Source organism: Lytechinus variegatus, chromosome 8, assembly GCF_018143015.1.
Source record: "Lytechinus variegatus isolate NC3 chromosome 8, Lvar_3.0, whole genome shotgun sequence".
Lineage (NCBI taxonomy): Eukaryota > Metazoa > Echinodermata > Echinoidea > Temnopleuroida > Toxopneustidae > Lytechinus > Lytechinus variegatus.
Genome location: NC_054747.1, coordinates 10,126,905 through 10,271,083, shown reverse-complemented (window position 1 = coordinate 10,271,083; position 144,179 = coordinate 10,126,905). Strand labels below are relative to the sequence as shown.

The following is a 144,179-nucleotide window of genomic DNA, read 5'->3' as shown; positions in this document are numbered from 1 at the left end:
ATAACAATTGCATTTTTTTTTTATTTTACATATTGTTCGCCTCATTTTCCATTCATGATATCATTTCTTCAAAAATCATCAGTGCAGAATATATGGACATAAAAATATATTTAATGGAATACAGACAAGATGATGGATGTACCTTAAAGGGATGGTCCGGGGTGAACATATTTATATCTTAATACATAGAGTAGAATTCACTAAGCAAAATGCAGCAAATCTCATCAAAAATGGATAACAAATAATAAAGTTATTGAAGTTTAAAGTTTAGCAATATTTTGTGAAAACAGCCGTCACGAATATCAAAGGTACCTTAAAGGGATATTAGGTGGGCTGATGATGTCACACCTCCACTTTCCGTTTTCTAATGTTATCACACAAAAAACATATTTTTTCATTATTTCATACTTGTGTGAATAATAATTTCCCCCTTATAATGAAATGAGTTGCAGCAATAAATATCTCATGCACTAAATCAGTTGTCAATCAAATTTGTCTAGTTCTTGGAGGAAAAAAATGAATAAACCTAATTTCAAATTATAAAATACAAAAGAACAAGTGTAGATGTGACATCATCAGCCCACCTTATAATAATAATAATAATATAGGATATTTATATTGCGCACATATCCACCTTGTTAGGTGTTTACGGCGGCCGTATATTACCCGTTCATAGGGCACACAGCTTTTTAAGGAATTACTTCCTACCGGTACCCATTCACCTCACCTGGGTCGAGTGCAGCATAATGTGGATAAATTTCTTGCTGAAGAAAATGACGCCATGGCTGCGATTTGAACCCACGGCCCTCTGTTTCAAAGTCCGAATATGAATAAATAATGAATATTAATGATGGCTGTTTTCACAAAATATTGCTAAACTTTAAAATTCAATAACTTTGTAATTTTTTCTGATGTTGATGAAATTTTTGGCATTTTGCTCAGTGCTATAAATAATTTCAACCGGGACCATCCCTTTAATTCTACTTCCCTCCAGTATCCCAGCTCTGCGAGTTTGTATCTAAATTCAAATAATAAAGAAACCACTTTATAAACAATATTTTCTTTTATTAAACCTATTTGCTCATTATTTTCAATATAAAAATAATTAAGTAATTAGATATGATTCAATTGTAAACAACATGGTCATTTCGTCCTTGTGTCTTTAATCATTTCAAGGTAAAAAAAGGGAGAACCTGTTCGATTTTCGTGCAGTGTATATTAGGCATGGTCACACCACCCGAGCGTTGTTGGAGCGGTCGTGGAGCGGAGGGAAAAAAATCATCACCGCTCGCTACCGTTCACCATATTCGATTTTGATTGTTTTTTTATGTTTTCAATTTTCCCCCCAATTTTGAAAGCGAAATTCGATCCTCTTTCCCTACCACTCCACGACCGCTGCCTTTCAGGCATGGTCACACCGCCCAAGCGTTGTTGGAGCGGTCGTGGAGCGGAGGGAAAAAAATCATCACCGCTCGCTACCGTTCACCATATTCGATTTTGATTGTTTTTTTATGTTTTCGATTTTTGTTTTCGATTTTCCCCCCAATTTTGAAAGCGAAATTCGATCCTCTTTCCCTACCACTCCACGGCCACTGCCTTTCAGGCATGGTCACACCGCCCGAGCGTTGTTGGAGCGGTCGTGGAGCGGTAGGGAAAGAGGGTCGAATTTCGCTCCCAAAATTTGGGGAAAAAATCGAAAAAAAAAAAAATCAATCGAAATCCAAAATGGTGAACGGTAGCGAGCGGTGATGATTTTTTTTCTCTCCGCTCCACGACCGCTCCAACAACGCTCGGGCGGTGTGACCATGCCTTTATACATGTACCTTCCTTTTCGGATGTGGCAGTTGATGTGCGCAGGAGAAATAAGGTAAATTACAGATAACATAATTTCTTGGTTCTCATTCTCTTGCAATTTCATAGCAAAATAATAGTTATCCAGCACTTTAGGATTACAACTTTAAAATGCCCTTTTTTCTGAAAAAAAAACAATATATCATACACATTTTGCGATATCTATGCAGAGTCCTGCATTTAAAAAAAGTTTTTATTGATTGATTGATTTGATTGATTTATTATTGTTTTCTTCTGCATCCATAACATTCGTATAATACATTTTTCATAACAGTACACATAATATGTTAGCATTTTTGGCATGTATTATAAATAATGAGTACTAAAAAGATAATTCTAGACAAAAATGATGAACTATACACTCTAAAAAATGAAATGCTAATTCAGCTCTTAAAGAGCGTGTATAGTGACTGCACTTCTGAGTGCTGATTTGTCTAGTTCAAATTTGAACGAGAAAAATCAGCACTCCGAAGTGCAGTCACTATACACGCTCTTTAAGAGCTGAATTAGCACTTCATTTTTTAGAGTGTATGATATTCACAATTTGCAGGAGAAGGATTGTCATCATTATTGATAGGAGATCTTGGGACATTAGGCTCTGTTCTGAGGATTGTTAGAAATAAAAGTAAAAAAAAAGGATATTGCTCCCAAATATAAATGGGTTTCGGAACAATATACCTCTTTTTTCCTTTCTTGCTTGCTTTTCCACGTGGTGCTTCAGCACTCCCACCACCCCCAGTGCCATGGATTTATGAGGACTCTTCCTATTTCTTTGACCTTGAATTTAATGTAGACCCGCGGTCAAAATGACCATGCGGTTGTGTACAGTTGAACCATGGGCCTGTTACATAGTACTTTTTACCTGAGAAAACTCAGGTATTTTTACTTGAGTTTTTGCCCTGTGTTACAGTCAATGGCAGAAATCAGACTAACCTTAGTTTTCAGTTTTTACCGGAGTTTTCTCAGGTAAAAAAGTTTCATGCAATAGGCTGCAATGATCTCATTATTCTTACAGTGTATGGAAAATAATGATGAAATGAATTTAACTAAAGCAAATATTTGTTTAAAGAAATGATATAAGTCCTGGTGAATAAACAAGCAAACAAAAAATATGGCAGAAATGACTTCAGATATGCATGTATAATAAATGATAGAATTTATATTTTTTCTATGGGAAACGTTTAAAGCAGGACACGCGTGCTACCTTATGACATACCATGCCCGTTAAGCGAATAGCAAATATAGAATACCGTATACTATTCGAGTAAACGATACGCGTTTTTGAGGCGGCCACATAAATTACTTGGATTATTCAGGTTTCTGTGCTAATTCCGAGTAGTACCCTTCTAATACCAACCGGTATTGGGTAATAAAGGACGGTATACGGAATAGGGTATTCGCTATTCACTATACGCTATACGTGCAAGGCGGATCACATATAGGGCTGAGTTCACATAGAAGTATACGGTATTTGCTATTCGATATTACTATACGCTTTACATCAGAAAGCACGCGTGTCCTATACTTTTATATTCTTGTGGCGCCGTCTGAATGGATACACAGAATAAAGAAGATTTGGTTTTCTCCTTTCACCTGAAATAGGAAATATAAACCAAGAAAAAAAAGAATGCTATCATTTATTACTTACGTGAAGTCGTTCTTGTATTTGTTTTTTTTTCTTCAAATGCTATTCATCTGGAGTTAAATGTAAGAAAATAAGCATTCTTTTTCCTACCTGAAGTTAATGTGTGTTTTAAAAAACACCCTCTTTTCTGCATAATTTATTGATATTCGAAAATAAACTTGTTTTGAAATGATATGAAGTAGAAAAATCACCTCTGCAAATCATTGAACTTCTGTTTAATACAACTGTGAATGATTTATTAGAGTGGTGAGTTGATTGAGATGGGGTTTTTCGAGTTATGTGATTTTACACACCAAAGATTATTTGTATTTATTTATTGTTATTTTTTTTTATTTGAAATACTGTGGTTACGTTTCATATATATATATATATATATATATATATATATATATATATATATATATATATATATATATATATATATTGTTATCCTAAAGTGCTAGATAACGGATATATGAACACCAATATATCATATTATTTGTAATCTACACTTTTCTATGCAGCCCACCATCTGCCACATCCGACAAGGATAATATCCGCTGCACGAAAATCGAACAAGTACTTTTGAAAATTATCCCCCTAATGTGAACAGGTATTAGGTTTTCCTTTATTTTTATTCAATCAAATCACGTGACTTTCTAAAACGTACATCGTTACCAAGTAGTATATTTCTATGTGAACTCAGTCTCAGGGAAGCAATAAGTCAATATATATATATAACATAAAAAGGTGACGTGAACCTTCGTGTGGCACGTGATCTTATCAAAATGTGTATTTATAATCACATATTTTTCTGAACCCTCATTCAACCGAAAACTTAACATTGTCTGGTTCTTTTGATTAGGTTTGTGTATTGAAATGTGGCGTCATTATCAAATAAATTCTATTTATCAACGCTGGGGCTCCAATAAGGTATCAAAACCATTGAAAATACTTTGATTTAGATTTTGTCTTGCCTGCATAGCAGAGCGAGACTATAGGCGCCGCTTTTGCGACGGCGATGGCGTCGTCAACATTGAAATCCCAACCAAGATTAACTTTTTGAAATGTCATCATAACTTAGAAAGTATATAAACCTAGTTAATGAAACTTAAAAAATAAGAATAATCAAGTATTATTGAATATCCTGCTTGGGTTTCAGGTCACAAGACCAAGGTCAAAGGTCATCTAGGGTCAATGAACTTAGACCAAGTTGGAGGAATCAAGATCGAAATCTTAACCAAGGTTAAGTTTTTGAAATGTCGTCATAACTTATAAAGTATTTTGGCCACCTTCATGAAACTTGAACATAAGGGTGATCACCAAAGATCCTGCCTGAGTTTTAGGTTACATGACTAATTTCAAAGGACACTTAGGGTCAACGAACTTTGATCATGCTTGGGGTATTTGTGGAATTGTCATCATAACTTTGAAATTTTATAGATCTAATCTAGCTCATGAAACTTAAACATAAGAGGAACCATGTATCCCTGGATATCCTGAGCGTGTTTCAGGTCAAATGACCAAGATCAAAGTTCATTTAAGGTCAATGAACTTTGGCTAGGTTGATGGCATTTGTTGAATTGTCATAAGAAATTTAAGTTTATGGATCTGCACATGTTGTTCATGAAACATAGATGAATTATGATTGTTCTGCACTGACAGTGGGGTAACAACGGGGGGCATGGGGGGTACTTGCCCCCTCCCCCCATCGGCTGGCCCCCCAAAACGTAAAGTGAAATACGTATAGTCTTAGAGAATTTTGACAAACGAGCTTTAAAATGCCCCTCTTCAGGTCTGAATTTTCTAAATTTCAGCTCGCGCTAGAAATATTTGATTAGTGATTTGCGTGTGTTCATCATGATTACAATGCCTACAAGTGTTTCGTGTGTTTTAATATTATTCTAACAAAATCAGCAAGCGCTTAGCACTCGCATTAGATGAATATGGTGAGATAGGTATACTCTTAATTGATTACCAAAATATAGTCTTTAAAATGTCCCTGTTTGGGGTCAATGTATACAAAAATTCAGCTTGTGCTTCGCGCTCGTATTGTTTGTTTAGCGAGACAGGTATGCAACATGATAACAAAAATTTGTTAATAATGAGTCGTGCATTTCGTGCATTTCCCCATTCTCCACCCTTCATCTGCCTACATTCGGTCAGGTGTGAGGGGGCTTTAAATAATGGCTGGCCAGCTGAGCAAAGCTTGACCACTCAAATAATAATACAATTAACAAAAACAATTTTAGCAGACAAAACTTATGGATCACTACGAGGGGGCCGAAAGAATTCATTATTTACAAACCGAACCTATTTAAATTTTGCTATTTTACAACATTTCATTATTATTCCAAATATATATTACATAATCATTACAACAATTCATACAAGTCGTGAGTCAATACTATTGACTTCTGAAACATAATTATTCATTTAAGCCATATATATCTTTCCGACTGTGTTACAAAAAAGGTATCGAAAATTAGTTACATAAAGGTGGTGCCTTGGCCGAGCGGTCTAAGGCACCTGGTTATACATAGAAAGTCTGGGGTTTGATCACCAGCCGCGGCACCTATGCCCGTGAGCAAGGCATTTAATGTACAATGTTTTTTATCCTGCTTTCAAATAAATGGAAATATTACAGTGTGTATCAAAATAGTTTACTCTTAGAAAAAATCCTGTAAAATTACATGTGTAATATCCTGAAGATTTTTCACATTGGTAGAGATCCATTTCAGCAAATGGCGATGCAACTGTCGAAGAAATATTTCCGCTTGAGTGAGCACCACTAACTTTTGAAAAGTTAGTGAAAAATTATTTGCGCAGAACTTTGAAATAGTTATGCGAATAAAAATAGACCTTAATCATGAAGAACACGTGGAATTTACCTAGTAAAATTAATTTGAAGATATATATATATATATATATATATATACCCTTTTTAAACTTGTTTCCATGCCCAAAACACTTCGAAGAGTGCATTGTGCCAAACCAACCCCCCCCCCCAACCGAGGCCATCGCGACGATATTTGCTTTACACTGAGCTGTGATTTACATGAAATGGCTAGGCTTGATTTACATTTTGTTAATCATTGTAAAGCTTGGTAAAAGTGGAGAAACAAGTATTAAATGAAAATAGAAATGTAAACCCACTTTAAATGATAAAAACTTAGTGAATAAATGCCGGAGATGTCTGATATAAACTTTTGTTAAGATTCAGTAATGTCCTCAGATCCTGCTGGCACACAAAGCGTAGAAAAAGTTGTGCTTACTAAGTGTTGAAATTTCAATTTTGGTGGCAAAAGTGTAACAAAATGCTTCAATGAATATGTTTTATTTCAGTTTTTATTTCTCAGATTAAGTTTGATTTCGCCTTTTCCCCTTAACACAGCGATCATTTCTGCGCAAACAGAATTCTGCGAGCTTTACAGAAATGGACAGATCTCACTCAAGTGTAAAATTCTGTCAAAACTTTACCTTCATTGGATAGATGAGACCCAAACCCAAGATTGTATGTGAAAATATTATCCTCACGTTCGATATTTTTTAATTCCCACACCTTTTTCAAAGTGTAATTTTTTATACGCACTGTATATGCATTATTAGTAGCTTGGTGTGCACTTGTTTTGGGTTTTTTTTCATTAAAAAAATAAAAATAAACGGGAATGAAAGCGTAGATTTTGTTTTCCTTTAAAAATTAGGGAGACTGGAAATGAGGTTTGCATTTGAACGTATAAAAGAGTGTATGAATAACGCAATCTATCAGAGTGTAAATATGCTAATATTTATGCTTTGATCAAATTTTCAGCATTTTGCTTTGTGAATTTTACTCTATTTATCTAAATATAAATATTTTCAGCCTGGAGCATCGCTATAATTCGAATCAAAATCATTTGTCGAAAATGAAAACAGAAGGCTCTGGTCAATTTGATATAAAGATTAAGCCATTGACCCATAAGGGTTAAGAATAAGAATTAATTTTCAAAAAATGGTTGAGAAGAAGATGAATGACTTGATTTATTGATTTCCTATTCACAATTGTACATAATTATGATAAATATAACTAAGTCGAAAATACTGCAAAACATAATATAATATATAACATAATCATAGATTTCAGGAAACACAATTCAGTAAATAAAGCTATACTTAAGATGACATTTGTATTTACAAGTAAAACGGAGGGTCTTGCCGAAAGAAAGCAAAGCTTGTACAAAAAGCAAGCCTCTAACTTAGTTTTATTACAAAATTACAACAAAAAATGGGTCGTAATGATATATAGAAATTTCGTCTATGAATAAATACATTTTTTTTGTGCACTTTACAAAAAAGTAACTGATGGATCGTGTGGGAAATAATTGGTTTTATAACATTAGGGAGGGGAGGGGGGGGGGGTGAGGAGAAGAAGAAGGGAGGGACAGAGAAAGTGCAGTGTGCATTACGTAGAAAGAAAGCGGGCAGCAGGAGCAGGTACTTTGGCTAATTGCAATTTAAACAAGACAAAAAGTAATAGCAAATAATATACATGCATATGTATGTAATATGAGCGCATATAATACACATATACACAAAAGCTGAGTATGATTAAATCCGTTATTCAGCTTGACCTGTTTGCAATGAGTATTGCAAAATTAACATTTTTCCAGTTTGGGTTTAAAAATGTTTATGTGAGGGGATTCTTTAAAATCTTGAGGCAGAGAGTTCCAGTAGGCAGGTCCGAAGAAGACAAATGAATTTCTTGCAAATAAAGTTTCTGTTAAAGAAAGGTGATAATATTGTCGTTGCCTTGTTGGGTAGCAGCTAGTGTACGGATGCATTTTTACGGAACATATTTAAGAAAATGGCGGGGAGCTCGTCCTTGCTTAATTCGAAGTTCGAAAAGATATATGTCACTTACTTTGAGAATGTTATTTTGAAAAAATAAGATATCAGTAAGTGATCTAAAGTGTGTTTGAAAATTTATTCGTAGAGTTTTTTTCTGGAGAATTAACATTCTATTTAGTGTTGTTTGTATTGCACATTCCCAGGCAATTATTCCGTAATTAATATATGGTAGAATAAGTGTGTAGTATAATGTAAACAAATTGCGGAGGAGACTGATGACGTCATCCACTCATTATTTCTTTTGTATTTTATTGTATGAAATATTCTAATTTTCTCCTCATTGTCAAATGAAACAACAATATTTCCTCCCTGAACATGTGGAATTTGCATTATCTAATACTTTATTGTGCGGTCAAGTTTGTCCTTATTGTCAAAAGTGTAAAAAATGAAATATTGTATAATTCAAACAATAACAAACAAAAGAAATAGTGAGTGATGGACATCATTCACTGACCGACTTGCATGTCATTGAGTTGTGCCTATCACTGATTTTTAATAAACTAAACTCACTGATCAAATTAACTACCTTACATAACTAAACATCCAACGTAACTACCTTACATATCTAAAATACTAACTTAACTGCGGACATATTAACTGTAAAAAAAATCATAATGTTTACGGAAGATACATGTCTTAAGTGCTTCTTTAAAGGAACTTAGAGAAGAATTGGATCTTAAGCAAAGAGGAAGTGAGTTCCAGAGAGTAGGAGCCACAACTGAAAAGGCTCTGTCGCCATGGGTGTGGGAGGTTGCATTGGGAACAACTAAAAGGTTCTTGCTTGATGACTGAAGTGATCAGGAGAGTTGGTAGGTGTTGATCATGCTCGCGATGTATGGGGGGGACTTTCCTTGGATGCTCCTGAATATTATGACGGGGATTTTGAAGAGTATACGCTTCTCTACTGGTAGCCCACATTTTCCCCATCAATGTTTGCTGGGCGGAGGGCCCTGATTCTACAAATCAATAAGAAACAAAATGGGGGCTGGGGGTTACATTTAATGTTTTACCATTTCAAATTTCAATACAGACAAATTATCCATAGGCCTATACTATAGGCTAAGTAGATCGGGCCCATAACACAACAAGCATAGCAATGATCGTAAAACATTTCTCTACGAATGATTGCATTGACTACAATGTACAATCAATCATGGAAAAAAAAGCGTACGATTACTGGCTAACCTCTGTGTTAGAGGCCCTGGTACCTCAATGTAATAAGAATAGCATCTTCAGGTGAATGACCGCAAAAGTGCAGAGAAGAATTCTTGACCGAATGGACAAATACTTCCATTTGGCATAGACGTGTTTGAAAGTGATTCATCAAAACGATCAAAGATACAATAGTACAAGTCACGCTCCATCACATTGATCCACAATACACTTTCTTGACTTTCTGCATCTCTCAACCCTCTCCTTTTCTTGCTGGGGTCATTCACACTATAATGGTGGTACACTAACCAGCAATATTATTGAAAGAATTTCAAGCAAAACTTAAGAATCAAAGCATTGATTAAGCTTGAAAATGAAAGTTGACTTTAACGAAAACCTTTAAAGGGAAATGAAAACAAAGAAGTTTTCAATTACTGTATGTATCTAGGCCTACGTGCAGAAATTGGAAGTTGAATGGATTCATTGTATTAAAAATTGTTCACATATAAGGACAAGTCCACCACAGCGAAAACGTGATTGGAATAAAAAGAGAAAATAACACTGGAAATTTCATCAAAGTCGGGAGGAAAATTAGAAAGTTATGGCATTTTTAAGTTTCGCTTCATTTCACAAAACAGTTAGATCCAGGTCGGTTTGCAAATGAGGAACTGATGACATCACTCACTATTTTTTGTGTATTTTATTATATGAAATATTATATATTTTTATTTTCCCGTCATTGTCATGTAAAATAAAGTTTCATTCCTCCCTTTACACGTGGAATGCCATTATTTTAACATTTTGTGCTTCAGGCAAGGAGGTCCTATAAATTCGTTATAACTGAAATATTGTATAATTCAAACAATAAAGAACAAAAGGAATAGTGAGTGACATCATCGACTTTCTCATTTGGATGTAACTGGTTCGTTCATGTAACTATTTTGTTAAAAATAAGCGAAACTTTGAAATGTCATAACTTTCTTATTTTACATCCGATTTTGATGAAATATTCAGCATTATATTAATTTGATTTTTCTTTATTTATTCAAGTCAGCATTTGCCTGGGATGGATTTGACCTATAAGCTTGCGATTTTCGCTCGTGTTAATTTTTTAGTTAGATGCAAATCTTTTTAAAGACAGCAGAAACCTGCTCGTATTTTTTATAATTTTTATTTCTAATTGAAATGCCCTACAGTTTTAGCTTGTGATTCACGCTCGCAACACCTCACAATAATGCCATTTTAACAATAATTGACCCCCAAAACGAGCATACAAGATCAACTTTGATTTTTTTCCAAAGTGCTCGCTCATTAATCTCTCTCGCGAAAAATAAAGCCTAAATATACATCTTTCCATAATCAGAAGTCACTTCAAAAAGGTTTTTCTCTACTTAATTACTATAAAAACACACAAAGACTTCACGCAGATGATAATCTGAAGGCGAAAATATCACCAAAGTGCCAATTTTGACGTATGAGTTTCCTTTTTTGGCTTTGCCCCCCCCCCCCCAAACGAAAATTCGTTCGGCCGCCCTTGCCTTCCCGTCCCTATAATAACTGAACAGCAACGGTTCCCCCCTTCCCCCAGCCTCTACCTCTCCTTTCCTGGTTTTCATTTTTCGGATTAACGAACCTTCGGAACAACGAACCTTATTTTGCCTTCGGATGATCCAGGATAAGCCAGGATGTGCATATAACTGTGCTGTGAAGTTAAGCGAAACTTTAAAATGTCATAACTTTCTTATTTTACATCCGATTTTGATAAAATTTGCAGCGTTATGCTCGTTTGATTTTTTTTTTATTCAAATAAACTCTTTGTGGGGGTGGACTTGTCCTTTAATGAGTACATGCATATAAATTAAAAATGTTCATATGGCTTAACGTCAGTTCGACAATGAAGGGTACACTTGATTTCCTATATCGTTCAGTTCTAGTATAAGGAAGGTCAAAGTGACGGGATTCCGTCAGTCTACCTCGCAACACACGCTGTTGTTCATCAGGTAGCAAATGACGATGTCGCGATGAGACAATAGGCACCTTTCGCAAATCTCTACAACGCGAGATTAGAGTCGGGTAACTCAAAAGTTAACGATTAATCATAGACTCAAATTTCTAGATTGATTATACATTACAGTCAATACAATCAAACGTAGAAAACTGTTTTACAATCATTGCCAAGCTTTGTGTTACAGGCCCTATAGATCTTGCTTTTCGTGTGCAAAGCTCTTTCATACGATACCAGCATGCCATGCCATGCCATTTGCCTGCCTAAGCTCGCGGCGGGACTGTACCTGTATCATGGCTCTGACTCCAGCTGGCTGGAAACATGCGAAATGTAGATTATGACATGGATAAGAAAGTGGTTTTTCAAACAAATCGAGTACATATTGAGTAAGGAAAAACTTACCGAATTAAGGCTTAGATATAGATCATTACAGTCCATCGAATCGATATTGCATTTAATGTGCATTATTTGTGGATCACTGGCAATTGATTCCATGGGTCAGATCACCTCTCAAGCCGAATCATTTCCCATGCGTTGACATGTACAAAGCATGCAACAGGCCATAAACCGTCTAAATTTGCGGAGTTTTTTTCTTTTGCCAGCACCTTCTACATAACCGATATGCCTCTAGCACACAATGTAATGGGCAGTATGTTTTACTTTTCCGCAGAAATGGGGGGTTTGCCGGGGGGTACACTTCCATTGATGAGTGGATACCAGGCGCGACCATGGGGTTTCGAAAAGCACCCTAAACAAGGGAAGGTCTTTTCCAGATTATGAAAATGCATCTCTCAACAAGTATTTGGGTTGTGACACCCTACAAGTAGTGGAAATATATCCCTTTTCAGTATTTTAATCATTGTTTCTCACACCCTCATAACGCTACATAGGCCTATACGTATACCCACTCTTTCCCTTTTTACGTGTGGTCGCGCCTGGTATCCACCATTCAATGGAAGTGGGTCCCCCGGGCGGCCTCTCGAGCTCTGGGAGGAATCAAATTTGGATTTGGAAAGTCGTCCTAAATCAGATATATCGCTGTTACCATAGTAGCAACCAGAATTTTGCACACGAAACGCAAATTAAATGTTTCCGTTCCAGATGCGAAACGAAAAAAAAATCTCATGTCACACAATTTGCATTACAGGACGGAGTTTTACGACCATGACGACGGGCCCAAAAGTCTCTCCCAAAATGAACTACCGTTCTAAATAAGCGTACGCGTCCTCAAACGAAAGGTCGGGAATGATTGACTTGGCAAAGTTGGTCCGCAGGTCTTTTCTTCTCGTGGCCGAGGAAGGAATGTTAAAACTGCTCAGGAGTTCCTCATAGTGATGTTGGTCAGGGTACGAAACCATTGCGAGAGCCCTACGCTGTACCCGCTCTATATTTTCTTATAGCTGAGTTGTCAAGCTACTGCTCGAATCTGGTACAGAATATTCCATTAATTCATTTCATTTATTTATTTCCACTTCTGATAAAAATACATTGATATACAATCAAATATTCACAAAAAGAAAACATATGAATATAAATACAAAGAATATGGGGGAGCCAGCAGAGGCCATTGGCCTTTCAAAGGCTGGGCTCCAAAGCCATATTGAAACATACATAATATAGAGAGAGAAGGGGGGGGGGGGAAATTTATGTCTGAATTGTGATGGGTAAATTATGTATTACTTAAGATTCCTTCATGAGATGCATTTTATACTTACGTTTAAATGAGGCAATAGATGGGGACATTTTTATATTAGCAGGTATTGCATACTGTCATGTACATGTGCGATATTTGTCAGCGCATGGGGGCGCTCATTGCGTATTAAAAGAAGTGTTAAGGTAACTTTACAAATTTTGTCTCTATTTTCGTCTCTTTTCTGTTTTGTATTGTTGATGTAGTTGTTGTGATAGTCGTACCAGGAAGGGTGTTCTCTTAAGCTCCCCTCCCTGATATGACATATGGGGGCTTGTCCGAAATATGATTTTCAAAGCCATTTTCTTGCTCGGGTTGTGTCCGATCTCGCGTTGGTTTTTTGTGGTTGTCCCACGTATCTAATTTGATGTCGGGTTTTTCTCTCTGCTTTGCTATGGCTTTTGCCTCCCAGTCTCTATGGGCTACGTCTGAGCTCTGTGCGTACATGTAGTTACGTAGCGTAGGCGTTATGATCTTGATTTTAGGATTTAGGTCTATTTATTAAATAGCTTGTACTGCAGTCGTTAATGGCTGGTGCTATTTGATATTTTTATTGTGCATTTTTTCCGCACTTCTAGGACATTTTTTCGTTGCGATACTGCTCTGTAAGTCTGTTCATTGCCTGGATAAGTTTGGCCGGCAACTGAATAGTCTTCAATTCGTAACGTTGTCTACTTCAATGATTTAGACCTATCCTTCTTTAATCAGGTCCTATGCCATTCTAGAGGAGTTTTTGGTGTGACTTTTTTTTTGTCTCTTGTTAGACTGGATCATACTTGGCCTAAGCTAGTTTTGGTTTAGAAACTTCATCACATGACATTTTCATGATTTTTTTTATTTTTTTTTAGACAGTGTAAAAGGTCTCCTAAATATTGCTGGATCTTCTTTTTGTTTATATTCCTTCTGTCACTTTACTCGATAGAGAAATATGGCTCAGTTTAACGCAGATACATTTTTGGAGGAAGACCTTACACTCGTTCGCTTGCGTCAGCTGCGTAAAGATGATCTGATAGCGGTTGGACGAAAAATGTCGCTAGATCTTTCGGGTTTGAAGACTAAGGCAGAGCTATTTTCTGCTATTGCGGCCCGCGCAGAATTGATGCCTGAAAGTGTGAGTGGTGATTCTGATGATTGTGATGACAGAACTAAACTTGACAGTGATGGGGTACGGCTTGCACTGGCTCAGATTGAACTAGAAGAAAGAAGAGATAGGCTGAGAGCTGCTGAGCATGAGAGGGAAATGGAAAGGAAGCGACTGGAGTTTGAGATGATGCGTCATAGTGAAATGGTGTCTCAGAGTGGGCAGTTGGGTGAGAGAGAGAAAAGGTCGATGGAAGCTGGGTTCTCTGCCAGGGTTAAGCTTATTCCACAGTATGATGAGACTGATTTAGACTCGTTCTTTCTTTTGTTTGAGAGGGTGGCTAGAAAAATGGAATGGCCTGAAAGTGACTGGGCTTTGCTCATTCAGCAAGTCATTTCAGGCAAGGCACAGTCTGTCGTGTCTGCATTGAGCTATGATCATGCTTTTGATTATTTGATAATGAAAGATGCCATCCTTCAGGCATTTGAGCTAGTCCCAGAGGCATACCGTCAGATGTTTCGTGATCTCAAGAGGGATCCTGCAGAGACTTGTGTTGAGTTTGCACGTCGCAAAGAGGTTGCATTTGATAGATGGATCCGGTCTCTGAGAATTGAGATGACATACGAATCACTGCGTGAGGTTGTTTTAATTGATGAGTTCACAAGATGCATGTCCCGTGATGTTAAAACATACATGAATGATCATGCTGTTGTTAGTGTCAGAAATGCAGCAATGTTGGCAGATGGGTATGAATTGTCACATAGAAGTAGCGCGTCGCAGCTTCAACCTCCTAGTCCGTTAGCGAGTGGTTTTGGTTGGAGTAAGTCCGAGACATTACATAAGGACGTGGAGAGGTCAAAGTCACCAAAGAGTAAGTTGAGTGGTGGTAGCCAGTCTAATGGTTTTAGACCAGAGGGCAGGTTGTTTTGTGCATACTGTAAGAAGGATGGGCACCTTATTTCTCACTGTCAGAAACTAAAGGACAAGAATACTGGTCAGAATAAAGTCCAGGCCAGCGGTTTTGTACGGCCGGCTACGGTTTGTGTGGGAGACGCTGTGTGTTGATGGGGTGAAGCACAAGTTTCATGATGGGGTGGATGAAGGATACAAGGAATTTATTTCTGATGGCACGGTGAAGTTCACTGTTGATGGTGAAGAATTTCCTGTTGTGATTTTGAGAGATACTGGCTCTGTTCAGACGTTATTAATTGCTGATGAGTCATCCTTGGAATCTTGTTTCACGGGCATGAGAACTCTGATCCAAGATGTGAATGAAGGTTTCAAATCTGTTCCTCTGTATGATGTAGAACTTTGTAGTGGGCTGGTTTCTGGGAGAGTGACAGTTGGCATTGTTTCTCGATTGCCTATGAAGGGAATCACAATGCTGCTTGGCAATGATTTGGCTGGAGGTAAGGTGCAGCCATCTACTGTTTTGAGTGACGTGCCGGTAGTGGATTCCAAGACAGAGGCTTTGAAAACAGCTATCCCGGGTATTTTTCCATCTTGTGCGGTTACCAGGGCACAGGCTATGGCAGGGCGAGATGAGAGAGAGGTTGAACATGTTGGTGACATAGATTTAGGGGATACAGTTTTTAGAGATCTGAGTGAGAGTATGAATAGTCAGTCTGGTGATGATAGGACTATTTTCAGCCAGCCTGCCTTGATTGCAGCCCAACAGTCAGCTGCGGACTTGAAAGGTTTGTATCATGTTGCTCTGACAGCAGGAGAGGCAGAGAAGGTCTCACAGTGTTATTACATTAAGTCTGGTGTGTTGATGCGGAAATGGTGTCCTCCTGGTCGCCCAGCTGATGAAGATTGGGTGGCCGTGGATCAGGTTGTTGTCCCGCCTCAGTATCGAGCAGAGATTCTAAGGTTAGCTCATGATATTCCCCTTGCTGGACACCTAGGTGTGAGGAAGACAGTGGCCAGGATTAGGGCCCATTTCTACTGGCCTGGGCTTAGGAAGTGTGTGTCTGAGTATTGTAAGTCATGTCATGTCTGTCAGGTGGTGGGCAAGCCACAACATCACATCAAGCCAGCCCCACTTATTCCAATTCCTGTTTTTCCTGAACCATTTAGCCGTGTATTGATAGATTGTGTTGGCCCATTGCCAAAAACCAAGGCAGGTTATCAGTACTTGCTTACTGTCATGGATTCAACCACACGCTTTCCAGAAGCTTTTCCATTGAGGAACATTAAGGCTAAGACAGTTATTGATGCCCTCTTGGTGTTTTTCACACGCTATGGACTCCCTCAAGACATCCAGTCGGATAGGGGTTCTAATTTCACATCTAGTGTATTCCAGGAAGTGATGCATCAATTAGGAATCAAGCAGGTGAACTCATCACCTTACCACCCACAGTCGCAGGGTGCCCTTGAGAGATACCATCAGACCTTAAAGACAATGATCAAGTCTTACTGCTCTGAGAACACTGGAGACTGGGAAAAGGGTATTCCTTTCCTCTTATTTGCTTCTCGTGATACTCCTAATGAATCTACAGGATTCACCCCATTTGAGCTTGTGTTTGGCCATGAGCCAAGAGGTCCTCTCAAGGTAGTGAAGGAGCACATGTTGTCAGAGTCTGAGGTGGAGAGTGGGAATGTGCTAGATTATGTGTCACAATTTCGCGAAAGACTCTTGAGGGCGTGTGAACTCGCGGGGGAACATTTGAGGTCGTCTCAAGGTGTAATGAAGGCCCGTGCAGATAAGAAGGCAGAACCTCGCTCATTCGAGCCTGGTAGCAAAGTCCTTGTGTTACTGCCCATCCAGGGTGAACCTCTCAGAGCTAAGTTCAGTGGGCCATATGTGGTAGAGAAGAACTTGGGTAAGGAAACCTATCTTGTGAGTACTCCAGACAGGAGAAAAACAAAGAGGGTTTGCCACATTAATATGCTGAAGAAGTATTATGATCGTGACGAGGTGGCGACAGTTGCTGTTGTTTGTGAAAAGGCAGCAGAACATATTCCTGGAGAACTTGAAATCCCAGTGGAAGCGGAGATTGGTGAAGGGATGTCTGGAAAGGTGAATAATTCACATGTGATGGCTAATCCCTCAAAGATATTGGGTCATCTATCAGATTTTGAACAGCAGGATGTAGTACAAATACTTCTTGATTACCCTGAAGTATGTGGAGATAAGTTGGGATATACCGGAGAGGCTATTCATGATGTTGATGTAGGCGATCATCTGCCTATTAAACAACATCCCTACCGTTTGAATCCAAGAAAGAAGAGCCAAGTGCGGAAGGAACTTGAGTATATGCTTGCATGTGGTGTCATTGAGCCTAGTCAGAGCTGTTGGAGCTCACCTGTAGTTCTTGTTCCAAAACCAGATGGGAGTCAGCGTTTTTGCATTGACTACAGGAAAGTTAATGCTGTAACAAAACCTGACTCGTTTCCGCTACCTCGTATTGAGGATTGCATTGATCAGATTGGCAATGCAAGGTATATCACAAAGCTGGATCTGATGAAAGGTTATTGGCAGGTGCCATTAACAGAGAGGGCAAGGGAAATCTCTGCATTTGTTACCCCGCAGGGGTTATTCCAGTGTCGGGTTATGCCCTTTGGCATGCGGAATGCTCCAGCGACATTTCAACGGCTCATGAATTGTGTAATTGCAGGACTTGACAATGTTGTAGTATATCTTGATGATATTCTAGTAGTTAGTGATACCTGGTCAGATCATCTAACTTGCTTGAGAGATGTGTTTGTCAGATTGACCAAGGCAGGACTTGTTGTGAATTTGTCAAAGTGTGAATTTGCGCAGGCGACAGTTACTTACTTGGGTCATGTATTTACCAGCTCTACTATAGGACATGGATGCGTTGCCCCACGAGAGGCAAAGGTCCAAGCTATTGTGGATTTCCCTGCCCCTTCCACAAAGAAGGAGGTGATGAGGTTTCTGGGCATGTGTGGATTTTACCGCAAGTTTGTTCCTAATTTCAGTGACATTGTTGTTCCTCTTACAGATCTACTCAAGAAGGGGACTAAGTTTGATTGGACCAAACCCTGTGAGATTGCCTTTCAGAAATTGAAAGCTGTTCTGATCTCAAAGCCTGTGTTGCAGGCTCCCAATTTTGAGCATCCGTTCCTACTGGCCACTGATGCAAGTGAGGTAGGAGTTGGTGCAGTTCTCCTTCAGTTGGATGAAGAGGGTTTCATGAAACCTGTGAGCTACTTTTCGAAGAAGCTTGATGTACACCAGCAAAGATACTCTACGGTAGAGAAGGAGTGCCTAGGTCTGGTGCTGGCAGTTCAACACTTTGATGTGTATTTGAGTAGCTGCCCTGATGTGACCGTTTTCACGGATCACAATCCACTAACCTTCCTCGAAAGGTTTAGGAACAAGAATCAGAGACTATTCCGTTGGAGTCTGTTTCTTCAGCCTTATGGGCTGAACGTGACTCATATCAAAGGAAATGACAATGTTATTGCGGATACGCTTTCTAGAGTTTAGACAAATCTACAGTCAATTGCCAAATAACCTCCTTAGAAACAACAAACAAAACAATAATAATAAAAAAAAAAAACCGACAACAAAAAAACCGGAAAGCTGCAAACCGGTCGTTAACTAGTATTCACATAATAAAAAAAATAATAACACTAACAATAATAATAATTTTAAAAGAAAAGTGATTTTCTTTTTTTTACTCCATTATCCAGGTGGTCAAGCAATGTTTTGAGATGAATGTCTATAATAGTTTATTAATAACTATCTTTTAATGACAAAAAAAAATATATATATCAATTACATGGAACAATTCATTTTGTTCTAACAAGTCTACATATTCTAACTCTTGTTCTCTTCATTATTTATTTTTTCTCTCTTCAGGTTCTGCATTTGTAAACATGAAGCTGGATCAAAGTTCTTGCATTGAAGGACTTAATTTCATTTTTTATGTTGCTATGGAAAGGTTATATATATATATATATGTATATAAAAGACAAAAAAGTCTTGCAGAGTTAAGTCACCTTGTTGCATTGGCATATGTTTTTTTCACGTGATATTAGAATTCCAAAGGTAAAACCAGCTTGTTATTGACTGAAGTTTTCTGCATCTCTTTTTGTAAAGGTTTATAATGATACGTCTTGACTACACACTTGGATGGATTGTGTTTGTTTTCATATTACTCGTTCTTCTGAGTGTTATAATGTTATTTCAACATGCTTCTTTAAATGAAGGAAAGTTAAATTGCTATAACTTTCTTCTTTTAAGGGGGGAGGTATGTCATGTACATGTGCGATATTTGTCAGCGCATGGGGGCGCTCATTGCGTATTAAAAGAAGTGTTAAGGTAACTTTACAAATTTTGTCTCTATTTTCGTCTCTTTTCTGTTTTGTATTGTTGATGTAGTTGTTGTGATAGTCGTACCAGGAAGGGTGTTCTCTTAAGCTCCCCTCCCTGATATGACAATTCCAAGTAAGTACCGGCTCCAGATTATTTTACCGATTTACGTGAAGTTTGATATTTCAACAGAGGAATAAACATGTTATTAGCATGTCTTGTATTAAGTGTATGGACATCCTTTGTCATTTTAAACATATAAAAAATATGGGGAAGCAAGTTTTTATTTTACATGTACATAAATGATCCAACTTGCAGTTCATGTATTTGAAATATAGTTAGCATATCAACTTTTCTAAAAAGAAAATTGCCTGATGTACATTGTGTATAGGAGCACAAGATCACTTTATTGAACTTCATTCCCTTTCAACATGCACAAGATAATACAGACATTTTGAATTACGTTTGATGAGCTATTCCACTTGCAGATCCCACTTTAGGTTTGATTGGATAACAACACCAAGTAGGCGGAGAGACGTAACAGCCTCCAAAACTTGATTCCCGATAGTGATCACTGGTGGAGGTGAAACATTACGCTGGAAACTTACATGTTATCTTGCATTTTTCAGCTTTTAGTTTCATCGAATTCAGCTCACTCCAGGAAGTTATAGCATCCAAATGAGACTGCAGATGACGTGACTCGGATTTATGGATAACCTCAGCAATCGTTGGGTCATCAAGATATTTCTATCTCTATGTGTTTGTCTCTGCGGCATCATTGATCATCATGATGAACATCGCCGGACCGAGATCGGTTCCTTGAGAAACCCCACGTGATAGATCTTTCTGCGAAGATGAGACACCGCAATATCTGTGTGCGTTGCATGAAAAAAAACTAGCAAGATATAGCCGGTACGTCGTCACATATTAGAATCAGCTTTTAAAGAGCCTTTGTATGGTCGATAAGATCTAATGTCTTCATAAACATATAAAATCAATTGTACAAATCGTGGCATGGTGGTCAAGAAGAAGATATCACAAAACTCACTTATACGAAGTTATCGCGGTGTTTTCCGAAATCCTCGTTATTTCGCCTCCCGATGTAGAAGGAAGGGGTCCTAAAGCTAAGCCCTCGATTTATCATGCAAAGAAATAATATTTTCTCCTATTTTCTGTGCCTCAATTTATTTAATATATGTTCAAATAGTATAGGAAATTATGAGATTAAAGTGAATGTAAATCAAAAATTATAAACAGTTGCTGGTTTTCTCTGCATTTACTGATTCTTTTTCAGCCTCTCTAATACTGAATAGTAATCGTTCGTAAATTGCCTATACCTTGATGTTCGTTAATCCGAAAACGTAAAAGGGTTCGTTAATCCGAACATTGGTGGCGTTATTCAGAAGGGTCGATAATCCGAAAACGAAATAAGGTTCGTTGTTCCGAAGGTTCGATAATCCGAAAACTTACTTGATCTTATTAAATGCTTTAATTTGATATGCCATTCATTCATATCCGGTTTTGGAGACCAAAGTTATAGCTGTTCTAAGATTGTAACAGAGGTTAACTATAACGGATATTGTATAGTTAATGCATAACTACAGTAAGTATGCAGATCTAATTGGATTTGCCTTTCAATAAAAAAAGTTGGTGGATGCGATCGAAAAGATTTATATGATCGTTCGCATGTCTTTCCACGGGGAAACCTAGAATCCGAGGCGACGACTGTGGTTAGATTTCCTTGTATGTTGGGTCTTTTGCACGACAGCAAGAGACAATGGTGACAGCCCGCGAGACCGAAGGCCCGCGAGGCCGAAGGTCCGCGAGACCGACTTTTTTCCCTTCATCGGTTGCCGAATGAAAGCTTGATATTCCAAGCATTTTGGTAATTTTAAGATGGGTAACTAAAAGAACAATTGACGCAAGCGCGCAAACTGAAAATTTTGATATTTCGATCTGAAAAATTGACAGTTTAATGGACGTTTTTAATAAAGAACAAGATGTATATCCAACCAAATATTATTGCAAATCGAAGCGGGAGTTTTTTTTTAGGTTTACCTGAAAACGGGACATTCTATTCACCTATTTATTCATGAAAAGTATGGGTTTATTGCTAAAGAAGTGATGCGAGCGCGAAACGCGAGCTGAAAATTTTTATATTCCACTCTGAAAAACGGATATTTTGAGAACGATTTTGAATAAAGAACGAGTTGTTCTTGCCGATTTCTGTCTAACATTACAATCTTATTTTATTTTTACACATCCGGAATTATTTGGGGGGGGGGATCTTTTGGTAGTCTGGTTGGTTTGGAAGCGGACGGTTCGGAGTCTGGAGCAAACGGCTTGTGGTCCGGAGCAGATGGGTTGGTCTGAAACCAACAATTTTGACACCCAAATTGAAATTTCAACACTTAGTAAGCACAACATTCACGCTTTTTGTGCCAGCTGGATCTGAGGACATAACTAAATCTTAACAAAAGTTTATATCAGACATCTCCAGCATTTTTTCATTAAATTTTTACCATTTAAACATTCCATTCCATTTTCCATTTAAAGAGAAATTCCATTAGTTCCAGTAAACACTGATTTCATGAGAAAGTCTGTAAAACAAGGCTCAATTGTCAGTATATCATCGAGGATCTAGATCTGGTACAGTTACATTAACTGAACTTTGTGAAATTTTGAAATCCGCGCTAAAAAATGTTCACACCGAAGATCCCCAACACAGATAAGCGCACGTGGGACAATGTATAATTATTGCTTAGAGCGTCGGGCCCGACGCTCTACCCGAATCCTGTGCTTATTTGCTGATTTCTCAGCAATTACACAATTTCTTCCAGAATCCTTTGGCACATGCGTTTTATTTATACAAACAGACACTTTGGTGGTCATTTCATTGGATTTTGTACGAACTCATTTTGATATCGTTACCAAAACTAGCATTTACCTTTAATACTTGTTTCTCCACACCTTTTCCAAGCTTGACAATGATTAACAAAATGAAAGATCAAGCCTGAGCCATTTCATGTAAATCCCAGCTCAGGTGTAAAGCAAATATCGCCACAATGGCTCGGTTTGTGGAGGATTGGGAGGGGCGAAGTGCTCTCTTCGAAGTGTTTTGGGCATAGAAACAAGTTAAAAAGGTAAAATATATCTTCAAACCAATTTTACGAGTTAAGTTCCACGCGTTCTTCATGATCAAGGTCTACTATTATTCCCATAACTATTTCAAAGTTCTGCGCAAATCATATTTCACTAACTTTTCAAAAGGAAGGGGTGCTCACTCAAGCGGAAATATTTTTTGACAGTTATACAGTGCGTATCAAAAAAAGTTTACACTTTGAAAAAATCCTGTAAAATTATACATTTGTAATTTTCCTGAATATTTTTCCACACTTTAACATTGGTACAGATCCATATAAGCAAATGACGATATAACTGTCAAAAAATATTTCCGCTTGAGTGAGCACCACTCACTTTTGAAAAGTTAGTGAAAAATGATTTGTGCAGAACTTTTAAATAGTTATGCGGATAAAAGTAGACCTTAATTATGAAGAACATGTGGAATTTAGCTAAGAAAATTGATTTGAAGATATCTTCTACCTTTTCAAATTTGTTTCCTTGCCAAAAACACTTCGAAGAGTGCATTGCGCCCCACCCCACTTCCCCACACACCGAGGCCATCGTGACGATATTTGCTTTACACTGAGCTGTAATTTACATGAAATGGCTAAGGCTTGATTTTCATTTTGATAATCATTGTCGAGTTTGGGAAAAGTGTGGAGAAACAAGTATTAAATGAAAAATGAAATATAAACCCACTTTAAATGATAAAAACTTAGTGAAAAAATGATAAAGATGTCTGAAAAAACTTTTGTTCAGATTCAGTTATGTTCTAAGATCCAGCTGGCACAAAAAGGTTTAAGGTTATGCTTCTTAAGTGTTGAAATATCAATTTGGGAGGCAAAATTGTTATAAGGTGCTTGAATGTATCCGTTTTATTTCAATTGACTAAAAGTGCAAGGGAAATGTGTCGCAGGGTAAGTTTGATTTCTCCCTTTCCACTTGACACAGCGTGAAAACGAGCATTTCTGCGCAAACAGATTTCTGCGAGCTTTACAAAAATGGACAGTGCTCACTTAAGTGTAACATTCTGTCAAAACTTTTACTTTCATTGGATAGATGAGATCCAAACCTAAGATTATATGTGAAAAAATTACCCACATGTTGTATATTTTTTTAATTCCTAGGTCTTTTTCAAAGTGTAAACTTTTTTTTGATAAGCACTGTATTGTCATTTGCTTAAATGGATCTGTACCAATTTTAAAATGTGGAAAAATCTTCAGGATATCAAAAATTTATAATTTTACAGGATGTTTTCTAAGTGTAATTTTTTTTTGATACGCACTGTATATCATATACCAATCTCTCCCAACGGGCATAATCCTTTTCTTATATCAGGTATTTGGCAATCGTCAGATTTCTTACTAATTAAAATGGAAATGAATCAACAAAGTATCTTTGTTCTTTATTCCCCTGTACTCATGTATATAGTCGTACTTATGGATCGTTTTTGTAAATCTTCATACTCGTTGTCCAGCGGAATAACAGCGTGGACAGCATTTATTTTCGGTTTTTTTTCAGATATTGATTTATTCAAGTCCATGAGAAAACATTTAGCATAAAAAAGATATAACACAAAAAAGCAAAGAAAAAAGAAAAGAAATAAAGATACGTAGTAAAATGCAAGTAAGATAATAAGGCTAAGATTGCTATTAAACTAAATGGTCATTAGACCAAAAGAGAATTGGACTAAGTGGGTTTAGCCCGAATGTTGTTAGCCCATCTGATGATTAGACAAAGTGATATTAGACCGTAAGTCAACCCTGTCACTTGCGTATAGATAGAGAGGGGACTGGGGCCAATAACCCCCGAAATTTTCATGACCAAGAAAAAGGGAGAAGGAAAGGACGGAAAAGGGTAGAATATAATATCTTCTGAATATTATGCTAAAATCCATCAGAAAATTTGATTTTTGTAAGAAAAAGGTCAAAAATTTTGTACATTGCGCTGCTGTAGCCTACAATCATGATTATGCACTAAGCAATGACGTCATATGAAATATGCATACACTCGCTATCCATTAACGTTTGAAAAATTGTCTTCTTTTTGTATTGAGATTTTTTTATTGTTCAACAACTGCAATTCTTGACATATAAAAAATGAAGTTCATATAGAAAAGATAATATCTCTTTACAAACTAATCGACGACTGATGTAGTTAATACTATCTTGTACTTATTTGTATCATTTTGAAGAATGAAAATAAATTTGAATTGAATACTACATTTTTTCTGTTCTTTCTTCTTTGAAGCACTAACATATTTGCTTTTCTTTAACTTCCTCATATCTCTTTGTATGTATGTAAACTATGTATTATAACATTTTCATTATCATTAAGTGTCACAATGAAACGTAATATCACCCTTGCTTCCAATACATTATTATAAATAATATTGACGGTAATACGAAAATAAATTAAGACTTTTGAAGATCATGCCAAAACTATTCACATCGAAGGAACATTAAATGTACCCTTCTCTCTAGAGCCAACCAGCCTAGGGAGAATGGTACGACTGTATTGATGTTCCTGAGTGAATAGTTTTAGCCTGTTTCGAGAACGAGTCATTGAATATTTTTGGCTTCATATTCCTTATCACATCAAATAAAAAAAAATAAATAAAAAAAAGATAACCAATGAAAAATTCATCAAACCCTTCGGATTTGCTGATTGCTTGGCAAGCAGCCCCTACCCGTACTACATTACCTGCATCTCCAAGGCCGTGTAATATATCTAATATTTTTTTAATAGCGATGGAAGTACTTATAGCGTGCTGGGTGACATACTTTGCTATGATGATCTGTAGATGGTGGAAAATGCATTTTCTATCAATTCTTTTTTCAATTTTTAGAGTTAATTGAAGGACTTCCAGAAACAGAAAAAACAATTTGTTTTCACTAAAAGAGATTCAAGACGACATGAGGTCTAATCTCGACGACATCCAAAAAATAAAATTATAAAATAAAAAAATCAACAGGCATGATATTTTTTCTGTTGCGTATTCCGGAAATTTCATACGTCACCAGCGGATAAGTCCTTGCTGTTAGATACTTAACATTGCTTGAGGTCTCACCCCCCCCCCAAAAAAAAAAAAAAACATAGATAAGAGGTTCCATGTCTTCCCGGCACATAAGAAATAGGCATGACACTCATCCGTTATACATATTCAGAAATTTACTTTTTGGTCAGCATTTTACGATTGAGTTCATTATTTGTTGAGGTTGGGAAGAAAGCTGCAGTTCTTGATCAGTAACGTGATATTCGGTATTCTCACACTTCTTATCCAGTCAGAGACATTTACAACGCTTTTTGAACTCAACAAGAAAAAAACTCAGTTGTTGACAACATAGTGTTTCATAGAGCCGTTTTTTTTTAGATTGAAGAGAGTTGACTGTCTTTCCCACTTTATGGCAATTTTTTGTTTTTATTTATTTCCACCAGAAGCGCCATTTTGCAGCTAGATAATAGGCACTCTTCAAATCCCAAGATTAGATCAGTTGAAATCGAAAAGCCACTTATTAGAAAGTTGATATGGATGGAAACACGAATTCGACAAATTTGACATCAAGAGATGTGGCATCGGTTCATCCGTCTTGGTATATCATCACAGCATCCTTCTTCATCTTGATAATACTTATCGGTCTTGTGGGTAACTGCTTGATCGTTATTTCCGTATTCTTATCAACTAAACTACGAACAAAAACAAATGTCTTTGTGGTGAATCTAGCCGTCTGCGATTTGATCAATTGCCTGTGTATTCCCAGTAAGATCGTGACCCTTTTGTCAGCGAACGTGCCCTTCATACCGGGTAGTTTTGCAGTTATATCCGGGATAGGCGTTAAAGTTTCTGTTCATACAACTCTAATAAACTTGACCTTTCTTGCAATAATGAGGTTCATTAAGATCACACGACCAGCGAATGTTTTCAACAGAGTGTTCACGACGAAAAAACTCAGCCTGATGGTCGTGGTTACGTGGTGTGTACCCCTTACCCAGGAAGTGTTATTCTATCTGGTTGGATTACGATCTGTGTATGATTCAACAGCGAAATTGTACAGATCAGTCCCCAAATCGGAGATCCTTTCTAATTTCATAACAGCATACGTCGCAATCTCTGTCAGTGGATATTTTTCTCTTCTATTCGTGAGTTATTTGAAAACAATTCTTTATGTTCGAGCTCACACGAAGAGAGTTGCGGCTGGTGCAGCTCGTGAGGAAGCAACTCGAAATGAGCCCGCACCCCGACCTCAGGCACCAGTTCACCAAGCCCAGAATCAACAGATTCCCGCGAGAGCCGTGAACGGATATGCGGCTCGCGATATTGCGATAACCAAGAACCTGGCACTGGTTACCGCAGTATTCCTGTTTTGCTTTATACCACCAGTCGCCTTATTCAAAAGTTCTAATCCAATCCTAATTCATCTAGGGTACTGTCTCATGCTCAGTAACTCTGCAATAAACCCATTTATTTACGCCTTCAGACACTCTGATTTTCGGAAAGTATTTCGATGTATTTTGACGGGGTCTTTTCGTGATATCCCATTTCCGTCTCGACAATTAAGATCCTTTTTGCAAAACGTTTAATGAACGAATTAGACTACGAAGGATTATTTTAAGCCACTTCGGAACACAAACCAATTAATTTCCTGTATAAAGCCGCAAAATATTTGTCTGATTGTTAAGAAATTTATGTCCTGGGTAGAAGAACTAGATCTTCTGAAAACAAATCCAAATAATCGAAAACAGGCAGGAGATAACACTTTCACTACTTTATCCTCAATGTAATTGAATAAAAACCCCCTTTCACATCATTCAAACGTCCTTCAGTGTAAACTCTGGGGGGGGGGGTTCGGCAGCTTCCTTCATTTTATACATTTGTTATTGTCTATTTATTGTTCTTGTATACTATATTAGGAAATTTAAAATTTCGAATTCTTTGACCACTTGACATCAGGGAAAAGCCGTTATAAACATTGGGTATTATTGTTATCATTACCATCAATATTATTATTACTATTATGATTATGATTTTGATGATTATTATTATCACGATGGCGGTCTCCTGCATTCATTTAAACTGCTATTTTCTTTTCATTTAATATTGCTTCTTGTTGATATTTATTTTTCATTGCTTTATTATGACTATTGCTTTATTACTTTGTGAAACTTAATTGTATCACCTTGTTGTTATGTTGCATATATTTTCTTGAATGCAGAAATAAATCAAATCAAATCAAAAATTGATAACAGTCAAAATGTTTTTCCCCCTGAAAAGAAGCGTTTTGCATTATAGGAGTCGACCAATGAAAGCGGCTCCAAAAACCCTGTGCTTACAAAGAGTAACGATTGATCCGATCAGCCTCAAGTATAACAATTATCCATCAATTGCAATTTTCTTTTTCTTTAGTCACTTTGCACATTGTCCATTGAAGAAAAAGCATACTGATATGTAAAGAAAACAGTGAATGTATAAACATATACATCATATTCAGAAAATATTTTGAACAAACATGTATTTTAGATGTTGACATTGATGGCTTTCCATAGATGTGGTTGATTGGATCAATTGTAACTCTTTGTAAACCGGGTCCCTGATCTCATGTAAAAGGAAATACCGTTATATAAACGTGATTTACGCTGTGTTTCATGGTTCTGGCGGTGCATTGTAAACTGTGTATATAGGCACCTCTTCTTCTCTTTCATATAAGGAAGGTAAGAGTAGTTCTTTTGACACATTATGGTAACCATGGTAACAAGTAAACCTGTGAAGTCGTTTGTTAGTCCGAATATAAATACATTAAAATCTAAGTAAATGAAAACCAATCATGTTAATAGCTGTTCGCTGACAACGATTGACAATTAATGTATTGAATATAGAAATTATTAAAAGTAATCTAAATATGAAATGAGATGAATTTTATCTATATCTTCAGTTGTAATGATGTTAATCAGCATTATGTGATCTTGTATTTTATGGTAGTTTGATGAATCTTTAGGATATCTATACACATTTAAAGAAACATAGATACGCTTCTTGTTTTATATTTTGTGCATTTTCACTATTTGTATTGCTGTTTGTGATAGATAAAGCTCGTGAAGTGACATTTGAAGTATTGAAAGCACATGTGATAAAAAAGTCCACTTCAGGCAATTAGTAAACTTTCAAAGCCCTTGACTAGTACGACAAATTACAAAAAAGATATACTATAAACCGTTCATTAAAGTCTTGTATGGAAAGAAGTAAAATAGGTTGTTTGTATATGAATAATCATCATATATACAGTGCGTACCAAAAAAAGTTTACACTTTGAAAAAGCCATGGGAATTAAAAAATATATAACATATATAACATAATATAACATATGGGTAATTTTTTCACATATAATCTTGGGATCTATCTAATGAAAGTAAAAGTTTTGACAGAATGTTAAACTTGTTCAATAGCTGTTCACTGACAACAATTGTCAATTAATGTATTGAATATAGAAATTATTAAAAGTAATCAAAAGATGAAATGAGATGAATTTTATCTATATCTTCAGTTGTAATGATGTTAATCAGCATTGTGTGATCTTGTATTTTATGGTAGTTTCATGAATCTTTAGTATATCTATAACCATTTAAACGAACATATATACGCTTCTTGTTTTATATTTTGTGCTTTTTCACTATTTGTATTGCTGTTTGTGATAGATAAAGCTCGTGAAGTGACATTTGAAGTTTTGTAAGCACATGTGATAAAAAAGTCCACTTCAGTCAATTAGTAAACTTTCAAAGCCCTTGACTAGTACGACAAATTACAAAAAAGGTATACTATAAACCGTTCATTAAAGTCTTGTATGGAAAGAAGTAAAATAGGTTGTTTGTATATGAATAATCATCATATATACAGTGCGTACCAAAAAAAGTTTACACTTTGAAAAAGCCATGGGAATTAAAAAATATATAACATATATAACATAATATAACATATGGGTAATTTTTTCACATATAATCTTGGGATCTATCTAATGAAAGTAAAAGTTTTGACAGAATGTTAAACTTGTTCAATAGCTGTTCACTAACAACAATTGTCAATTAATGTATTGAATATAGAAATTATTAAAAGTAATCAAAAGATGAAATGAGATGAATTTTATCTATATCTTTAGTTGTAATGATGTTAATGAGCATTGTGTGATCTTGTATTTTATGGTAGTTTGATGAATCTTTAGTATATCTATAACCATTTAAACGAACATATATACGCTTCTTGTTTTATATTTTGTGCATTTTCACTATTTGTATTGCTGTTTGTGATAGATAAAGCTCGTGAAGTGACATTTGAAGTTTTGTAAGCACATGTGATAAAAAAGTCCACTTCAGTCAATTAGTAAACTTTCAAAGCCCTTGACAAGTACGACAAATTACAAAAAAGGTATAAACCGTTCATTAAAGTCTTGTATGGAAAGAAGTAAAATAGGTTGTTTGTATATATGAATAATCATCATATATACAGTGCGTACCAAAAAAAGTTTACACTTTGAAAAAGCCGTGGGAATTAAAAAATATATAACATATGGGTAATTTTTTCACATATAATCTTGGGATTGGGTCTCATCTATCTAATGAAAGTAAAAGTTTTGACAGCATGTTACACTTGAGTGAGCAGTGTCCATTTTCGTAAGGCTCGCAGAAATCTGTTTGCACAGAAATGCTCGTTTTCACGCTGTGTCAAGGGGAAAGAGCGAAATCAAATTTACCCTGCGTAACATTTCTCATACATTTCCCTTGCATTTTTTTATCAATTGAAATACAACAGATACAATCAAGCATTTTGTAACAATTTTGACACCCAAATTAAAATTTCAACACTTAGTAAGCACAACATTCACCCTTTTTGTGCCAGCTGGATCTGAGAACATAACTAAATCATTGTAAATCTGAACAAAAGTTTACATCAGACATCTCCAGCATTTTTTCACTTAGTTTTTATCATTTAAAGTCGGATTACATTCCATTTTTTATTTAATTCTTAGTTCTCCACACCTTTTCCAAGCTTGACAATAATTAACAAAGTGAAAATCAAGCCTGGGCCATTTCATGTAAATCACAGCTCAGTGTAAAGCAAATGTCGCCACAATGGGCTCGGTTTGTGGAGGAGTGGGGTGGGGCGCAGGGCACTCTTCGAAGTTTTTTGGGCATAGAAACAAGTTAAAAAGGTAAAAGATATCTTCAAACCAATTTTACTAGTTAAGTTCAACGTGTTCTTCATGATTAAGGTCTACTATTATTCCCATAACTATTACAAAGTTCTGCGCAAATCATTTTTCACTAACTTTTCAAAAGAAAGTGGTGCTCACTCAAGCGGAAATATTTTTGACAGTTATATTGTCATTTGCTTAAATGGATCTGTACCAATTCTAAAATGTGGAAAAATCTTCAGGATATTACAAATGTATAATTTTACAGGATGTTTTCTAAGTGTATTTTTTTATACGCACTGTATATCATATGCCAATCTCACCCGACGGGCATAATCCTTTTCTTATATCAGGTATTTGGCAAATTTCTTACTGATTAAAATGGAAATGTATTAAGAAAGTATCATTGATCTTTTTTCCCTGTACTTCATCTATATATATACAGTGCGTCCCAGAATAAACGAAACCGAGATTTAGCGATCATTTATCATAACTTAATCATAAATAGAATAGATAAATGACCTACCAATTTAAAGCTTAGAATCTCCTCTTTCATCTGATATTACTTAGCTTATTTCTTATTCACGCATGAGTGAGCAAAAACAATTTGAAGAAAGGATACCAAAAACTCATTTGGCGAGGGGTATCTGGGTTTCAAAAAGAAAACCACATTTCTGAAAAGTTCAATATCTGCTCTTTAATTTGGTACCTCAATTACAGAAAATGGTCAAGAAATAAAAAAGTTCTGGTCATTTAAAATAAGGCTTGTATTTCCATAATTTCATGAGATAAACGTGTTTTCACCGGTTTCCCACAGAAGCTTTCGCATGGTGAACAAAAGATTTAATGCATGGCTGATCGTCAACAAAACGGAGTGTTGAGTGAGTTTGAAAGCCAGCCTGGAGAACCTCTTCATTTTATGAAATTATTGAAATTCAAGCCTTATTTCAAATGACCAGAACTTTGTTATTTCTTGACCATTTTCTGTAATTTAGGTATCAAATTAAAGAGGAGATATTGAACTTTTCAAAAATGTGGTTTTCTTTTTGAAACCCAGATAACCCCCGCCAAATGAGTTTTTGATATCCTTTATTCAAATTGTATTTGCTCACTCATGCGTGAATGAGAAATAATCTAAGTAATATCAGATGAAAGAGGAGATTCTAAGCTTTAAATTGGTAGGTCATTTGTCTATTTTATTTATGATTAAGTTATGATAAATGATCGCTAAATCTCGCACCGCAGACCAGTTTCGTTTTTTCTGGGACGCACTGTATAGTCGTACTTATGGATCGTTTTTTAAAAATCTTCATCCTTCGTTGTCCAGCAGAATAACAGCGTGGACAGCATTTGAGACGAATTCTCTCATATTTTATTTTCGTTTTTTTTTCATATATTGATTTATTCAAGTCCATGAGAAAACATTTAGCAAAAGATTTAAAAAAGATATAAAAACACAAAAAATCAAAGAAAAAAAGAAAAGAAATAAAGATACGTAGTAAAATACAAATAAGCTAAGAAGGCTAAGATTGTACAAAGGCTATTTACAGCACAAGCATAAAAATTAACATGGTGTTTACTTTTATCAAGATTTTTGTCTCCTTCATTTGAAGAGTTCAGGCTTAGCCTATTCTTCAATGTGAAATATAAGTACAGTTAGGACCATTGAGAGATATAAGGTGCCCCAATATTGTGCACATCCAATCTGCGTGATTTCGATAATGGAAGATACGCAACGATAAAAAAAAACAAAAAAACTTTACACATGAAATAGTAGATAAGTAAGTACAGAAGTACTGTACTTACTCACATACTGCCTGATGCCTCCTGGCATGTAGGGCAACAACGAAAGACCAACACTCCTAGCGGCCGGCGGTTCTGGGCTTTCTTCAGGAAACTCCCCCGGGCTAGGTCATATTCACCGATTTCATCTCCTCCTCAAGTGTGACACCAGTACAGGAAGTTTTGGGTCTCCCTCTCTTTCTCCTGAAATGTCATAAACATAAATCTATTCATCAGAAATCTGACTCAAAATGGTGGGAAAACAATAAATTAAGGGCATTGGCAAGAGTTTCATATGCATCCCCACTAAAATTGAAAATAAAAACAGGAAGAAGGTTCAGAGTAATAATATCTAGCCCAATATAGAACATATATGACGGGGGAGTGAAAATACATTCTAAAAAATTTTCTTCATTCCGTCAAATTTTGAGCGTGTATGGATTATCTAGTGTGTGTAATTGTCCATAGACATCGGTTTATTTACTCAGTAAAGGGTCTCTGAGTCTATTTACTCAGTATAGGGTTTCTGAGTCTATTTACTCAGTAAAGGGTCTCTGAATCAAGTCTAGTCGAACTATCGGCTGATAATCGTTAAGATACATTCTCCGGTATCATCGCTTCTCGCTAGCATAGCAGGAACGGCAGGTCTTGACTGAAGATAAAACGAGGTGAGCTCAAGTCCCAACTGAGGTGCCAAAACAACAGTAAAAAAGAAGAAAAAAACTGGAGTGAACGAACTGGAATGGAATTAAGTCTCCACAATCTTATTTTTGGTCATGTTGGTGCGGGGAGGGCATTGCTTATGGAACTCTTTCCAGGGCATTTCATGTGACGACCTCAAAATGCAGCCTCTTTGCTACCTCGAGCGAAGTTCGTGCAGGCTCCACTCCACTTCACTACCGCTACACTACACTACAGAGTGTAGTGTAAGGGTAGTGAATTGGAGTGGAGCCTGCACGAACTTCGCTCCAAGTTCCTCGGTGCTTGCTTTCTTATCGAAATCTTCACATCGTGTGTAATAGGCCTGTGTAAAATGAGTGATTCCGCAGACATCGCACATCGGGCACTACCACTAATAATTTTGTTCAATCTGAAAAAGACCATGACTGGAAAAGATTTTTTTTCCAAGAAAATCAATTATTTCTCTCAATTTCATACGAAACACACACTTACTTACACTTACTCATAAGAATACAAGAAACATCAATTGAAAGATTTCGTAAAATAAAAGGAAATTCACGGTAAATCTAAACTCAAATCGTTAGGTGTGCAGACTTGGGGACTACCAGCCAGTGGTCCACATTACAGCAGCGAGCAGGCGCTCGGGGCGAGCGCCCGGTGAGCCGGGATGGGATTGCAAGTGTCATGTCATTTTCAGTGACAAAATCTTTAGCTAGTTGAAAGCCGGGGAATTTAACAAACTACGTAATGAAAATCAAAGAAAATGGCCTGTCGCCGCCCCCGGCGAATTAATTTTTAATTTTGATAGGGGTGAGCCGAGGGGGTCTAACACAAAGTAAGAAAAGGACTTAAAAATGGATACAAACTTTTTGACTTAAAAAGCTTCTTCTTATTATTCTTGTTTGGTTATGGTTGGCAACCAGTCAAGATATGATCTTGTTTTCACTGCTTTAGGAGCTTTTTTTAAATTATATAATTTCTTATTTTTCTTTTATGTACTATTTTACTTTATTTTCTTTTCTTTTTCCTTTTCTAAATAGAAAAGAGCCTTGCTAACATGGCAATTAAGGTTGAAAAAACAGCAAATAGCAAATATGCGCTTTGGAAATGAAATTGTAAATTTCTCGTTGATTGGCAAAAAATTAATGTCACATGACTTCATAATGTGGTTAAATGAAAAAACAAATTTCCTCGTCGTTGATTGGTAAATAAATGGTGTCATGATCACGTCATTATGTGGTCATTTAAAAATTAAAATTTACTTGTCGTAGATTAGTCAGTAAATGACGTCATAATCATGTTATAATCTGGTCATACAAAAATGCAAAATAAAGTTGTCGTTCAAAGTGATCAAATGACGTCATAACGACGTCGTACAAACAAAAATGACGTCATCACGACCGTGTCTGCTATCAGGGAATAACCCCCGAAATTTTCAAGACCAGGAAAATAGGAGAAAAAAGAAAGAAAATGGACAGAAAAGGGGGAAATATGTTATTTTCTGAATATCATGTTAAAATAAATCAGAAAATTTTATTTTTTCATAAAAAGGTCCAACATTTTGCGCTACTGCAGTCTACAATCATGATTATGCACTAAGCAATGACGTCATATGAAATATGCATACTATTGCTATCCATTAACGTTGTAAAAGGTTTACATTTCTTGTCTTTTTTTGTATTGAGATGTTTTTATTGTTCAACAACCTCAATTCTTGACATATTTTTACATATAACAAATGAAATCCATATAGGAAAGATATATCTCTTTATAAACTAATCAGCACATTGACGACTCATGTAGTTAACGCTATATTTTTTTTCCGTTCTTTCTTCTTTGAAGCACTAACAATTTTTTTCTTTAACTTCCTCATATGTTTTTGATTGTATGTAAACTATGTATTACAACATATCATTAATTGTCACATTGAAACATTTTATCACACTCTCTTTCAATGCATAATTTTAGATAAAATTGACGGAAATATGTAAATTTATATTATGACTTTTGAGGATCTGACTAAAACTATGTACATTGAAGGAACATCAAATGTACCCTTCTCTCGAGAGCCAACCAGCTTAGGGAGAATGGTGCAACTGTAATGATGTTCCTGAGTGTGAATAGTCTTAGCTTGTTCCGAGAATGAGTCATATATTGTACATTTTATCCCATTTCATTTCGCATCCCATCAAATAAAAACAAATAAATAAAACCTGTTAAAAATACCTATGATATTCATTAAACCCTTCGGATATGTTGAACGCTAATCAAGCAGTCCCCCTGCCCCCGTGCTACAATTCCAGTATGTTAAGGTCGTGTGTGATGTAAGTAAATAAAAAAAAAGTAGATAACCAATGAAAAATTCATCAAACCCTTTTGGATTTGCTGATTGCTTGGCAAGCAGCCCATACCCGTGCTACACTACCTATATCTTCAAGGTTGTGTAATAAATCTATCACTTTATAATAGCGATGGAAGTACTTATAGCGTGCTGGGTAATATTCTTTGCTATGATGATCTGTAGATGGTGGAAAATGCATTTTCTATCAATTCCTTTTTCAATTTTTAGAGTTAATTGAAAGACTACTAGAGACAGAGAAACAATTTATTCGTCTTCGCTATAAGAGCTTTAACACGACGTGAGGTCCAATCTCGACGACATCCCCCCCAAAAATAAAAAAATAAAATAAATAAATCAACAGGCATGATATATTTCTGTTGCGTATTCTGAAAATTACATTTAAGTCACCAGCGGATGAGTCCTTGCATGCTGTTAGATACTTAACATCCAGATTCGTAGTCAGCACCCTCGAATTGACAAGAAACCATAAAAAAATATTGTGTATATAAGAAAACAAGGTTTGGTCAATTTTCTATGGGGCCTATCGTGGACTAAAGGGAAACACGACATGGCTGTGAATCGAACCCACGTCCCTCTGATTGAAAGACGAGTAGTTCACCTCCTGGGGCCAGTTGCAATCAATCGCAACTCTAAAAATCATGCGCAACTTGATTTTCAACCAATCAACAGTGCGCATTTGGGACTTGCGCTTGATTTTTTGACTTGCGTTTAAACGCAACTCTTTCTGCAACGGACCCCAGGACTGTTGTTATTTTGCACAATACGACTACCAAACACATAACACACTACATCCCCATAACATGCACACACACACGCACACACACCCTGATAGTCACATTATTTTTTTTTCGGGGAAAGGGAATCAGTGCGTAAGGCGAATCACTGGGTTAGGTGAATCACTAGGAGTAAGTGAATCAGTGGAGGGCGTGTGTGTGTGTTGGTTAGTGTGTGCGCTCAGGAGTATGGTCCAATAGGGTTTGCCCAATCAATACAAATCGTACAGGGCGAAGACTAAAAGACGAGATTCGTAACCACTAGAACACGACGCCCACACTTCAAACATGTCTAAAGGTAATGAAAATATACTTTTTTTTCAAATTGTATTGCTTTGTGTTGCAATCAATGCTTTATGGGGCTAAAATGTCACAACTTTTTTATTCAACAAACGTTTTTTATGATTTTTTTGCGTAAGGCTAGTTTTCTCTATTCATTCAAATCAACTTTTTTTTCTGGGGTGGACTTGACTTTTAGTATTTTATTCTTCTGTTTTAATCATAAATAAATTTTCATCCGGGTAAAAGTCCCTTTAAACTGAACTGATTGCAATAATGATCCCCCTTTCATTGACTGATGAGATGGTATTTAGAAATAACAACGGTATTTTTAATCTATTGTCATGTGATCTGGAATTTCAACCGCATAAAATGTCGCATGTTACACGAGTGACGCCTTGGAGTTCATGAAATCTGACCAATCTGACCCTTTAAGCTAGTAGGGTCATCAACGCTAACAGGAGGGTGATGCAAAACGAATGGTGAAGCAACTTCCTTTGCAATATCTAAAAGACATTCCTTAGCATGATCATTGTAAAGGCAAACCCACAAAATATTGCACTTCCGAAAACAATGCGCTTGCTTTTCACAAATGGAAGTATGATGGCATTAATCATTGATTTCAAACTGTTTCCTTATATGATTTTAACATGTTAATGGAATTCTAATACCAACAGTGGTATTTGCACTCGCACTTCCTACCGAATCAAGCAGCTATTTTGAAATCCGAATCTAACAAAAATAAATAGACATATTTCTTTAAAATCTTGACAATCAAAATCATATTTTTGACCGTGGCAGTGTAATACAATGGTTTATTGTATACAACTACCACACGTGTCATATCGACGGTGCAAGACTTCATGTCGAAGAGGTGGGGTTTTGAAGAAAGAACTGTTAAGATGAGGAATGTTAACATATTCTGCTTTGTTATCTAATGCAGATATAAACATACCAGTGGTATGCTGCAGAAAGAGCTGCGTTTAATCGCAAGTCCAAAAAACAATCACAAGTCCCAAATGCGCGCTGTTGATTGGTTGATAATCAAGTTGCGCATGATTTTTAGAGTTGCGACTGATTGCAACTCTTTCTGCAACGGGTCCCAGAAATACAAAGGTCTTTGAAAAACGCATTTTATAATTATTATTTTTTTCGACATTCTATTTTTTTTTCTGGGGGGGGGGCCTCGTCATCATTCCCCTTTCTCCTCCCTTCCTATTCGTCTTTCCCCATCTACTTCTATCGTTCACCCCTTCGGGTCGTGTGGTCCTGTGGTTAGAGCATCGGACTCATAATCGCAAGGTTGTGAGTTCGAATTCTTACTCTTCCATTGTCTCTACTTTGATAAAAAGGCCCGAGAGTAATATCTGTCGTCTATATAAGGTTAGCCACTATGACTGATTAACCTAGACGTAAAATGTTTCCTAGGTAATTGGTTATATACCAGCTTGGCGTTAACCAGCAAAAAATGCTGTCCTGCCGAGTTCATACGGGAGTTACCATTAACAGAAACAGAATGTCTCTTTACCTTCCTCCCTCTTTCCACACCTCTTCTCTTTCGCATCCATGGCCTCCCACCCCCACTCCCTATCTTTATCTCTCCATGTCGTTCACTTTGTATCCGTATTTACATGTTGAATGAGACAGGGGCATCTCTATGGGTTTTCTGATGGAGAGAGAAGGCAAACGATTTATTTTTCTCAACTGGATAACAAAGGCAATTTTGAATTACAAGGGAAGTACGTTTCTGTTCTATCTGTTCTCTTCACTTTCTTCTACCTTTTTCTTCCTTACTTTGCTTTCCCCATTCACTATCTGAATATTTATATGGGGTGATTAATACTCCCATATGCCCCATTGAAGCACTGCCTCTGTTTTAGAAGTATATTCGAATAAGAAAAAAAAAACCTTCTGAAAACATTACCATGCCAATCACCTGCTGATGTTTCCCGCTTATTATCTCCCGCAATTATCGTTCTTCGCGAACTCGGATCGTTACAGTATAGTCTTTGAATGCAGACACGCACATGGCGCACAAATACGCCAAATCCTGTTATCTGTAGAGCATTCCAGCAAGGGCATTCCTGAAAAGGAAATGAATTAAAATACATGAAATGAAATTGAATTAACGACATCCTGGAGGACAAACAATGAACTTTTACAAAAGTGCATCAAAAGGTGATATGTTATTGTTTTTATGTATGTTTCCATTGGTGTTTGCCTTTTCTGTGACACCATCCATAACTATTCTCATGTGTACAATACTGAACAAGGGTGTGATATTGTAGGTGTACTTGTTTAAAAATCCGTATTGCTCGTAAATTACTAAGACTGTGTTCAATTTTTTTTTTTACATGTATTAATGTTGCATTTGCCTATGAACGCATCTCACTAGCGTCTATTTAGACATCAAAATCTCCAACCCGCACAGGTATTCGCTGATACAACCCCCATGCCATCTTTTTATTCTTGTTACGACATGGAGCATTTTAGCGAAAACACATCAAAATATTCCCCTTTTTATGATTCTCCTGTTCATTATTGATTTATTCAAATCTGCATGTTCTAATATACGTAGAAACTGGAAGGTGTGTGTACGTCAAGACTACGGTTAGTTAGCACCGTCACCATAGTAACCAATCCTTTTTTACCAGCAAGCCTGATGATGATTCATAAATGTGCTCCCTATTTATTATCACTCCAAGATTCTCTTTGGATCTGTGTTATCCAAAATAATTGGGATCCTGTCAATTGGTGTTGGTATGTGTTGGACATGACTATAATTTTGCTCTATTCTAATGAGAGAGGAACACGTCGTGTGTTCACCACAGAACAACCTTCTATATATCGTAACCAAGGGGAATCAATTTCATCTCCGACAGGTCAAACTTCTGCATCATGTTTTTTTTTATAGATTCGTTTTGCATGGATAACATCGACATTTGATTTTCATATTGTTATTCATTTTCTGTAAATGCGAAGGTTTATTGCGATAAAAGTTCATATTAAAACATATAAACGGAAAGTGTTTATGTTCATTGAATCTGAAATACGACGTTCAAACTATGTCACTTCCGCCTCATGTCATGCCAACTGGACTAATATACATATAAGCATCCAACTTTAAATCTCGTCAACATGTGATGTAGCATTAACAAATTTTGGGATGAACAAGATTTTGCATTAACTGTTTGCAAAACAGACGCACAGCATAGGCGTTATACTGGTGACTTAACGAATGTCGTCACACATTTCCCATGCTCTTCAATTTGATATCCATAAATTCGTTTAAGATAAATTATAGTATTGGTAACAATCTCAAAATGACTTTTTACAGAATCTAATGTAATAACCACCCAAGTGTCTGTTTTTATAAATAAAAAATATGTGAAAAAGGATTCTGGAAGAAATTGTGTAATTGCTGAGAAATAAGCGAGGATTCGGTCACTTCCGTCGGGTCTTCATTCCAGCAATAATAATACACTGTCCCACGTGTGCCTATCTGTGTTGGTGATCTTCAGTGTGAACATTTTTCAGCCTAGATTTCAAGATTTCACAAAGTTCAGTTTATGTAACTGTACCAGATCTAGATCCTCGATGACATTCTGACAATTAAGCCTGGTTTTACAGACTTTCTCATGAAATCAATGTCTACTGCAACTACTGGCATTTCTCTTTAATTTCTCATATCCCTTCCATGTTTCTTCTCATTGGGTGACACCCTTTCTCATGTTTCTGATTATATTTATGCAGAAAAAATATGTTTCATCCAATAAAATGTTCAAATATAAACAGTGACTTAGCGGGGTCATTGTTTCTTTATCCTGAATATCACCCTCACCGGGCTTTAGATTAGATTTATTTATTTCCGTTCAACAGAATTTTCAAAACATAATCAAAGTAGCAATACCTATTCAAAATAGTACAGAGAGTTGATGACCAAATACTGAAGATGAATTAAACATCACTAAAGTGAGTTGCTATTATTTTATTTATGTGAAAATGAGCCAAGAAAATCGAATCTTGAATAGGAGGCAAGTCCCTAAACTTAGTTTCAAAACTAATTAACAAACTATATACAAAATTGCAGACGGAAATGGAAGACGAGCTTAAAACAAGAAATCTACAAAATATCAAAATAAAATTAATAAGCGACAACAAAGACAACAGAAAGTATATCAAATACTAATAATAACTACGATTTTCACTTAGCACTCATTATTCATTCACTTCTAATTATATCTCGACAACGGTCAGGACAATTCTCGATAGTTTTAATAGTAATAACATATTTTTAGGGCTCTTTATACCGGTGTTTCGAAGCGCATAGGTTGGCAGATTATAATAATATACAGTCAATTCATTAAAAAAGAACAAAAAAGAGGTTACGAGAAATGGTGAGTTTTAAATGACGATTTGAAAATTTCAACGGAGGGAGCACTTTGGGAGGGTGGGAGCAATAAGCCAGTTCGTAGTTCCTTTCTGCGCATGATCAAAAGATATGATCAGAAGAAGGTCATTTGTACTAAAGTGACATGGTGCTTTAAAATCTAATGAGATAAGCACCAACTTTGATGTCTTGATTATTCATATATTCTTTTGAATTGTCGTTTTCATTTACATCCACAAAAAACAACAATGCTTCCACGAACGACTGGTATTTCACAGTTTGTCAAGTACATTATGCAACATGCTAAGATATGCATTCAAAGTAGGAATACAACAAATACCTTTATTAAATGTTCATTGATGTGCTATTCTAGTCACCTGGTCTATTCAATTTCTTCATCCTGCTATGTAAGGCAAGCTTACGTTATATCTTGCTTTGAAATCTGCCTATCATGATGAAAGAAATGAAAGGTCATTTGACCAAAATTGCCCATGAAGTAACTACGAACTGGTCTATTACAGAAAATGCACTCTCACCATAACGGGTCTGATTGCAAGGGCCATGAATCAAATTAATGGAATATGATGAACGTTGAGATCTTAGACTAGAAACATTCTGGAAAACGATGCCTATGTAAACTTTAAGAAGCATTTTGGGGTAAAAGTTGGGAACCGGACTTTTTGACACAATTCAAATATGCTGAATCTGATCGGTTCCCAAGCTGATTTCTCATATTTTGACCACCTATTTTGCATAAAAAAATGGCTGCCAAATTGACAATTCAGAATATTATTTCGACAATGTTCTCTAATTATATTTGTTTTCACAGATATAAATACTGCAGAATCCTGCATACATAGTGTACCTTTCTGGAAAATTTGTTATTTTTGCTTGTGGCTAATTAATTAATGCAAATTTATGCATATTTTGGATCATTATTGTATAATTTGATAATTTCAGCTCAAATGTTTATATTTTTGGTACAAATAGCATTTGCATCATTACAAATAATTGTACGACCCTTAGAATATAATATCACAGTGAATAATAATGTATTTCATTGTTTCGTAATTTCTCATGTAATTCTTTGTATTTTGTTCCTTTTTTGTACATGTTTGTTATAGGATCTGTCATGGTATTGATTATCACTGGAAGAAAATAATCAGCTTCAATGATTTAATTATGTTATCACTTTTTTACATTTTTTATTCGTATATATCCATGGGCATAAACAGATGCACCCACATCTGCAAAGGTAAATTCGTGCAGGGAGTGCCTTCCCGTTTAAAAGCACACTGGTGGAGATCCAACGAATTTCAGGAACCGATCAGTATTCAAGCGAGTGTCACTATCAATTGCTTAAATTTTTATTATAAAATGGTATCTTGAATTATGATATCAATCAATTTATTCATACTTACAATTTTAGATGATGAATTATTAGATTTGAATCATGACAGTTCTGTAATTCTCAACTCCTTATAGTCAATCAGTTGCATTTAATATCCTTTGGAGTAGTTATGTTTCCCTACCAACAGAATCTGATCACACATACATGTTTATATATTTAGTGTGTTTTTCTTTAGCAAAATAAAGTGGAAACAGTCTGCTGAAATGAGATGTCCTGTGTGTTTTCTCCATTATGCTTGTCAAATAGTCCCAATTTTGAAAAAAAAATTCTCAGAACTGAACCCGCATATAAACCATCTTACATCTCATTTTACCTATCAATTAGACCGTTTTCCATGTTTTTAAAAACAAGAATGTGATTTCTTAAAGTTACACAACGAATAAGTCACTGCATATCCTTTCAATAACAAATTTTGATCATTGGACTTCATTAACAGATTACTTTTGCAACTCCATAATATATCTTTTCCAATGCAGTACTGCACCTGTCCTATCACGGTTTGTCGCTTCATCCAACTTCGAGGCATCCAGCTTCCCCAAGCTTGATATACACCTTTACCTTCGTGGTGTTGAATGATCAATGTCAGCTCGATTTGGTGTTCCATATTTCATTGAAAGGGCAGCCTCATATCATAAAAGTCATCTCTAATTGTTGAAGTCAAACCAATTTAGTACAAGTATTCTGCGGAGGCAGTTCGTATCGAAGTCATCGTGTTTGTGTTCTTGAGATATGTCCGATTCTCATGTCACAGATCCATTGAAAAACATAAACTTTTGTCTTGAGAGAGAATCTGCTGTCAGACCAGATCTTGTTTCAGGTGTTAAAATGCTCGGAGTGCACATTTTTAATACCGCAGTGAATCATGTAATGCCCCTTTCAATTGGCCATTTATCAAACTTCTAATATTCACACATCTTCATATCTTCATTAGATAGACTATTTCTAATTGATAACGAAGATATCTTTCAGAGGATGGTGGGTACCTGACATGTTTGGCGTTCCTGTAGGTTATTATTAATCCACTTCTTTTGATCGGTATTAATCTCAACAGCATCCAATAACGTACTCAGCTCTGATAGGCATGCGAGTCTGATATTTCACCATCAAAGTCTAGGTCAAGAATTTTCTTCGATTGTAGGGCCAGGATATATCTTTCTATGAGGAAAACAGTTGCCTAAGTTATTTTTAACTTGACAACCGGTTTTGATGCACTGAAAATGTCATTCTTTTTTGGAAGACTGAAAGTCTGTTTTGGAATTGATGATTCTGCACTCCAATGGCTTTCCTCTTACCTTGCCAACAGAGCTGTATGAAGCTGTATTCATCACTGGCGTGCAGTATCCTGTGACTACCCTTTGCTATGGAGTTCCTTGGGAGTCTGTCCTTGGTCCCTTACTCTTCAAACTGTACATCACTCCTCTTGGCTCTATAATGTGGCTTCATGGTCTTGGTATACACTTTTATGTTGATGTCATCCAGCTGTTTACCTCACTTTTGATCCAAACGTTAAAGATACAGAGGTTCGTGCAGCTACTGTTGTTGGTGCTGCCATTGAGGATTTGATTTTGGATGAAGGTCAACTTCCTGGAGCTTAACGATAAAAAGCGAAGTATCTTGTTCTGTCATCTCCATTTGCGTAATTATTATGACTACAACTCCATTCTTAATAGCTGAGGAAGCTATATATCTCCAGTATGCAAGGCTATATCTCTTGGCGTAGTCTTTGATAGAACAATGAGCATGAAGAAATGCACATCAGATGTCTGCCAATCTGCATATTACCAGCTCCACAATATTGCTGAGATCAGACATTGTCTTATATGAGGTGGGCATGTCTACTATACCTTGCAAGTATATTACTTTCTATATACAGGTGTGGGAGCATGTGTGTGTATTTGTTCCTGAGTACAGTTAGCATTTGTGGCAAAACAAGTTTATCAAATGATTCAATCATTGAAGCTTAAATTGTATGCCATTGATATTAGTTTTTTTAAAGATCTCATATCAAACAAATCCAAAGCAAATGGCAGACAATACAGGAGTATAAAAAATATCAAAGAACGATAAAATACATAGAAAAATTGACCTAAATATTATATTTAAGGGCCAAACAATTATAATAATGATACAAATGCTATTGTACCCAAAATGATAAACTTTTTAGGTGTAATTATCAAATTATAGCATAATATTGCAAAATATGCATAAATTTGCATAATCAATTAGCCGCAAACAGAAATAACAAATTTTCCCAAATTGTACATATTATGTATGCAGGATTTTGCAGTTTCCATGTCGATGAAAGCGAGTATTATAAAAGAATATCGTAGAAATATGATTTTAAATGGTCAATTTGGCAGCCATTTTGTTTATGCAAATTAGGTGGTCAAGACATTAAAAATTGGCTTGGGAACCGGTCTTATCAGATTCAGCACTTTCAGATTAGGTGAAATAGACCGGTTTTCAACTTTTACCCCAACATGCTCCTTGAATTCAAATTCTCCCAATATTGGTCTTGTCTATCTGACAGAAGAGGAAGAACGAAGGGAAATAAGGTTTTGGAGATATTTGGGTGACATGTTATTGTATACAATGAGGAGGATTTCGAACGTTATGCGAGAGTGAACCGGAAGCCAACGAAGTGATCAGATAATATGGGGGTTGTGTTCGTGTTTCTTGCTCAAGGTTTTAAGGATATTTTCAAATCTAATTTTTGAACTAAACAACCCATTTTCGTCACATCATTCGACAAATTAAAAATTATCCACCATGTTTGATACAAAATATTGATTTGATACTACGGATAAAAAAAATATCAGTGATGATTTGTCTTACATCTTCCTCTCCTGAATCTAATGATGAGAACATTGCGATATGCCTTACTTAAAGTATAGGGGGCATGTAATAAAGATTTTTAAAGAATGCATCATGAATAAAGAGTTTGTATCACCATAAGAAAAAGCAAGGAGAGACATGTTGAGGGTATTTTATAGTCACTAGCGTACCTACGAGGGGGGGGGGGGGCAGTACGTCCCCCGACGAGTCACAACCCATGCAAAGGACGTCTCCCTGCCCCCCTGACGAGCTTGAAGACCTTTTTTGTGCTTGTCAATTACGAATTTCTTAATTTATGATTGAAAGCTTTTTTTTCTGGCTTGTTATTTTTTTCTTTTAATAATTCCTTTATTTTTGATTGTGAAGATATCTTTTTTTCTTGCTTGTCAATTACGAATTCTTTTGTATTATGGTTCAAGACTTTTTTTGCTTTTTTTGCTTGTCAATCGTCAATTTTTTTCTGGTACGAATTTCTTTATTTATGACTTAAGACCTTTTTTTGCTTGTCAATTTTTTTGAAGACCTTCTTTTTTGGCTTGTCAAATCTTTGGCCGGACGGTCCCCCCCCTGTGGAAAATCTTAGGTACGCTACTGTTTATAGTCCATCTGAAAAGGCCGGGAAAGTTGTCCACATGTGACATCACCACTAGCTGAACTGGAAATACCAGCAGTTCAGTGCATCACACATCCTTGTCGCATTGCCAATGGGAGGATCTCCATAGCATTAGTGATTTCAATATTCAAATAAGGACCAACTTTATCAAACAATCCTATGTTCAGGGAGGAATTATCGTTGTTTCACATGACAATGAGGAGAAAATTAGAATATTCCATATTTCCTAAAATAAAATAAAAGAGAAATAGTGAGTAGATGACTTCATTAGACTCTTCATGTTCATACCGACCAGGATGAGCATATAACTGTTTTGTGAAATGAAGCGAAACTTTAAACTGCCATAACCTACTTATTTTACATCTGATTTTGATGAAATTTTCAGTGTTATGCTTGTTGGATTTTCCTCTTTTAGGTCAATCAAACTTTTTTGTCGGAGTGGACTTGAGTATAACCGGTCACTGATGGGATATCTGTACTGCCTGATCTTCGGCTGGTCGTTATAGTGATGAATTACTGCTAAATCTGACTTATTTAAAATTTATCATCATGTTTTCAAGGTTTTCAAGATTTCAAAACAAGCTATAATGCTACCAGGCTACTCATGGTTCAAAGTCCTTACCCGATACCATTTTACCGCACTTTCTTTATCACCATCTACCATAGGCTGGAATTTTCCGGCTGAGTGGCTTTCCCTGAACTGGGCCCTATACTTTTTAATAGCAGTCTATTTTCCATTGTCGAAATATTTGTGCAGTCATAAAAGTGCACGTAGCTCATTGAAGGGGAATCCAGTCCAAATAAAAACTTGCTTTATTAGGAGGAAAAAAACTAAACTAGTTGATCCGTGAAAATAATGAATTTTTAAAAGTTTTATAAATTGTTAATGAACTTGAAATTTGCCGCACGAACAATTATGATGTCATAGTGATGTAAGGCAAGGACTACTCTTCCATGTACTCCAATACATGAAATAGCCAAAACGTATATTTTTTTCAAAATTTTTACTTCAAATTGTATTTTTCTTTCTTTTATGAGGATATAAAGAAATACATTACCTGGGTTATACTTAGATTACTGCCCCACGGAAATTGGTACTTAGGCCTAAGTTGCCAATCTGAAATTTACATATTCTTAAGGATCTCAATCATCTCAATTTAAACCCGGGGGGCACTTACATTGACGAGTGGATACCATGCGCGACCCCCCCCAAAAAAACACATGTAAAAAGGATGTCTTTTTCAAGATAGGGCATGGTACGTACATTGAGTAATAAGGGTGTCAAAAACACTAAAAAAATTATGGAAAATTGGTATCTTTTTTCGCTAGGAAAGCTTAGGGTCAAATTTGCGAGGGCATAAAAATTCAGACTAAAATGTCTTATGAAGGATGTTGTCAGGAAAAAAAATTAATGCCATTTTAGAATGTTTCAATTAAAGTCGTGTGTTAAACATTTTTACTTCTTCCAGGTTATGGTGGGCCTATAGACAATTGTATATGGACATATGTTTTGAATGTTTTAGAAGCATTGGAAACGCTTGACCCCCTCTTAAGAGTACAAGTGTACGAGGTTTATGTCATATTTTATACAGGTGTTAGAAATATTTCTTATTAGAAGAAGCATTTTAATACAGGTGTCAAATAGTCATTACAGTGCTCTAGCATTGAATGTATAGTTGTACAGATACTTTTTTAATAAAAAGTGTTTTTTATTAATAAGAATGTGTTGCTTTATGCACTAATCTGTTATTAAAATTCTTTGGATTACTTTATAGAAATTGTACAGTTATTCCTAGTAACGGTAGGTATATTAGGAGGTCAATTTAAGTAATTCAGGGAGAACCACCTAAGCCAGAATAGACTACAGATGTTCGTGTAGGCAGTTTTAAGTTAAAACTGAGGGACTACGTCGGTGACGAGATAACGACCCCAGCTGCCGCCGGTTCTCCACCGACATGACTGGTCAAAATTCATGTCATCATTGGGGGCTCGATCTCGTCCACTAATTCGTTGAAGCCACATCTCTCTTATCTGGGGGCTACTCATCGAGGGGTAACACAGTCTGCGGAGGCCGAGTGGAAGAGACATCGCAACCTGCGGAGGCCAGGAACTGGACCGACCACCAGGGCCAAGTGGGGCGTGTCAGACCAGATAGGATGATGGGGGCTCACATCAACGATTACCGTTTAAGTTAAGTTATATTTTGTTATCCATAACCCACATCATGTATATTTCGTTTACAATTATTGTCAAAGAAACGAAAAGAAATATTGAAAACGTTTGATTAAATCTTTCATAACTGTAATCCTCAGTTTTTACGTATTCCTCTTTTGGTGTCAAGCAGCAGTAGATAAATAATAAAACAAAAGTCAATTCCCACGTGACAGATGTACTTTTTTTCCCCATGAGTCAACACTACGTGTTTAGAGTAAGATTTGGGCAAGGTGTGGGAGGTGCAGTACTAAGCCCAATGAATTTCGCTCACAAAATTGTGGGAAAAATCGAAAAAAAAAACATCGAAAACAGCGGTAGCGAGCGGTGATGATTTTTTCTCTCCGCTCCACGACCGCTCCAACAACACTCGGGTGGTGTGACCAGGCCTTTTTTTTTAACAAGCTCACACCAAGTTACCATTAATGCATAGAGCATTTCCATTTATTTGAAAGCAGGATACAAGAGCTTTGTAGATTAAATACCTTGCTCACGGGCATAGCTGCCGCGGCCGGGGATCGAGCCCCGGACTCTTTCATGTATAGTCAGGCGCTTTAGACCACTCGGCCACGGCACCTTCACATGTATTAACCGATGACCGATCGACGTCTGCATGGAACAATTGAAATAATTTACCAATGTACTTGTTTAGGGGTTCAAACCAAGGAATACTTGCCAAGATTATCGTTTTTGTTTCCAATACTTGTTAAGGGGAGGGTTTTACACACAATTACTTGTTAAGGTATGCATTTTCGGTATATAGAAAATACGTGTTTAGTGTGCTTTTCGAGACCTCATTGTCGCGCAATGTATCCACTCGTGAATGGAGGTGCCCCCCCCGTATTTTAGAGCAGCCATAACTTTCTCATTGGTTTCATCATTCTTTTTCATTAATTTTTATCTTTTCCTACACAGAAAGTTATGATTAAGGCTGGATTCCACTTTAAACAAGGGACATCATGGTTACGTAAAATCATAATCTCGACACAATATGCTTTAATCTTATATCTCGAATTCCTATAGGTCCATGATCTGATAAACCCTTTACCACAACATGGCGCCTGGATGCTTTGGGTGCTGCGGGTGTTATTGTCCAAAGGCAGCACTCCCTGCAAATCTGGTAGGTGTGGCAAATTGGGGGAAATGAAGTGAAACCCTTTTTTCATTGTCTAATTTCTGTGGACATTCCGTGCAAAACGACCTTCTATTTAAAGCGATGCTTTTTTGTTCTTTTATTTTGCTTGTCGAATATACATAAGCACCCCTTGTAAAAAAAGAAATCCTTGTCAGGTAGTACCACAATGCCATTCCAAAACGTTTTTACTCGATAACGCTTTAAGAATCATGATTGAAGGACTTATCCTTCATGGCATTCAGTTTTAAGTCTCGTAAACAAAATGAATGGCCATTATCCAGCGAAAGGCTTATGTCGAAAGCGTGGGTGCTGTCGCGTTAGGGTGCGTCAACGCGAACGCGAAGATTCGTCCAAAGCCCCCCCCCCCCCGGTTTAGCCGAAAGGGTGCGTCGGGAGCGCCACGTCGCGTTGCGTTCACTGAAACGCGCCCTTTCGTCCAAAGCCCCCCCCCCCGGTTTTGACGAAAGGGTGTGTTTAATAATAATAAATAAATAATAAAAATACAAATATTTATAAGAAAGCTGAATATAAGGTAATGTGCCAATTTGCACGTAAAATAGTGGATTTTCAATCATTTAAAGCATTGACAATTTGAGGAAAAGAAAGAAAAGTTCAACTAATAATGATAATGATAATAATAATTATGATAATAAAATCAGATACCCACCCTTGCAATAAGCCACTTGGCGCCAATTTTTCACTCCAAATTCATTTCCATAAATTCACTCTTTGGGGTGAAAATTATAGCAAAAAAATTTCAGCTCGCGCTCGCATCATTCTACAACAAAACCCATACTTTCCATGATTAAATAGGTGAATATGGTCCCGTTTTCAGTTCTAAACCTCAAAAGAACTCCCACTTCGATTTGCAATAATCTTTTGTTGGATATATATATCTTGTTTATTAAAAACGTCCATTAAACTCAATTCTTTTTTTCAGATCGAAATATCAAAATTTTCAGCTCGCGCTTCGCGTTCGCATTAATCTGCTGGTGAGATATGTATATATATATATATAAATATATATATACCTATATTATATATGTGTGTGTGCGTGTATATATGTATACATATATATGTACCCATATATATAGGCATATGTGTGTGTGTGTGAGTTCGTTTTGTCTGATCGAGCGTCTTTGGAAAATTTATTCATGATTTTGCTCCCCCCCATCTGAAAAATGGATCGAGGCCCCTGTCGTTAGGGACTCAGAAATGTCCCGTACAACTCGCAACATGTTCACCTTTAATTCACACATGGGCAACATATTTTTGTTGGTTGTCATTTTTTTTACATGACTGCCCAGTAGTACTTTGTTATTACCACAAAGAAGTTTCTCATTTGTTTTTACTGTAGGTTGAAAAATATTGCTAGAATAGCCGATATTTCTAAAACCTGAAATTTTAAGCAGGGGCCTAAACGATCCTAGAGTCATTCTTACGAATATTAAGGCCGGAATAAATAATGCGAGTGCGATTGAGTTCAATTTTTTATTATTTCATATTCCATGTAGGTTGACCTGACCCGATGCATGAGAGTCTTACACATAAATAAAATAGAGCTAGCTCAGTTCGCCCTGATAAAATTTTGTTGTAAAAATATCAGAAAAATCATGAAAAATATTGATGAAGTTTTGAGGAAAATCTGTAAAAGTTTAGGAAAGTTATTAAAATTCAAAGTAATGAAATTGTGACGTCATAATCGAGCAGCTGCCCCATTATATTGTGTAATATATCGTGCATGAATTTCATTTTTAATGGTTCCTGATGACTTATTTTTGTTCTTTTTCATAATCGGATGTGAAAAGATTTGTCTAGTGATGTACAAAATTACAATAAAAAACATTTTTGATTTTCTGAGAAAATGACATGTATGATTCGCTATGTAGAAACGGTGATCGCATGTGACGTCACAAATGAAAAAAAGTGAAATTAAAAAGTAAAAATTTTTCAATTCTTTGATGGATTTATCTCAAACCTTCGGCATTTTTTTTCCGAATAATGTTTTGCTCCCCCTTTAACATTCTGTCAAAATTTTGTTCCGATTCACCAAATATCGACAAATACTTCCTTGCTATTTGTCAACATGACGGCCATTTGAGAAAAAAAAAAAAAACGAGGGAGTGGCTATATAGTCTCGTATCTGCAATTCCCAGAAACTCTTTATTAGTCAGATGATTGACCAATCAGATGGTTAACCAATCACATTCTTCTTATTCTGATGAATATTCATAACAGACCAAACTATCTGGCTTTACGAGTTGTAAAATCAATAAACAGAGCTAGGTGTCACGCAACCCCGGCATGTGTGCTATTCTAGTCCATGGTCTATACAATTTCTTCATCCATCTATGTCATGCTTATGCGATATCTTGCTCTGAAATCTGCCGATCATTGATGAAAGAAATGAAAGGTCATTCGACCAAAACTGTCCGTCAAGTAGCTACGAACTGCTCTAGCACCCTTGTAAGAATTCCTTCCCAGGGTCTTTAACCACAATGCCATTCCGATCTTATTGTAGTTTACGCTATCATAACACGTTTCGCGAGATTCCATACGTGTAGTACGCAAAATCAATTTCTAGTCTCTAATTGGCTGATTGCTTGATCGGTAAAACATTTTTTTGTCAATAATTATAAACTTATATAAAGTGGGTAGCCATGTGAAAACCCGATTACCAAATGAACAAACAATGTTTGATTATGAGTGAATTTGAGGTGAAAATGTTCGTTAGGTACTCAGAAATGTCCCGTCGGACGTGCAAAATTCTCACCTCTAATTCACTCATGGGCAACATATTTTTGTTGGTTGTCATTTTTTACATGCCTACCCAGTAGTTCTTTATTAATACCACAAAACTAATTGAAGTTTCTCATTTGTTTTGAGAGTAGGTTGAAAAATGTTGCTAGAATAGACGATATTTCTAAAACCTGAAATTTTAAGTAGGGGCCTAAGCGATCCTAAAGTCATTCTTACGTATATTAAGGCCGGAATAAATAATGCGAGTGCGATGCCTGAGTTCATTTTTTTTTAATTTGATATTTTCTATGTAGGTTGACCTGACCCGATGCATGAGAGTTTTACACATAAATAAAATAGAGCTAGCTCAGTTCACCCTGATAAAAGTTTGATGTAAAAATATCAGAAAAATCATGAAAAATATTGAAGGTTTGAGGAAAATCTGTTAAAGTTTAGGAAAGTTATTAAAATTCAAAGTTATGAAATTGTGACGTCATAATCGAGCAGCTGCCCCATTATATTGTGTAATATATCGTGCATGAATTTCATTTTTAATGGTTCCTGAGGACTTATTTTTGTTCTTTTTTCATAATCGGATGTGAAATGATTTGTCTAGTGATGTACAAAATTACAGTAAAAACTTTTCGATTTTCTGAGAAAATGACATGTATGATAATATATTTTTAACATCGCTATGTAGAAACGGTGATCGCATATGCCGTCACAAATGAAAAAAGTGAAATTAAAAAGTAAAATTTTTTTCAATTCTTTGATGGATTTATCTCAAACCTTCGGCATTTTTTTGTTCAACTAATTTTTTGCTTCCCCTTTTAACATTCTTTCAAAATGTTGTTCCAATTCACCAAATATCGACAAATACTTCTTTGCTATTTGTCAACATGACGGCCATTTGAGAAAAAAAAACGAGGGAGTGGCTATATAGTCTCGTATCTGCAATTCCCAGGAACTCTTTATTAGTCAGATGATTGAACAATTAGATGGTTAACCAATCACATTCTTCTTATTCTGATGAATATTCATAACGGACACAACTATCTGGCTTTGTAAAATCAATAAAGAGAGCTAGGTGCCACGCAACCCCGGCATTTCCTTTCAACTGCAGACAAGCAATCATCTTCTTTTCACTCTGTTTCACATTTTGTACTTTCTTTGATTGCGGTGAGTGTTAAATACCACAAACATGATAAAGTGATTTATATTTGCTATAATATTACTTCTATTTACACATAGCGCAATGTGTGTGTGTGTGTGTGTGTGTGTACATGGGCTATGGAATATGAGTGTGTATTTGAGTTTTGTGAGACGTGTATCAATCAGATATGATTATTTACGTCTCGGACCGACCTTTAACGTCACCATCCGAAAGACGTGACCAAGGCTCGAACCTCGAACCTCTGCATCAATTTGTAACTTCCCCACAGCTTGGATTACAGGCGCACGCCACAACGCCCAGTTGTAGCGTCCTTTAGTAGTCTAGCTTTCGATATAATGGCTTAGATTAGAGGTAGGCTATGAAGGTCTGGTCACACCGCCAAAGCGTTGTTGGAGCGCTCGTGGAGCGGAAAGAAAAATTCATCACCGCTCGCTACCGTTCACCATTTTCGATTTCGATTGTTTTTGTTTTCGATTTTTTCCCCAATTTTGTGAGCGAAATTCGACCCTCTCTCCCTACCGCTCCAACAACGCTCGGGCGGTGTGACCAGGCCTTAAAATGTTGTTTCAGTTTGCCTACGGTACCGGCACCAGCTTAAGGCCTGTTAACACCGCACAAGTGTTGTTGGAGCGGAGAGAAAAAATCAGTGCCGCTCGCTACCGTTCACCATTTTCGTTTTCTTTTTTTTCCGATTTTTCCCCCAAATTTTGTGAGCGAAATTCGACCTTCTCTCCCTACCGCTCCACGACCACTCCAACTACGCTCGGGCGGTGTGACCAGGCGTTTAAATGGAGAAGGGTGTTCGGTCAAAAATTGAGAAGGTGCCGCCCCAATAAACGATTTTGGCTCTATGGGACCACGCCCAATTGAAAACGTGTAAATTATACATTTTTTGGCACATGTTGTAACATTTCTTGGCGATAGATGCACAGCGCGTATATATATTATACGTATACTGTACATGTATATATATATATATATATATATATATATATATATATATATATATATATATATTAACGCACCTCTCACTGACTTTTTACTGTCAGTCTCGCACCACTTTCGAGACTGAATTTGCGACACTCGGGTGCGCGGTTCCAAAGTTAGTGCAACATTTTGGAAATAAATGTAGGGCCCAAAAGTGCCCCAATACATGGTTTCGAGTACAAATCCAGTGTAGATTGTTAATGTAGCAAAAAATAAAAAAAATGTCATTATTTTACGTTTGCTGAGTAAAAGCAATTGATTTCATATTATCTACGACTGAAAAAGTATCACTGATATAATTTCCGTTGGAAAAAACAAAGAAAAACAAAGAAATACATAATGTACATGGATGTTTATGGAATGGCTGTCTGATCCAGCTTGAGTTGAGTCATGGATCACATCCGGAGGGTTTTTTATGTAAATGTTTAAGAAAAATGACCTGTTTGATATTCAAGATCACTTGATCTAGTTGCCCACTAAATGATCAAATTTGATTTTAAAAAAAATCACCCAAAATATCAACACTGGCTTCGATATTAGATTCATTAGATTATTTGTCTATAAAAACATTTACATCAACACTAAAATTACCCAAAGCGGATACGGAACACATAAGTTATTACGAAAATGCACGCAGACACTTCCATATTTGGCCTATTTGGGGCCACGCCCACCCCAGATAAGATTTTTTTGGGGCGGCACCTTCTCATATTTTGGCCGATTTCCATAAAAATGGTGTCAAAATGCTCAGGAAATGAACTTGAGTCAAATATACAGGTGCCCTAACATTTTCCATTTTTTACCCCTGTATAGCCCACCACTACTTAAATGTATTACTTAAAGGTCAAGTCCGCCCAAGAAAAATATTGAGTTGAATAAATAAAGAAAATATCAAACTCGCATAACGCTGAAAAGGTCATCAAAATCGGATGTAAAATAAGACAGTTAAGACATTTTAAAGTTTCATTAATTTTTCACAAATCAGTGATCATGGTGATGTGCACAACTCAGTGAAATGCAAATGAGACAGTCGATGATGTCCCTCACTTTTTCTTTTTTTTTCATTGTTTGAATTATAGATTACTTGTTTTTTTTACAGATTTGACAATAAGGACTAACTTGACTAAACCATATAGTACTTATACAGGGCTAATTCCATATGTTCAGAGAGAAATTAATTGTTTCATTTGGTAATGAGGAGAAAATTAGAATATTTCATATGTCATTGAATAAAACACAAAAGAAAAAGTGAGTGGATTATATCAGTCTGCTCATTTGCATACCGACCAGGATGTGTATTATAACTATTTTGTGAAATCAAGCAAAACTTTAAAATGTCATAACTTTCTTATTTTACATCCGATTCTGATGAAATTTTCGATGCTATGCTTGTCAGTTGATTTTTTCTCTTTTTATTCGAATCAACCTTTTTCTTGGGTGGACTTGTCCTTTAAAACTTTTATATGTATAAAGGTTTGTTATCTGATCGTAATTACCTTTCTTTATGAAATCGTCATTATTATTAACATTGTTCTTACCATTCATCTTTTAATCATTATTAGAATTAGCCTTGTACCATTTGTACCATTATGATACTCTTTGACACTGCTCTCGTCACCACTATTTCTATCATTTAATTATTTATTCATTTATTAAGTTTTATTTAAAAACAGTATAGTCCTTTCATAGCCCAAAGGCCTACTTTACAAAAGGGCCCTGTAGACATAGAAAGATTTACAAAATAAATGAAATACGATTAATATAAAGTAAAATATAGTACACAATCAAAATTACATGACATATCAATGCTATCACATTGAATGAATAAAAAAAAACTTAAAAACCTAGATTAAAATCAAAAGACGGTTTAAAAGACGAAGAAAATCATAGAAATAAAGGATTTTTTTTTCAAAAACATGTGACTAAAATAAAGCTAAGCAAAATTGATTAATAAGTTATAAAATAGACAATTTAAAAGACAATAAAAGATTATTAATATAAAATGGCATAAAGCAGATAGCATACAAGGAGAAATAAAAATGGGTAAAATGAAACCCCCAAAATACACAAGTATCACAAATACATAAAAACACAAAGAAAAATGTAACGATAACATCAAAACAAAAACAAAATAAATTAACCTCATGGCAACAGACATTATGAATAGGACCGGTGTTTAAAACAATAAAGAGAGTCGCCTGATTTGACTTTTGTCTCACCTGCATAGCAGAGTGAGACTATAGGCGCCGCTTTTCCGACGGCGGTGGCGGTGGTGTCTACATCAAATCTTAACCTAAGATTATGTTTTTGAAATGACATAACTTAGAAAGTATATGGACCTAGTTCATGAAACTTTGCCATACGGTTAATCAAGTATTACTGAACATCCTATTAGAGTTTCGTGTCACATGACCAAGGTCAAAGGTCATTTAGAGTCAATGAACTTAGACCTTTTCCCCCACTCCCATGCACTAGTTTATTATGCCTGTAACCTGTTTGACCCACCTCTTACTAACTCTCGTATTCATCTCTTCCTCATACCCTCTACCGTTTTGTTCCAGATCCTGTTTGATGTTGCCTGCCTCATTTTCTTAATCCCTCTTTGCTTGAGGTCTTTCATTGGCCTTACTTAAACCAACTTCCCTTTGTGTCTGCCTACTCCTTTTCTTTCATCCCCTTCACTAACCTGATTGGTCTTCTCTACTCACATAATGACCCTTTTGTCTCCTTGTTTCTAGTGTTGCTGTAGCTTGTCTGTGGTCTATATTATGGTTGTTCCACTCTTTATGTTTGTCATTTTGCCATCGACGAAGATTCTGCTAGGATCGAAAGCTTAGGCCCCTTTTGACTTAATAATTGAAACAAAACGAACATTCGGACGCTTTATGACGGTATTTCAAACAAGCAATTCGATAGTGTATTCGCGCTTTACATTGTAAAGCGTATTCTTATTAATCAATAAGCAGCAGTGCGCGTTCTTTTAAGGCCACCGCACACCTTACGACTGTTCGCGATCCGATTTTGGAACAAATCGCATTTTGCTCATTTTCTGAAAATGTGAATGGCACATATCATTTTATTTGAGGTTAAAATTAATTGAAAAAATACTAACATAACCAATTTGTAAGATTGCAAGCCTTTCTTTTGGAGTAAAGGCCACATTAGTTTCAAATCGTAGCCAATCGTACGACTGCTATGACGTCATTACGACTAAATATTAAATTCGCTTTATTCTAAGAAGGGTGATAGCATACTCACAGATTTGAACATAGGAATTCGTACGATGATTCAGAACATTATACAGTAAGATATTCCAAGTCTCAATATTAGCTTCAAACTCTACTAAATTTTATTCTCAAATCGGGTCGCAGACCAATCATAAGGTGTGCGGTCGCATTTAGAATACTTTAAGACCAATGCAATGCTGCCCTTTATACCGCACGAAAATGGGAATTAAAGTGCGACTCTAAGTAACGCTTTGAGACACCCCATAACTCTATTTCTCATCACTATCTATCTATTTATTCATTTTCAGATCCATTGCAGATCCTTCCGAAAAACTGCGCCATCGAGTGATCATCAATATGGAGAAATTTTTCAAAAGTAAGGAGATCATATTTATATTACAAAAAAATATCCCATTCGGTGCCAATGTGGATTGTAATAAGCCTAGATTATGATTTTTATCTGATACCTCTTTCTCCTTGAAGGCTAATGATTTCAACCAATAGAGGAAAATCAAACAAACAAGAACAGCGACGAAAATTTCATCAAAACCGATTGGAAAATTTTCAAGCTTCGCTAACTTTTACAAAATAGATACAGGCACAATACAGTGATATGCAAATGAGTGTCAGTGGTGTCACTCACTCATTGTTTATTTTGTTTTTATAAGAATGAATTATGCAATATTTAAATGTTTACAGATTTGACAATTAAGACCCTTTTTATTGGATCTTTGAAATTTTGAACCATGGTAATTCAAAATTACCACATCACCCGTATACTGAAAACTCTTCACTGGTTGCCCCTAAAGGAACGCATAGTCTTTAAAATCTGATTTTGATCTTTCACATTGTTACGAAATTTAGTTAGATTATTATATATATATACATATAGATTTGCATTTTTGTAATTGCGGGTAAACATATCATACACCAAACAAAATAATAAGTTATGTTACATACCTCGAAGAGTCGGTTCTGATTAATCCGAAAAATATATAAACATATCCAAGTTATCTGGCAAAGATTCCTTTGATTAAAGTCAATAGTGCTGGTCACCGATGAAATTGATGTCGAAAAACGATGGATGATTAGAGTCGCTGTAACAAGTTGAAATGTCAGTGAAGACAAAGTTGATGATGCTGAACAATCGATATTAGTAGTCCATGGGTTGAACATTGTTCTCCAGAACAGGTTGATGATCCTGATGATAATTCCTCTCTCAAAAGATTCCAGGTGAAAATAAACTACGCTTTGACATGAAGTCTACCCTGAAACTGTTAGTTCTGATTTGTTATTCCTTGAAGAAACTGCCAGCTTGAATATAAATTTCCGTTATGCTTTTTCCCCAAGTTTTTCCACCGGGGTCATATTCTGGCGACAACTAGTTTAGGAGCAAAACATGTAAATAAAGCCCGCAAAAACTTCTTTAGGGGGTTATTTTTCACGCAGAGAAAAACTCGTTTAGGGAGTGTTTGGAAAACAAACTTGGTCACGCGTGTGTACAGCAATACATTTGACTGCCTTCACCCCCCCCCCGGGGGGGGGGGGCTACGCTCTCGTCATTTATTTTATTAGACTCCAATCATTGTAATGAATACCGAACATGGTTAGAATGTTCCGTTTAAAAGTATAGGGCTAAATCTAAATTTAAAACAAAAATAGCTCTCCCAATACGCGGTGGCATATATACTATTTATTTTTCGTCATGTCTGATTAAATAAAACAACGTGCCTTGGCTGTCCACTTTCAGTTATACTTCAAGAATATATGTTTTCTAATTTCTGTTTGTACTCTTTCCTTAAAAGTTGTTTTAACAACAATTCATATTTGCTTTCAGTCAGTAAAGTCAAAGATGGGATTCCTTGTGGTTGGAGGTTGGCGACTTACATGGAGGTAAAGGATTCAATGCAAGTCGTTACAGATTTGCTTGATGAATGGACCATCGCCAAACTTGAAGATGGGTGGCAAGTTGTCGGTGGTGGATATGGCAACAAAGTTGAGAAATATGATGATCCCAACAAAACTTTCGGGGACCAGTTGATCACCAACGCGATTAACATGATTAAGAAAGAATTTAAAGGTAAACTTATCATTTTTATATTACCACAAAAACCCATTTTGTTACCTATATATGTGGATTGCAATATTCCTAGTTTACGATAACCGGATACCTCGTTCTCTTTTATAAAGGAGAATGAAACCTTTCGAACAAGATAGCTTGTGGGAAAACAGAAAAATCAAAGAAACAGATCAACGAACGTTTGAGAAAAATCGGACAAATAATGAGAAAGTTATGAGCATTTGAATATTGCAATCACTAATGCTATGAAGATCCTCCTATCGGCAATGTGACATTGATGTGTGATGTCACTTGAGTGAACAACTTTCCCTTTGATGGTCTATACATACCTTCGAAATTTGTTTTTTCTTTTTGGTGATACAAACTCTTTATCCATGATGTATTCTTTAGAAATATGTATTACATGTCCTCCCATAAAAAGAATATATGATCAACTGTTAGATGTGATAAAAGAAGCAGTTTAAGTAAAACATATACTAAAGTAATGGGGAGAGTTGTTCTCAAGTGACATCACAAATACTTGTCGCAATGCCAATGTGAGGATCTCCATAGCATTAGTGATTGCAATTTTCAAATGCTCATAACTTTCTCATAATTTGTCTGATTTTTCTAAAACTTTCGTTGATCTGTTTGCACACAAGCTATCTTGTTCCAAAGGTTTCATTCTCCTTTAAAGGTCAACTTTCAAAGTTGATTTCGAACAATAATAAAGATCAAACAAGCATAACTAAGGCAATTTCACCAAGAATCGAATTCTAGAATTGGGATGTAAACCGAAAAGTATAATTCATTATTATCATGTTATTATCATCATCATTGTTGCTTTTGTTATTATTACCGCTATTACTATTACCATTATTATCATCATCATAATTATAATTGTTATTAAAGGATTTCCCTGCCAATTTCGGCAAGATATCATTCGATTAGATAATTTACCATTCAAATTATGCTCCACCGTTTTTCCCCGTGTTTTAATTCAAAGTGCAAGACTACCCTAGAAAAAAATGATTTGACTCATAAGAGATAAATCATACTAGAATAATGCTGACAATTTTATCAAAATCGGAGATAAAATAAAAAACCGATATGACATTTTCAAGTTTCGCTTATTTTTCACAAAACAGTTTTATGTGCAACTCAGTGACACGCAAATGAGAGTTGAAGATTTCACTGACTCACTATTTCTTGTGCTTTTTTTTATTTTGCAATATTTCAATTTTCACAGATTTCGCAAAAAAATGTTATTCTTGGTTGAACAGCAAAATGCTCAAACGATGGTAATTTCACATGTTCAGCCAGAAATTGTAATGAATACTGAACATGGTTAGAATGTTCCGTTTAAAGGTATAAGTCTAGATTTAAAAAAAAAAATAGGTCTCCCAATACGCGCTGGCATATATACTATTTTTTTCGTCATGTCTGATTACATAAAACAACGTGCCTTGGCTGTCCACTTTCAGTTATACTTCAAGAATATATGTTTTCTAATTTTTGTTTGTACTCTTTTCCTTAAAAGTTGTTTAAACAACAATTCGTATTTGCTTTCAGTCACTAAGGTCAAAGATGGGATTCCTTGTGGTTGGAGGTTGGCGACTTACATGGAGGCAAATGATTCAACAGTTAAAGATTTGCTTGATGAATGGACCATCGCCAAACTTGAAGATGGGTGGCAAGTTGCTGGTGGTGGATATGGCAACAAAGTCGAGAGATATGCTGATCCTAACAAAAGTTTCGGGGACCAGGTGATCACCAACTCGATTAAGAAAGAATTTAGAGGTAAACTTATCTTTAAAAAAAAATAACACAAAAACCCATTTTGGTACCTATGTGGATTGCAATATTCCTAGTTTACGATTACCGGATACCTCGTTCTCTTTAACCCTAAATAGACTGGGCTATTTTGACGCCTAAGAAGACTGGGGGGGGGGGGTGATTCAACCCCCCCCCCCCCTTAGTCTCGGCGGTCGATCGCGCGATCACGACGAAAATTGGCACACACGTTACCCATTGCATTATCTACAAAACTATAACATCAAATTCTGCAAAAAATCTCATGTCTCATCAATTGTGCTAATTTATGCGTAAAATCATAAGTTTGCTCTAACTAATAAAATAATGCCCCTGAAATGCTAATTTTTGTTTCACATACTCTAGATAAGCATCTGATCAAATTTATTTTTAAAAAATTTCAACATCACAATTATTTTCTCATGTATTCTATTGTTTTTTAATTTTTTATGTATTTCTCTGTTTTTCGACTTTTTGTTTTTTATTGTTTTTTCAATGGAAATTGTCGGGGACTTTATTTTGACCATAAAAACGAGAAAATTAATTGATTTTAAGCAGTAAAAGGAAAAATAATGATACATTTATGAATTTTGGCTAAAAACAGTATTTGCATTGGATTTGTACACAAATTCACGTTTTCGGGTCATTTGGGGTCTGCATGCACTTACGAATTGTTGCGTATTTTCAGAACCGCGTACCCGGGGGCCACAATTTTGGTCTCAAAAGAAGCGTGAGACCTGAAAATAAAAAGGCAGCGAGCGACGCGGTCAAAAAAATTTGCGCGGCGGATTTATCGCGAAAAATGTCGAGGGGGGGGGGGGCTGAATCAGCCCCCCAGTCTTTTTAGGATTAAAGGAGAATGAAACCTTTGGAACAAGATAGCTTGTGGGAAAACAGAAAAATCAAAGATACAGATCAACGAACGTTTGAGAAAAATCGGATATATAATGAGAAAGTTATGAGTATTTGTATATTGCAATCACTAATACCATGGAGATCCTCCTATTGGCAATGTGACATTGATGTGTGATGTCACTGATGAACAACTTTCCCTTGATGGACTATAAAATACCCTCAAAATGTTTTTTTTTTCATTTTCTTTTTGGTGATACAAACTCTTTATCCATGATGTATTTTTTAGAAATATGTATTACAAGTCCTCCCATAAAAAGAATTTATGATCTACTGATAGATGTGATAAAAGAAGCAGTTTAAGTAAAACATATACTAAAGTAATGGGGAGAGTTGTTCTGAAGTGACATCACAAATACTTGTCGCAATGCCAATGTGAGGTTCTCCATGGCATAGGGACTGCAATATTCAAATGCTCATAACTTTCTCATTATTTGTCTGATTTTTCTAAAACTTTCGTTGATCTGTTTTCACACAAGCTATCTTGTTCCAAAGGTTTCATTCTCCTTTAAAGGTCAACTTTCACCACATAAAAGTTGATTTCGACCAATAATAAAAATCAAACAAGCATAACGATGGCAATTCACCAAGAATCGAATTCAAGAATTTGGATGTAAACCGAGAAATAAAGTCCATTATTATATGTTATTATTATCATCATTGTTGCTTTTGTTATTATTATTATTACTACCGCTATTACTATTAAAATTATTATCATCATCAGAATTATAATTGTTGTTATTAAAGGATTTCCCTGCCAATTTCGGCAAGATATCATTCGATTGGATAATTTACCATTCAAATTGAGCTCCACCGTTTTTCCCGTGTTTCAATTTAAAGGGCAAGACCACCCTAGAAAAAAATGATTTGAATCATAAGAGATAAATCATACAAGAACAATGCTGACAATTTATCAAAATCGGAGATAAGATAAAAAAACGATATGTCATTTTCAAGTTTCGCTTATTTTTCACAAAACAGTTTTATGCGCAACTCACTGACATGCAAATGAGAATTGATGATTTCACTGACTCACTTTTTCTTGTGCTTTTTTTAATTATACAATATTTCAATTTTCACAGATTTGACAAAAAAGGTTCTTTTTGGTTGAACCGCAAAATTTTCAAACAATGGTAATTGTTGCTCATGACAATAAAGAGAAAATGGAAATATTTCATATCATGAAATACAAAAGAAATAGTGAGTGAGCGATGTCATCAGTCTTCTCGTTTCCAAACCGACCAGGATGTGCATAAAACTGTTTTGTGAAATTAAACGAAATTTAAAATGTCACAATCTTCTTATTTTACATCCAATTTTGATAAAATTTTCAGTGTTATTGTTTGATTTTTCTCTTTTTATTCAAATCAACTTTGTGTTTTGGTGGATTTGTCCTTTAATGATTTTGGTGTCTTTGAGTTGGAAAAAGGCGAATTTATCATTCAAAATGGATTTTATTTGATTCGTTTTGGCAATATGAAAACCGTCATCAATTCGCAAAGCATGAGCGGAAGAAATAATTTTGTGTTGGATGTTAGTTCCATTTTCATTTATAGACAAATCAATTTCGCACTGACGTTGGTCAAATAAACCAGCGTATGAAGTGGTGTCCTATAGAGTGAGACTATAGGCGCTGCTTTTCCGACGGCGGCGGCGTCAACATCAAATCTTAACCTGAGGTTAAGTTTTTGAAATGACATCATAACTTAGAAAGTATATGGACCTAGTTAATAAAACTTGGCCATAAGGTTAATCAAGTATTACTAAACATCCTATTAGAGTTTCATGTCACATGACCAAGGTCAAAGTTCATTTAGGGTCAATGAACTTAGACGATGTTGGAGGAATCAACATCGAAATCTTAACCTGAGGTTAAGTTTTTGAAATGTCATCATAACTTAGAAAATATATGGACCTAGTTCGTCATGTTCGTGAAACTTGGACATAAGGTTAATCAAGTATCTCTGAACATCCTGCATGGGTTTCACGTCACATGACCAAGGTCAAAGGTCATTTAGGGTCAATGAACTTTGGCCGAATTGGGGGTATCTGTTGAATTACCATCATAACTTTGAAAGTTTCTTGGTCTAGTTCATTAAACTTGGACATTAGAGTAATCAGGTATCACTGAACATCCTGTGCGCGTTTCAGGTCATATGACCATGGTCAAAGGTCAATGAACTTTGGCCGAATTGGGTGTATCTGTTGAATTACCATCATAACTTTGAACTTTTATGGATCTGATTCATGAAACTTGTACATAAGAGTAATCAAGTATCACTGAACATCCTGTTCGAGTTTCAGGTCACATGATCAAGGTCAAAGGTCAATGAACTTTGGCCATGTTGGGTTTTTTTGTTGAATAACCATCATATCTCTGTAAGTTTATTGGTCTAGTTCATAAAAAGTGGACATAAGACTCACTGAACATCTTGTGCGAGTTAGAGTAGTATTCAAAGTCAGCACTGCTGCTATATTGAACCGCGTGATGCAGGTGAGACGGCCAGAGGCATTCCACTTCTATTTTTACTTTATATCTTTGCTGTCTATTTTTTTAATCACCTCAATCACAGAATGTGTTTTAGAATTTTATTCATCATATTTCGTTTTAAGGCTTAATTATTTTTATCTTGTTACATGATAATTGTGAATTAAAACCTTAATTGCATACACAGTAAAAACGCTGATTAAAATTCTTATACAACGCTGTTTACTGTATGAACCTTACATTAATTGTTTAAACAGTTTAAACAAGTGTTTAAATCTTAAACAACAAAGTTTAAATTTCAATATCTAATCTTCAGTAGATTAAACATGATTGTTTAAACTGTTAAACAACTATAGTAATGTTCATATAGTAAACAGCGTTGTATAAAATCTTAAACAGCATTTTTACATAACTGTGTAGATGAGGACGTTTGTCTAATTCTTCATATCGTCTTTATTTGGTTCAAACAATTTTTTTTCTAATGCTTGTCTCTCGTCTGTCTCATTCGTCTATATACCTATTCAACCAATTGGGAAAAGACGTCTTGAAATGGTTGAACCACTGGGTGAACCTATCATGCAAGCAATGTCGATCAAAATAAAAAAAAATATGGTAGTAAATGTTTACGTGCTGCCGTGATTGCAACTTTAGAAAAACCAAGCCTTCTCTGACGACTGTATATTTTGGATCCATTCTCTAAATGCTCACGAATACTAATCTTGTCCTTTCGTGGAGCGTTGTGGCCAAGTGGATTAGTCTCCGGACTTTGAAACAGAGGGTCCTGGGTTCAAATCCCAGCCATGGCGTATTTTCCTTCAGCAAGTAATTCATCCACATTGTGATGCACTCAACCCAGGTGAGGTGAATGGGCACCCGGCAGGAATTTATTTCTTGAAATGCGTGTGCGCTGTAATCTGAGTGATTACGGCTCCCAACCTACAGCTGCATGGGGTAATAATACTTTGGAAGCGCATAGAGACATTATTCACGATGTGATATGCGCTATAAAAGAACTGTATATTATTATTTCGACGCTCACAAACAAAATCATTCGACGTGGGCGGTAATCCAGCGAGACAGAATGGTGGGGGAGGAGGACACAATGATCCCTCTTTCGAATATCGATCTCGTACAACAGCCTTTAGACATGTTTGAACATAGTCATTTTTTTGCATACGATTCATAAAACGATTTTCGTGACGATCTGAGATCTTGAGAGAGGCTTCTTGGCACATAAATATATACAAAATAGAAATGTTGCATACTGGATTCCATGTATTGAAAGCAATGTGTCAGGAAATAAACTTCCAATGAATCGCTAAGTTAAGGACCAGCTCTTGAATAAAAGGGGAGGGTTGTAAAATTAAAGGAGAATGAAACCTTTGGAACAAGATAGCCTGTGTGAAAACAGAAAAATCAAAGAAACAGATCAACGAAAGATTGAGAAAAATAGGACAAATAATGAGAAAGTTATGACCATTTGAATATTGCAATCACTAATACTATAAGGATCCTCACATCGGCAGTGCGACAAAGATGTGTGATGTCACAACCCTCCCCATTTCTTTAGTTTATATTCACTTAAACTGCCTCTTTTATTACATCTATCAGTAGATCATGTGTTCTTTCTATAGGAGAGCTTGTAATGCAGACTTTCAAAGAATAAATCATCGATAAAGAGTTTGTATCACCATAAAAAAGCAAAAAAGGGGACATTTTGGGGGTATTTTATAGTCCATCAAAGGAAAAGTTGTTCACATGTGACATCACACATCCTTGTCGCATTGCCAATGGGAGGGTTTCCATGGCATAGGGACTGCAATATTCAAATGCTCATGACTTTCTCATTATTTGTCCGATTTTTCTCAACTTTCTTCGTTCTTATTCTTTGATTTTTCTGTTTTGTGGCAAGCCTGCTGTTCCAAAGGTTTTATTCCCCTTTGAGAATATCGATAGGCACCCCTGATAGCTTCAGAGCACATGCAGCTTAGATAACTAAATCAATGCATATTCTTTGGATCAATTCGTCTTTTTATATTTTTGGACACCCCTCTCCCATTAAATTGATTTAAAATGCTAGGGGGAAATAGCATATTATTAACCTAGTTTAATTAGACATTTGATCTGTAATAAATATAGAAAAAAGGAAACAGATACACTTCGTCACATTGCATAAAATAAAATATTACGAAAGCGTATTTAAAATCGTGTTATTGAATAAGTAGATTGCTCCCATACACGGCATATCACGTTTTACTTGGACTGACGTTTCAACGAAATTGAATGCCACGTTCGAGGATAACTGAATAAAATAAATTCGTATTTTTATTTTTTAATTTAAATTATATACCAATTACATGCTAAAGAAATAAAATTAGAAATTTATTCCTAATTGTTGATCCAAATTGCGAAACAATTCCGCGTATAATCAAAACGGAAATAATTGTTCCGATGATAGATCTACGATAATTGGCGGGAAAACCTATATTATTGTTGCTCTTGTTTTATTTTTCATTATTATTTTTTTGTTAAATTTTTTGGTGTTTTCAATTCTTCATCCAAATAGTTTTGTAATAGAATGCTATTTTGTTTTATCTATTTCTACAGTAGTCTTTCTTTGTATTTTTTCCATTTCAAGATGGAATTCGTCGACGGTCCAGTTCCGAACATAAACAGCATGACAATAGTTTATTTTAGTGAATAAAAGTTAAAGCAAATATTGATTTGTAAATCATATAGATTTGAAAAAGCCTTCCTTAAATGATTTGTAGAGTAAAAGCAACAACGCTGATTTTGTATATGAATGTTACATTCGTTGTTTAAACGGTTAAAAAATGAAACATCTAAATTTAATCAAAGACTTACTTCAGATGTATGTTGTCAAATTTTTGTTTGTAGTCTTACCCAAATGTTTTATAAAAACATATTGTTTGGTTTCAGTCACTAGAGTCAAAGATGGGATGCCTAGTGGCTGGAGGTTGGCGACGCACTGGGAAGCAGAAGATTCCATGCAAGATGTTACAGATTTACTTGATGAGTGGACCATCGCCAAACTTGAAGATGGGTGGCAAGTTGTCGGTGGTGGATATGGCAACAAAGTCGAGAAATATGACGATCCCAACAGACAGTTTGGAGACCAGTTGATCACCGTAGTCAGGCCAGTGAAGGATGTTCGTGTGGTTGAAATCGCCGAGGGCATCACGCGGGATTGGAGGTGGGCGACGAAATCACAGGTCGAAAGCGTAAAGGAAGATGTGGAAAAATTACTCGGGGAATGGTCTATCGCAAAGCTCTCAGATGGATGGAAAATTGGTGGTGGAGGATACGGCTATAAGATCACCAAGTGTGATTCTGATGATGGTACTATTACGGAAATGGTTATTGTACAAGAATCCCTCTAGATAATGATATGAGCAATTCTGGATTAGGGGTGGAGGCAAACTCTCCAGCCAGAAGTTCCCCTTGATTCGGGGGGGGGGGCTCATATTACATTAGGCGATTAGGGTCATGCGAAGAACTTTACCAATGGGAAATGGGTATGGTGAATATGCCTATTTTAGAGACATTTGAAAGCGAGGGATTGAAGAAACCTAGAGGGTTAAAGAAGAAATAATTTGCACTTGCACTTTCATATTAAACAAGGAAACTTGAACGATTTGTTACTAAATTGTGGTGATTATTTCATGATGGATAGCAAAGTTTTCCATTTGGCGGTTTGTGGGGGTTCAATTTAGCACCCCCCCCCTCGTTTTTTAATTTCATTACTTCTGGATTTTCAAGGAGTTTTGTCTTTTCAAGTATTAAAGAAAAAAAGGGATTTTAAGAAGGATTAGGGACTCCATAAACTGGCCGATCAAATAATCAGGATACATCTAACATTTACATGTTAAAAAGATATGAACGTATTTTCTTGATAAAATATGTTTATTTTGCTCAATTGGCTCATACTCGAGATATCAAAATAGGTAAATGCAGAATCTCTTTCAATTTCAACTAACAATGAAAACAAAGGGCTATTTGCATAACTTAAGCATGTTTAGGACTATAATACCGGAGTTGCTAGTGTTCATTTATGATCGGTGTTGACAATTTCAGGCCCATTTCAGTACTGCCTTCTGTGTAAAAAAAAATTCCTTGAGAAAGCAGTACACGATTGTATTCGTATCTTTAAGGGGACGTTCAGGCTGGAAATATTTATATCTCAATAAATACAGTAAAATCTTACAAAGCAAAATGCTGAAAATTTGATCAAAATCGGATAACAAAATAACAAAGTTATTGACTTATTACATATTTCGGTGAAACAGTTTTAGGCATGTCTTTGTGAATATTCATTAGGTGGGCTGATGATACCATATCCCCACTTGTTCTTTTGTATTTTATTATGTGAAATTAGATTTATTCAAAAAATTTCTACCAAGAACTAAAATTGGATTGACAGCTTATTAAATGCATTAGTCATTTATTGCGCAAGATATTTCAACATAATGGAGACACATCATTTACACAATGTATGAAAAAAATAAACATTTATGATTTCATGTAATGACATAAGAAAAAAAGGAAAGTGGGGATGTTACTTCATCAGCCAACCTAATGAATATTCATGACGATATGCATATAACTGTTTTCACAAGATATTGATAACTTTAAAATTCAATAATTTCGCTATTTGTTATCCGATTTTGATGAAACTTTTAGTATTTTGCTTTGTGATTTTCTTTCTTTTTATTTAGATGTAAATATGTTCACTGATATAAACAAGATAGTATACTCATCCATAAAAAAAAGCCTGGTCATTTCTTTCGGCACAAAAAAGAAAGTTGGAGAATAACCAATTCACGACCAAATGATATAGCAACAACCTACCGTGTACTGATGAAATAATATATCTAGGGCAGGGGTTCTTAAACTTTTTCTTTGAAGGGCCAGATTAGACTCCAAGTAAACCTGAAAGGGCCAGGGTGAAGTGGATACTTAGAAAAAAAAATGTTCGCGAAGCGCAAAAACCCTTGCGGTCGGGTTCCTATATGCTCTCTTGTGCAATCTTGCCCTTATTTTGGGAGCATTTAATCCAACAAATTTATAACAGTTTCATATGTTTTGAATGTCATTACTTTTATTACGGTTTCATGGATACACAATGTAATCATATTGAGCAATGTTTCATATTGTGACTAAAAAGTGATTTTAAAAAACCAAGCAGAGTCTCGCGGGCCGGATCGAGAAGTTCCAAGGGCCGGATCCGGCCCGCGGGCCGTAGTTTGAGAACCCCTGATCTAGGGGTTATACTTGACTCACAACTGACGTGGTCTGAACATATCAATTATTATTTCACGTACAATTGGATGGATTCACCGCATAAAGCAATGCCTTATAAAACTCTTGTAAATTTATATTTTTGCCTTAATTTTACCACAAAATGATTATCGTTGCACTGCATAGGAAAACTAATCAAAATAATAAATATAAAAGCCCCAATTTATTTCAAATCGCTCATTACTCATCGCACCTTTTTAAAGCATAGTGGGGACAATATCAAACAAAAATATTGTACCTGCAATGCACTAAATTCTCTCCTCGGCATTTTATTCCCTGAAATTGACTTCAAAAGAAGGACCTTCTCTTACATGTATAAAGCAAGCTCCCCATTCAATTAATCTTTTTTTTCTTTTCAATCCATCAATTTTATCAATTCTTTTCAACGAGAACGCTAATTGTCCAAACGTTTATTTTAACATAAACGCTGTTATTGCTTCCTCCAATATTTTGGTTTGTTTGTTTTATGTTTATTATATACATTACAACTTTTGTTTTACTTTATGTTAATTTTCATTGTATTTATGCATATAATATCATGTTTATGTTCTAATATATTCTATTTGTAAAAGTGGAGGGCTCAGTTGTAAAGCAGTTTTTGTATTAGCTAAACAGGACTACCAGACACCTTATTTCATCATTTATAATAAAGAAAACATGAATAAATGAATAATAAATGATAACAAGATTTTAGAAAAACAGTTTGGCGCATGAGTGCAAGTTGACCTGTATAATATATTGTCTTGGAAAGGCGGTTATCCTTAATCGTGAACAAAAGATAGAAACGTGTTTTTATTTATAATGGTTATACGTTGAATAATTATAGTAGATTAAATAAAATATATTTAAAACGTGGTTTTGATCACTCTAATATGTCATCATGTCTACTGAACTACACACTAACAAATACTAGTAATGGTTCAAAATTAAACCCTGAAAGGTTGATGCAAAATCAGCACCCTATGGGTTCAAAAATTGAACCCCTGATTGGGGTTCAAAAATTGAACCCCTGGTTGGAGTTCATTTTTGCACCCTGCTGGTTCAAAACTGCACCCCTAAATTTTAAATTGAACCCCTAGGGATGCAGTTTTGAACCCGCAGGGGTGAACCCCAACCAGGGGTTCAATTTTTGAACCCCACTCAGGGTTCAATTTTTGAACCTTTATTTCTTAGTGTGTATACGTATGGAGAAATATAAAAATTTCGGGGGGGGGGGGTGAGAATTGAGTGTGTGAGTGTATCATGTGTGTCTCTTTGATGGACAGGTGGGGTGTGTATTAAGGTCGGTTTGTGACGATCTACTTTTAAGTGCATTTTCTGGTATTTTACCCATCAACCGGGAACGTCCCAGGTTCAGATTACTATGCCTTTCAATTCCTCATGTCGTTCAGATCGTAATAGACTGATGTTTTGTTAAAGGACAAGTCCACCCCAACAAAAAGTTGAATTGAATAACAAAATAGAAATCCACCAAACATAACACTGAAAATTTCACTAAAAGTGGATGAAAAATAAGAAATTTATGAAATATTTAAGTTTCATTAATTTCACAAAAACAGTTATTATGCACATCCGTGTCGGAACACAAATGGGGGAGCGACGACGCCATCCACTCACTATTTCTTTTTTTTATATATAATATATGAAGTATCATTTTCCTCGCCATTCTCTGTGAAACAAAATTTCCTCTCCCTGGGGCTCGTTGCAGAAAGAGTTGCAATCAATCGCAACTCTAAAACTCACGCGCAACTTGATTTTTAACCAATCAACAGCGCGCATTTGTCACTTGCGATTGATTTTTTGACTTGCGTTTAAACGCAACTCTTTCTGCAACGGGCCCCTGAACATGTGGTATTAACCACTGCCTTAACATTTTTAGTTCAGTCACGTTGGTCCTTATCACACCTATACGAAATTGAAATATTGTGTAATTAAAAAAAAAAAAGAAATAGTGAGTGAGGAACATTATCGATTCTCTCATTTGCATGTCACGGAGTTGTGCATAACTTTTTTTTGGGGGGGGAGCGATTTTTTTATCAAATGCTATAACTTTGCTTTTTTTGTATATGATTTGGATGAAAATTTTCAGCGTTATTCTTTATTGATTTTGCTCTATTAATTCAAATCAACATTTTTCTGAGGTGGACTTGGCCTTTAAGCAGCACCAGTCGGTCAATTAATATCAAGTTATGTGTGTATAGGGCTGCAAGAATCGTCCACGGTTAGTGAACCATGCTTAATGTTGTAAGGAAGTGGAAAAGAGGGAGAAGGAAATGGGGAGAGGGGAAAGAAAAAGTTACAGAGAGAGTAAGAAAGTAAAATAGGGAAGGAAAAGAGGGAAATAGAAAGGGAGAAGGGAGAGGAAAAGAAAGAGAGAGCAATAAAGGGAGAGGGTGAAGAAGACGATAAGGGGTAGAAAGAGGGGGAAGTAGGGGGACAAATAAAGGGAGGAGGAAAATAAGAGAAAGGTGAAGGAAAGACAAAGGAGAAAGTAAAAAAGATAGAAGAAAGAATGGGATCATAGATAAAACGAAGGAGAGATTGGAAGGCATGTGGGAGAGAAAAGAAAGGAAAGAGAAGAAAAAGAAGGGAGAAAGTGAAAAAAAAACAGAAGAAAAAGGGGGCGGGGAGGGGAGAAATAAAATGGGAACGGATGAGAGAGTAAAGAGGGTGCTGAATTTATCACACAAACAATATCTATTAGAAGAGGTCTACCTTTTTTGGAACTTTTACTCACTCCGCTTCAAAATTTTTGGCTCAATTTGCCAATTGTAGGAAATGACAAATATTCATAAATGCATTGGTGCTGCGAAATGTGTGATCTTTGCCATCTACCTCCTCTCATCTTCGTCACTTCCTTCCATTTCATGTCTTCCTCTTGTTTTCTTTATCTCTCCATTCCTTCTATTCCCCTTTATTTTAGCTTTTTCTACCCCACCCCCCATTTCTTTCTCTTTCTGCGTCGCCAACCGGGATCAGTGGCCGCTTTGCCCCCCCCCCGGGGGGGGGGCAGTCAAATGTATTGCTGTACACACGCGTGACAAAAAACAAACAAAAAACGCGTCTGTTGCAGTCGCAAAGCTTGGTATCAAAAACACCAATCACGAACGCGTTCGCTATCGCAATCACAATTGAAATTTTACTCCAGAGGTGAATCTCGTTTAAAGGGGAATCCAACCCAAATAAAAACTTGTTTTTATGAGGAAAAGAAAAATCAGACAATTTGATAGGTGAAAGTTTGAACAATATTGGACAAACAACAAGAAAGTTATGAATTTTTAAAAGTTGTAAATATTGGTAATCACTATACCCATGAAGACTTCAAATTGGCCGCATATAGGATGTCATAGTGATGTAAGGCAAGGACTACTCTTCCATGTACTCTAATACATATTATGGCTAAAATGTCATTTTTCCCAAAAGTTTTATTTCAAATTATATTTTTCTTTCATGAGGACATAAAACAATATACTACCTGTGTTATATTTAGATCACTGTCCCAAGGGAGTGGGTATTTAGGAGAAAACCACAAATCCCTGATAATAAAGTACATGGCCTATGAGAAAGTTGTCCTTGCCCCTTGTCATAATTTACTTACTCAGTTGCCAATTTGAAATCTACATAGTATTAGTGATCTCAATTTTAAAGCAGCTATAACTTTCTTATTGCTTGTTCGATTTCTTTCAAACTTTCACCATTCTGTTTAATTTATTTTTCTCCTGGCCAACACAACATTTTATGGCCATGGCTGGATTCCCCTTTAAGTTTCACTCAAATTACAGTACGAAGTTCAAAGTTGAATATTTTTTTATATGGTGAAAACAAATAGGTCCTATTATGTGATTCCTCCCTGAACATGTGTTATTGCGTAACCTGGGGCCAGTTTAATAAAGGAATTGTATTGTAACTTTACCATAATCCTGATAATGGCAACTACCATCATGACCATGCATGATAAAGGGGCTCAGTAGCCATGGAAGCCAATCAAAATTAAGGTTACCATGGTAATGGCAAAGTAACAACAGTTGCAAGTCCTTTATGAAACAGCTATAGCGCTTCGTGTGAGTAGACCTATCCAGGGGCTGCGGAACCGGGGGGGGGGGGGGCTGAAGCCTACACTTATTTCCAAAACCGTGTACAAAACGCAAAATTGACCATAATGTGATTTTTAGCATGATCAGCCCCCCCCCCCCCACACTTTGAAAATCGTTCCGCGGCCCCTGCTATCCTCATAGCCAGGTTTGCAAAAAAATAAATATACTTTGTTTTTTTTCATGTAATGATATACTAAGTAAATAGTGGGTGCACGTAATCACCTGGGCCCATCTTACAACGAGATACGATTGATCCAATCAATCGTAGCTCTATGGAAATCCATCAGTTTTTTTTAAAGTATTTTTAGTAAGGGATGTACATTTTTCTAAAACAGAGGTCTCGATTGAATTAGAAATCATAAATATTAATTGACTCGACGTAAAACAGTTTCACCTTTTCCCCACGTTTCGATCACTACGAGCGAAAACATTTTTATTTTATTTATTGATATATTCATTGTTCCATACAGCAGGATATAAAAAAGAGGTAAGGATAGATTACCTTTAGGGGGCGGGGGGGGGGGGGGGGGGGGTATACAAGTCGATCTGCATCTGCTGACAATTAATTCTCCTGCCGATATTATTTGTTAAAATAATTTGGTGTCCATAGTGGTACAATTCATTTTGCTTATAACGTTAGATATATTTATATATATTTTTTGGAATGATATTTTAAGCTATAATTAGACTAAAAGCTTCAGTCTCTGTATTTTGGTTGTTCCGCTGAACTACGTTGGCTCCACTCACCTGCCAGAAATTGTTGAATAAACTCCCCAGAAACGACGGTTATTCCTGTCTAAGCTATAATAGGCAATCTGTAAAAGAAGAAAAAAAATTAAATGAGAGGTCTTAAGTACAAAAGAAAACAATGAAATTCCCCGAAAATGACAGATATGCCTCGTTCTTGAAGAGCAAGATATGCTATTCATTGCCGAGGATCGAACCGCGGACCTCGGATCAGTGACGTTACCGGTACGTACATAAATGTTATACAACTATGTCATGCGCGTCATGTATCTCCGGCTAGCTAGCGCCTGCGCTGATCGACCGATCACCACTTCGGCAATTTCCAACATGGCGTCACTTCTGGGACGAGCGTCGCACAAATTGGCGTCAAATCTCAGAAACGTTCTTACAAATCCTGCTTTGAGCAGAACACCAGTTGTATCTTCGACAAGGTAATGATAATTTGGTTGAATAATCGTCTTGGTAGTCATGAAAACCTTCAATATTTTTAAAATTTTAGTCAAGATCATTCATTGCATAATTATTAAGTTGTGTGTAGTCCCACACGTTGTGATTTACGTTGGGATTAGTGTAGACAGCTGGCAGCCGTCTGTTTAATTTCGAGGAGTTTTCGGTAATCCTCTGTTTTAGGGGTCCAAATTATTTTAGGTTGCTAACTTCAGGCAAAAGTCACAAATGCACTTACAATGAGAATAAGTCGTCCGCAAGCTACAAGTACAAGGCCGTGAACGTACGAGCGCGCTCGATCGCCTATCGGCGCGGCCTGGCTGGTCAATTGACTGCACTCCCGGGGAGTCAAGGCGAAAGGTGGGGGGGGGGTCCAATATATACATATATATTGCTATATATCACCTCCTCTGTTTGAGGGGATTTTATTAATTGTGGCATTGGGGGTACATTTTAGGGCATAATGATGACATTGGTCAGTCGAGGCGCACGGCCAATATGTAGGTATGTGACAAAAAAAATGAAAATCCTCAAATCTCAATGAATTTGGTATCATTTGAAAGCCCTTAAAAAGACCTTTCAAATGATACCAAGAACTCAAATTTTCATCAAGAAATTATAAAGTTATTCCAGTTTAAGTCGCGCATATTTATCCAAATTTGTGGTCATTGTCTTAATGTAAAGTCAATGGAGTGCATAACCGATTTTTGTGACCATTTTGTGACCATTTTGAACCCAAGTCTTCAACGGGCTCTAACTTCTTTGTTTTTGAGCCCTTTGAAGTAATTTTGGTATCAATGGAAAGGTGAAAGAAAACTCAATTGATGTGTAATCATTTCACTTGGTAATTTTTCTTCTTATTATGCGTAAAATAATTTCTTTTAATTAATTCTAATTAATTATGCAAATTACAATTACTCGCCTCTTTTTTTGCCAAATGAAGGTGATAATGAGAGATAATTTGTATATAATTTAGTTGGCATCAAAACAGCATCATGTAGATCATTTCCTAAATGAATTTGTTTAAAGTATTGTTTTTGTAATTTCTAATGTATTTCTTTGTTTTTCTGATATAAATTACAATTAGCTCTTTTTCAACTTTAGTATTGTGTACATGTATGTATGGGGTCTTTTTTTTTACAAATGAAAAATATCATTCCTTTTGTACATGTACTTTGTATGGTATAAAAATACAAGTGTGCTTTTCTGATGTATTTGATTGTTTCACCAATTCTTTATGTATTTTATTGTTTCAACAATTTGTTTATAGATGGATAATGTAGCTTTCATTTTGGAGACCGTGGGCATTCGATTCCAATTTTTTTTAGGAAGGATGAGCAGCAGAGTCTGATTGTGTAAAGATGTAGCATTGCATGTAATTCAAGTATCAAGAAGGAAACATAAAAATTAAGCTTTAATATATGCATTTCTTAGATATGTATGATTACAACAAAGGCCATGTTCGAGCACTCCTTTTTTAATGAAAAATAAGTTCATATTCTAGCGTGAAATCACTGCACATAAATAAAGCTCTGAACAGCAACAAAAACAGGCATCAAAGCTCCAACACTCAAAACAAGAGAACAAAAGTGACACAAAAACTTATACAAATCCCATCCCCATTTCAACTTATGAACACAACCCCCCCCCCTCCTGCACCCTTCTTGAAAGAAAAATAATAATTATAATAAAATAGAAAAAAAAATGAATAACATAGAAAAAAAAATAGACAATAGTGGAAGTGAAATATTTCCTCTGAGAGTGAAAAATTAAACAACAAATTTTTTGCATTTTAGTCATGGGCGGAAATTGGCCCCAAAGGTAGGGGGACGCTGGCATCGGCGGCGAAAGCCAACAATTTTAGGGGGGACCACCAAATTATTTTGATAATCAAAAAAATACACCAAAGGTTATCAACCAAAAATTATAGGGGGACGCAGAAAACTAAATTTGACAAGCAAAAAAAAAAAGAAAAGAAAAAAAAAAGGTTATCAAAAAAAATTGAGGTGGGGGGGATCGTCCCCCACCTCAAATTAAGGGCGGGGGGGGGGGTACACTTCCCCCAGCTTTCGCCACCTATGGATGCTGGCAACTCTGACAAGTTAAAAAAAAAGTTTATCCCCAAACTGTTGTAAGGTCATTTTGACCCAAAAAAGTTTGACCAAAAAAGAAAAAAAGAAAGAAAAAAAAATGTATTATTGTTACATGTCCCCCTATTATTTTGGGTAGGGGGACGTGTCCCCCTGGGATTTCCACCCATGAATTTAATTTTAGAAAAGTCAACATTGATATTACACTGTCAAAAGCAAATCCAGTTTCCAAATGAAAAGGATAATCAACCACCTAGACTCTTGACTTGAGTCACATAACCTTGGGATGATAAAATCTTTCTGTGACAAATGTATGTATTAAAATCAATATCAGAATAATTATCTACGGTATAATGACAGAGATTTCCCCAAAAAGGCACAACATAATCATCAAGTAAGCAATTTACGATCTAGTTCAATCCAGCATGAACGACTCACTATCGACCGCTCCCATCACCCTGCCAACCGCAGGCGCATCGGGCAGCTCGACTGCCGAGAGACCGGCTGTGACAAGGTAGCATCGCCCTGCCAACCGCAGGCGCATCGGGCAGCTCGACTGCCGAGAGACCGGCTGTGACAAGGGTAGCTGGCATCTCTTATATCTGGACTGCGCAACGTCAGAATCGCGTAAGTTTGGATTTTTTGATAATTCAAATATATTTCCAGTCAAATTGTATACCTAATCGGATTCTTGTTTTACTTACCATAAAAAAAATTCGAACATTTACGCGTCCAAAAATTTGATGAACTTTCAGGCTCCGATATCCACACTTTACAGGCGAGTTTCCACATTGAAACTTATATGTACAGAAAGAGCACATCTTCAGCTGTCTGTTAAAAGGCACGAGATTGCACCTACTATGTGCGCATGCGCATTAAACCCCATTTTCAATGAGCCGCCCAGACAGAGGCGATGCCACTCGCAGCAAAACCCGCGCGAAAACCGTGCCACCAAAACCAGCGCTCGCGATGCCCCGTATTCGCACATAGCTACAATATGGGAGACTCTCTCCAATAAGGGAGACAATCTCCCATATTGGAAACTTGCTTTGCAAAAGAACAAAAGAAACAACACCAACAAAAGTATGATTTTTTCCACCCAAACTTTTGTCCCACTGAGGTCAGAAGCCCATTTGTTTTGTGTGTGGATGACAACAAAAATCCTTATAAAAACAAAAGTAGACGGTGAATTTTTAAAGTAGACGGTGAAAAGGGGTAATATTTCATGAGGAATCTGCTTATCACATTTTTATTTGCTGCCAAGGTAATCCTTTTTAAGCAAATGTAAACAAAGAAAATTGGTCTCCAAAACTGGAGACTGTCTCTGAAATTGGATACCAAAATTCTTTATGAAAGTCTCTGATATTGGAGATAATCTCTCTCATGGGAGACAGTCTCCAATATTGGCCGTGCGCCTCTACTGGTGGTAGCAAGGAGAAGGGGTGGTGGCAAGAGGGGATGAACTGCTCCATTATTAAAGGTAAATGCTAGTTTTGGTAACGATATCAAAATGAGTTCGTACAGAATCCAATGAAATGACCACCAAAGTGTCTGTTTGCATAAATAAAACGCATGTGCCAAAGAATTCTGGAAGAAATTGTGTAATTGCTGAGAAATCAGCAAAAAAGCACAGGAATCGGGTAGGGCGTCGGGCCCGACGCCCTAAGCAATAATTATACATTGTCCCACGTGCGCTTATCTGTGTTGGGGATCTTCGGTGTGAACATTTTTCAGCGTAGATTTCAAGATTTCACAAAGTTCAGTTAATGTAACTGTACCAGATCTAGATCCTCGATGATATACTGACAATTAAGCCTTGTTTTACAGACTTTCTCATGAAATCAGTGTTTACTGCAAATACTGGAATTTCTCTTTAAGGGGCACAGGCACAAGGGGGGGGGGTCCAATAGATACATATATATTGCTATATAACACCTCCTCTGTTTGAGGGGATTTTATTTAAGGGGTGCTATACAAAGCAATACATATCTGCCAACCCAACCCCTTGTGCCCCCCTTGCACCCCCCCCCTTTAATATCGGACAGGTTCATCCCCTCTTGCCACCACTCTTTCTCCTTGCTACCAATGTCATCATTATGCCCTAAAATGTACCCCCCAATGCCACAATTAATAAAATCCCCTCAAACAGAGGAGGTGTTATATATGTATCTATTGGACCCCTCCCCTTGTGCCTGCACCCCTTAATAATGGAGCAGTTCATCCCCTCTTGCCACCACCCCTTCTCCTTGCTACCAATGTCATCATTATGCCCTAAAATGTACCCCCAATGCCACAATTAATAAAATCCCCTCAAACAGAGGAGGTGTTATATAGCAATATATATGTATCTATTGGACCCCCCCCCCTTGTGCCTGTGCCCCTTAATAATGGAGCAGTTCATCCCCTCTTGCCACCACCCCTTCTCCTTGCTACCAATGTCATCATTATGCCCTAAAATGTACCCCCCAATGCCACAATTAATAAAATCCCCTCAAACAGAGGAGGTGTTATATAGCAATATATATGTATCTATTGGACCCCCCCCCCCTTGTGCCTGCGCCCCTTAATAATGGAGCAGTTCATCCCCTCTTGCTACCAATGTCATCATTATGCCCTAAAATGTACCCCCAGTGCCACAATTAATAAAATCCCCTCAAACAGAGGAGGTGATATATAGCAATATATATGTATCTATTGGACCCCCCCCACCTTTCGCCTTGACTCCCCGGGAGTGCAGTCAATTGACCAGCCAGGCCGATAGGCGATCGAGCGCGCTCGTACGTTCACGGCCTTGTAGCTTGCGGACGACTTATTCTCATTGTAAGTGCATTTGTGACTTTTGTCTGAAGTTAGCAACCTAAAATAATTTGGACCCCTAAAACAGAGGATTACCGAGTTTTCTAACATTTTTTTTTATTTCTCCTCGTACACAGACGGCTCGCTATCGTGCAGCCATTTAGGGGACTTGCAATTCAAAATCCTCCCGTTGGGGCTCTTCAATTTTTGTCTTTAATGAATAAAAACTTTGAAAATTAATGTGACCAGAAATGCAAATTTATATTCCCTCTTGAGTCTTGGCATTAATTGCCAAAAAAACGGAGAAAAATGAAGTTAAAAGGAACAAAAACAGTGACTTACCTCGTCTGTCACGCAAATTCACCTCCCCGTTTTATCCGATCTTAAGTACATAAACATATGGCCAGGCATTGACAGAAGAGGCGCTCGGCCATATGTAGCCTGGGGCGTTGTGGGGAGTGAAAGTTATATACTGTACGTAGCTCACTCCCCACTAACGCCTGGAATCACCGTACATGCCTTGGCGTATCGGACAGGATTTCCCATGGTGAACCTAGACCTAAATCACCAATTTTAGTGATAGTTTTTCGCCCAAAGTTATGTACATGGGCAAGTTTTATGTTTACCCCCATTTAAATATATTTTTCTTAATTTTCATTAAATAAATAGTCGTAAAATTAAAGGAAGTTGAGAGCAAGAGCATTCACTTACCCCCGTCTGTTTATGCCGCCATTTTGATTTCTTTTGTTATGATACCTAGATACACACGCGTGCAGAGCTGCAACTTAGATTTAAAAACTACTTGCATTTGTTAAAGGAGACACACGAAGAAAATTTCACGAAAGTGATGATTATTTAGACAAATTATATATGGATGGAAAGGTATTGTCTTTTTATACACAAATATGTCACTAAAAAGTCTTATAGATGTCGTGGAAATGCAAGAAATGAAATTATTAGACACCCTTCTCAGCCCCCCAGACCGACAATCACGCAGCCGAAAACGGTCGAGAATTATGACGTCACACAATCGACGTGCTCATCATCTCTCTGTGCATCATGCACTGAATCACCTTACTGACCTGTTCAATATCTTCCGAATTTACCGTTTTCTTCATGTAATGTGATATTCAATTTCTGTTTTCGACAACTTCAGACCAAACGTGATTCAGAACTATGTTCCTTTGCCCGTTTTTATTGAATTGTGGACTGTAAAGACCAATTTTGTCCACTGCAGTCGTCATTGTGTTGCTCCACTCCAGTCAGTGAGTGAGTGAGTCGCTGCCCAAATAATATAAGTAGAGAATCTAATCAAGAACTTGAAAATCAAAAGCAGCAATTAAGAAGTAAGATTTAATAAATACAGGACTGAATAGAATCTCACATGAAAATAAAAAGAGAAAAAAGAGCTGATAGGAATGGGGAAGGAACATAATTAAAAAAAAAAATCCAGAACCAAAAAAAAAATCAAAGAGTTTCGAACCAGGATCCCCGCACTCATAAAAAAACCTGCGTGCGTACAGATTTGTCCACAGACCATGTTCTTATATAGATCGTGTTCATAACGATATATGAACAAAGTGCGTTCGCTGCAGTTGCCTCGCAATGCTTCGGCAATCCAAGTGCAATTCCAATCATTTCGCGATCATATATTGCCGTGTTTTTTTGTGGTTCCTGAACTTGCTACGTAATTAAATTTCATAATTTTTATTCAGTTGTGAAGACGAATGTCTATGCTTTATATTGATAATAATATCAATGTGGTGCAAGCATGATTTCTAAGTGAAAATATGCTTTGTTTATTCACGTATATTTCTTGAAAACAAATAATTTTTTCTAAGCTAAATATCGGTTACCAAAATATGTTAAATGTGCATTTCATTTTACTGTTCAGAAAATTCAAACTTTTATCTATGTAATAAGACCAATCTTGAGAGGAATAAACTATTCTAAGAGCAAAAAACGCTGATTGGAAAGATCGTCTTCAATGGGCTGCTGTCAGCTCAGCTGCTCACTGCTCGTGGTGTGACGTCACTCAGCTGGAGCTCGCCAGAGGACGGACGAAGGCAGAAATATGCCATGAAAATAAGTCATTTTTGAGAGCTGATTTCTGCAAACTCTAATCACTATTTTAAAAGGTGAAGTTATATATCTGATTAGTAATACTTCCCCTTTACAATGATGACCAAAAAAGTCATTATAAAATACTTTTGATTCTTCGGTTGTCTACTTTAATAAAAATCCCGATTTGTAAAATATTTGTTTCGGTTGATAAATATCATGACATAATTTATATGATATTAATCGATAAAAAAAATATATTTTGCGATTCCTGATATCTATCGGCAGATGCAAATATTTTTTTAATCCAAGTTGGCAGTCAAACCGCCAACTTGGATTAAAAAATTATTTGCATCTGCCGATAGATATCAGGAATCGCAAAATATTTTTTTTTATCGATAAATATATAAATTATGTCATGATATTTATCAACCGAAACAAATATTTTACAAATCGGGATTTTTATTAACAAATGCAAGTAGTTTTTAAATCTAAGTTGCAGCTCTGCACGCGTGTGTATCTAGGTATCATAACAAAAGAAATCAAAATGGCGGCATAAACAGACGGGGGTAAGTGAATGCTCTTGCTCTCAACTTCCTTTAATTTTACGACTATTTATTTAATGAAAATTAAGAAAAATATATTTAAATGGGGGTAAACATAAAACTTGCCCATGTACATAACTTTGGGCGAAAAACTATCACTAAAATTGGTGAATTAGGTCTAGGTTCACCATGGGTAATCCTGTCCGATACGCCAAGGCATGTACGGTGATTCCAGGCGTTAGTGGGGAGTGAGCTACGTACAGTATATAACTTTCACTCCCCACAACGCCCCAGGCTAGCCATATGGGAGACTCTCCGATAAAGCCAAAGGAGACAATCTGGCGCTAATGCATTTTCGCACCGGTCGATTACTAGCACACCTCATTACCAATACTTGTTCCCAAATGTCATGACAAGTCTCTCAGTCACATTTTGATGTCAATATATCCACCACTTTTCAAAATATTGTGATCGGGAATGGCTGTATTTCGGCTTCGATCTCAACGTCATTGATCGACACGGCGTAGACATCGCTTCGCAGATCGCTTGGATTCACCGTGCATTCACCGTAATGTTGATATGAACTGAAGTTAGCAACCTAATCATGCGAATATGTGGCGAACAAACTGCCAGCATGCCACATGCGAATCTATGTTCGCATGATTTGGTTGCTAACTTTAGTTCATATCAACATTACGGTGCACGGTGAATCCAAGCGATCCGCTTGGATTCTGGATGACAACAAAAATCCTTATAAAAACAAAAGTAGACGGTGAATTTTTAAAGTAGACAGTGAAAAGGGGTAATATTTCATGAGGAATCTGCTTATCATCTGCCGCCAAGGTAATCCTATTTGAGCAAATGTAAACAAAGAAAATTGGTCTCCCAAACTGGAGAGTGTCTCTGAAATTGGATACCCAGATTCTTTATAAAAGTCTCTGATATTGGAGATAATCTCTCATGGGAGACAGTCTCCAATATTGGCCGTGCGCCTCTACTGATTGAGTCCCCTGTACACTCAGCAAATACAGAGAACTTCGGTCTCTGTATTTGGTGAGTGAAGCCAACGGAGTTCAGCTGAACAACCAACAAAACGGAGACCGAAGCTTTCGGTCTAGGATTAGTGTAGCCTAGGCCTAATATTAAATTCTAAGTTCTACTTAACCAGCGTTCTCGCCAGTGTATAAATAATACGCATGGTTCAAACACCATGCGTGCGGAAATGGAGACCAAGTGGAACCATGCGTAAAATTTCAGCGACATGCGTGGAAAAATTAAATGGAAATATTCAGAAGAAAATAATACACTCCATGAACTCATCTTGGTGATATCAACTTCATTTATCGGGTTGCGCCGAAGTCCCACCAACTTTAGACCACTTACAGGCCTACTACGGCTAGGAAAGTGGCAAGGCGCCCAGCTAGCGCTAGCTCGTGGCTGCTATTGCGGGCATATGACGGCACGGTACGGTCGTTCCGTTGCCTATTCCCCCGTTTGCCCGCACATCACACCGGCTATGCTCCATGGTGAAACGTCAGATCACAGACTCACACAAAACTTACATGTCGATCTACACGCCATTACGTTGTTTGGTGTTGGAACACACAGTCGTAAATCATTAGGAAGTGTCCGTGATATATTTTGCATTTGTGTAAAACATATGTGCACGAAAGCCACACACATGCGCTCAGCTAGCTCAGCGAATTAAGTTGGATGACGCGTCTCGACTCTATTGACCAACTCCATTTAATACATATCACATGACCCTCAATCATGAACGCTGTTTTGTTCTGAGTTGAATGCATTTCGTGATTTCCCTTTTCTCGAAAGTATTTACAATTCATAAGCTGGAAAGCTGCACTTCTCTTTCTTTGGACTGAACGGCAAGTATCTGTGCATTTATGTGCATTTGTGTGGGCTTAAAAAAAAATACGCCACAATGGGGCTTCCTTAGCGTCTCTATTTGATGAAAAGGCAGTAGAGGCGCACGGCCAATATTGGAGACTGTCTCCCAAGAGAGAGATTATCTCCAATATCAGAGACTTCTGTGAAGAATTTGGGTATCCAATTTCAGAGACAGTCTCCAGTTTGGGAGACCAATTTTCTTTGTTTACATTTGCTTCAAAAGGATTAACTTGGCGGCAAATAAAAATGTGATAAGCAGATTCCTCATGACAAATTACCCCTTTTCACCGTCTACTTTAAAAATTCACCGTCTACTTTTGTTTTTATAAGGATTTTTGTTTTCATCCACACACAAAACAAATGGGCTTCTGACCTCAGTGGGACAAAAGTTTGGGTGGAAAAAAATCATGCTTTTGTTGGTGTTGTTTCTTTTGTTCTTTTGCAAAGCAAGTCTCCAATATAGGAGATTGTCTCCCTTATTGGAGAGAGTCTCCCATATTGGCCGTGCGCCTCTACTGAAAGGCATTCACTTCCGCGCTCCGCGCGGGATGGGTGGACCCGCACCTACCCCCCAGGAGTGGCAGCACAAGTCCCCGACATGCGTGAATTTTTTTCTGCCGAGAACGCTGCATACCATAGTCCTACCTGCAGATTCACCACAGGCAGGGTGGTAGCAGTGAACAAGTGGCTCTTACCACGATTATATGGATGAAGGTCTAACGAGTGGCAGTTTCCTGACATCTGGGCACAAACTGGAACCTCAAAAAAACGAAAAGTTCTCTCCTTCTACCCCAGTCTCAATCGGCCATTTTGTTACGATTCATAACAAAATTGGCCGATCGAGACGGGGTCGAGACGGGCGCCAGCCAGTCACGTTTGTGTATTACCATTTTCAGTTCATATTGTAACACGAACGTGATTGACTGGTGCATTCGTACGTTCTATTACAAACATGATGGCACGCGGGGAACGAACCTGATCCTGAATGTTTGTCATAATTTTTTTTATTTTCCAGTATATATTTTCGAAAGGTGTAATCTGGTTATATTTACTGTTATTTTATCTTGATTGCAGCTATTTTGTGACAGAATTTTGTGATCTCTTTAAAAAAAAAAATTGTGTTGATTTCAATTCAATAAACAGAGGTAAACAATGGCAGCCGGAGGTGAAGGACATCGAGCAGTATTCTAAGGCTGTGATGTACCCCGATGAAAACACTGCCAAATGGCCATCGCCACCATGGGACGGTAAGAGGGTCGTTCAGCTGCTTGTTTTAATACTGTAGTACTGTACAAATGTGCATGTATGTTATGGGTACTTTCTATAGCTACAATTCTTTGAAAAATTCTTTAGATGGACAGAATAAACAGGTGTATGTGGATTCCCCCCCCCCCCCAAGAAAAAACAATAATAATAATTATATAATATTGACTGGCCTTGAGGGGAACATCAAATATATTGCCAGCAAAAGAATCATATTGGCCCGAGTCTTTAGACGAGGGCAATATGGGTCTTTTAAGGGCAATATATTTGATGTTCCCCGAAAGAAGAGCCAGTCAATATTTTTATTATCATCCAAATCAGATATCTAGAGCAAAAAAAATCATGATAATGGGGATATTTCTTTTAAAAATAGAGTTCTATTGTGTCATGTTAATATCGGTCTAGGCTCTGCACTTTACCATTATGACGTACTTGCAAGCGCTCAGATCCAGCGTTGTCTTTATTATGACGTATATTGTTGGTGCGCGGATCCTTATGAAGCGTATCTCTTTATACGCATCCACAAATGCCCGGATGTGAGACCAGGGAAAATACAAAGGTATATTTTGCGTCGTCTCTGCATGCAAAGTAAATATGCGCATTGAGACCGAGGAAAATACAAACAATATACCTACCCTTCCCGATATTCAGAAAATGTAGGGCAATACGGTTTCTTAAATGACCAGCTCAGATGTCTGATACGGGTGATAATGATAAATAAATAAATGAATGCTCAAAATAGCCCTAGAAATTAAAAAGACTCCCCAAAAGTCCTCATTTACTTAAAAGTGTTAAAGCTTATCCAGAGTTGCATAGGCCTACATTTTTAGGCAGTACGCTGTGGAAATTAGCCCTTGAAAATAAAAAAAAATGATCTTAGCATTTTTGCCTGTTTGGATTCCTTTTAGAGTGTATTTATATCAGTTTTTCAACTTAATAAGAGCCATGTTATAATCGCATCATTTCAAAAAAACAAAAATTGCATATGTGACCAGTCACCCCCAAATCAACAATATGTCACCCACAGTGAATTTTGAGACCTTTATTGAGATTGAACAAGCACATCCTAAGCGTTAAAATAATTGGTAATTAGTCAGACTTGACCACCAATAACTCGCTCAAATACTTTGATTGAATGGAGAGAAAACAAAGCGAGAGCTTCAGAAAATGAGGAGAAAGCAACCTTTGAAGTTTCAGTTCACTCAAGCGTGAGACGTGCACACTGTGAAATATCAATGAAACTTCCAGCAGTCCGCAAAAACTTCTGTCAAAGAACCCCTTGTATTTTGTTTTCTATTCAACTTTACAACTCTTTTTTTTTTACAGTATTAAGATGAAGAAATTCTCCTTCAGACAAGCTAAGTTTTGAATTTTGGCATTTTGAAGACCAATTTACTACTTTGGCTAATTGTTCCTGGCGACTTACATGTATTGGTGGTTTGGGATGGTTGGTCACATACTCTTCCATGCAAATCCATCAAAGCTTTTTTTTTACCCCCATTTTATTCGCAGATCGAGATCCTGTAGCAGAGAAAGATGTTGCCAATTTAGTGATCAATTTTGGTCCTCAGCATCCTGCTGCTCATGGTGTGCTTCGTCTTGTTCTGGAATTGAGTGGAGAGGTAAGAACCGGGGATCTTACAAAGAGTTGCGATTGATCCGATCAATCACAACTATGGACGGCCCGCAACGTCAGCATAGATTATGCATGTCTCTTCAAAATATTTTCCAACTATGATGTATATTCATGCATTCAATATTTTCTTGAGAATTCACTATGTTTCTCTTTGTTTACAAAGGAAATTGTGCAAATTTTCTGTAGAAAAAAATTATGATGCTGATGGATTTCCATAGAGTTACGATTGATTGGATCAGTTGTAACTCTTTGTAAGACGGGGCCCAGGGGTGTTTTTATACAACCATCCTTGTACTATTTATGGGACATGCAATGTGTAAAAGGCATGTACAGTGTAATAAAAAAAAGGAGAGAAGGAATGTGTACATGGATATCTTTCTATCAATCTAAAATCTCTGAAACCAACAAAAAATCAAAAGAAATGCTTTTGATGCATTTAACACTGTAATTGAAGATTTTGTGTAATTTTCTATCGTGCCGATAATAATAGAACACATAAGTGTATGTGATGAAATTAAGATGGTGTTTCCGGTCACTTCCTATTTCACCTTTTTGAAGCACTAAAAAAATGATTTCCGATGTAATTTTATTCTGGGCTTCATTTTTGTCTCACCTGCGAAGCAAAGTGAGACTATAGGCGCCGCTTTTCCGACGGCGACGGCGGCGGCGTCAACATCAAATCTTAACCTGAGGTTAAGTTTTTGAAATGACGTCATAACTTAGAAAGTATATGGACCTAGTTAATAAAACTTGGCCATAAGGTTAATCAAGTATTACTGAACATCCTATTAGAGTTTCATGTCACATGACCAAGGTCAAAGGTCATTTAGGGTCAATGAACTTAGACCATGTTGGAGGATTCAACATCGAAATCTTAACCTGAGGTTAAGTTTTTGAAATGTCATCATAACTTAGAAAATATATGGACCTAGTTCATGAAACTTGGACATAAGGTTAATCAAGTATCACTGAACATCCTGCATGAGTTTCACGTCACATGACCAAGGTCAAAGGTCATTTAGGGTCAATGAACTTTGGCCGAATCGGGGGTATCTGTTGAATTACCATCATAACTTTGAAAGTTTATTGGTCTAGTTCATTAAACTTGGACATTAGAGTAATCAAGTATCACTGAACATCCTGTGCGCGTTTCAGGTCACATGACCAAGGTCAAAGGTCAATGAACTTTGGCCGAATTGGGTGTATCTGTTGAATTACCATCATAACTTTGAAAGTTTATGGATCTGATTCATGAAACTTGTACATAAGAGTAATCAAGTATCACTGAACATCCTGTTCGAGTTTCAGGTCACATTATCAAGGTCAAAGGTCATGTAAGGTCAATGAACTTTGGCCATGTTGGGTTTTTTTGTTGAATAACCATCATATCTCTGTAAGTTTATTGGTCTAGTTCATAAAAAGTGGACATAAGAGTAACCATGTATCACTGAACATCTTGTGCGAGTTAGAGTAGTGTTCAAAGTCAGTACTGCTGCTATATTGAACCGCGTGATGCAGGTGAGACGGCCAGAGGCATTCCCCTTGTTGTTTATCACAGACACAGATGACAAGTGGGACCTCGCACCTCAGATTTGTAAAAAGTCAAATCAATGTTGGTCGATTCCTTTAATTCATTCACATAGGTTTCTATGGATTTCCTGAGAAGTTATACTTCTGACGATTTGAAGAATCTGTCAAAAGAATAACTGCCACGAGCCAGAGATGTAATTTATTAAAGAAAGTGGTATACTGAACATCACCAACTCAGAACACCACATGTGGGACAGTGAGTTATTGCTTGGAAAAAAGTCCCTACCAGCATGAAATTAGGAAATGTTATGCTTATTTGGCTAATTTCTCCGCGTTACAGTATTATGAAAAAATATATACAAAAATAGATCAAATTGGGCAGTAATTTTATTATATAAAGCATGAAATATATAAGTTTCACCTGGATACTGATGGATTTCCATCCTTTAAATCAGAATATTCTCTTTTCACTCTGTATAGAGCATAGTCCGCTGTGACCCCCACATCGGTCTCCTTCACCGTGGCACGGAGAAACTGATTGAATACAAGACTTATATGCAGGCCTTGCCTTACTTCGATCGTCTCGACTACTGCTCCATGATGTGCAATGAGCAAGCCTACTCCCTCGCCGTTGAGAAGATGCTGAATATCACCGTCCCCGAGAGGGCTAAATACATCAGGAGTAAGTATACATGTAGTTTCCAGATATTACACCTCATCCAGGGCAATAGTAAGAATTATACACATGAGGTACCTTTTAGACATCAGGAGTAAGTATACATGTAGTTTCCAGATATTACACCTCATCCAGGGCAATAGTAAGAATTATACACATGAGGTACCTTTTAGACATCAGGAGTAAGTATACATGTAGTTTCCAGATATTACACCTCATCCAGGGCAATAGTAAGAATTATACACATGAGGTACCGTTTAGACATCAGGAGTAAGTATACATGCAGTTTCCAGATATTACACCTCATCCAGGGCAATAGTAAGAATTCTACACATGAGGTACCTTTTAGACATCAGGAGTAAGTATACATGTAGTTTCCAGATATTACACCTCATCCAGGGCAATAGTAAGAATTATACACATGAGGTACCGTTTAGACATCAGGAGTAAGTATACATGTAGTTTCCAGATATTACACCTCATCCAGGGCAATAGTAAGAATTATACACATGAGGTACCTTTTAGGCATCAGGGGGGCGTTTCATCAACATTTTTGTCCGACAAGTTGTCAAATCTGACAACTTTCCTTGATAATGATCGGCCGAGAGTCACTGTTACCATAGTAACTGTCGGATAAAACAGTACTTGTCGGACAAAATGTCCGACAAGTCCTTTCATGAAACACTCCCCAGGAGCAAGTATATATGTAGTATACAGATATTACATATCATCTAGGCAATAGTATACAATTAATGCACATTTATGAGTGTGTTATGACGATGCAGCACACTCGAGGGTATTTACAATTATGCGAAAGCAAGAGGCGCTTGCGCCGAGTGCTTTTGCATAATATTGTGAATGCCCGAGAGTTGCTCGCATCGTCACTAACATCACGAATCTTAAAATGTGCATTAATTGTTTTATAAAACGGGTCGGCAAAATGATTTTTTCATGGAAATCTTGTTCAAATCCCTCCAACTTGTGTACGATCGCACAGACGAAGAGACCACAAGACTGTCAATTATGACATCACAGGCGTATCTACTATGCGCGCCTAAGTAAGCGCATCAAAATCCTATAGCCAGCCTCTTACTGAACGCGTACCAGTTTTTACGCGCTACTGGAACTAATGCTGCACAAAAATTGCACAGTGCTGCACAAAAAATGCACAGTGCTGCACGAAAAATGCACGACTGGAAGGTTGCGCATAATTAAAGCATGAACACGTGACTTGAATACGCACTCACCATTGGCTACATCCTTGAACCCGTTTTATAATAAGATTTATACACCTGAGTTTAATACCTTTGGCAGTCCTTCACGTTAATAATTTCGTGGAGCTCAATAAATTGCTCTCCTCTTGGTAAATCTTGTAGTCCCACATGTAGACTTCCATGGTGTTGCCATGAAAATCTACATATGGGACTATAATATTTACCAAGTTAAAATCCAAATCAGAGTCGGGAAAGAGGTGAACATTCTTCATTTTTCTGATAGTTTTCAACTAAAGCAAAATAGCTTTAAGGAAAAAGGAATTATGGAAAACAGATGGCCATTTCATGGATTTCAAGATGAAAATGTGAAATTTAAACCATTTTTTTTTTGGAGCGCGACTTTTTGTTCTTATTTTTTTCTAGGAGCGCGGTAGGAGCGCCAGCGGGATCGCGCTCCTCAAAAATGAAGGTCTGCTTTGGTACAGTCATGCAGAGGCATAGCTGATGGCATATGAGCTATTTGAAACAAGTGGGGGTTGTTATTCTAATCCGAGAGCATAAATGATATGTATTTTATATTTAATTAGATAGTGAGGTGGATCCTTCTTATCTGATAAACCATCCTCATCTTGAATCCATGACTGGTCAATAGAACTAGTCATCAGTACCAGCCATTAGCAAATTCAAATAACTGGTCATGTGATAGATTTCAGCCAATCATTTGTTTAGAATTCATATCACTGTTTTGTACACCCATTACCAAATGAAATTGTAAACTGTTATGAATGACGATAAAAAATGATAATACCAACATCCCTTGAGCACCTTTTCTTCAAAGATATCGGGGAAGAAAATGCGTTATCCGTTTTATATCTCTTTTGTTCTTTAGTCATGATGAGTGAGCTGACCAGAATTGCCAATCACATCATGGCCGTGGGAACTCATGCCCTGGACATTGGAGCCATGACCCCTTTCTTCTGGCTTTTCGAGGAGAGAGAGAAGGTAAGGCCAAATGGTTTATTTCCAATTCGTCTAATGCCAATTGGTCCAGTTGCCAACACGTCTACTGTCATTTGGTCAACCATCAGTTCGTCCACTATCCACATGGTGTGATTTCTAATTCGTCCACTCACCTTTTGGTCTAATAACCAGTTGGTCCAGTAGCAGGGTTCCCGGCCCATCATGGAAAATTATTTTACTTTTTTCCAGTCAGGGAAAAATCAGGGAATTGGATAAAAATACATCAATGAGGGAAAAATTCCTGAAATGATGGAAAAATAAGGGAATTTTGATCAGTCCAAAAGTCAAAAGCACGTTAGTCAGGGTCTGTTATATTTTGTTGCATATAAAAACAACATCCATTGAATGATTGGTTATGGTAGTACTAATTAGTTATACATTTTTTGTTTTTATACTGAAAATACATTTTATTCAATGCAACAACTTAATAGAAAACATGCGAAACTGGGAATGGGTTTTAAAGATTACATTACGTGAATCTCCCGTTTGATTCCCGACCGCACTTCGGACTGCACACTGCGGTCCTATACCCCATTTTTCATTTGAAAAATCTCAACAACATTTCCAACCCTGATAAACCCATCTTGGCCAGGTAATCCCCTTGTCTCAATTTCACCACCACGGGCCAGTAAACGAGCTGTGCTATTATGTAAGACTTGTCTGCCTGTAGAAGAAAGAAAGAAATGAAGGAAGGAAGAAAGAGAGAGAGAGAGAAAGAAGGAAAGAAAGGAAGAAAAAAGTTTCTATTAACGCGTGTATACATGGAACTCCATGCACTCACCAGAACTACACACATTGCAATCCATCGTGTGTGGACCCCTGCTGTGACCGTTGATGCTGGGGTGTGTTATCTTCGGACCGAGGTCAAGAAACAGGTGTTTTTATACTTAATTTCATGCTTGAGGGCAATAGGGTTTGTAGTACTCGGAGAAGAGAATGGATAAGGGAAACTGGGGTATACTGCTCTTCAAAGCAAGATTTTCGTCATGATCAGGGAATTGTTAAACTTGAATAGGGAAAAATCAGAGAAGTTTGTTTTCCTGAAAAGCTGGGAACCATGAATAGCCATTTAATCCATATACCATTTCGACTAAATGGATAATAAAGTGCAAATTTGGCGAAATGAATTAAAATAAAATTGATATTAGATCAACTGGTTAAGAGACAGAATGGTCGTAGAAAAACTAGACAAAGTGATGATTGGACCAAATAGTTAACTTGTTGATGGACAGGATGGCATTAGACTTAATGAAGGTAGGCCATGTGATGAGTGGACGAGTTGGCAATAGACAAATTAGCAATTTACCATTCAAATTGCAACCAGATTTAGCATTCAAGGAAGTTTAGCTTATCAGGGAGGTTTTATTTTGATTCCTCGCCCGGATGTTCTTTATCATCTTAAAAGTCTTAATAATAGTAATTTACTGTCAAATGTTGTAACTATTAGAAGCATTAGTAGTATGACAGTTAAACAGGGTGCTACATTTATTAGCAAGTAAAAGCAAGTAAAAAGTTAGAGTCGGGCAAGTGTTTTGAAGTAAAGACCAAAACTACTTGCCCGAATTGGGCAGGCGAAATTCTCACAGTAGAATGACCAAAATAAGGGTCGATAGGATATGGTATTGACCCTAATATTGGTCATGGCAGGCAAGATAAACTCACTGTGGAAAAAAAATGCATTAACAAGGTAGATCAGTTCATATCAAAAGAGAGAAAAGGTCAATGGCTTTAGAAGAGGTAAAACTATTTTTTCAAGGATTTTTTCGGCAAGTCAAATAGATTTTGGGGCAAGTATGTTTCAACTCTTTAAAAATTTACTTGGCCGACCGGGCAAGTACTTTTAAAAAGTTATGTAGCACCCTGAATTCAACATTATTTTTCTTTTCCCCCAGACCTTTGAGTTGTATGAACGTGTATGTGGAGCTCGTATGCATGCAGCGTACGTCAGGCCTGGCGGCGTCTCGCAGGTAAGAAGCAACAAAATGATTAAAATTTAGAAGTACCTTTTTTGTAAATTAATTTCTTTTTTATTTTCCCTACAATACATGGAATGTACATTATAATGGCAGGATTTCCAGCTTATTAGGGAAATCATGATAATTTTATTTTATTTTTTTTTATCACCTTTATTCAAAACAAAGCATAGGAAGGTACATACAATGAAAATAAGTACTGATTTCTTCCCCTAAAATTCGAATGTTTAGTTCACAGACTTTTTCTAGGAATCTGATCAAATGTACTTTAAAAAACAATTTTTGATTGTTTTTTTCAATGGAAATTGTCAGGGACTTTATTTTGACTAAAAACAGGATGAAATTATTTCGTTTTAATCAGTACAAAGAAAAATAATGAAACATTTATGAATTTTGGCTAAAAATACTTTTTGCATTTGATTTGTACACAAATTCATCTTTTAGAGCAATTTTGGGTTTACTTGCACCTACGAAATGTTGCGTAATTTCAGAACCATGTTCCCTGGGGTCGCAATTTCGGTCTAAAACGTTGTGGGAGAAAGTAAGTAAGAAGTAAAAGGCGAGCGACGCGGTTAACTAATTTTGCGCGGCAGACTTATCTAGAAAAATGTCGAGGGGAGGGCTTAATAAACCCCCCCCCGCCCCGGTTAGTAGGGTTAAATGCTGGGAACTCCGAATTGCTAAAATGGGTGTTTGGAACAATATCCATATGAATATATTGTATGTGTATGCTAATGATGCTCAAGCCATCAGCTCGTGAGCTTGTCCACGGATATATTTTAAAACATGGACAAGTCATTTTTCTGCCATGAGAACAGGCACTCGCAACGCAAGTAACCTTGGCATCTCCGGAATTTCTTCTAATTTTGTCTGAGATATACAAATACCTTACTCAATGTCTTCACTGGGATGTAATTGAAGGCGTCTGTACAAGTCAACCGTTGCTTTGTCAGGCAGGAGTGTGTATTGATTAAGGGACCTTTGTGTGCACATGGTCAGATTGTTCCTATGAACTGGCTAATGAAACAGTGCCACAGGTATTGAAATTCAATAGGCAGCCTTAATTTATAAGTTACCAGGTGACACAAGTTCGATTCCCACTTGGTGCGTAAGGCAATTAACCCTAAGAAGCCCCCCCCCTCGACATATTTTGCGATAAATTCGCCGCTCAAAATTTTTTGACCGCGTCGCTCACAGACTTTTTACTTTCAAGTCTCCCGCAACTTTTGAGACCAAAATTGTGACCTCCGAGTACACAGTTTCAAAATTACGCAACACTTCGTAAGTGCATGCAGACCCAAAATTACTCCAAAATGTTTTTGTGTACAAATCCAATGCAAATAGGGTTTTTTTAGCTAAAATTCATAAAATGTATCATTATTTGTCCTTTTACTGCTTAAAATCAATTAATTTTGTCTTATTTCTGGTCAAAATAAAGTCCCCCAAAATTTCCATTAAAAAACAATAAAAAAGAAAAAGAAACAAGGAAATACATAAGAAATTTGGAAAACAATAGAATGCATAAGAAAATGAATGTGATGTTGAAATTTTTTAAAAATAAATTTACGTTTTAGGGGCATTATTTTATTAATTAGAGAAAACTTATGATTTTATGCATAAATTAGCATAATTAATGAGCAATGAGATTTTTCGCAGAATTTGATTGTATGGTTTTGTAGATAATGTTATGGGTAACAAGCGTGCCAATTTTCGTTGCGATCGTGCGATCGACGGCGGAGATCATAAGGGGGGGGCTGAATCAGCCCCCTCCAAGTCTTCTTAGGCATTGATATGGCCCAGTCTATTTAGGGTTAATCCTCACTACCAGGTCCCTCGGTGAGGACCTTAAGCAGTTGGTCCTCTGGTTGCTTGCTTACGAGCATTCATGCTTTCTGAATAGCAATCAGGTAAAAAAAAAGCATCATCACCACATCTATTTCATCGTCTTATTTCAGAGTCGTTATCCTAATCATGATCATTCTATTCATATCCCTGTAGGACCTCCCTCTAGGCTATCTAGATGACATGTACGATTTCATCAAGAACTTCTCGATACGTATTGATGAGCTGGAGGAGGTAAGCAAAGACGACTGATACTAATAGTATGCATCATCAAAGGCACTTGAATTATTTGATTTAAGACATAGCGACACAGAATATGCTAGATGAAGTCATATAGTACATTTTTGGTGCTCTTAAACTGCGGCCTGTTGCATAAAAGAAAAACTTTTTGGGCGGGCCAGTTTTCCAAAGTGTTAATGTCAATGGCATAATTTTGTTTGTCAGAGGTTTTTTTTTTGTTCTTTTTTTTCTTTGTGGCAAAAGTTTTATGTTACTGGCCCCAGGAGTGTGCATTGGTAGTATTTTTTAGGTGAACCCTTTTTTTGCAGTGGGATGCACAAAAAGTTGAATGTCTTGTGATGCATTTTAACTACTTGTGATGCTTAAAAGAAATACTCCCGTTTTATGTTCATTTATGTAGTCATTACGGATGGTTACCGCAGTTACTATTAAAATGTTAGCTAATTATTAAAGTGAATCTCCTTGGTAGATGTCAGTTGTTATTGTCATTTGTGTAATTTGATCCCAGATGTAACTTAAAGGGGAAGTTTATCCTGAAGAAAACTTTGTTGTAAAAATAGCAGAAAAAATAGTAAAAAATATTGGTGAAGCTTTGAGGGAAATCTGTTAAAGAGTAAGAAAGTTATTAGAGTTCAAAGTTTTGGATTTATAACGTCATAAACGAGCAGCTGCCCCATGTGTTATGTAATATAAAATGTATGAATTTCAAATTTTGTATGGTTCCTGATGACTTAATTTTGTTTTCTTTTCATGATCGGGTGTGAAATGATTTGTCTATTGATATACAAAAGTTACAGTGAAAACCATTTTCAATTTTCTGAGAAAATGGCATTTCATTGATTTTTTACCATTCGTTATGTAGGAATGCTGCTCGCATATGACGTCACAAATCAAATAATTGAAATTCTAATAACTTTTTAATTATTTGATGAATTTTTCTCAAACCTTCGGCAATATTTTTTATTATTTTTCTGCTATTTTTACAATAAACTTTTTGTCAGGGTGAACTTCCCCTTTAATCCAGGAAAGATTATTACCAGAGAAGTCATCTTTACTCAAGTTTGCACATGTGAGTGAACATGATTAGATGAGAGTTCTGTGTCTTCGGGACAAAAGTGAAGAAAACGCGGAAGAGCATGTGAAAAAAACTCCCAGGAGCTGCTCCTGTTGTTGGCGTGTAATATATTCCTGATTCTAGGAATGGCTTAGGGATGAATTTTAACTGTGCAGTCGAGAATCCCTCACTATTCTTCGCCATAGTTATGTGTAATAGATAGATAGATAGATAAATGGTTTATTTATAAAATCAAGACATCATCGCGGCCAAGGCCAAATTGCGATGTATTACAAGGTAATAAAGACCGAAAAAAATATTCAAACAGTAACATAGATAATTACAAAATAAACATTACGGATAAAGTATTGTATTGAAACTAATTGTGTTGTGGAATTCTAGAAAGAATTATTAAATGAAAGTGAATTGTGTGTCCACTGTCTGGGAAATGAATAGTGTGTATGCCATTGTAATATTCAACTATGATGAAATCGGAAATAATTAACAAATTAACGGGATACACTAAACAAATTGGCAAGAGGTATTTCAAATGACAAAAACATAAAATTATAAAGGAATAAAAACTGTACATGTATGATTCATGCATGTGCTATTATGAGTTTATGAAAAAGTGGGTAGTGTATGTATTCATAATTCCTTTAGTAGACTGCCAGTTTCTTTAAATTTTACGTTTATTGATTTCAAATAATTACCTATAAAAAAATAACATACCGGTAATGAACAAATTCTTAAAATCAGTGAAAATTATGAAGATTATGGTCAGGAGCGTTTCCTGGTGTGTAATGTATCCTTGTTTCATAATTTCCCTATCACAGATGTTGACGAACAATCGCATCTGGAAAGACCGTACCGTTGACATTGGTGTGGTAACGGCCGAGGATGCCCTCAACTACGGATTCAGCGGGGTTCTGCTGCGTGGATCCGGTATCAAGTGGGACTTGAGGAAGGTCCAGCCGTATGACGGCTACGAGAAGATGAACTTTGACATCCCTATAGGATCCAAGGGAGACTGCTACGACAGGTTGGTGTAGCAATCCTAATCTCATTGTTTGATCAAGTTCAGATAATAATAATAATATAGGTATATTTACCCGGGGAAGCGGCTTCAGTTCTGAAAACGGTTCTCCCAGCGGGCCCTGCTATTGTTATTACCCCGGCTTTAGCTGAGCTGCTTAGGCGCTCAAGCATTCAAGGTATTTCTTCCTATTGGGTACCCATTCACTTCACCTGGGTTGAGTGCTGCACAATGTGGATAAATTTCTTGCAGAAGGAAATTACGGCATGACCCTCTGTTCTAAAGTCAGAAGACTAATCCACTGGGCCACAACGCTCCATCTGAACTTCGATGAAGTTCAAGTACTTTGGGGAATACCATTAGGTCTATTTCATCTCCCTTCCTCCTTTGACTTTTTTTACTTTTATTTTTTTTTTCATCTCCAAAAAGGGAACATCTGACATAATTTGTGATTTACATTGTGGTCAGTATTCTGAAGTGTGGTTTAACTTAAACCATGGTCTAAGTCTGCATGGCCTAAAATTATGGGGAGCCAAATTTTCTGCTTATATTGTTTATTTCTTATATTCTTCATTCTATTTCCTTTTGCTTTCATAATGAAGAAAAATACTTCAAAGTACTTCAGTTATCATTCCCAGACATTATGGGCATCATATGAGTTAATGAATTGGATGTGTACTGTTAGGGATTTGTACCCCAATTGGCTCTCCATAGTTAAACCGCAATTTCAAAAACCAGGGTTTAATTTAAACCCGAGTTCAGAATACTGGCCTGTGTGTTTACATGCCACTCCCCTGTTTCATAGATGGATATAAATTAAATTTTGATTTTCAGTCATAACAGATACATGTATCATGAGAGTGTCGCCACATTTCTTTTCAATGTCTTCCTGGATGTTTTTTTTTTTTTTATAAATTTGAGCAATACTAAGTACAAGATATTCAGGATTGTATTTTTTTTTACAATTTTATTTTACTTATGTCTTTTTCATAGGTATCTTTGCCGAGTAGAGGAGATGAGACAGAGTCTTAGGATTGTCCACCAGTGTCTGAATGAGATGCCAGAAGGCGAGATTAAGGTGGATGATAATAAGATTAGTCCACCAAGCAGAGCTGAGATGAAGGTGAGAACGGTAGGATAGGATGGTGATGATACTGGTGGTGACGATGATTGTTGTTGTGGTTATGATGCTGGTTTAGGTTGATAAGAAAAGTATTTCATCTAGAAGAGCTGACATGAAGGTGAGATGATGAGGAATGCGAGAACAGGATGATGTTAAAGATGATGGTGGTGGTGGTGATCATGATGATCATGATGATGGTGGTGGTGGTGATCATGATGATCGTGATGATGGTGGTGATGGTGATAGTGAAGATGATGGTCATGATGATGATGTTGATAGTGATGGTGAAGATAATGGTCATGATGATGATGGTGATTGCGAAGATGATGATGATTATGATGGTGATGGTGATGATGATGTTAATAGTGATGGTGAAGATGATGGTTGTGATGATGATGGGGATGATGATGGTGATAATGGGGATGGTGATTGCGAGGATGATGATAATGATGGTGATTGCGAAGATGATGATGATGATGGTGATGATGATGACGGCGATGATGATGATGATTATGAGGAGTTGCAGGAGAATAATGTTGAAAGATAATGAATTTTATGATGAGAATTTGATGATGGTTATGGTTAACATTACTAATAAGAGTCCATCGATCAGGACAGATATGATGATGTTGGTGATAATTAAAGGGGAATGAAACCTTTGGAACAAGTAGGCTTCTGTCGAAACAGAAAAATCAAAGAATAAGAACAAAGAAATTTTGAGAGAAATCGGACAAATAATGAGAAAGTTATGAGCATTTGAATATTGCAATCTCTAATGCTCTGGAGATCCTTCCATTGGCAACGCGACAAGGATGTATGATGTCACACATGAACAACTTTCCCTTTGATGGACTATGAAATACCCTGAAAATGTCTCTTTTTGCTTTTTCGTATGGTGATACAAACTCTTTATCCATGATGTATTCTTTAAAAATCTGTATTACATGCCCTCCTATAGAAAGAATACATGTTCTACTGATAGATGTAATAAAAGAGGCAATTTAAATGAAATATATACTAAAGTAATGGGGAGAGTTGTTCAAGAGTGACATCACACATCTTTGTCGCATTGCCAATGTGAGGATCTCCATAGCATTAGTGATTACAATATTCAAAAGCTCATAACTTTCTCATTACTTGTCCGATTTTTCTCAAACTTTCATTGATCTGTTTCTTTGATTTTTCTGTTTTCACACAAGCTATCTTGGTCCAAAGATTTCAATCTCCTTTAATCATATTCCTAACCTCTTGGATCATATTTTTTTCCTCATTCCAGGACTCTATGGAATCCCTAATCCATCATTTCAAGCATTTCACTCAAGGTTTCCAAGTTCCTCCAGGAGCAACATACACTGCCATTGAAGCACCAAAGGTGAGTTATCCTATAAGGGGAAGTTCACCCTGAAGAAAACTTTTTTTTGTTAAAATAGATGAAATAATGAAAAGTATGGGTGAAGGTTTGAGAAAAATCCATTGACCCTAAAAGGACCCCTCTACATATCTCATGATAATTCTGCTGTGTGAAATTTTTCAACCGCGCAACTTTTGAGACCAAATTTGCGATGCCGGGTACAGTTACCAAACTACATGTATGCAACGTTATGTAAGTGCATGTCAGACCCAAAACTGCTCAAAAACGGGAATTCATGTACAAATCCAATGCAAATTGTGTATTTAGCCCGAATTCATAAATGTATCATTTTTTCTACTTTGACTGATTAAACTTAAATAATTTTGTCTTGTTTATGATCAGAATTAAGTCTGCAACAGTTACCATCGAAGAAACAGTACAAAACAAATATTTGAAAAACAAAGAAATACATAAGAAAAAAATAAAGATAAATAAGATACGTCAGAAAAAAATTGCGATACCAATATTTGTTAAAGTACATTTGATTGGGATCCTACAAAGAGTGTGAATAAAAAATGAACAGGTTGAGGCAGTATGATAGTTGATTAGAGCAAATGTTTTATTTCATGAATAAATTAGCATACTAAGTTCATTACATGAAAAATCTTATTAACCATACAGCCTTGTAGATTAACCATACAGCCTTGTAGATTATATCGCACACTACCACTGCGCAAATTTTCGCGGCGCTTGCGTGATTGAAGGCTGAGTTCTCGGGGGGTGGGGGGGGGGGCGGAATCCATTCTTTTGCTGAAGGAAGTTATGCCATGGCCATCTCATATTCTCATTTTACTTCTCTTTTCTACTCTTTCCTCTCTGTCTTGATACTCTTATTCTAATTGCTTTTTCCTCCATAACCTTTTTTTCTTTTTTCTCCATCGCCATCTTTCTTTTCCCCTATTTCCTCTATGTGTCCTACTCTGATTCTTCCACCATATTTATTCTCTAATGTTTTTATTGTTTTTTTCATTGTCCCCCCCCCCATCTTTCATTTACTCATCATCATTTCTCTGACAGGGTGAGTTTGGTGTTTACATGGTTTCCGACGGCTCCAGCAAGCCCTACCGGTGTAAGATCCGCGCTCCCGGATTCCTCCATCTCGCCGGACTCGACAAAGTGTGCAAGGGTCACATGTTGGCCGATGTCGTAGCGATCATCGGTGAGTGCTTGTAATTTTGCTTTTGATCGAGTGAGAAGTTAGTTTTGCTTCATGGGAGTTGCGGCATGTGCTTGTAATCCAGGCTACATTTGAGAAGTTATGAATTGATGCGGACGTTCAAAGTTCAAGCCCCGACTGGTCTCTTCTTTCAGATTGTGATGTTAAAGATAAGCCTCAGATTTAAATAAGCATATCAGGGTTCCCGTCTTACAAAGAGTAACGATTGATCTGATCAATCTGTGATCAGTATAATGGAAATCCATCAATGTCATAATTTTTTTCTTTAGGGAATGTGTTCCATGTCCTTTGAAAACAAAGAGAACCATATCCAATTGCCAAGAGAACAGTCAACGTATATCCATACATCATTTCTAGAAAATATTTTGAAAAAACATGTATTTTAAGTGTTGACGTTGCTTAATTTCCATATTTACATTTAATCAGATCAATCATAATTCTTCGTGAGACGGGCCCCTGCCAGTTGATAAATTCCCTACAGTGACTCAATAAACTGATCAACCTGATTGTAAGACATATCCCCACTTCTCTCCATCCACACTCACATGAAATTCTCAAGATACAAATTTCATGTGATCTAGTATAAAGGTCAAAGAGAAGATACTCTTTCTTTGTAATCTCTAATTTGTAATCGAATCATATTTGTTGATTGTAATGTCTGTCTTTAAATTGGGTCTTTCCTGATTCCTTACTCATACACTTTTAACAAGGTTCCATGACATTTGCTCCGGCGGCAAGTGCTCCAATGGAAAATCTTCACATTAAGGCAACCATAACCCAACCCTAATTCTTATCTTTACATGTACATTGTTCTGAACAAATCCTCTATTACAATCCTAACTCTAACCCTATGCCTTCTGAGATATTAAGACCGGAGTAATTGTTGTAGGAGCAAATGTTGTGTCATTGTTTAAAGGACAAGTCCACCCCAACAAAAACTTGATTTGAATAAAAAGAGAAAAATTCAACAAGCATAACACTGAAAATTTCATCAAAATCGGATGTAAAATAAGAAAGTTATGACATTTTAAAGTTTTGCTTATATAGTTATATGAACGAGCCAGTTACATCCAAATGAGAGAGTCGATGATGTCACTCACTATTTTTGTTTTTTGTTTGAAATATGAAATATTTTGATTTTCACGTCATTGTCATGTGAAATGAAGTTTCATTCCTCCCTGAACACGTGGAATTCCATTATTTTAACATTTTGTGCTTCAGGCAAGGAGGTCCTAATCATCAAATTCGTAAAAATTGAAATATTGTATAATTCAAACAATAAATAACAAAAGAAATAGTGAGTGACATCATCGACTCTCTCATTTGGATGTAAGTGGCTAGTTCATATAACTATTTTGTTGAAAATAAGCGAAACTTTGAAATGTCATAACTTTCTTATTTTACCTCCGATTTGGATGAAATCTTCAGCATTGTGCTTGTCTGATTTTTCTCTATTGATTCAAATCAACATTTTTCTGAGGTGGACTTGACCTTTAACAGATATAATTTTCATGTCAACCCAACTTTTTTTTTCTTGTTTGCAGGTACACTGGATGTTGTGTTTGGAGAGGTGGACAGATAGACCTACCCGCATATCTTCAGACCGTCACATACTCATCAATTCAAGTAATCTTCGGGGAGGGTGGGGGGGGGGGGTTAGATATGATTACAAAATCCACAAGTTTTCCTGAAGAGATTATTTTATCTATATCTACCGAAAATACCCATCTTCAACTGATAGTACAAGTGGGTCTGTCCAAAATCATATCACAGTTACAGCGAAAGCTGTATTTAAAGACAGTTGTTTGTTTTTTCGGACCGGATCCTTTAATACATGTACTTGATTCAGTGAGGAATTCTATTCTTGGGAAATGGTCTTTCCACAGGTGATCCATCTACATGAAAAAAAATGAAAATCCATGATTTATCGTTCGAAATAGACATAAAATTAAATACTCCAAAAATTTGCTTTGCCCCATTAATCGTGGGCCTGGCAGCCACCGTGCAGCGCCAGATCGACGAGGCTCTATCCCTTTAATTGTTGAACGCCAAACAGGGTAGCAGCAACTCCCATCTTTTAACGTCTTTTGGTCTGATACAGCCGGGGTTTGAACCCCCGACCTTCCGGTTGTGAGACAGACGCTCTACCAACTGAGCCAACACACATGAATGCGGGTAGTTGTTGAAGCAGGTTGACTGTTTATGAAATCTGTATTTAGAGCTCCTATCTGGAAGGTAACAGTTTAATTAAACCCGATTGGCTTCTTATTTCTTGAATTTCCATTGGCTTTGGAAAGGTAACACCAAATGGTTCAATTGGTCTAATGCCTTCCAATTCATCCAACTCGTTTACTGTCATTTGGTCTACCATCAGTTCGTCCACTGTCCACATGGTCTAATAGCCATTTTTCCACTCACCATTTCGTCTAATAACCAATTTGTCCAGTAGCCATTTAGTCCATGTACTGTACCATTTTTGGTCAATTGGAATAAGTGTTGATTGGGCAAAATTTTAGATAATGAAATTGATATTAGACCATATGGTTTGAGACGAAATACTCATAGACAAAGTGATGATTAGACAAAGTGATGATTGGACCAAATGGTTGTTAGACGAAATGTTGGATGGAATGGCATTAGACTAAATTAAATTAGACCATGTGATGAGTGAAACAGTTGGCAATTTACCACACCAAATTACAGTATGCAATTGGTTAATGTTGTCGGTAGCAAAGTATTAATTTTGTAAATAATGATGAGTTGTAATTCAAATTTTTGAAATAGTTGAGTTTATTGATTTTCATATTTGGGGGGTTAAAAATACCTTATCTCTTGGTAAAGACCTCGCATTTCAGGTATCAATGTTAACAAATATAGGGTTTGGTTCTCTGACAGACTAATAATACTTTTTTTAAAAGGGAATGATATGTTTACTTCACATACTTTAAAGTTTAATGTATATTCTGTAAATAAATTAATCAGTCAAACAATAGATAATTGGAATCCTGTAAAACCTCTCAAAAGAGAATATTTGAAGAGCAGAGATTTATAGAAACAAACGTTAGATATATACATGTAATGCATTTCTTAGGAAGTCACAATGCTCATCCTTGTGTGTGCCATGAACTGTGTTGAATATATTTATACAGTGTAGTATTAAAGTTTTGCAATTCATGAGCACATAGCTTGCTCATACAGAAGTAAACAGAAGTGTTTCAGATAAGGCTTTCTGAATGTTACTTGGAATTTCTGATTTCTTTGACCTGTTAAGCCCTCGGCCTATCTGGGGTAATCTGAAACTGAAATCAGAACATGTTTAACAGGTTAAAAGTTTACTAAGAAACTTATAGCAGGCCAGTGTAAACAGAGCGCTATGACTACCATTGTTTGAAAGAATAAATAAAGTTAACTGAATTGATATGGTGTATGTTTTTTTTTCTGTAATATCATGAAGTCATGTGATTGACAGTATGATGCAGTTTTGGGCAGTTTGGAAATATACATTGTCTCTTAAAGGTCAAGTACACCCAAGAAAAATGTTGATTTGAATGAATAGAGAAAAATCAAACTAGCAGAATGCTGAAAATTTCATCAAAAGCGGATGTAAAATAAAGTTATGGCATTTTAAAGTTTCGCTTAGTTTTCAAACAACAGTGATATGCACAATTCAGTGACATGCAAATGAGACAGTCAATGATGTCCATCACTATTTCTTTTGTTAATTATTGTTTGAATCATGCAATATTTCAATTTTAACTGATTTGACAATAGGGACCAACTTGACATAACCAAATGGTATTCAGCAATGCTAATTTCACATGTTCAGGGAGGATTTAATCATCGTTTCACCTGACAATGAGGAGAAAATTAGAATATTTCATACAACGAAATACAAAAGAAATAGTGAGTGGATGTCGTCAGTCTCCTCATTTGCATACCGACTAGCATGTGCATATAACTGTTTAGTGAAATTAAGCGAAACTGTCATAAGTTTCTTAATTTACATCCAATTTTGATGAAATTTTCAGTGTTGTACTTGTTGGATTTTTCTCTTTTTATCCAACTCAACCTTTTGTTAGGGTGGACTTGTCCTTTGATAGCATATGGGCGGAAGGTAAAGCTATGTCTTTGTTTTTGCGGGAAATAAAATGATACATATCTTATGACCGGCTCATACAAATAACAAGAAAGGGTGAGAGAAAGAGATAAATGAAAGAAAGAAGGATGAGCTGAAAGAGAAGTTCACTGATAGTGAAGTGAGAAAGGAGTGGGGAAAGAGATTAAAAGAAATTATCTGAGTAGAAGAAAGAAGCACAAATCCAGAGCAAGAAAGAAGTAAAAATTAAGCTATACATTATCAGACATGCCAACCGTTCCATTTTTATGGAGTATTTGTTCCTCTTTTTTTTTGGCTATAAATACACCAATACATTTTTTTATGATTTGTTACTCTTTTTTTTTTCCAATCATGGAGTATGTATTATAGAGAGTGTGTGACGCTAGCGCCGATCCGACAGTCCCAGACTGGTAAAAATTACTGTCGGGGCCAGTAATTGTTGAATGAAGAGAACAAGGAAATTCTAGCCTACAAGCACATGTTTAACCCTAAAAAGACTGGGGGGGGGGCCTTTTAGGCCCCCCCCTGTACATAAATCGCGATAACTTTTTTGCGCATGAAGCGTTCGCGCCGCCATTTCATGACTTTTTTCTCTTGAGTTTTGCGCAAATTTTGATACCAAATTTGTATACCCCCATGCCGCGGTTGCGGAGTTACGTAACATTTTCGTATCACATGTCACGTAAGAAATTGAAATTTGTATTCGTTTGTGTGTAAAGTGTATGGTATTTGAATGAATGTTATACACATTGTTTTCTAACTACATTTTTATTTGTTTCTTTCTATATCATGTCACTTGTGAATTCAAGTAGCAGTTCTAGGATATGAAAATAATGAAAAACATTGCATAAAAAAATAAAGAAATACATAAGAAATTAAAATCAAAGAAAAACATAAGAAAAGTAGTGCAAAATACCAGAATCGCTTGCACAACTATATTTAGTAATTACTAATTTGCATAAGCATATCTAATAATTCAAGCAAGAAATAACACAATTTTTATGATAAACAACCTCTTCTTACAGCTGAAAACCTTGAAACGGGAATTTATGGACCGCAATAGGTACCAAAGTATGAAAAATTCAATTTTTTGATAAAAATTTGCATATTCGCATAATTAATTATGCATATATTAAAAAATACAATGAATATCAGTATTTTGACTATGTTTTCTTTTAGAGGACATGACAAAGGATGTGTGTGCCAAATTTGGTTGCGATCGGACGACCAACGGCCGAGATCTTAGGGGGGGGGCCCAAAAGGCCCCCCCCCCAGTTTTTCTAGCCTCCAAAATAGCCCAGTCTTTTTAGGGTTAAAAGGGGGGTGAATTATCAAGTTTTCAAGTAGAGTCATTTCTCATGTGTCTTCAACGATCTCACTACAACTTGCTGGCTTTCGTTACGTTGAAACAAATTTTTGTAAATACTCTTTTCGTCCAAAAATACTTTTGTTTCCTTTTAACACTAATTTTTTTTAACTGTAGAAGGGTGGTGGGTCTGCATTATGACTAACGGGGCCACATTTGGGATCCCTACGAAGGGTATAAGTAGCACTACTCTCGCACTAAGCACCTCTACAAAAGCCTGCCTATTTCTATTGTTAGTGTATGTTTTTCACGACAAAGTACACCAACAAAGACACACATTTCGTTGAACAATTTTTTGTTTAATGTAAAAAATATTCTGTTTGAGACAATAAATAACCTACAACTCAGGAACTTGGCTGTTTCCAGCCCGATTGTGCTGAGAATTGGCAGACCCCTGTGGCATAATCAACAAATGCTGGTATGCATAATTAAATTTTCGAAGAAATGCATGATTCCATTGATGAAGCTATTTCTTACTTATATATGAATTTAGAGTTCTGCCCCAAACCCAAAGATAAAAAGGTTATTTGCTGAAGTCAACCATTTAGGTCAGCAGAAATCTGTCTGATATACAATAAATTTGAATTGAGGTATGGAACACACATTTCGCATAATTTGGTAAAAACAAATAATTACCTCAACTTGGCTGAATATTCAACATGTGGCAGGTGGACTAATGGAAGGACAACATTTGCAGTACGGTATGTCCAATTTTAAATTTTTGGACTCGATACTTTTACATGTCAATGAAAGATTAGTTACCCCTAAAAATACTGGGGTCTGATTCACCCCCAAAGATGTTTAGCAAAAATTGATACACATCTTTCCTAAAGTAAAGGAAAATTTAAATAGAATCTGCAAGAGTTGGTAAAAAATTCCAAGGCTTTAATAACTTACATGTTGAGCAAACCTATGATTTTATGTCTAAGTTTACATAAAGCGATTTTATGGTGAGTTTGAATAACCAGTTTTATTGATTATGCCTTGGTCAACATGCATGCCATTTTTTTTCACAACTGTTCAGTTGATGGCTAGGTTCTGAAGGGAGGGGGCTGAATCAGCACCCCCTCAGTCTTGATTGGCATCAAAATGGCCTGGTCTTTCTAGGTTAAACTCCATACATTTCATGACTAATTTCAATAAAAGTTCTTCCTCCATCATCGTGGCCAAATGTTTAATGGAGAGGTCAGCTGATTTCTTCAATAAGCTTGCTGGTTTTTCTAGGCTGCACTGCTCCAAGATTTTTCTCTACCCCAGCCTTCACCAACTCGTGTTTCTCTAAATCCCTCTCCATGGTTTCTGCAAACAGAGAGAAATAGAGAACATTAATATTTTTTGACACAATAATAAATTGATTAACTCTTCTCTTTGCCCGCTTCGTTCGACTGGAGTCACATACAGCAAACTGCCAAGTTATACTCGAGCCACATTCTATTCACTATACACACAGGCCCGTATTCTGAAGTCGGGTTAAACTTAGACCATGGTCTAACTCTGTGCTAAAATTATGGAAAGCCAAATGTTTCAAAATTTCGTTTACAGTGAATGCTTCTCATGTTAACTGTGCTCTGCACTAATTATTTAATGGTGAAGACAATTGTCATACTTATCCTTCCCAGGCAGTTAATAATGTTTTGGAAGTTGAATGAGCCGATACATTGAACCTTTATTGTTTTTATAGAGATTTACGTAACAACTGGCTTTTCATAGTAAAACCACAACTTAAAAACCAGAGCTTAAATTAAACCTGCCCTCGGAATACAGGCCATAGATTGCATTACATGTACATGTAATATTGTTCACACACACATACACAATAGTTATGTGTGCATCACATTGTACTGTGCACACACAATGCTTTTCTTTACAATAAACCAATCAAAAGCTTTTGTGAGCTAAATTAGCATAGTCCATGTAAACTGCTCTTAAAGGAAACCAAAACCCAAGAAGAGAAGCAATCTTATTGGAAAGAGTAAAATGAGAGGAACAATTTAAAAAAAGTTTCATCAAAATCGGTTATGAAATAAGCAAGTTATGGACAATTAAAAAGTCTTGTTGTACTTACCATGTGGATCCTCAAATTGGCAAACGTGCTTCAAAATGGCTGATTTTGTGGACAACTCTCCATTTGTTTTGTACACATATTTTCAGATTTTCCCCTTTATTTTACATATTTCACATTATCTCCTCCTGACCTTGACATATATGGTGTGGATTATATTTTCCCATGACATATGTTGTGCTCAGAAGGTGGCAAGATGCAATTTGAAAGATAATGAGGAAAATCTGAAAATTTGTTTACAAAACAAATGGAGAGTTGTCCACAAAATCAGCCATTTTGAAGCACGTTTGCCAATTTGAGGATGCCCATAGAAAGTACAAGAGTTTTCAAACTCCCATAACTTGCTTATTTCATAACCGATTTTGATGAAACTTTTTTTTAAATTGTTCCTCTCATTTTGCTCTTTTCAATAAGATTACTTCTCTTCTGGGTTTTGGTTTCCTTTAAAGTTTCTCCTTGATATTAATGTGGCACAGGGAGTGTTAATTTATCTTTCTCTTCCTCTTTCTTTTTACTACTCTCTTCTCTTTTTCCCCTCTCAATTCCTCTTCTCACTACTCCTCCTCCTCTTCTTCCCCTTCTTCATCTTCTTCTTGATCTCGAAGTTGATAATCCAATCATTCACAGGAGAAGAATCATGGCCCGAATTCACAAAGGTGGTTTGAAAACAATTGGTTGAGTCCTCGGTTTATGCAGATTTTCTGTAAAAATAACGCTCACAGTGCGCCGAAATGACGCCTATTGCCATGGTTAGTACCCTGTTTCATTCATGAGTCTAATGTTTGAAGAGTGGACTCATTAATTAAAAACAATGGACTCGGGAATAAAACAGCATGGATAATAATAATAATAATAGAGGATACTTATTAAGCGCATAATAACTGGTCTAGTTCTCTATGCGATAACCACGGCAACAGGCATCAATTTGGCGCACTGTGACAAAATCACGCATCAGCATTGAACATTTCTTACTATACGCGGTAAGTAGGCGTAATTTATACAGAAAATCTGCATTAACCATGGGTTCGACCTACGGTATTCAAAACAACCTTTGTGAATACGGGCCCATGTGTCTATAGACCTACTATGTAGCAATTTGACTTCAGCAGCCTTCAATTTCATGACTCCTCTGTTCTCCCTCACCCAAGCTAGATAAAAGGTCACCTTCTTCTTGGCTAGGAACATCGCTGATTTGGATTTCTTGATATCAGAGCGACTTGTTTCTGGCACTGGGAATGAAAGAGAAAAATGAAATCTAGGATCACTAAACTTTCTCTAGTACATGCAAGAAGCTCACTGTGACTATAAATTGTTTTCTTTTAGTACAAGAAAAAATCATAGAGAAAATATTGCTGAAGGTTTGACAAATCCCTAAAAGAGTAAGAATGCTATGATCTTTTCGTTGCTTGATGTTTTGAATTTCTCATACCATATGCAGCAGCTGCTCTATTTGTTATTTATTACTTATATAGATTCCATTTTAGAAAATTTCAATTCCATTGTGCATTACTTTTTGGTATTCAGTGATGCTTGGTTGTAGAAAAAATATAATGCAGGTGGTTTCTTAGGAATATTTAAAAATCATAATTTCAGCGGGTCTACAACCTTTCAACAATCATTAAAAATAGTAATACATGTAATAGGCATTTGTATAGCGCCATCTATAGCACATCCAAGTATAATCATTCCTGCTAGATAACCCATTACCTCCACCTGGTTTAAAATTCAGCACTACTACTACTATACTCATTCGTGCCCTGAGGCACATAAGACCTCCAAGCTTTCTTTTCATTTTTGGCGGTCTCTAGCACAACCCCTGGCCTCGTTCGAACTCTTCCATCCAATGGTGTTCTCTACTTCTCTACCGTTCTCCTCCATGTTGTTTTCGGTCGACCTCTATATTGTTTTCCTTCTGGTTTCCATGTTAGAGCAATGTAACAATGTTATCTTGCTTTCTGAAAACATGACCTACCCAATTCCAACGTCTTCTTTTGACTTCCTGACTCATTTTGTCAAGTTGAGTGGGAGTATAGAGCTCATGAAATTCAGCGAAATGTAGTAGATTTCTTGCTGAAAGAAAACACGCCATGGCTGGGATTCGAACCAACGACCCTCTGACTGGAAGACAAGTCCAAACCACCAGACCACAACACCCCCACTATACCTACAAGTCTAATCAACATACCTTTGTAGATCAGTTTTGCTTGTTTGAAAAGCTGATGAAGGTCTGATAGTGCAGATTCTACGTAGAAAGACGGGGACGATTTGCTTCTACCAAGCATGATATGAATGACATCCCGGATGAGAGAAATCAAATGCTTCCTTTCACTTGAGACAGATTTCAGCTGTTAAAGAAAAAAGATGATTTTGAGAATATCAGTAATAATGGAGCCAAACTTATTTTTAAATGCCAAATCTACTTTGAATGATAAGATTGCTTTGATTTCTGAGAAACATGTAGAATTTGACTTGTTTTATCAGCTGCAAAACAACAAATCATCACAAGATCCTAATGAAGCAAAACGTGTCTAGGCCAAAGCTACAATGTATCCATAAATGGCTAACAAATTTAGTGCGTAAATATCAGAAAGCTACAGACAAAATATTTTCCAAGCTTTGGATAAGGTTTTATATCAAGAGAAAAGAAAGAAATCTTCTAATCAGACACCCAAACAACATTAATTTTCATGTAAAACTGATGATTCATCATAGCTATGTTAGGGCATAAACAGTCATATAATCTAGTAATGATTTGGAATAGTTATATACAGAATTAACACGGCTTAAGACAGGCTAAAAAAATTGTTATTGAAGGAAAAATACAAACTTTGGGCGAAGTTGCAAAAATATATATGAATGAATGAATGTACGAATGAATAAATGAATGAACTTTTTTGATCCTCCTTGAAAAAGTACCGGGTAACATATAACAAGATACATGTACGATTATATGCTAACGCATATGTCGAAAACGTTTAAAAGCAACAAATATTGATAATTAAGGAAAGTAATATAAAGACAAGGAAGATGAGGAGACCTTTGGAAGCCCGGCTTGTTATACGGTCCCTCAGTATTGAAACAATACGTTATTTGTTTGTTTAAAGCAAAACTTGATTCTAGCTAAACTGGTTGATAATACTAAAAAAACATATGCTACAATATAAGAGATTTTATATATTTATTTTTTAGGGGTGTGTAACAATCTTGATGTAAATAAACTCATTATTTTCAAACCAACCAAGATTATTATCAGATACATACAATTAATTAAGGTAACAAAACCTAAGTTTGGAAAGGTCATCGATACTTTAAGATATTATCCCCTATGCTTGCCTGAGTAATGGTCTGAATTGCACTTTCAATAGCATCCTCTGTCGATGAAAAACTGACATTAGCCGACAATCCAGGGCACACTTCTAGAAAGCACTGTAGAAATACAGGGATGAAAAAACAGGTGGAAATATCTGAATGCATTTGTAAGTTAAGACAACGTTGCAATTTAAGAAGGGGGAGCTGTCACTTCAATTATTTTAAGTGAACTGTAAAAAGGGGGAATAAAAAGAAAATGGAAATAGAGACAACAGAAAAGAGTATGGAAATAATGGCTATTAAAGATGAATATACATCAAAACAATATTTTATTCAGTAAACAAAATTAAACTCGTAAAGAGAGAATATGTACAAGCAGAAAACGAAGAAACTTGTGGAAGAAGATCAAGAGGGAGAGGAAAAAAAGAAGAAATAAGAGGGGAAGAAGAGGAGAGAGTAGAAAAGAAGAAGAAAAAGAAGAAATACGAGAGGAAGAAGAGAGGAGAGTAGAAAAGAAGAAGAAAAAGAAGAAATACGAGAGGAAGAAGAGAGGAGAGTAGAAAAGAAGAAGAAAAAGAAGAAGAAATACGAGAGGAAGAAGAGAGGAGAGTAGAAAAGAAGAAGAAAAAGAAGAAGAAAAAGAAGAAATACAAGAGGAAGAAGAGAGGAGAGTAGAAAAGAAGAAGAAATACAAGAGGAAGAAGAGGAGAGGAGATTAGAAAAGAAGAAGAAAAAGGAGGAGGAGAAAGAAAACCAAAAGGAGAAGAACAGAAAGAGAATAAGGAGAGACCAAAAATATCATCTCTCATTGGAAAGATGTAATATTAAGGAAAGAGCATGCATTTCACTGGCCTCTCCATAATTTTCAACTAACAGAGTGACAAGACCGAATAAGATTGAATACCTGGCATGCATGTAGCGGTATGTCCATATGTGATCCATTGTAGAATCTCACGACAAAGGCATAGCAATACCTGAATCAGGATGGCTTAAGGATAACAGCTATATAATACACATTGAATTATATATATATAATAATAATAATTAAAGATTTGTATAGCGCACATATCTGTCGATGACACTCAAGGTGCACAATTAACTTATATAAAACAGAAATGAAATAAATAAATACACAAAAATTGAACAAACTGACAAGAAAAATACACAATCAGTTAAAAGTTGGTAGTCAAAATAACAATTCGGGCTTATCACACAACAGTTAAGGAAATGCTTCCCTCATGAGGAAAGTCTTTAATTTTTTGTGGAATAGCTCTCTTGACTGGCACAACTTAATGTCCGATGGGATTGAATTCCACAAACGGGGACCAGCAACGGAAAAAGATCTATCACCCCAGGACATATATAACCCACGTCAACTTTGACTCAAGTGAAACAACTTCAGACATTGTAGTAGAAATAATATTAGTTTTGTGAGTTAAACTGTTTTCATTTACTGATCAAAAGTATTATACATAATGGAAGGGTGAATGGGTTGAGTAAACAGGTGATTAGTTTTGTACGTTTAAAATGTAATAATTATTGAATCATAACTGCAATGATCTCCCCTACAAGTAAATAAATACGAAATGAAATATATCAAACAAACAAGTTAAACTAAAGTTACTTCCTCAGAAGTGATAGTTCCAAGACAGAGTGACGCTATGGCTATTTCATAGACATAATGATCGTGTTTCTTGATTTTAAACCCAAACTCTAAAAAATTTGGATACAAATTAAAGATAAGATTAAGAACTTTGGGCATCTATCATGAATACATTTATTGTCTATTTGAACAAGATGGTATGTGCAAAATGACAGTATGTGACTTAAATAATTCAGTCATTAATTTTGACTGCATTTTGCAAGCTAAATTCAAAATAATATCAAAGGATACAGCACATTGATCATATTGAAGACAATAAGAGGCGAAGGGGGTGTCTTGAGCAGCTCAGAAAGCCTGGGGACAGAGTCTAGCAGCTTTGGAGGGTCAGAGGTGGTGACCTTTGACCCTTTCTTCCTCTGTGTTTCCTCTACTACCTCACTGATGAGTTCCCTGTCCTGGAGACAGAGTTGCGGCAAAAATAAAATGATGAAAAACAAAGAAATACAAAAGAATTTTTTTAAACAATAAAATACATATGACATTTGTTTTTTGTTTGTAGTTGTTACGAATACCACCAAGAATATTCTCACGAAAAAATAGCTTTCTAGGAGCATTGATTAGTGAAATACAGCAAAAGGTCTGATTTCATGAATATATGGCGTAGATTATGTCATTCTCTACCTTTGTGCAAACTTTTGTTGCGATCCGTGGCCTAGATCCATGGACTTTAAACTTACAAAATAGCCCAGGTAAATTAGGGTTAAAACTATACGAATTCCCAACTGCATGCAGTCAAAATTTACGTCGCACGTCATGGTTTTAGGAAGTTATTGAAGCTTTTATTTGACCCAATGAACCAAGTATCTTGCATAATTGGAGCACTGTGGCCCAGTGGATAGTCCTGAACTTTGAAACAAGAGTTCATGGGTTCGAATCCGAGCCATGCCATTATTTCTTTCAGCAAGAGAAATTAATACACATTATGCTGCACACATCCCACTAGGAAAATGGGTAATGGGCAGGAATTCACTCCTTCAAACGCTTGTGCACTGTAGGGGAGAACGGGGTTAGTTGGAACATGGGGTAAGTTAATGAAATATTGTAATTTTCTTTAATGCCTGTAAGATAAATTTATGCAATACTGCCTTCAATTTATTGCAATAATAATTCAACACTGTTGTATTATTAATAGCAATAAATTGAGGGTGGAATTGCATAAAATTATTTTACAGGCGTTAAAGAAAATTACAATGTTTCAACTTACCCCGGTCTCCCCAGGGTAAAAGCCGGGGTAATATAGTGACCTTAGAAGCGCATAGAAACGTTATATCACAGTGTGACATACACTATACAAGAACCCTTTAATTATTATCATTATTTGTATTAAGAACAGGTCTCGTCTTACAAAGTTGCGATTGATCTGATCAATCGCAACTATTGATGGCCAGAAATGTCAACATCTGTTATGCATGTTTGTTCTGAAATATTTTCTAACTATGATGTATAATCATTGATCTTTCATTCATTTCATTCATTTCATTTATTTGACCATCTAAAAACAGAGTACATGAACATCATAAAATAAGTATAATACAAATCAATCATTGACAAACAAGATACAATTTAAAAATGGCCAGGACCCAAAAGAAGCAAAACTGCTTATAAGCTGGGCCCTACATAAAAAATACATGTAAAATATTAAGAGTATAGTTTGCACACATACACACACACACACCATACACTCACATACACAACCATCCCAATACATGTACATCCACGCATCAATCCATACACAGCAAACATACAGCTCGAGATCATAGAGAAAATAGGAAAGGAAAGAGAGTGAAGAGTGATACAAGCAAGAAAGCTGAAAAAAGAAGCTGTAGAAGATGAAATAGATCAGTATCCTACTCAGCCATGGACAACATTTTACTAAATATAAGTTTCTTATACATACACTTAAATCGATTTATCGTAGTACTGGATCTTATATCGTAATTTAGCTTATTCCATTCGCGTACCCCAACAGAAGATAAGGAATTATAGAGTAATGTTGAATGACAAAGAGGAATATGTAAATTTTTGCTTTGACGAGTTGAATAATTATGAAATGCAGAATTTGGTTGGAACATATCAATAAAAACAGGCGGTAAAAGGTTTTTGTGAAATTTGAACATGAACATGGATGTATTAAGCTTTATTAAGTAAGTTACAGGAATAATTTTCATTTTTAAAAACAGTGGCAAACTTGAGGATAAATGATGACTATTTGTAATTAACCGAGTTATGCGTTTCTGTAACTTATAAATTTTGTCTAGTTTTGTTTTGTATGTATTTCCCCAGATGACATTGCAATAATTTAAATGTGGAAGGATTGTTGAATTATAAATTTTCATTAATATGTTCCTTGGAAGAATATTTTTTAATTTATACAAGATACCAGTACTACGAGAAATTTTAGAACAGATATAATCAATATGACATTTCCAATCAAGACACTCCTCGATGTGAATACCCAAGAAAAATATACTTTGCTTACGTTCAATAAAAATATTGTCTATTTTAACAGATTCAATTGAATAAGGTATTTTCTTTTTCTTCTTATGAAAAATTACATATTTTGTCTTATCATAATTTAGAAATAGCTTGTTACATTTAAACCAAACATTCAATTTATTTAATTCTTCATTTAAAAGTGAAACCAGTTGAACTATGTTAGAATGTGAGTGATAAACGACAGTGTCATCTGCAAATAATGAAAAATTAAGTATTTTAGACGAATTGATAATATCATTGATATAAATAATAAAAAGAAGCGGTCCAAGTACTGATCCCTGTGGTACTCCAATGTCAACATTCATATAATCAGATTCGACACCATCGACCACCACATACTGTTTTCTATTAAGTAAATAATTAGAAAACCACTGGTGTGGAACACCACGAATACCATAATGATATAATTTTTTAAGTAAAATATGGTGGTCGATGGTGTCAAATGCTTTCAATGTTTTCATAAAAATTCACTGTGCTTCTCTTTGTTTACGAAGGACGTTGTGTAAATTACCTGTAGAAAAAAATTATGACACTGATGGATTTCCACAGAGTTATCATTGATTGGATCAATCGTAACTCATTGACAGACGGGGCCCAGATTACTTACATGCTTGGTCCACCAGGGAGTCCATTGTTCCAGCATAGATCCCATAGCTCCTGCACGCACGACCTCCTCAAACTCTTGCCTCTCCTGCTTGGTCAACTTCTCCCAGACTTTATCTGGCTCATTGTCTGAAGAATTGAAAATACAACATATTATTGTCATAGACTTACTGTAATTACAAGATAAAAACGTATGACATTCAACAGTTCAAAGGGAGGGATGGAGTATGCATCTCATGCACTCTGAGTATAAGTCTAAGGACTACCCAGGTCCATGATTGTTCATTTTGAGTAAATCAGTTCAGTCCAATTCATTTATTTTCAATATGCAATACAATATATACAACATCAACAAGAATGAAAATGACACGTATAAGAGAAACACAAAAACTACTGAAAACCTTATAAGAACTTGTGAGTTGCAGCTCCCAGTAAAACGAGGAAAATAAACTTATTTTGATAGGGTATCACTTCAGTTGTATATATATATAGATGGCCACACTACCAATGAAAGTAATCCAGTAGCCTTTAGAGAGAGCAAAGAGTTAACAGCCTGCATCCTGTAAAACACACATATTAGAAATTGCTCTTACTGTTGATTTGAATACTTCATTGCAAACATTGATCAAAAATCCCCGCTACGATCAATCGCAAAGCTTTGTGTTACAGGGCCAAGATGAGATATGATGAGGAACCTTTCTTACCAAGATCTAGACCAGCTAGTCTCTTCTCCAGACTTTCAGTCCCTTCACTGCCATCTGCATCATCATCATCGCTGTCATCAGCGATTTCTTCTGCATCAAGCCTGGAAAGCATCTCCAGCACGGCCTTCTTATCATCAGAGCTATTGGCAGGAATACGATACAGTTTAATTTCAAACGCAGTGGTTTACAAAGTCACACTTTCATTTATATAAATATCTAGTCATTTAAAAAGATTGGCTTTCTTGAATTGCTTTCTTGAAAAGAAAGCATTGGCTGAATAAATACAAGATCAATTATCATACTTTCAGGACTAAAATCACAGTATAAAGCTTTATCGACTTTAATCGTGTACATGCACTCCTGTATCTATCATTTAAATTTGGTTCTTCCCAACCCCTCTCAAAAGCCTTGTTTTGTTAGGGTTACCCAAACCATTACTCATGGAAATGGCACTTTGTATCATTTTGATATAGGCTTGCGACTAAACTCACATGCATTCTTTAATTCATATCGAGAAGCACTTTAAGATTCATCACATCATACCAACATATGTAAAGATAACTGTCAATTTCTAGGAATTTTGTTATTAGTATAAAGTCCAACCAAAGATTGGTCATAAAGTGTCACTGTCATTGAGAGCGAATTTGGCTCAGTCGGTAAAGCGTCTGGCCGTCGAACCAAAGATCGTGGGTTCGAGTGCAGCCCGGGCGGATGACTGAAGTCAGTGCGTTCTGTGTAAATGTCTCTCCCATGTTTCATAGATGCAGGCTATGTTACAGTGGAAAAACACTCTGTCCCTCGGATAGGATGTTAAATGGAGGCCCCGTGTAGAGGAGAGTAACCACCTTTGCACGTTAAGAACCCACTGCACTATTCAAATAAGAGTTGGGGGAAACCCCGGTGTAGTGGTCCACCTGCATTCCCCAACCAGTTATCGGGAGGAGAGACCTGCGGGTCACAGTTCTGTGTGCGCGCCCTTCTTGGCAACCCAGATTGGCTGGCTCCTCCAATTCAGCTTTGAATGTCTTTGACAAATATATGGTGTTATACAAATGCTGTGCATCATCATCATCATCACTGTGATATGAGTAGGGGAGACCGGGGTTAGTTGGAATGCGGGGTAAGTTGAAACATTTTAATTTTCTTTAACGCCTGTAAATTAAATTTATGCAATACTGCCCTCAAGTTATTGCCATTAATAATACAACAGTGTTGTATTATTAATGGCAATAAATTGAAGGCATTATTGCATACATTTATTTTACAGGCATCAAAGAAAATTACAATGTTTCAACTTACCCCGCGTTCCAACTAATCCCGGTCTCCCCTACCTAGTAGGGGCAATATCATAAATACCTTCCTTTGGTTTCCTTCAGCGCTTGGATGAAGTTGTTTTTGTAGAACGACTCTGAGCAGTCTGCATGTTTCTCACTCTTGTAACAAGCGAGGGAGCAATAAGAAATGTTGCATCTTGGGCAGGTGTATGATGCCTGGAGTTTCATGCACCTTGGTGAGAAAAAAACAAATTGGTGATTTTGTTTATTTTTCATTTCATAAAACCAAATAAAATCCCCCAATACATGTTCCAGTATTGTATGTTTTAATTTGTCAACTACTAAAACTGAAAACTTATGTATAAAGTGATCTATATTTAATATAGACTGTGGGATGGTCGCTAAAATTGTGACTTTCCGTGGGGCGGCAAATACAACCACGGTTCTTGGACATGATAATTTGTAAAATATTATGAGTGAATACCTGCACAATGTTGCCATCGGTAAATTTTGCTCCTGACCTCAAAATTAAAATAATAATATGCAAAATCGTACCATTGATTCGACTGGAAATTCCGCCATTCACCCCGTGTGTTAAGGACTTCCGTGAACGGGCGCAAGCGTGCACAATGCATGTAACCTCGTTCGCGTTTTATTTTTTTTTATTCGCTGTACATGATATACGTTATAATACAGAATGTACGATGGCGGATAAGATGTCGTCGTCTTCGTCGTGTTTTGACAGCGAAAATGACGATTTATCACTAGCAAATATATGCTATATGCACGTCTTTCCCAAGGAAAGAGGGCCAGTAAATTCCTTTCAAGTAAAGAGCTAGAACAAATTTAAGCCTTTGCTGCATTCGTTGATGTAGACTACCTGGGACTTCAGAATAAAAATAGCTATTCGTGCAGCAGAGAAGTTTGCGATTGACTTGCATGCAGCCCGGCCCCGGGAGACCAGCCCGACGTCCGACCAGCTTTCAGCAAGATCCGAATGGATCAAAATAAATATAGATGTTCGATGTAGGCCTACCGCGTTTACATCTTGCCCAGAGCCAGGTCAAACATCTTTCGTATCACCAGCATTGAGCAATCAATCGATCGAAGGTATAATTTGTTTTCACTTTGTGCTCTTGCATTTCACTCTCTGCAAAAGTGAAGCGGTGCAAACTTTGATGATTTTTTTTGTATAGGTCTACATCTAGATTTCTTAATTGAGTCGATGAATAATGTGACTCATGACTTACTTCGTCTTCTATTCATAGGCTTGTAAATGTGGCGGTTAAGTAAGTCATGACATGAGTCACATTATGTATCGATTCAATTAAGAAATCTAGACCTATACAAAAATCATCAAAGCTTGTACTGCTTCACTTTTGCACAGAATGAAATGCAAAAGCACAAAGTGAAACAATTTTGGCATGGACAAAGATCGCTATAACAAGGATCACCATCTCAAAATCATCCTCTGTATCTTTTTCACCTTCGATAGTTTGATTGCTGGAATGCTGGTGATACGAACGATGTTTGACCTGGCTCTGAGCAAGATGTAACGCGTTACATCTATAACGTTAGTTTGATCCATTCGGATCTTGCTGCAATGCTGGTCGGGCTGGGCAGGAGCGTAACGGGTCGGTGGCCATGCAGGAGGGGCAAGAGCAAAAAAATCTCCGGTCTTATCAGGGGCAGATCCATGATTTTCCAAAAGGGGGCTAATTTTTCAGAGGAAAGTTTCGACCAGCCCCCCCCCCCCCCAAAAAAAAGTTTTTCAACCAATTGACAAGCAAAAAAAATGAAAAAGAAGGTTTTCACCCACAATGAAGTATATTTCGTACACGGAAAAAAAGGGTCTTCAATTTCAAAAGAGGGGGCACACCTTTGTTTTAATGGCATATTTACATTACAAATTTTAGTATTTTGCTTCTCAAAGGGGGGAGGGGCAGGCAATGGCGTCATGAGGCAACATTTTGAGGGGCGATATGGTGTATCGGGAAAAAAAACAATGCGAGTGAGCAAAAAATTATACATTTTTATTATATACAAAAATCCAATTTCAGATTTTGACATAATGTTAAAGAAGATAACATATTTTTCACCCTTCTCTCTTTCCTTTTCCTTTTTTTTCTTGGTCTGTACGCCACGGTAAACAAGATTTTGTTTATGATTTTGCATGCATGCTTATTTTTAAAAAAATAAAATCACCTTTTCATGACAATCTATCTGTTCTTTCTTTCCTTTTCCAGTTCCTCTTTTTTCCCTTTCATTCTCCCCCTTTTCTTTTTTCCCCTTTCATTCTCCCCTTTTCTTTTTCCCCTTTAAGTTCCCGGTGAACTCCCCCAGGGGATAGCTTCCCCCCCCCCCTGCACTGTTAAGCCACTGCTCCCTGGGATGGACCGGGTTGCATGCCAAGTCAGTCGCAAACTTCTCTGCTGCACGAATAGCTATTTTTATTCTGAAGTCCCAGGTAGTCTACATCAATTAACAAATGCAGCAAAGGCTTAAATTTGTTCTAGCTCTTTACTTGAAAGGAATTTACTGGCCCTCTTTCCTTGGGTAAGACGTGCATGTAGCATATATTTGCTAGTGATAAATCGTCATTTTCGCTGTCAAAACACGACGAAGACGACGAAATCTTATCCGCCATCGTATATTCTGTATCTAACGTATATCATGTACAGCGAATAAAAAAAAATAAAACGCGAACGAGGTTACATGCATTGTGCACGCTTGCGCGCGTTCACGGAAGTCCTTAACACACGGGGTGAATGGCGGAATTTCCAGTCGAGTCAATGGTACGATTTTGCATATTATTATTTTAATTTTGAGGTCAGGAGCAGAATTTACCGATGGCAACATTATGCATGTATTCACTCATAATATTTTACATATTATCATGTCCAAGAACCGTGGTTGTATTTGCCGCCCCACGGAAATGAAAAACTAGAGACATTTTCCTTGTCCATCCCACAGTCTAATAGGTTATATGCCCAGTTATCCTCAAATTGGCATGAATTCTACCTAGTCTACATGTACGATATATGAAAAATAGGTGTGAATCAGAGCACATATCCAACAAGGTTATGATGTGATGAAAAAGACGCCATGTTTGGATTTTCTTATCTTGTTCTTGGGGATAAGTGCTTGATTTTTATTTACACTGTCAGTTTCTATTACATTACTTGGCTCTGAAGTAGATTGAATTCTTTAAACTATTCATTTCTTTTTTAATCAAAAGGAAAGATTGTTTGATGACAATTCAGGTCAACTGTACTTTTCATTAATAGAGAGCCGATGCAAAAATATGCTTAAAATGAAAGTTTTTGAGCACTCTGGTGAATAAAAAAATGATCCCAAAATTAATGATGAAAACAAATTCATAACTGTATGGAACCGAGTATTTTGTATTACAAATGTGAAATTATAAAGAATTGTTTAAATGTGTATTGTTACACAGGCAGGGTGGTTGCAGTGAACAAGCGAAGCAGAGAGTACGGAAAAGGTTTAAAGCCTCTCGAACCCCAAATGCTGCAGTCAATTGCTCATGGCCTCATGGTGAAAGCCTCAGGTCAAAGCTCTAACATTATGCTGTACTGACCACTCTAAGCGACACCACAATACTTACCCATGTTAATAAACTGGGACTCCACTCACGGGCATTTGGGCCACCCCTAGCTCAGAACTGAGCATTTATATTACTTTCTTAAAAAATGTACAAGGTATGTATAATGTATTTCATACGATAATAATGTTTAATTGGTACATACATACATACATACATTTAATATTTATATAGCGCTTTTCCATGTAAACATGCTCAAAGCGCTTTACAGTATCATATTATAATTATGTTGAATATTCTGCTCTCCAAGTGCTAACAATATTAATCAAATGGATATTACAAAGAAAATAAATAGGTCTTTAGTTTGTTTTTGAATAATTGCAGTGAAGGACATGAGCAGATGTTGATAGGGAGATTATTCCAAATACTGGGACCTGTGAAACCTATGCATTGTTGACCTTTCTTGGAGTTCATTCTTGGGACTTTTAAAAGAAAAGTTCTTTTGATGTATTTTCTGCAGAATTCCCACGGATTTGTACCAAATCTTGCGGTAAATCACGTCGCGGTAGACAGCTGTACATTCTCTTTTATTTATAAATAGAGCGCCCCTTGCGATAGTTGTTAACAACGCGGCCAAATCGTTAGGTTTTTTGCATTATTTCCAAGGCGTTTTCTTTTTGTTTGCTTTTTATTTTTTAATTAATAATCTGTTAAATAGTGATTTTTACGTCATTTTTAACTCACTGACTGCCAAGAAAAGATCGAAAAAGGACTCAAATGTAAGTTTCCCTTTATTTTATTACATTCAAAGTAGGAGTAGGATTATATCTAACAATCTCATCATAAATTCAATGAAATGAGCACAAACCTTGTATTTAGTGAGATATATCAAAAAATACTTGGGTGCAGGAAACAGTAACCGTTTCCAACACATACATTTAATGTTTGGACCTCATTGGTACTAGGAGTGGTATATACCAGCGTAAGTAAAACTCGAGGGCGACTGGCTATTTCCCCCTGACGACACGACGGCCCCCCCAAAAAAAATAAAAAAATTATTATTTGTTAAATAATGATCTTTATCTACAAATTCTTCTTCAAAACGGCATTTTGCAACATTGTTTATTGAAGAATATTTCTGGTATTTTCTGAGCCGTCCAATGAACCCCGAGCATGCCGAGTGCCCATGAATGGCATGATGTGTGACTGTGAGGCTCGCCTGACTAACTTTGCAATTTCAATTTAAAAGAAAATATAAGGTGCATTTCAAGGGTAAATTTCTGTCATTTAGAAGAGTACCGGTAGATCTACAATACTGAGCATGCTACTAAATTAAGCTAGTGAAAATTGGCAATCCTTTATTGAACTTACGGTAAGCCAGGGCACTAGTATTCAACCTGTTCGGAGAGTTTCCTCAAATATATAGAAACAAAGAATTTACCTGAATTTCAGACCTGTCTTATTTCTAAGAGCAAATGCTGGTTATTCTTCATGTTCTTTTTCCGTTATTTTTTTCTTCAACCAGTCGACTGTGTGTGCGGGCGATTGAATTATACGGCGACGGTTTTCGGCACTAGTATTCAACCCGTTGGCACTACTATGGCAGTGTATCCTATTGCCGGACACCTTTATTTCAGTGCTTTAAAAATGACAACTAGAGGAAATACAATGAAGAAAAATTATACCTTGCTATTCCAAATATTCTGAAAATTATGAATATGATGAAATTATTTTATATTTTCCAACCGTTTTCTTTGCACCGCACTTGCCGCATACCCCTCCGCGAAAAACAATTATTTTCGTGCGTGACAAATTACATCATAATTCCGGACGCGCCACGGACGGGTAAAAATATTCTTAATTATAATGGTGTAAGAAAAAGTTGGTGTGATTTTTTCATGATATATCATCTCATGAGTAAATTCTAAGTTTTGGTTTGCTTTCTTATATCGATTTTGAGCAGATCTTTGTAATAAATTGGTGTTTGCTAACTAATTTCATTTTTTTAAAATTTTTTTGATTGCGTGTTCGATATGGCACTTTCCAGTATTTATGCTCGTTCATATCGTGACCCCTCAGTCAAGTTCTATCGATGCGCAGACGATCGTTGACGGCTCTCTACCTCGCGCACGGACGGCCGGGATATATACCTTGAGAACTAGCCGCCGTCGACGATCTGATCGATGGAGCGGACGAGATTAAAATTCGGCGAATCAGGCCCGAAATTAGGTCCGTATTGCCATCAGAAAATAGATCAATTGGGATCAATTGTTAATGCAAAACTATGTTATATGATATTTTAAGCATTTTCTGTCATTTTAGAGAAAAATAAGGTAAAAGTTGGATTTTTTCGCCTTGTTTTTGCAAACTTGTTCTTTTAATTGATCTGTGAAATTGAACTGCGGAAGTCTTACGGTACGAAATTGATTTCGTACGCAGTACTATGCGCGTCCGGAAATATGATAGTGTCCGGTAATACAATACGTGACTATATATTCAACCTAGCGATGAAAGAGTCCTGTCTCTCAATCTGCCCTTCCCATCCGACTATGGACTAGACCATTTGAGATCAGACCAAACAGGGAATCAAAGCCAGAGACTTACATAGATCTAGTACTAATTTAGCAATGTAAACCCTTTTGAGATTTGCTATCTATCCTCACTAGGTTGAATACTTGTGCAATTCAGTGCAAAAGGCCATCGGCGCATAATTCGATCCTACGTGCATACAGTCGACAGATTGATAAAGAAAATACCGACAACAGATCACCCTGGAAATAAAAAAGGTATGAAATTAAGATAGTTTCCATATTTCTAAATATTTTTGGAAATATGTCAAAATCTTTGAATTATGCCGGGTTGAATACTTAGTACTTACTAGTGCCCTTACGGGTACATAGATTTCCACACATGGGACTGCACTGAAAGTCCTCAACGCAACGTTGGTCAATACAAAAAGCTAATTTTCAAGCAAGTCAACAATTTCAGAGTTTATTCCTAGACTATCGATAATTAAGAAACACATTTTGACAAGTTATGATGAGACTTACAAATTACACACACTAGTCTGCGCCAAAATAGTTTCATTTTCTTGAATAGCTTCACACAAACGCAGATCTCCAGAAACATCTTGTCTCAGACGTCCCGTTAAAGACAGCACGTTAGCCATGTTCTGATTGGTCAATTAAGGAAGTCCGAAAGTACGGTGTGTGCGTGTTACGTGCAGTCTATGACTATGTAGCCGTAGCTGTTCTTCTTCTTCCTCTATCGTTCGTTACGACTTATGAGTAATATAGATTCTTGCGAATTAATGGCATTATCGTGATATAGGTAACCACCGTTCACTTCATACAGCAGCGCTTTATTCAGTCGCACGCACGGTTCCCTATTTCCACCTCCATTCACTTTGTACACAAATGCGCGTACACAAATCTATGAGTGGTTTCCTAAACCACGATTTGGCCAATTAATTTCAGATGATTTATGGGTTAAGAAAAACATGTAGATCTATTTAATGTTCACGATATCGTGAACAAAAGAGAATCTACGAACCCGAAACAGAATAGAGCTAGCAATAGTTAGAGGTAAGGTATGAGTGCGCGCGTACGAAGTTAGATGCGAGACCAGTCGTTTTTCGAAAATGGAACAGGGCAATTACCACCATTAGAGTACCAAATTCAATCATAAATTCAAGGAAAGCGACCGCGAGTTCTGCAGCATACCAGTGGAGTTGAAATTTGAAAACATCAACTCGTAGATTATATTGCCCCACTATAAAAGCATATATTAGTCTAATTTAATATGATTTCATGAATTTACAATTTACTAAAAAAATTACTTGGCGGAAGATTCAATGCACTAAGAGTTAGAAAAAATAAATATTTTAATTTTAGGGTAAGGTAGAGAGGACTATTTAATTTTGTAAATATAGTTTCATCATGATCATTTTCAATATACAAGGCAAAAATGTTATAGCAGGCCCTAAATATTGTAATAGAATTTCAAATACAAAAATAAAAATACATGTAATAATTTCATGAAGCCATTGCATGCAAAACAAGATTTTCTTTTCAGTAAGCACATTTAGACATCTACAGAAGTTTGCATAACCTGTTAATTTATGTATATGTCACGAAAATGGCAACACGGCTGTCTCTAAATGTCATATAGACTATATGTCAAGAAAATGGCAACACGGCTGTCTCTAAATGTCATATAAACTATATGTCAAGAAAATGGCAACACGGCTGTCTCTAATTGTCATATGACTATATGTCATGAAAATGGCAACACGGCTGTCTCTAAATGTCATATAGACTATATGTCAAGAAAATGGCAACACGGCTGTCTCTAAATGTCATATAAACTATATGTCAAGAAAATGGCAACACGGCTGTCTCTAATTGTCATATAGACTATATGTCAAGAAAATGGCAACACGGCTGTCTCTAAATGTCATATAAACTATATGTCAAGAAAATGGCAACACGGCTGTCTCTAATTGTTATATAGACTATATGTCAAGAAAATGGCAACACGGCTGTCTCTAATTGTTATATAGACTATATGTCAAGAAAATGGCAACACGGCTGTCTCTAATTGCCATATAGACTATATGTCAAGAAAATGGCAACACGGCTGTCTCTAATTGTTATATAGACTATGTCAAGAAAATGGCAACACGGCTGTCTCTAATTGTTATATAGACTATATGTCAAGAAAATGGCAACACGGCTGTCTCTAATTGTTATATAGACTATATGTCAAGAAAATGGCAACACGGCTGTCTCTAATTGCCATATAGACTATATGTCAAGAAAATGGCAACACGGCTGTCTCTAATTGCCATATAGACTATATGTCAAGAAAATGGCAACACGGCTGTCTCTAATTGCCATATAGACTATATGTCAAGAAAATGGCAACACGGCTGTCTCTAATTGTTATATAGACTATGTCAAGAAAATGGCAACACGGCTGTCTCTAATTGTTATATAGACTATATGTCAAGAAAATGGCAACACGGCTGTCTCTAATTGTTATATAGACTATATGTCAAGAAAATGGCAACACGGCTGTCTCTAATTGCCATATAGACTATATGTCAAGAAAATGGCAACACGGCTGTCTCTAATTGCCATATAGACTATATGTCAAGAAAATGGCAACACGGCTGTCTTTAATTGTTATATGAACTATATGTCAAGAAAATGGCAACACGGCTGTCTTTAATTGTTATATGAACTATATGTCAAGAAAATGGCAACACGGCTGTCTCTAATTGTTATATAGACTATATGTCAAGAAAATGGCAACACGGCTGTCTCTAATTGTTATATGAACTATATGTCAAGAAAATGGCAACACGGCTGTCTCTAATTGTTATATAGACTATATGTCAAGAAAATGGCAACACGGCTGTCTCTAATTGCCATATAGACTATATGTCAAGAAAATGGCAACACGGCTGTCTCTAATTGCCATATAGACTATATGTCAAGAAAATGGCAACACGGCTGTCTTTAATTGTTATATGAACTATATGTCAAGAAAATGGCAACACGGCTGTCTTTAATTGTTATATGAACTATATGTCAAGAAAATGGCAACACGGCTGTCTCTAATTGTTATATAGACTATATGTCAAGAAAATGGCAACACGGCTGTCTCTAATTGTTATATGAACTATATGTCAAGAAAATGGCAACACGGCTGTCTCTAATTGTTATATAGACTATATGTCAAGAAAATGGCAACACGGCTGTCTCTAATTGTTATATAGACTATGTCAAGAAAATGGCAACACGGCTGTCTCTAATTGTTATATGAACTATATGTCAAGAAAATGGCAACAGGGCTGTCTTTAATTGTCATATAGACTATAATATGTTAAGAAAATGGTAACACATGCAGTCGTTTTGTCAGTTTCATGACATAGTCTATATGTACTTTTAGAAACAGCCGTGTTGCCAAGTTCATGACGAAATTATAGTAATCGCTATTCAGGGACTATGATATCTTCGCTATTGTATTTCTGTATAGGAGGTACAGAGTGTCCAAGTCTGACAATTGACCTAGTGTTCCCGGATTACTCGCCTCATAATAGCCGCCGCCCTAATCACGCCCCCGCGGCTTTTAGTGTGCCGAAACCCCGCCCCCTCCTATTATACTGTGACGTAACTCTAAATACACACCCTGACACACTTAATTAAGAGCTGTGTGAAGGCATTCTATCAGTAGGCATCAACATCATCAAGGAAATTAAGTATGAGGAATATACACATAAATACTCTCTGAAATTAAAGTTGAAGTTTTTCTCCATCATGATGTCCGACGACGGGCCTCTATAACTTTATATTTCACGGCCTTCAAAAAAAACCAAAATCGGCTGTCAATTAACGCTGACCGCGGCTGCCTTACATGCAGACCTGTTGCCATTTTTATAGTGAGGAGTCATATATTATATTAGTCTTCAATTTATGCACTATATATTTACCTTATAAGTAGCATATTTAAGTCTAATATAAAACGGTTCATTTTTCCCATATAGCACATAATGTTTTAATAACATTTCGAAAAGGTTTCATTTATCTATTCCAAATAATGTTTTGTAATAACGTTTTTATAACATTAATAAAACAAAATCATACGATTAATATTTTAATGTTTTGACAAAAATGTATGCTAAAAGAAAATAGTGTTTTTGAAACATCGTTATAACTTTTCCCAAAAAGCAAAAAAAAAACGTTTTAATAACATTTAAAATGTTCTATTCTACAAGTGGTTAAGTCTTACAAATATCTTGGCATCATTTTCATGATATATAGTCGATTTGACAATTAGAGACAGCCGTGTTGCCATTTTCTTGACATAGTCTATATAACAATCAGAGACAGCCGTGTTGCCATTTTCTTGACATAGTCTATATAACAATCAGAGACAGCCGTGTTGCCATTTTCATGACATATAGTCTATATGATAATAGAGACAGCCGTGTTGCCATTTTCTTGACATATAGTCTATATAACAATTAGAGACAGCCGTGTTGCCATTTTCTTGACATATAGTCATATGACAATTAGAGACAGCCGTGTTACCATTAGAGACAGCCGTGTTGCCATTTTCATGACATCAGGTGGTTTCAAACCGCCTCGATCACAAGAATCCCCGTTAAATTACGAGAACTTTTTAAAGCTAAAAAAATACCCGTTAATTATTCCTGCATTCACACCGCCCCGAAACACATCCTTCGGGATAAGTTCCCGAAGTTACGAGCATGCGCAGTGTGGTCTGATAAGCAGGCAAGGCGGGAGATTCAAAATCACTAGCCCAGCAGCCACCCACGCCGCCGCGCCCAACGACACGCTGGGATAAAAGTTCCCGTAATTTGCTTTCACATCGCCAGAATACCTGCGACCTTGGAAAAATCCCCACGAAAGTTCTCGTAATTTCGCCAAGTACCTACTATTTATGGGGCAATATAATCTACGAGTTGATGTTTTCAAATTTCAACTCCACTGGTATGCTGCACATAGGCGGATCCAGAGGGGCCCGCCCCCCCCCCCCCCTATTGGCGGGGCAAAAAAAAGAAAAAAAAAGGAGAAAGAGAGCCAAAAAAAAAGAAAAAGAACGGAAAAGAGAGGAAAAAATAAGGGGAAAAAGAAATAAGATGAGGGGGGGACTTGGAAAATAAAAATCTTTCGTTTCCCTATAATACAATTTTCGCTCGCGCTTCGCGCTCGCATTGCGTTTTAGGTGATTTACATTATCTTGCTCAATATGGAGCTTAAAATATCAAATTTTGAACTCAATATACAAATATATTTCAGCTCGGAAAACGAACTTTCGTTATTTTGTTTGATTTACAAATTGATTTTTAAAAAGTGCTCTCTAAAAATTTATATTATATGGTCTGAAAATAAACAATTTCTGCTCGCGCTGCGCGCTTGCAAAATTTGATTTGTCAAGTACCAAGTACCTATTATTTTCGTGTATTCCATCAAGTTTTCAAAATGTCCATTTTCATGTCCGATTGTCAAAACGTACCAGCTAGCGCTGCACGCTCGCATTTTGATTGGCGAGTTATGTATCTCTTAATATTGATTATACAACAAACCTCTTAAAATCCCGTTTCTATGACATTTTACCAAAAATTTTGGCTTTCGATTTGCACTCGCGCTAATGGTCAAAACATATTAACTGATGCATCCTATTTATAATTACAAAAGTGCTTGGAATGTCCAGTTTTCAGGCCATAATGTCATCAGATTTATGAATAAGATATTAATTTGATAATTAATTTGTCCCTTTTGTTTCATCTCCCGCTTAGCAAGAGGAATAGGGAGATAGTCATTTTCATATGCATGTCCTAATGATGTCCATGTCCTATGTTAAAATTAAAAATAATAATAATGAAAAATATCAGTTCTTTATTAAGTGCGATCCATATATCCACCTCAAATTTTTCCTACAAAGTGCTTGAAATATAGAGCTGATATTGACTTTTTTTCTGATCGGAATATCATGATAAGAGTGTATTAAGAATGCCTAGATTCTATGTCTAAATATGAAACACGCACGCGCATGTTTATTCAGATACTCAACTTGTTCTTTTAATATTAAAATCATTATCCAGTTTCAGATCACAATGTCAAAAATTTTCTGCTCGCGCTTTGTGCTCGCATTGTTAATGCAGAAAGATTCCCTATTACTCACTTTTTCATGATTTACAAAACAGGAATAGAGTGAATTTTTTTTTTCCGCTAGCGCTTCGCACTTGCATCAATTGTTTCGTTATATACCTATCATGTTCACGATTAAAACAAATTGATTAAATTTTTACATTTTTTATGAAGAAATGTCAAAATCTTTCAGCTCGCGCCTCGCGCTCGCAGTATTTGACTGTTGAAATATGTAACGTCTTCATGGCTAAGTCCAAGCAGTCCTTAACAGGTATCTTTTCTGCTCGCGCTCGCATTATTAATGTAAGGAAGACCCCCACTTACTCATCCTTTTCATGATTTACAAACTTGAATAAAGTGTCTCGTTCAGTAGGTCTAAATCTCGAAATTTTCTGCTCGCGCTGCGTTCGCATCAATGTTTAGTTATATACCTATTCTGTTTAAGTTACAAAAAGTGCTGAGAATTTCCATTCCTTTGGTAAAAATGTCAAAAAATTTCAGCTCGCGCTTCGCAATCGCATTATTTGATTTTTCAAATATATATAACGTATTCATGCCTTGCTAACCGCAAGCAGTACCTTTTCCATCAGTTCATTTCTGATCGCGCTTCACGTTCGTAGTAATTACTCATTTGCATACACATCTTTTTCGGGATATTAAACATTGCCCAGAATGTTCAATATTTTAGGAAAAAATACATAAGATTTCCAAAATAATTTAGCACGCGCTTCGCGCTCGCATTATATAAATGAGGATTATGATATTATATATTTACATTTATTCATAAATTATTCATTTATTCGTGGGTATGTGCGTGGCAAGCCTTTTTATGGCTTTTTTGTGCATGCCCGATTTCCATTCATTATTTTGTTCATCTATATTTTTACAATCATGTGCCAACCATAATTTTATCATTACCACTATATTTTTCAGTTATGTTTTGTTGATACCTTTGCTTTGTTTCATGTTATTTATTTTTTCTTTGTGTATATATACTTTAGTTCTCATTTTGTTCTTTTTAATGAATTTGGAAATATATACTGAATTGAAATGAATAAGAATAGAAGTGACTATTAGGACTATACCATTGAAAGAAACCTAAAATTAACTTCGAGCGGCCGATTAGCGAAGGCTGGATCCGCCCCTGGCTGCAGAACTCGCGCTCGCTTCCCTTGAATTTATGATTGAATTTGGTACTCTAATGGTGGTAATTGCACTGTTCCATTTTCGAAAAACGACTGGTCTCGCATCTAAATTTGTACGCGCGCACACATACCTATACCTCTAGCTCTAAAGAGTATTGCAAGCTCTGTATTCTGTTTCGGGTTCATAGATTCTCTGTTGTTCAAGATATCGTGAACATTAAATAGATCTACATGTTTTTTTTAACCCATAAATCATCTGAAATTAATTCGCAAGAATCTACATTACTCATAAGTCGTAACGAACGATAGAGGAAGAAGAAGAAGAGCTACGGCTACGTAGCTAGCCCATTACATAGACTGCACGTAACACGCACACACTGTACTATCATACATCTCTATGTATCAGACTTCCTTAATTGACCAATCAGAGAATGGCTAACGTGCTGTCTTTAACGGGACGTTTGCTCAGGGGCGCTGCCATCTTGTAATAGCGCCAACTAGCGACCAGCGACCTAGTACCTGAAGGACAATCAGATTGATTTTTATGATAACAGTTTTTTTTCAATTATTTCATTTTTTAGGTTTAAATCCCTATGCATGCCAGATGCATGAGAGATTGAGAGTGACAATGACGACGGTGATGATGGTAATGATGATGATAAAGATGATGATGATGAGGATTATGGTACTGATGATGATGATGATTATGGTGATCATTATGATGATCATGATGCATGATGATGATGACGATGATAAAGATGATGATGGTGATGATGATGAAGAAGATGATAGTGATGATGAAGAGGATGATGATAATGATGAGAACAACGATATGATGATGATGATGACGATGATGAAGATGATGATAACAATGATGATGATGATGATACAAAGATATAGATGGTGATGATGGTGAATGTGTTTGTAATGATGATGAAGAAAATGATAATGGTGATTTGTTTCCATAAAATAAATACATATAAATTTCAAATTTAGCAAATCACTGCGGATATCCGATTCCAGCGTTATTTACAAAATACAACTGTTCTTCCCTGGGGTCCTTTGATAGCGTATATGAACATGCATATAAAAACAGAATTACAAATCGAATGGGGGGGGGGTGGGGGGCTGCATTACAGCAGTTGACTCATCAATGAGAAATACAAACACAATCACCTGACACATCGATCCTCTATCTCTAATGAATGCAACAACAGGAACACCAATTATTGGATGTACATAGATCGTTAAAACCAGACAACAAATGAATTGGTATATAATTGTTTATAAAGTGTACAGCCCATACTACAAAAAAATGTTTGTTTTGATTTTGGTCTTGGGAGACTAACTATGGGGTTTCTTGCACGCATAGAGTATGGGTGCGATTTATGAAAAAAAATTTTTGTTTATCTCGGTGCAAAATTAGTCAAAACTTTAACCTCCCTCAAGACCCCTCCCATTTTCTTCAGAAGTAGTCACCATATGGTCACTGAAGTGAACGGGAGGGGAAGAACTGAGTTTCAATCAATGTTTGGCTATGAGGAAAGTCAAAATTTCTTACCCGTTTATTTTTTTTCATAAATCTATTATTTTTTTTATGAAAATTATTTGTAAATTATTTATTTATTCCTTATTCATTTATAATTATCACAGTTATTACTATTGTTATTATCACTTTCATATTTTTTTGTATTATTACAATGTATCATTATTTGAACTATTTTTTATTTTCATTAGTTTATGTATTTTTCATCTATTTTATTCTTTATTTATTTCGTCATTTATCTTTATTTTATCATTATTATTATCATCATTATTATTGTTACTATTATCTTTATTATTATTATCATCATCATCATCATTACTGTGGGGTGGATTAAGTACCTCAACGTAGCTTTACGCCAGTTTCTTTGACAATCTCTAACGAGGATACGTGCAACTAGGGTCCGATTCGAATCCGATGCCTTCTTATTGGCAAAAACATAATAACGTTTAAGTCTCATCGATTTGTACAGTTTTCATCTTTATGACTCAGAAAGATATGGGGATATAATCTTCGACGCCTCAACCTAACCCTCACTCTAATACAGAAGGCCTTTAAAGGGCCTCCACGTTGTTAACGCATGGCTACGACACATAGCAAGTGAATTAGAACAAGCCCATCAGCAAAAGTTATTTTCTTTTTATCTGAACGATGAAAGATTCAGTCTACAAAAATTAAAATCCCTGGATGAGATGGTCGTTTCATCATTAATAACTAAGAGGCTATTTCCTCGAGAGGCCCTCTATGCTTTCATAAACTTCCGTCAGTCATTCAGGCAATAGCTATTACCGCGTCAAGGTTGAAATACAGAGGCGTTATCGCGAGAAATAACACGAACTCCAAGAGTTTATACATCATGTACTTTCCAGCCTTGATAATTTTGAAAATCGGTTTTCGCCCTAGTATATTGGATATAGTATACGTAATTGACGTCATTCTTTTCAATTGAATAACTTAAATCGCGGTACAAGACAATCTTTCTTTCATGATCCCCTTTTTTCTTCTTTGTCCCTTCTTCTCTTTTTCCACTGTTCACGCAATTTAAAGAATCATGGGTTGGATATGGTTGCCCCCTGCTTACAATTAGCGTCGCCCTTGAATTTATTTCCTATTTATAAAAAAAAAAATGAAATTTGAGAGTGACTGTATGGTCCGATAACGGTAAAATCGTTTGTATTTTGTATGCAGGTATGGAGTAATAGGTTGTCCATTCATCGTATTCAAAGTTCCATAAAAACATAAATAAACCAATAACTAGGGAACTACATATATACGAAAGTAAATTAGGTCGGTGACAAAGGATTCATTTTCCTATGAATTCAACGGAAATTAGATATTAATTTCTCTATTGTTGAAATCATGTCAATACTAATTTCCAGAGTCACGAGAAGGTTAGAAGCTTCGATATGTTCTTTCTTCTATTTCTATTTCTTTTATCTCTTCCTATTCTCCTCTTCGTGTTGTTATTGTCGTCAACGTTTTTGCTGTTGTTCTTCTCCTTATTTATTTTCCTTCGTTATCAGTTTCTTCCGTCTCCTTCTACTCCTCGTCCCCATTATTCTTCTGTTGCTCCTCTTCCTTCTCCTTCTCCTTCTTTTCTTCTTCTTCTTCGGTATATTCTTGTATATATCTAATTTATTGTCTATATATATTATTTATTGGTAATACTAAATTCTAATTTTTTTCCTTCATTTTTAATATGTAAATAGTATAATTGAACCATTTTATTATCTTAATTCAGGACCCCACTGGAAATAAGCTTTCGAGCTTTCGTGGGTCATCCTGTGCAAGCCTGTTGTTTTAATGCTATTGTATATATGTTATGGTGACTTGCCAAATGAAATCAATCAATCAATCAATCAAAGAATAATGGAAACAAACGCACACAAAATAATTACTACTTATATTGATCATGATTGGTATTTCTTAAAGGTAGTTCCCAACCCTAGGGGTTTTTTTTTCGAAGGGGTGTTTATTTTGTTATGTGGCAGCCCGGAAGCGCAGTATTTTTCATTGAGGTTTCTTAGAATCATCTCTTTACTATTGCCACGTTCATATCACCCATCTTGTTTCATACATTTGTATTGTATAACAGCAACCACTAATTGACAACAGCCAATCGACAGAAATGATGACAGGTAATCCTCAGGCATTACGTTGAAATATTTATGAATATTGTCAAGTTTCCTATGAAAATTTGCTTCATGTCATTACTTATTTCATTGTTCCTGGGTATTAAATAGACTTAAACAAAAAACATGGCCTAACACACGGCCTTTGACAGCTCTCATATTAAATGATGTACCCCATTTTTATGTTTTCGATGTTGACATATCATAAACCCTGCATTCAGATGCCTATCAAAGAATATACTTTTAATCGACAGAGATTATCGCACTGTTCGTCTGATTTTCTTTCCATTTTCCTTTTGATGCCTCCATCAATGTCATGGTCTAACCTTAAGATGGAGGTCTCCCACAATTCATAATGTATTATGTCGATAATGTATCATATATATATATATATATATATATATATATATATATATATATATATATATATATATATATATATAGTAAATAGTGGTAGTAAAATACGAGCTGTGATTGGCTGGATTTGTACCACGTGACCTCCCTTCAAAAAGTTATATTGTACATATGTACAATATAACTTTCGATTTTTGGATGGCAAAATCCATGATGGGGGGCTTAGATTAAGGGATCTATTTACTATAATAAATAGTGAACGTTCTATCATACAATATTACTGGACTATATGAACTCCAAATATAAAATTATCCCTCGTGCAAGCCTATTTCACCTCGGCCTTCGGCCTTGGTGAAATAAACCTGCACTCGGGATAATTTTATATTTGTCGTACATATAATCCAGTATATTGTACAATAGATTGTACACTATTTATATAATATATATATATATATATATATATATATATATATATATATTCTGCTATTTGTTTTAATAATAATAATGATAATAAATGTCAGGTATAATCATATTTCAATTAGAACGTTAGAATGTGTGTATGCATGTTATTTATTATGTCATTTGCTTATTGTTTTGCTAAGAAAAAATCAATACACTTTTTTATTTACATTTGTCAAATCAAAATTTATATTGAGCTTATAATAATAATAATGATTTAGAATCTGATTCAATACCATCGAAAGACAACCAGTCAAGCGTGAAGTTATGGGTATAGACGCCATAGGGAATAATAATGCTTTATTTTATCCTTCAAAAAATATGGAAATAGTATTTCATATAGGCCTACATTTTTATTTATTTTTTTAACTATTGATTTGAAGAGTTCAATCTAATTTACATCTACTTGCTAAAATACCATATGATCACGTGACGTGATTGCCAAATAATAGGTTTATTATTTTGTAAAGAATCGTCAATCATTTCATTATCACCGATATCAAGCACAACAATGATTAGTTGATGTGTGAAAAACCAATTGACATAGTGACATTTCGATGGCAAGTCGAATTTCAGCTACTCAATAGAAATTGAAATGGATGATATCTCGTTTCCGAAGGGCCAAAGCGCTTACTCATCGATAATCCTCGTGATGAGTTATTATTTGGTTCAGTCCATCTCATTAATTATCTAACGCAATCGTCTCTGTATTGCTATTAATCTCAGGTTCACTCGCTGAGACTATTTCAGAGTTTGATTTTCATTAGTTTTCATTAATTCTTTAACAAAGTATCTCATAGAATATGTTGCTACCCCTAAACAGTTTCACAACCGAGATAAAAGGGGTGAAGGAGAACAAAAAGAAGGATATGCAAGCAAAAAACGTATCACGTGAATTATTTTCTGGATATCATGTTAAACCTGTAACAAAATGAAATCTTAATTTCAAAGTGATTATGGTGTTTTTTTTTTTTACAATTCCCCACTATCTGAAAATCCTCCCCATAGGCTATATTATGTTCCTCAAACTCGTTGCGACAGATAATTGTGTGCACTGCAAAAACTGCGGTGTTAATTAACACCAGTCCGGAATCTATATATGACCACACCAGAGAAGAGTTAAACAACACCAGTTTGGTTTTGGAGTAATTCCAGATACGCGATTATACAACACCAATTAGTGTTAAAACAGCATCGATTTAATTTCAAACCGGTGTAGTTTCAACACTTCTATGGTGTGGTCAAATATAGATTCCGGACTGGTGTTAAATTAACACCGCAACTTTTGCAGTGTAATGTAGAATTGGTGTTACTAATTGGTCTAGCAATGAAATAAAGTACACGTTAATACTCGAGTATACATCATACCCCCACACACACCCACACAGAGTGCATACACCCTCCCACCCACACACACAAGTCATGTACAACCTCATATACACGCAAACATTTGGAACATCTTCACCCACTACACATCCATCCTCGTCCGCTCCGTAAGGCCAGTGAGACAGGGAGAAATAGGGATTACGGGGGGGGGGGGGGGTGAGGGAGACAGATAAACAGAAATCGGGGCACATCTGCAGAGATACAGACAGGCGACTGCCAAACGACATGTGAGCGCATAAATATAAATATTTCCAGTCCTGATATTATGACATGTCAAGTTCATTTAAACTCAAAGATGGAATATACTCGGAAAAGGTTTTCCCAAAGCTCATCCGTTTTCTATTCATTTAGGAATGATTTGCCATCTGCTGTTTCGATACCCATTCATCTAGGCTGAATCAGTCACCCTAAATGCAGTATGTCCTCGGCGATCGTAGCTATTTAACAACTACTCCATCTGGTCCATGGATTCTTATAACACCAAAAGACAGAAGATAACATCACCAAAGTAATTGAAAAAAAAAAGAAACAAAAGTAAATGCAAGAACACCTATGAGCTGAGTCATAAAGGTATCCAACAGCTCAAATTTGTAGGCAAACGTGTCAAAGATACGTATTGCATAGCAGTAGTGTATCAGGCCAAAACATTTGAGGGGGCAGACAGGGCGGATCGAGCGAAATTTGCAAAAGTTGCGAGTGAGCGAAAATGTTTACATTTTTTATAAAAAAAATATAATTCTGTGATACATTTTGATTCAGAAAATAATATCACCCATCCTGCCATTCAATTTCTTTCCTTTTCTCATTTGTTTTCTCGGTCGTGAAAAATTGGGAGTTTATTGCCCTCCAGGCACCCCTCCCCTTTTGAAAACTTAGCAAAAAAAGATGATAGCTTTTGAGAACTTCGATTGAGGTATGGGTGGTATCATTCTTTTAGGAATTTTCCACTCTTTTTGTCAAAATTAAAAAAAATTCGGCCTTGACTTCCCCGTTAACCCTATGTAGGCCGGGAGAGGGGGGCCTCGGAGGCCCCCCCCCCCCCTCAACGAATCGCGCGATTTTTTGACCGCGCCGCTCGCTGACTTTTTACTTTTAAGTCTTGCGCAACTTTTGAGACCAATTTTGCGTCACCCGGGTACGTGGTTCCGAAATTACGCAACATTATGTAAGTGCGTGTCAGACCAAAAATTGCTCAAAAACGTGATTTCGTGTACAAAGTCAATTTTCAATTTTTTTTTTGAAAAAACAATGAAAAACAAAAAGTAAAAAAACAAGGAAATACATAAGAAATTTAAAAAAACAATATAATACATAAGAAAATGATTTGATATCGCAATTTTTTTCATGGACACTTGCTAAGAACACCACAAAGAGTTTCTATACCAAAAATTAGTACATTTGGAGCTTTATTTAGGGAGTTAGAGGAAAAAGAATGATTTTGCATACTAATTACGCATAAATTAGCATAATCACTTAATAGCAATTCGCATGAAAAAAATTACTATACAATCTTGTAGATTATGTCCCAGGCAACCCGCGTGCCAATTTTCGGCGCGATCGCACGGTCGACGGCCGAGATCTTAAAGGGGGGGGGGGGCCTGGGAGATAGGGTTAAAGCTACGCCGATCGTTGGTCTCCAAATATTTGCCAACTTATATATACATGCATATATAGTTATGTATATATAATTGGGTAAGCAGACCAGTCCTGTTGTGGTAACCTACTTGTCATATCACAAAAAATATCTTTATGGAATCTTATTTAGCACGATATCAGGTATCTGATGCATATCAAATGCGTTCAGTATTTTAGGAGTAGTTATTGGATGACGTGTATATATTAATGAATCAAGCGAACATGATACTGACAATTAGCAAGAATCACACAAACCTTGACCAAACTGTAGACAGAAAGACATTTGAAGTCCCAAGTGGCCTCAGAAGATAATTTTCAAGTCGGTTCAATTAAATCCCTATGTCCTTGGGGAACATGACATCGTGCCTTAGCACGTCATCAGGCTCCAAATGATTTTATTCTATTTATGCTATATCGCCTGCTTAGTCTCAACAAAATAATGTCTGGAACAAACATGAGAATAGATCCCTGTTTGAGTTTAAAAAGGTAGGTTCAAACATAAATTTTGTGTCTTTCGTATTCTCTTACAATTTTTTTCTTCTTCATGTTCAAAGTGTTGTGGAATTTATTACGAAGAGGAAAAAAAAACAAACTAACATTATGTGCACACACTCTGACTAGCTTGTGCTATCAGGCATGTCAAGAGCGACGCCGTATGGGAAGGGGGGTGGGGGACGACCTTCGTTCCGATTCTTTATGACGTGATGAAAAAGAGGGGGAGGAGAAAAAAATCGGAACATACTATAATGAAAAAGAAAGAAAAAGGATAATATAGAGTACAAAGCATAAATGCCTTTTGTCATGTAACTCGATAATGATGAAAAACATGGCGTATTTTTTTTTGTCGCCCTGTCCCTATCAAAATGGCGTCGCGGCCCGTTTGGATTCATGGGGAGCATTTCATCAACATTTCGATCCAACAAGTTGTCAGATCTGACAGCATTTCTTGATTTTGATTGGCTGGGAAGCACTGTTACTATAGTAACTGTCGGAGAAACTGTCTGACAAGTACTTTCATGAAACGCTCCCCTGGTAAAAAAAACATATATATAAATAGGTATACATACACGAGACACTAAAAGAATCTCACTTCATTATCAATCTTTACCTACAAAATTTATCATGTGGAATGATATTCAAAATAGAGCTGGTCCGATTACTGATCCATGCGGAACGCCACTTATCACATTTAACACTTCTCATGAGAACCGAATGCTCCTAGAAGGACCTAATTGTCCCCGTTATCAATATTTCACATTTGGGACATACGTAAGTGGTAAATACCTTTAATGACAAGAATCGGCCTTCGAAGGGAGAAGAAATTTTGGGCTCAAGTTGCAATATCCATCAAACACCTTCATGGCGTAACTGAGGTGAATAATGTAAATAAAACATATACAAAATTTGGCATGTGAAATATAAATGTATGTCATTATTTAGCATTAATGGCATTTTTTCATCAAAATATTATAGAAAAGAAAAATTTGCATTGCCATCACGTGCGAAAATTACGATCCAATTAGGCTGCGATACCAGTCACCTACACGATTCATGAATAATAAATGACCAGTTCATCACGTTTCGATGATGCGTTACGAATACATATTTACTTACCGTGGGCTGCGCGAAGTCCACGTCTACTACCATTATTTCCAGGCATGCAGACGACCTCAGTCACACGGAGAAGGCTGACAAATGATCTGATCGATAATGACATCACATTCAATGGGGGAACAGTCGATCGTTTCGTATTTTGGAATACTAATCGGACGGGGGAGTAGGATGAGATGCTCGTTAAAATTCGAAACATGTATCCCAGTCACCGGCGCATTGATGTACATTTTAACTGGGTATTTGTCACAGATAAAGTGGAAAGGTAGAAGTAGTTGGAAAGCAACTAGGAATACTGAGCTACCAGTCATTGCCGGGGAAAATATATGACAATTTTTTATAATGATTTTATTGACATTTTGAGCCACCTCCTCTCTTTGTTATCTGAAATAGGTTTGGCAAAATACAATATGTCTTTTTCTTCTTCGAACATGTCGAATGCCATAATTATCACACACTTGCATTGTATGTGCCCAGCTAAATAGGGATATGTCACTATTTCCTGACGCTACTCTAAACAGGAAAGAAAAACAACAACAAATCACAAGGCATCCAGGACCCCGTCTTACAAAGAGTTACGATGATCCGATCAATCGTAACTATGGACGGCCAGCAACGTCAACATCTATTATGCATGTTTATTCAAAATATTTTCTAGGTATGATATATTATTCATGTATTCATTGTTTTCTTGAAAATTCATTGCGCTCCTCTTTGCATACAGGGGATGTTGTGCAAGTTTTTCGTAGAAAAAATATGGCACTGATGGATTTTCATAGAGTTACGATTGATCGGATCAATCGTAATGCTTTGTAAGATTGGGCCCAGGCCAACATTTTGATTAAAGGCATGTCATTTTTAAGACAGGATGGGGAACATAAATTTAGATTAGTATTAGTCTTAACAAAGAATAGGCGTACAAACAGTGCAATTAAAAAAGCTACTTATTTACAATGTGATCAAACGTAGAATTTTATTCATGGACCCCCCCCCCCACACACACACAAACACAAACACAACTGCTTTATCATAACTTGTACAATTATTTTTCTTGGTAGAGACTTTAGGCACAGCAACAATAGATGCATACTTTGCATTTTCACGAATAGCATAGCTAAGCTTTTAACAACCTTCGTCCAATTCATCCAACTCCAGGAAAGTGGCGCCAAAACTATACATCGCATGCTTTAATGTGATTATCCCCAGAGTGTAGTTGGCCGTTGGTATTCAGTATATCAATCGGCGATCTATTCTACGACAAAATGATACATTCATATCTTATTCTGACAAGACCACCAAAACCATCAGAGTCACCCACCCTCGATTCTATCACAGTCATAAACGACGACGCCATTTATTGTTAAGGCGTGGCACCACCAACAAACTTCAGCCACCGATTGCCTAATGCAATGCGTATCGAGGTCTTCATTATGTATTCCTCATGAAAACTAATCATTAATAGAGACTAAAATCTCTGGGTTACATTGTGATATTCCTGTTATTAAGGACGGTGGGAAAGGAGGAAATATTTCACTCACGAAGTTGGTAGAATTGATACAGCACACCTGTCGAGAGAATGGAAGAATCCGGATGATACCCCGCTTGGCATGTGATCGGGATGATTATCTCAGTTTTCGCGCCGGATGCTCTATTAATTCAAATTAATAGTTGAAGACGCAACAGCTGGACGGAGCAGAGCACGACCTCTGAAGATTTAGTAAAGGTAAATGTGGTCGTTTTCCATTGAATGTAACCGGTCTGGAAGAAGAGTTCGTGGCGTCTTGTTCATTGGAAATACACCTGTATCAAGGAATAATAGTAGGTAAGTACTTGCTTTTGTCTACCATCTAGTCATTAAAAGTCAAGTGCCGTGGAGCTGCCGTGGCCGAGTGGTTTAAGGCGCCTGAGTAGACACACAAAAGTTGGTTCAATCTCCGGCCACTAGTTTCGTTTCAATTCTTCAGAATGTTTATACATGTTGCATTTTTATTCATTTAATTATTTATTCATTCATTTATTCATTTCGTTTTATTTTTCATATTAAAGGACAAGTCCACCCCAACAAAAACTTGATTTGAATAAAAAGATAAAAATTCGACAAGCATAACACTGAAAATTTCATCGAAATCGG

General features: G+C 36.4%; 4 protein-coding genes across 4 annotated transcripts; 3 read left to right on the top strand and 1 right to left on the bottom strand.

Annotated features, from left to right (window-relative positions):
- Positions 1–15,536: 15,536 nt before the first annotated feature.
- On the top strand, positions 15,537–18,746 carry LOC121420635. Its single transcript, XM_041615298.1, has one exon. The coding sequence runs from the start codon at positions 15,537–15,539 to the stop codon at positions 18,744–18,746; it is 3,210 nt and encodes a 1,069-aa protein (XP_041471232.1).
- Positions 18,747–48,054: 29,308 nt separating this feature from the next.
- LOC121419956 lies at positions 48,055–69,553 on the top strand. The gene is made up of 5 exons (XM_041614455.1): positions 48,055–48,194; positions 57,785–57,852; positions 59,314–59,556; positions 61,108–61,335; positions 67,688–69,553. Exons 1-5 carry the CDS (start codon positions 48,160–48,162, stop codon positions 68,146–68,148), a joined length of 1,035 nt encoding a protein of 344 aa, XP_041470389.1. The 5' UTR covers positions 48,055–48,159; the 3' UTR covers positions 68,149–69,553.
- A 5,654-nt stretch (positions 69,554–75,207) lies between these two features.
- On the top strand, positions 75,208–103,918 carry LOC121419955 (NADH dehydrogenase [ubiquinone] iron-sulfur protein 2, mitochondrial-like). The gene is made up of 12 exons (XM_041614454.1): positions 75,208–75,338; positions 85,895–85,998; positions 87,527–87,636; positions 89,661–89,862; positions 91,960–92,072; positions 93,983–94,057; positions 96,062–96,139; positions 98,036–98,241; positions 99,229–99,358; positions 100,635–100,730; positions 101,787–101,928; positions 103,491–103,918. The coding sequence occupies exons 1-12, from the start codon at positions 75,235–75,237 to the stop codon at positions 103,526–103,528; spliced, it is 1,398 nt and encodes a 465-aa protein (XP_041470388.1). The 5' UTR covers positions 75,208–75,234; the 3' UTR covers positions 103,529–103,918.
- A 3,650-nt stretch (positions 103,919–107,568) lies between these two features.
- LOC121419954 (zinc finger HIT domain-containing protein 2-like) lies at positions 107,569–126,234 on the bottom strand. Its single transcript, XM_041614453.1, has 10 exons — positions 126,153–126,234; positions 119,623–119,772; positions 118,267–118,406; positions 117,567–117,691; positions 114,695–114,858; positions 113,705–113,774; positions 112,825–112,917; positions 111,677–111,836; positions 110,577–110,720; positions 107,569–108,728 (listed from the first exon to the last, which is right to left on the bottom strand). Exons 2-10 carry the CDS (start codon positions 119,766–119,768, stop codon positions 108,616–108,618), a joined length of 1,155 nt encoding a protein of 384 aa, XP_041470387.1. The 5' UTR covers positions 119,769–119,772; positions 126,153–126,234; the 3' UTR covers positions 107,569–108,615.
- Between the last annotated feature and the right edge of the window lie 17,945 nt (positions 126,235–144,179).

Excerpts from the sequence above, each read along its gene's own strand:
- LOC121420635 (XM_041615298.1), top strand. The coding sequence starts at position 15,537 with ATGAGAACTCTGATCCAAGATGTGAATGAAGGTTTCAAATCTGTTCCT.
- LOC121419956 (XM_041614455.1), top strand. The coding sequence starts at position 48,160 with ATGATGGGGGCTCACATCAACGATTACCGTTTAAG. Across the intron at positions 57,853-59,313 it reads TATGGAGAAATTTTTCAAAA|TCAGTAAAGTCAAAGATGGG; the intron begins GTAAGGAGATCA and ends ATTTGCTTTCAG. Across the intron at positions 61,336-67,687 it reads GATTAAGAAAGAATTTAGAG|TCACTAGAGTCAAAGATGGG; the intron begins GTAAACTTATCT and ends GTTTGGTTTCAG.
- LOC121419955 (XM_041614454.1), top strand. The coding sequence starts at position 75,235 with ATGGCGTCACTTCTGGGACGAGCGTCGCACAAATTGGCGTCAAATCTC. Across the intron at positions 75,339-85,894 it reads CCAGTTGTATCTTCGACAAG|AGGTAAACAATGGCAGCCGG; the intron begins GTAATGATAATT and ends TTCAATAAACAG. Across the intron at positions 96,140-98,035 it reads GTATTGATGAGCTGGAGGAG|ATGTTGACGAACAATCGCAT; the intron begins GTAAGCAAAGAC and ends TCCCTATCACAG.
- LOC121419954 (XM_041614453.1), bottom strand. The coding sequence starts at position 119,768 with ATGAAACTCCAGGCATCATACACCTGCCCAAGATGCAACATTTCTTAT. Across the intron at positions 118,407-119,622 it reads CTGAAGGAAACCAAAGGAAG|CTCTGATGATAAGAAGGCCG; the intron begins GTATTTATGATA and ends TCCTGCCAATAG. Across the intron at positions 108,729-110,576 it reads TGAAGTCAAATTGCTACATA|AAACCATGGAGAGGGATTTA; the intron begins GTAGGTCTATAG and ends CTCTGTTTGCAG.